We start from the raw sequence: 122818 nt of genomic DNA on the forward strand, positions 1-122818 counted from the left end.
GCTTTGCTTTGCCGTTTCTGGGCGTACAGCTTTCCTGTGGCGCTTCGTGTCCCGCGGGCCCCTTGCCTCCTTTCCTCGGCCGGACATGTTCATGAATTAAAAAGTGCGACATTCTCACATAAAAACGTGACTGTAGTGGCTCCATTCCTACAGTCCCGATCAATTGTAAATCTCGACCTTCGAGACTTAACCAGTCGCGAAAGCATTAGTTGCGTAGGCGACTTAAATCCTTTAATAATTGATTGATCAATTACAAATATCTCTCTCAAGTTTTAAATTTTCAAGTTTTACAATTACTGTGACAACTTTCCTTAGGATCAACTCCTTCAACTGCTATTCCACTTCTTAATAAATAAGAGGGTGTGAAGAAACACCTAGAACGACTGAAAACACATAAAGCAAGCAGTCCAGACCAACTATAATTTCGTTTCTTGAAGGAAATAGCACCAGCTATCACACCAGTTCTCACCTTCATCTTTCAAGCATCACAAGAACAAAGTCAAGTTCAAAAGGTTGGAAGGGAACGTCCGTCACTCCCAGGGCCGGCCTTTGCAAACGCGGAGCCCGATTTGGATCATTTGGCGGTGCCCCCGTATTTACGCGCAGTGCCCTCTGTGGGCACTGCATTTGGAAATAAATTTTAAACCACGTTTTATATGATATTGAACTTAAAATTTTCTTCCATCGCTTTAAAGTTACTTTCTCTTTATAGATATATTTTTTAAAAATTACCAACGCGCATGACCCCTGTGAGCGCGGACAAATCCTCCTAAGGCCGGACCTTGTCACTCCACTATTCAAGGAGGTAGACAAGAATAATGCCACCAATTATAGACCAGTGTCGTTGACATGAATTTGCTGTAAGGTCATGGAACGCATTATCCACAGCCAACTGATGAAGAATATGAAAAAAGACAGCATAATTTGAGACCAACAACATGGCTTCAGAAATAAAAAATCCTGCGAGGCCCAGTTGATTACTACTGTTAATGACCTTGCAACCGGACAAAACAATAAACCGCAGTTAGATGCAGTTTTTCTGGATTTTAGCAAAGCATTTGATAAGGTGCCGCATCAACGCCTTGCAATCAAACTACAACACTATGGCGTCAGAGACCGGACAGTAGTGAAGGGGGCTACTTTAGCGTCAATGGGAATTAGCATTACAGACCCCCCTTGGGCCACTATATCGTCAAGGGAAATTTAACATGGAGAAAAATCCTGGGCCACTATAGCGTCAAGGGAAATTGAACATGGAGAAAAAACCCTGGGCCACTCTAGCGTCAAGGGGAATTGAACATGGGGAAGAGTTTGGGCTTGTCTAGCGACAAGGGGAATTGAACATGGGGAATAGAGTTTGGGTCTGTCTAGGGACAAGGGGAATTTAAATTTTTTTTTAAATTGTGAATTGGATTGTAACTATGGATAAAAGAATACATTAATTATATAAGGTAAGTGTCTTTCAGTTTTGATTTTAAAATAAGAAGCTACACTCACGCACTCATATACACGTACTATAGGGGTAAAATGGTTTGTTTTTTTTTTAGTTATTGGCAAATTGAAATTGTATTTCTTTTCGAGAGAGGTGGGTGGCCCTGAAAGGGCCTTTTTTTGGTGTAGGGGTGAGTTTAAGCAATCAACTTTAACTGCCTTAAGCCTTTGCCACGGCCGAGGCCTACTTCTGGACTGCGTAATGTTGATGATGATTGGGTTGAAATCACTAAGGGTGGTACGGAAGGCTTAGTCACAGGGTTGACCTGTTTAGCTCGGGAAAGTCGTATTCTCTTCGGTCGTAATAAAGAAGTCTGATACATTTGTTTAAAAAAAAAATTTAAAAAGGGTAGGCAATCGAAAGTCATTCTCTTTTCGAGAAATGTGGGTGGCCCTGAAAAGGGCCTTTGGTTTTATGTTAATATTAACATAGATGACATCTGTCACATCTTCTTCTTCTTCTTAAACTCCTTCTAACTGCAGGTCCATACACAAGTACCCTTTTGAGACATCCTTGTCTTTCTATGTAAACTCTTCTCATCCATAGACTAGTATCTGTCCTATCAACAACAGCCCACTTGGACCGGGCATACATGAGCATGTCCGTCCTAAACATCACTGAAGACACAAGGGTGGATGATTCGACTGTGGTCCACATCTTGAGGCGACGAGAACAGGTGAATCAATGCAGTGAACTGCGCTTATTTATAGGTAGAGGAAGGATTGAAACGGATTGAGTTCATTCACCAATCCGAAAACGCGTTACAAAATTCAGTCAGCCCGCATCCAATCCGAAGAGAGCAGTCTGTGACGTCACGTGGTCTATATAGATTCGCTAGCGCCTGTGTGCAGTCAATCTATGCGACAGTAATTCAACATGACGGAGATTCAGAAAACGATCCATTGGGGTGCACCAGCAGTGGAGACCGCCCAAGGGAACCCAGACTTATTTTCAGAAGAGGTAAATTAGGATTTTGTGGATTTTCTTACCTCGCAAGAATTTGTTCCGGAACCTTCGTCACCTTCTTCATTACCGCAATTGGAGAATTTTAGACAGAGACAGAAAGAAGAATTGGAGAAATTTATACAACGACAAAAGGAAGCGGAACAAGCTTTTCTCCTACAGCAACAGCAGCAAGAAGAAGAGGTAAGACAAAAACAACAACAACAACAAGAAGTAGCAGCAAAGAAACAAGAGGGTGAAAATCAAACGGTCACGGTACTGTTGGACATTTTAGCGGAGTTAAGAAGTCTGAAACAAATGTATCAGACTTCTTTATTACGACCGAAGAGAATACGACCTTCCCGAGCTAAACACGTCAACCCTGTGACTAAGCCTACCGTACCACCCTTAGTGATTTCAACCCAATCATCATCAACATTACGCAGTCCAGAAGTAGGCCAAAGGCTTAAGGCAGTTAAAGTTGATTGCTTAAACTCACCCCTACACCAAAAAAAGGCCCTTTCAGGGCCACCCACCTCTCTCGAAAAGAAATACAATTTCAATTTGCCAATAACTCAAAAAAAACCAAAAACATTTTACCCCTATAGTACGTGTATATGAGTGCGTGGGTGTAGCTTCTTATTTTAAAATCAAAACTCAAAGACACTTACCTTATATAATTAATGTATTCTTTTATCCATAGTTACAATCCAATTCACAATTCACAACATAACACTTTAAAAAGTTCATAAACTTCTTCTGTCTCCTTGTTTACTCTCTCTGTTTTTTAAATTTCTTCACCGTCACAGGCTTTTCCTCTTCTTCCTCCTCACTTTCTTCCCTTCTTCTTTGCTTCTCCTGTTTCTTTTTCTTCACCTGTCTGCTTTCTTCCTCAGAAGAATCCATCTCTTCCTCTGAAGAATCCCTCTCTTCCTTTGAAGAATCCCTCTTTTCTTCTAACTCCTCTTGTTTCTTTTTTGGGGCAATCTGGAGACCAATGTCCTTTTTCTTGACAATAATAACAGGTATCTTGACTTTTGTCTTTTCTAGCCCCTGTTTGTTTTCTTTTTTCACGGTCTGGACACTCTGAAGACCAATGCCCTTTCTTTTGACAGATATAGCAAGTATCTTGACTTTTATCTCGAAAGGAAGGAGAGTAGTCCGTCGGCTGGTCTGAAGAGAATTTTCTAATGACCCCTCGCAAAGCTCTGATGCAACGTTCGATTTGGCTAGTCTCTTCCATCGTTGTGCTCGGTTAGAGAGTGAAATGAATAGTGAAAGGACAAGACACACACCCTTTTATATACGCTCGTCTGCCATGACTATAAATTAGTCCATGGTGTTTAAACTTGAGTCATTTGACGTTTTTTACTCAAGATGAAACGATCCTATTCATTCGAGAAGAAAGAAGAAAGTAAGAGGCAGAAACGTGATCTATCGCCTCGTACCAGAGCTGAAGTCTTGGCACAAATTCATGCCAGTCATTTTGAAGAGGACATGAGTGAACCAGAATCTGAACTCTCTAAACCAAGTTCACCACCCTTAGTCAACCCTGAAAAGTACTATTCCATTCGAGAGACGGAAAAGCGCTCCTCTAGAAAATTTAGAACCACGGCTTACAAATACACGGTGAAGTTTAAAGATTTCAAGTCCGAAGTACCGTTAGAGAAAGCAGAAGGGTTCATCACCGGAGTGTGGGATTCTTTGCTCACCACACTCAAGCGACAATGTCAACCCAAAGAAGACGATCGCTTGAGACTTTCCATACAACACGACGGTTTGAAATCCCCTGTTTGGATCGAGTTTAGTACCCCTGCAGAATTGACCACTTCCAAAGTCATGGACAAAATTCAACACGTGCAACAATCTAATGACCAGTTTGACATCACCGATGGAAAAGCCACACTGGACATGACCCACGTCTCTCCTCCTCAAGGGACTGGACGCAATAAGGTGTTACTGGTGGACGACCTTCGCAGCACCAAAAAGAGTCTCGTCCAAATTAACAACCCTCGAGACCAGATGTGTTTAGCCCGTGCCATCGTTGTGGGACGAACCTATGCCAACAAGAACGATACGGTAGAATGGAAAAGAGCCTGGAAAACTATTCCACAATCGGACCGAGCCAAACAACGAAACGAAGCAGAACTCCTAGCTCCACGATACACCTTGAAAGTGCACCCTCAAGAAGTGCGTGGGCCTCTGTTGTTTCGAGGCCAATATTTTAAGGATGGAAAATACATTCATGTCTATTATCACGATGAACATTTCGATACCATTACCAGTATCACCGGATTTCTAAGATACAGATATTACTGTGAGAAATGTGACCATGGTTATAATCATCGAGAGCAACACAAGCATTGCGGATTGAAATGCTCAGGATGTTTGGCAACTCCACCCTGTCTGAGCGAAGAACCAGTGCCTTGTTCAACTTGTCTGCGCACGTTTGTCAGCCCTACCTGTTACCAACAACATTTGAAGACGCAAGGTTCACAGCAGAAATGTGCTTGTCAACTGCTGAGATTGTGCCCTACGTGTGGACAAGGCATACGTACCAATAATGCTAAGGCACACGTATGTTCAAGAAAGAAAAAAATGTCACATTTGTCATCACATCGTGGACTTGGAACACCAATGCTACGTGCAAAAATACTAACCCCCACCAGAGAAAGAGGACGGTCAAAAGAAGAAAGGCAATTTCATTTTTTTTTATTTCGAATGCATGCAAGAGACCGGCATTCACATTCCTAATTTCTGCGTGGCTCATCGAGCGTGCGAGAAGTGCATTCAGGAACATATCTTCAGTCATTGCCCTCACTGCAGCAAGATTCCTGGAGGGCGTGAAAAAACTTTATGGACCGAACACGTTAGCCGATTTTGCCCAATGGGTTTTAGACCCCATCGACAAGACATGGAGCCAAGAGGACATCGAACGTTACGGAGATTGTCATCGTCATGCCACGGTGATGGCTCACAATTTCTCAGGATACGATGGACAGTTTCTTTTGAGATACTATACGGAACAAGGCACCGAACGTCCTAAAGTCACTTTGAACGGAGCCAAAATCATTTTCATGCAAGTGGGACAAGTACAGTTTAAAGATTCGATGAGTTACTTGGCCATGCCTTTGAGTCGAATGCCTAAAACGTTTGGAATGACAGAAATGGCTAAAGGGTACTTTCCATACTTTTTCAATACGGAAGCCAATCAACACGCCGTTCTACCCCATTTACCTGAGGCTCACTATTACGACCCCGACAACATGCGTACCGAACAACGAGAAGCTTTCTACGCTTGGTACCAGGCTCACGCCTCCGACCCTTTCGACTTTCAGGAAGAAATGTTAAAGTATTGTCGTTCCGACGTGGACATTTTACGACGTTGCTGTGGAAAATTTCGAGAACTGTTCATGGAACACGGAGGGGTCGATCCTTTGAAAGAAGCTTGCAGCATTGCCAAAGCGTGTTCCTTAGTGTACCGGCAACGATTCATGCCTGAAAACACCGTAGCTGTCATCAGTCCTCAAAGGACCCACTATGTCAAACGTCAATACTCGGTCAAAGCCCTACGCTGGTTACATTACTTGTGCGACAAGGAAGACAAGTGGATTCAGCATGCCCGTAACGGAGGGGGCAAAAAGACCATCGGAACGCATTCGGTCGATGGCTGGGACTTAAAAAACCCCAAGATCGTGTACGAGTTTAACGGTTGCTTATTTCACGGATGTCCCGTCTGTTACCCTGATCGTGACACTAAAAATCAGTTTTTCCAACGAACCATGGAAGACTTGTACCAGGACACTTGTCAGCGGCGCCTAAAGTTAGAACAGGAAGGATACCAAGTGGTGGAAATGTGGGAACACGAGTACGATCACCGTTTGAAAACCGATCCCGAGTTTAAACGCCTCGTGGAAAGTTACCAGTTCATGGACCCGCTGAACCCAAGGGATAGTTTGTACGGGGGAAGGACCAATGCCACCTGTTTGTTATACCAAGCCGACGAAGGGAAAGGAGAAGAAATCAAATATTTGGACGTGTGTTCGCTGCATCCCTACGTGTGCAAATATTGTCGCTTTCCTGTAGGGCACCCGCAATTGCTGACGGAACACATCGACCTGAAAAACATTCGACAATACGAAGTTCTGATCAAGTGTAAAGTTTTGCCGCCCACGGACTTGTACCATCCCGTGTTACCTCACAATTGCCAAGGCAAACTGATGTTTCCCTTGTGCCGTACTTGTGCCGAAACGTGCAACCAAGACTAGCCTTGCCATCACACCCAGGAAGAACGGGCCTTGACGGGGACGTGGGTCAGCGTGGAATTGTTCAAAGCTCTGGACATGGGATACCAACTGTTAGAAGTGTACGAAATTTGTCACTTTCCCAAGACACAACAATACCACAAGGGTGACCCCACGCAGAAAGGCATTTTCGCTGACTACGTGGATGCCTTTTTGAAACTGAAGCAAGAAGCCAGCGGCTATCCTTCCTGGTGTCACACTCCCGAAGACCAAAAGACATTCAAAGAGAAATACTATGAACAAGAAGGCATCACTTTAGACCACATCGAGAAAAACGAAGGCAGGCGATCGTTTGCCAAAGTGATGTTAAATTGCTTGTTGGGTAAAATGGTACAACGTCCGTGTTTACCCAAGACGGAATATTTGACAGAACCTTCCCGCTACTTCCAGATGATTCACGACAAAACCAAATACATGAAACACGTGGACGTCGTTCGCGAGGATTTGATCTTGGTCAATTACGAAGAAGATCTGGACTTTGTACAAGACGACCCTTTTGGAAATGTCATCATTGCGGCTTACGTGACAGCTCATGCTCGCTTAAAATTGTACGAAGCTTTAGAACTGTTAGGGGAACGCGTCCTATACTTTGACACGGACAGTTGCATCTACATCGATCACCCGAGTCAACAGCACCCTGACATCGAAGGAGACCGTTTAGGAGCCTGGACAGACGAGCATCCCGACGACAAGATTCTAAGTTTCGTCAGTGGTGGTCCCAAAAATTACGGCTACGAATACCGGGACCCACAAGGAGAAGTGCACACGACGTGCAAAGTGAAAGGATTGACTCTGAATTATCGTACCAGTCGAGTGGTCAACTTTGGGGGTACTGAAAGAAGCCTTGCAGTCTGGAAAAGATCAACACTTTAAAGTGACCACCTATCAACCGAACAAGATTGTACGTTTACCCACTCACCACATCGTCAGTTGACCCTTGGAAAAAGTCTACCAATCGTGTACCAGAAGCGAGTGCAACTACCCAACCACTTTACTTTGCCGTATGGACACGTTGGTATAAAACATTGGTTGTAAGAGGATAGTCACCCACTAGAAGGACGACTTCGCCACAGCAAGAATCGAGTGAGAAACCCGATGAGAACTCCAAGTTCAAACCCTACCCTTTTTCAGTCTTCTTACCTGACTATTGTGATTGTGCCCGTCGATTGGACACGTTTCAGAAATGGCCTACGGATAGGGAAGGATTACCTTCTTCGCATGTTTTAGCTAGAACAGGATTTGTCTACTTGGGACCTGAGTCAGGATTGGGATACGAAGTACAGTGTTTCGCTTGTGGCCTGAAGTTACGAATGGATCTATGTATCTATAAAGATTCAGCTATTCTGGAAAATACTCGATGGTCTCCGCACTGCCCTTACCTTTCTATGGCCTTTCCACCCATGACATTACTGTACAATGATGACGGTACCTTAGAGACGGTACCTTCCAAAACAAGACATAAAAAACATAAAAAAAAGATGTACAAGCTGGAGACTGCATTGCGACTAGTAAAAAAAGGGGCTATGGTCAAGATCGATAGTTCATTGGGACTACCAAGACCGAGCGAACAAGATGAATACTTTCAGAGAAACACAAAACAAGTTTAGACAGGTACACTTCAAATGTGGGACTTCTGAAGTGGAATGCGATTGTGAGCCTTGCGATGGGTACGATGCTGTACGTTGTGACCTTAGCGATGCCGTAAAGCATCATGGGAACTTTGTTCTCACTACCCCTATCATGGAAAGTGATGCTGTGCGTGTCAAACCTGAGGGATGCGAAAGCGATGCCGCTCGTCCTCTTGGACATTTTACTGGGTTTCGTTTTAAAGGGGAATGTTCACCTTCACGTCTACCCCCCTACGGATGTCATCCAGCCCTGAGCAAACTCCTGCCCATGTCACTCAACCCTCATCGAAACGAACCTGTGAAAGACGAATATTCGTTTCCTGTGCGTTTGTCGGAATACTGCGACTTTGAAAATCGTCTTCAATCGTTCAAAGGAAAATGGCCTAAGTATCTGGGAGGACCGACCCCCGAAGAATTAGCCAGAGCCGGATTGTTCTACTTGGGCGAAGGAGATAAAGTCAAGTGCTTCAGTTGCGGTGTGTCACTTCATTACTGGGAACCGCAAGATTCGGCCTACGTAGAACATGCTCGATGGTCACCGAATTGTCATTACTTACCCTTAGTGGGACCGAGACATTGAAGTAACTTACCATGATCTGTTCATGGATACTTTACACGAGAACATTCGTGCTTTGCCTGTGGAGTTGAGAGAACGCATTTACCAAAGCTGGTCAAAATACAAGTGAAACGTAAAGAACAATTGCATCCGTTATGTCACCGGTGTTTGAACCACTGGTACCTGAATGCTATACAAGGACTGATTCAGTTGAAAGTGTTCCATTGGACAGACATTGATCAACGATCCCCTAGTTTTAAAAAGGATTGGTTTGCTCTGGATGATTCTATCTACTACATTGTAAACTTACTGCATCGAATTCCAGAGGAAGAGTTAACGAATTACCAACATCTTGTTCACAATGTCAACTTAGTGAAAGAGGAAACTTCTGAACGAATTGTAATGTGTAAATTAGTAACTAAACGATTTAAATTCGACACTGAAGTAAAACCATGTCTGTGCAAACGATACATTTCTTGTGTCAGACAAAAGAGGATTTAGTATGACCTATTCATGGATACTTTGCTAGAGAACATTCGTGCCTTGCCTGTGGAGTTGAGAGAACGCATTTACCGAGAACTGATCAAAATACAAGCGAAACGCAAACGCAAAGTTATTCAACCGTTTTTAAATTATGCTCTGTTTCAAAGTATAAGAAGACTGATTATGAGTGGATATTACATCAGGCACAAAGGTAAACGAGGCTATTGGCCACCACCCAAGGATTCCAAAAACAGTGTATATACTTATGGATACTTTACAAGAGAACATTTTGGGCTTGCCTGAGGAGTTGAGAGAAAGGATTTACCGAGAGCTGGTGAAAATACAAGTCAAACGTAAAGAACAATTGCATCTGTTACGTCACCAGATCTTTAACCACTGGTACCTGAATGGTATAAGAGGACTGATTGGTCAGAAATTTTTTCAGTGGTCAGACCTTTTTGAACACTTTCAGTTTGTGAATGATGAACTAGACGTTCGTAATTTTGGTTACTTCGAAATTCACCTACTGCAACGTATTGAGGAAGACGAGTTAAAGGATTACCAACATTTGTTATGTGGAATCTGCTTAGCGAAAGACAAAACATCTAGACAAACTCTGACGTTTCGGTTACAGTATGTAACATTTAAATTCCCTACTGGAGAACGAACATGTCTAGTTAGAAATTACCTTTATTGCTTCCGAAACAAAGAGACTATAAAATCAGGCTGCCATGCCACGGATTATGTCACATATTATTGAACAGATTCCGTGGAAGGAACTCAATGACCATATTCAAACCGTGGATCATTACCATCGATTATTACAAGAACTGTATCCATTCAATTTGGGTCGACAAGTGGTGTGTGTCTAAGTGACTTGTTTTCTGGGATTTCGTTTACCAGCCGATTCTTTGTGGACTCTTTACGATCAGTACTTACCACACCCCCCATGGCCTTAAATGGTCACGAAAAACTCCTTTTGCTCAAAGCCTTGCGTTTTCATCTGGATACTTCTCGACCTCAACAGGAAAAAAAGATTCGTCAACTTTTAGCTACCCAAGACGTGTATGACGATGTGTGTGTAGCTTGTGACTTACATCCCCATTGGACAGATGTCCGTGCCTGGAAAGAATGGGATTTTGAGGCTTGGACCCAACAAGTGGCCCAGTATGCACGAGAGTTGTTCAAGGAAAAAAGTTACTTTTCAACCAGTGTTAGTGACGGTGCCAGAAGAACCCGTCACCCAGGACAGGACTGTCGTGGACAGGCCTGAAAGACCCTTTCGGGAGGACACTTGTGTGACCTTACCCCCTACTATAGAACTGGTCAGAACTTTACCCAAAACATGTTGTACAGACACTTGTTTTTATTCCACGTTGATGGTTATCATGTGAATTTTATCCTTGTACTTAAGCCTTTGGCTTTTATGTATTTTTGTCTTTCGTATTCATGTTTAAAACATTCAATAAACGTGTTCTGAAAAAAAGTATATAAACTCTTGTCTTGTTTGTTTTCGTGTCACAAGTGACATTCCTCACACTATGGCTACCTCTGCTGTCTCTGCTCCCTCTTCCTCTACTGTCAAAGTCATCGACGAACACTTAGATCGTGCCAGTTGGGAGGCTTTGTATCTTCGCCATCCCTTTAACATGCTCATTGCTGGACCTAGCGGTTCAGGCAAAACCGAATTCGTCAAACGTTTGATCGAACATAAACATCATTTGATCGATCGACCTCCTCAGCGGATCGTGTGGTGTTACAAAGAGTGGCAATCGGGGTACAGCCTCTTGCGAGAAAGTCAAGGCGATTCCATCGTGTTCGTGGAAGGCATTCCTAAAGAAGACGACTACATCGTCTCTGACTCCCGTCAAACCCATTTGGTCATTTTCGACGACATGTTAGGAGAAGACGAAGAAGAAATTAAACTGTGGTTCACGCGCAAAGGGCATCACCGTAATGCCAGTGTCGTTTACATCACCCAAAATTTGTTTCAACAAACTAAAGCCCATCGCACCATCAATCTCAATGCGCATTACGTGGTCTTGTTTAAAAGCCCTCGAGATAAATCGCAAGTGCAAGTCTTAGCCAAACAGTTAGGAACGCCTTGGCTGACTCAGGCGTACGACGATGCCACTCAAACTCCACACGCCTATTTACTCGTCGATTTGAAACCTACGACCCCCGATGATTTGCGATTTCGTACCCACTTGTTTCACCACTGGTGCCAAGACGGAGACCCTGTCCTGTACACGTCTCCGTCCTCGATTTAATTTCACTCCACAAAAAGAAAAATCTATAAAAGCCTCAGACCCTTTTCGTCTGTCTCACACACATTTTGAACATGACGTCGCTTCAGTCGCATCTTCCCGTCAAATTGATTCGTGCCTTGTATGGCATCAGTCGAGAAAAAAATCCACAAATACGAGCTCGTGTCTTAGAAGCTAGTCTCAAAGACGTCTTACGATGGTTCACGGTGACGGCACGTCAATTACTCCAAGGTATCATTCAGATTCCTCATCAAACCAAACGCTTTTTCGATCGAAACCAAGTCGCTTTGACCCAACTGGCTGATCCCTGCATCGACACTCAAACAATAAAACAAATCATTTTGAAACCTGGAGGGAGCGGTACTCTAGGAGGGGTCATCATTCGCTCTCTCTTAAGATGGGATCCTAATGCCCCCAAACTTCTCCCCAAGAAAAAAGTCAAACGAAGCCCCAAGAAGAAGAAAAAGACCAGGTCCCCAAGGAGAACTTCTCCAGTGGCGGGACCCTCCTCTTACCAGACACCACCCCGGAAAAAAAGAAGCCCCGAGAAAAAGAAAAGTCCACAGAAGAAAACTAGTCGCAAGAGAGGCACTTCAGCCAGGACGCAACCTTACACTCGCAAACCACGACCTGCCACGGCGGTGACTGCGTCTCCGGCAGCCTCACGTTCATCCACTTCTCCGTTGATGACACCAAGAACTGAAGAGTACTTGGAGACGTTGATCACACCAAGAACTTCTCCGTTGATGACCCCAAAAAGAACTTCCCCAGTGGCAGGACCCTCCAATTTAGTGGCAGTGGCTGCTGCTCACAAAGTACCTTCTCCCAAAATCAAAGTCCAAGAAAGATCAGGCATGTTACAAAGTTTACTGGATTTGTCCAAGCAAGAACTGGCTCGATTTAGTCCGTTGCGAACCCCTCCACGACGTGTCATGCCTGTCCTCAAACTGATACGACGTAAAGACAACCAGTGGCGACGCGTTCAAGTATAAAAAAGGCCTGTGACCAAGTCGGGGGTGTCAGTGTTTTTGGTGCTCCTGAAGACTCAAAGATGTCACGCTACAGAAAACCCCAAGGAAAGAAAAGGAAAGGACTACCACCACGTTTAGCCAAACATGGGGACATGTTATCTGTCCTGTCCAAAGCTTCTCCACCTCTACGAAAAAAACTCATTCAATCGGCCTCCAAAGAGGTCATCGATACCGTGTGCGAATGTTGTTAGAACGTCTTGAAAGGCACGATCCCTTTGTCCAAACACCAGAAACAATGCTTAAGCAAGCATCGTCACGTTCTTCGCCAAATGGTTCAAAAGAAAATTCCCATTCGTCAAAAGAAGAAGATGTTGGTCCAACGTGGAGGCATTTTACCCCTCTTGTTAGGTCCCTTGCTGAAAGGAGTCTTGGGAACCATGTTGGGAGGACTGGTGGCAGCAAGATAAAAAGGCCCTCGGAAGTCCCAAGATCTCAGAATCGACCCCTGACAACCCCCATGGAAGGACGAAAACTAGCTTTAGTGCCTTACAAACGATGGATGGAATACCATCGTTGGCAAGAACAACGCACCCCGCATTTACCTCCCAATCCCAATTTGAGCGAGATGTCCCAGTTACAACACGAATTGCAGTCCTTGAATCAGCGATATTCAAACAAGTTTAAACAAAATAGGGAAATGGGCTGATAAATGGGGTTTCAAAATATCCCATGAAAAAACCATAGCAGTATTATTCACCACCAAACGTAAATTACAAAATCAGTTTCCCAAACTCACCATCCAAAATCAAGAAATTAAATTCGTAAATGTAGCACGATTTTTAGGAATGCATTATGACTCCAAGCTAAACTGGGGACACCACATAAACGAACTAGTCAAAAGGTGTAATAAAGACCTTAACCTCCTTACAACCCTTAAAGGAACCACCTGGGGATCCAATCAAGAAACCTTACTAGCTTTATATAAATCGTTAATTAGATCTAAACTAGATTACGGATGCCAAATTTACAACTCGGCACCGCAAAATAACCTCAAAAAACTAGATAGCATACAAAGAAAGGCCCTAATTATTTGCACTGGTGCACTACCATCCACATCACTAGTGGAACTTCAAATCTTAACTGGAGAACTGCCGCTCCACCTTAGAAGACAAGAACTCACCCTCAGATATGCAGCCAGGCTAACAACACACCCCGACACACACCCCACCCGGCTAGCTATAAATAAATGCAACATACCTTTTAGAACTAAATTATCACAAAACATACCAGCAGGGAAATTAGTTCATAGGTCTCGAAAAGAGAATGACTTTCGATTGCCTACCCTTTTATAAATTTTTTTTTAAAAAAAATTTTAAATTCCCCTTGTCCCTAGACAGACCCAAACTCTATTCCCCATGTTCAATTCCCCTTGACGCTAGAGTAGCCCAGGGTTTTTTCTCCATGTTCAATTTCCCTTGACGCTATAGTGGCCCAGGGTTTTTCTCCATGTTCAATTTCCCTTGACGCTATAGTGGCCCAGGGTTTTTCTCCATGTTAAATTTCCCTTGACGCTATAGTGGCCCGGGGTGGGGGGGTCTGTAATGCTAATTCCCATTGACGCTAAAGTGGCCCCCTTCACTACTCCGGACGCTTGCTTGGATACAGAGCTTCCTAACAGATATAAACCATCAAGACGTGTTTCATGTGTCGATATCATCACCCTCCCCAATGACCTCAGGTGTCCCACAAGGGACAGTGCTAGGGCTAGGGCCTCTCCTATTCGTCGTATATATCAGTGACCTGTCCTGAAGTGTTTCCTCTACAGCCAGACTCTTTGCTGATGATTGTATACTATATAGAGTGATTATTACCAAACAAGATGCAGTGTCACTAGAAGAAGACCTCAACAACTTTCAAGAGTGGGAGAGGAAATGGCAAATGAATTTCAACACATCCAAGTGCGGACACATACGCATAATCAACAATCGGAAAGTCATTAACACCTCCTATTCTATCCACGGGCAAACCTTGAATGAGACCAAGAAAGCCAAGTACCTTGGTGTTACCTTGGACAGCAAAACTATCTAGGAACTCCCACATAGATTCCGCTACCAGAAAAGCCAATCAGACGACATCTTTTCTGCAAAGAAATCTGTCATCTGGCCCAAAATAAATTTAATCGTGCTGCTACAAGACGCTCGTACGCCCACAGCTCGAATACTCCTCCACAGTATGGGACCCACATTCCAAGACCAATGCAACTAAACTAGAAATAGTCCAGAAGCGTTCAGCAAGGTTTTGTCATGGAGACTACCGACGAAATAGTAGCGTCACAACCATGCTGAAGGACATCAAGACTTGCCAACCCGTCGTCATCAGAGCAAAGTCACTAGGACATGCCGGATCATGAACCAAGCAGTTTCAAATACCGACCATAGGGTACATGATACCAACAGGTGCATCAGCCAGAGGCCATGCCAGCAGGTACAGGGTACCATCATACTGTTCTGTGGACGCATATATGAGTTTCTTCTTCCCCACGGGCATCCGTCTTTGGAACTGTTTGCTAGCGACAGCCATTAAGGCGCTATCCATTCAGTAGCATACTAACAGGGGATGGGGGTGCGGGCGGGGCGGTTCCCCTGGGCCCTGGAAATCTTGGGGCACCAAAACCAAGGTCACCAGATTTCTTGGGGCGCCAAAACACCTTTGGGCATTCATCGGTATCATTGGCGCTATTTACTTTTGGTAAACCACTGCATCTATTAAACCTTTAAGGTCCATAACGGCGCTGGAGGCCCTGTCTTAGCACGGACACCGTGTCTTATCTACCGTCACACATGTACATAGTTCACCACAGTGCGACTATTCCTGCACAGTGTCCAAGTACTTAGCTGGAAGACCAAGATTAAGATGATCATAATTTAAATTTAAATATATATGATATGAACAATTCCACTATATGTCAATATTAGTATTGCTAAAGCGCTGGTAAATAATAAACATTTAAATATTCGTTCCCTATATGAATTTTCTAAAATCTGTACAGTAAATGCGATGTGTGAATTGGGTTGGGGGGAAATAAAATTAAACATCATGCGAATCATTCCATTTTTATCCTTGATACTAATGTAAAACTATTATTTTCAAATCTTAGGTAGGAAAAAAAGTAATATAAAAGTTAATCGTTAAACATTTTTGTATTTCATTAAATGATTTTATTAAATTAATTTTTTTAAAAAGTATCTCCAGTATATTACAAATGATATAACGGGATGGATACCGGAAGTGGACTGCGGGATTGGAATACAAAGCATTGATGGAGGTTTCATCTGGATGACAGAAAACAAAATAGTTACTTCTGAAGAATGTGACAAATATTCACTTTTTCAGGACGGAAAGTAGCTCAACACAGCTTTAGCCAGCTAAAAAATGGCGTCAGGAAGTGGCAGATCGAAGAAAGATGGAGCTGAAGACCACGCAACTGTGGAGGTCTGTGTTCAGATTGGTTTGTCAAAAGCCGCCAAACTGACAGTTCTAATGACATAGCAATATGACTGCGTGTACATATGTCATTTAAGTCTAATTGTCTTTAGTAAATTGCTAAAATATGTCATGAAAGGAATTTTTACACGGCCCAACTTAGGGGCTGCTAGATGGATCGACATGATCTGCTTTAGATATTCTAGTAGATTGAAAAGTGGGTGAGCCCCCCCCCCCCTTTGCTGCTGTTTAAGTAGTCCTACAATGTAAGACATTGACCCTGATTTTTATGCTTTGGGGATCGAGGTCTTACTTCCAGAATAATGGCTCCAATGTTGCGTGTTCCGATGTCGATGAACATCGGAATGATAAGTCAAAGTTTCAGGAATATCACATACTCGGCAGCCCATATAAGCGCTTTTCTACAAATAGAAGTCATAATGTTTTGGTCAGACTTTACTTACTCTGAGGTCTTTTTTCTAATAAATTCACATTTTCACACAAGCAAATGGACATGTTTTAAGTTCTGTTGGCCTACATTTCAAATGGCTATAATGCAATGGAAGCCGGGAATACCGAAATCTGTTGGTAGGATGATGAGAATCTTGAATGAAACAAAGCTACCTTAACACTTTCTTCAGTATATTTTTTCATTAAAGAAACATACTTCAACTTAATCCAATAGTAATTTGTACCATTTCTTCACAATCAGATTGCCATCCTCCACTCACCTGTGTCGAATTGTGAATACCCAGTAGCCCTTAAAGTAACATTAGTTTTCTAAATGTATGTCTCAGGTATAATTAAAAAAATAATGGTAGCACTTGAAAATATTATATTTCATTTTTGGGTACTCAGTTGTTTCTTTCTACACAGTTTTGAGAAATTAGCGTGAAGTCTATCCTGTGTTGAAGTCCATAGTGCCTGGAGTATTCAGACAGTTAAGGCTGTTGGTAATGTGCAGTTCAGTATAGGTGGGTGTGATATGGTAACTCTAATTGTGAAGAAATGGCTAAAAATTATGATAATAATGATGTGCCATTACATTTAACTAAGTATCCAGCAACATTTTGCTGAGAGTGAGTGAAAGAATAACTTTAAAAATATTCCATGCCTTTTTGTCTGCAGACTTTGATGCAGTGTACAGCAATATGGAATCTGTATATAGTGAAAATTAAATGCTTATTCACGAATTTGCTTATTCATGTGATCTAGCCCAATCAGTGAAAAGTTATAGAATTCTTCTACAGCCATCCAAAATCCATCAGCCATTGATAACTTAAAGCAAATTCATCTTAAAATCTTATTATTAAGATTATTATTAGTAATTGTCAATACATACATCAGCATATATTTATAAATCCTCCTATGTAATTTTATGCGCTTTAAAAGACCCTGTTATGTTGGCAGAATCTAACTTTAGATAATCTGTACTACTTAAAGGCATGAATAAAAATTAAAACAGATTAAATAAAATCATTTAACAGGAGTTTTAAAAGTATAGATATATACAACAATTAGCTTATGACCAAACATGTTTTGCACGCAGTACATATATACATATATATATATATATATATATATATATATATATATATATATATATATATATATATATATATATACTTTTATACCCAAGTTCATGAAAGTTGGGGAGTTCATCTTATTGAGTACTACTTCTTTGTCTCATAAATAGGTCATTGTGACACCAATTTCACATTCACTGACTGATTAAATTGTGTGTTTCAAAGTTATTTCACAAATGTTGTTCATGCTGAGTAATCAAACAAAAGGAGTGTATGCATTGCTAGTACCAAGCCTTCACCACTAAGAAGTATATCATTGTGACCAGCATTTTATGTTTGTCTTGTGTATGTCCAAATTAGTTTAATACCTCTAATCATGAAACTTGATCACTGTGACCCATATTCACATTTCACTGTCTTTTGGTTCAGTTTGTTGTTTTTTTTACTGCTTTGATCATTTCACTGTCTGATTGTATACGTTGCTGCTAGTTCTACACACATACTATAAAAGGTCATTTTACCTATATATGACATTTTACGGGCTTAGGTTACCACGTTAAGTTCAGTGACTACATAGGCTTTTGGCATCCTTCGTACATACAGTCCTTTATAGAAGCATAAAAAATACAGGTGCATCTTCATGACCACTACTCCCTCATTTTAGTATTAGATCATTATTAAGGGTGAAATGATACACATAACGATACAAGAGATGGAGAATCAATACAAAATGATACTTACTATATGCATGTTATTTTAGTCTTCAGCAATCATGAGTAATTATTATTAGTTGCCTTGTTATTATGTAAAATTATAATCCATTTGAAACAGCATTTGCAGTTACAGTCACAGGCACTCATGTTCATTAGTAAAAATGAAACAGATTATTTGAGAATACCCACTCACTGTCTACAAGTTAACACAAAGTCACATGGTTTGTAATCTGCCCCCCTCCCCATTTCAAGCTAATTATCTTTACTCAGAAGTATGTTCAGTATATATATCATACATTCCAAACGTGTTCCACATGTTTAATAAAGTACTTGACTCATCATTTAATAACCACTTTAACACGACATTTCTAGTTTGAATTGTATCTGTACTCCTTTGGTCGATTTGAAAGCTATGCTACCAGTGTATTGCATGTTGAAATATGTTACATTGAATTCTCATTTGTTATTGCTTGTTCCACTTCAGGTTAAATAATAACCACCAATCAGAAATCAGTGTAGCTTATTCTCTGCATGACAAACAGGAAGTATTGGCAGAGCAACAGAGACTTCATGGGAAAGTCATTAGAAATGTTAAGTACTTACACAGAGATGCTGTCAGGGTGTGCTATTGCATAAATCATGCAAAATTTGTATGAAGTCCCACATGAAAATGTGCTCAGCAAATTATATATTTTTTATTTAACCATTCTTGTTGAGACATCTGTTTTTTGGGTAGCACCTGTTCCACATCTGGATTCTTCAAGCACGACATGAATGGTTGTGAAACTAAATTTGTTTAAAACAAAGTGCCCAGGAATAAAAATTGTGGTATAGTTTGAACCATTCAAGAAGAAAGTTTTTTAAATGCATGTTTAAAATATGGGCTACCTAGAAAACCCAAAATGTCTGATTCCTGTTGCGGTTTATTATGATTTCCTTCAGCAAATACTTACTGATGATAGTGATGATGACAATAATTTTTTAAAGTTATGAAGTACATATATATCAGATTATTGGAGCTGGGAAAGTGTGTTAAATATGTGTCAGATGTACATGCTGGATGGACAAAAACAGATGGCATGACCTTTTCAGTGATATTTTGAAATTCAATGTACCAAGGACATAATACTGAGCCTAATTAAGATACAGACAATTTGAAAGTATAATGCAATTTTTTTTTTAATTGATCAAATTTGCCCTGCAGATCATATGCTACAAAACCATATACATGTATCCTTATCAGGATTATGATAAATTTAATAAAATAAGGGTTAAAAATGCAATTAAGAACTAAAGATATTTATTGTAATACCTCTGTCTGCACAAAGGGGCCCCAAGTGGCCGAGTGGTCTAAAGTGCTCACTGCCATCTCACCTCTGTCTGCGTGGGTTCAAGTCTTGGATTCAGCCAATGTGGGTATGTGAGAAAGCTTGCCAGTAGCTTCTCGTGGGTTGGTGGTTCTTTCCGGGGTTTTCCTGGGTTCTTCCTCCACCATTAATACTGGCCGCCATGTATAGCCTATTGTGTGCTGAAAAATGGCGTTAAACCCTACAACAACAACAACAACAACAACAACTGTCTGCACAAGCACTGATGGAATAATTACCCATATACAGCATTATGAAACAGATAAGAAATTTGGTATAGTAGTCAGTAAACTACTGATTTTACAAAGGAATTTTATGTTAGTGAAAAATCCTATTTTGGAGCAGATGTATCCAAAGGAAAGTATCTGTGATCTCTGGAAATTTATAAATAACAGCCAGAAAGATCAGTTTCCCAACATATTCAAGCTGATAAAGCTAGCTATGTATATGCCCCTTCAGAAAGAAGACCAGAACAGTATTGATACAAAGAAAAGGAGCAGAGTATGCTCAGAAATAATTAACAGATTAATGCTTATATAACTAGAGGTGACATGTGTCAAAGATGTTGATTTCAGTAGAGCTATAAGAAAGTGGATCCGGAAGAAAGAAAGATATTGAAGTTTTGATAAATATTGACCTATGACCATTTCTTCCTCCCTTCTTTTTTCTTTGATAAAGGGGGAGGTTTCCCTTAAGATAAAATCCTGTCATCATCTCTCCTTAAATTGTACATGGGAAATAAATTTGGAATTTCTTTTGCATGCAGAGATATTTAACAAGTGAATGAAATTAAATGAGCATAGAATGAGCGATGGGGCAGATTTCAAACTGCTCAAGTTTATGACTTTGTGTAAGTTAAAAGAAAAGTGTAGAATAGGACTGTGTGTAGTCAGTAGTATTCCTTCACTAACAAATACAAATACCAGTGGCTCTGGCAGTCTTTTGCATCTGCAGGAAATAAAATGTGATAGATTTTGTTGGTATTCAACCATATTCCCAATGCCCAGATTTGTTCTAATGAAATTTTCTTTGAATGAGGAAATTACATTATTTCTTCTGTTTTGAAGATAACATCTTAATATCTCCCAAGTGTAATTTAGACACAAAATTGGTAATAATGTTTTCAAATCCTTCTTGTTGTACAAAACAAAGGGAGTTAAATGGATCCATCATTAAAAGGCCTGAAACATTGGATAAAACTCATTGCCACCAATAGGTGGTCTGTTTGAAGTACATGTATTGTTGATATCTTCTCATAAATGAGAATTGCATATAAATATATAATAACTATATGTCTGTCTGTAGTCTGCATACTGAAAATACAACCAGTATGTAAACATACATGAAAGGGTACCACCTACCTTCCAAAGACAGAAAGACCATAAAGTTCATATGTCTTGATTTGTATCGTGAGTCATATCGATACATGGCACAGGTGTATCGTTTCACCCCTAGTCATTATGGCCCTTTTTTTACATCTGAATGATTTTGGATAAATTTTATGTTTATGTCATTTCTCAGGCAGTGTTTATGCCAGGATCGTATGATTATATGCATCTGTTACTACTACACCCTTACAACAAAAAAGACTCATTGTGAACAATATTTTATCTTCTACTGACTTTAGCTAATAATAAATATAGTCCATAGGGCAAGTAGAATTGGATCCAGGGTAAGTTATTTTAAAACCACTTGTCCTTGGCATCTGTCTGGAAAAAAAATTGTTTGAGACTTTGTAATTGCTTAACATAAAAAGTATATCACTCATCAGTCTGAAGAAAAAAAACTTACAGACAATTCAACAACTACCAGTGAAAATGGGATAGGTCAAATAAAGCCTGATTGGACTTTAGAACTTCTGTTGTCAAAATGCATGGATTGTAAAAATTGACACGGCTGTAATTATTTAATTAATTCAGGCACCATGCATACAGTTTGCAAGTTTCATTCATTCAGTAATGCAGTATGCTATCAGATAATTTAATATTTAAATTGAATATTTTGAATTTCAGAGCTTGGCGGAGGTTTTTCGCTGCTTTATTTGCATGGAAAAGTTGCGTGATGCGAGACTGTGTCCCCATTGCTCCAAACTCTGCTGCTTTGCTTGTATAAGGGTAAGTACATGCTTATCTGCAAGTGGGAAGAAGCAACAACTAATTAACTAATTGATTTTAGCTATGTCACATAAGTGAAAAATGCAAGCTCCTGTAATTATATCAATTAGGGGTGAAATGATTCATTGATGTATGGATGCATCGATACTTGTGCTTTAATGATACACATATTGATACAAGTGATGGAGAGTTGATACAAATCATCTGCAAGTTGTTTTAATCTTTAGCAGTCATGAATAATTATTAGTTTGCCTTGATATTCTTAAAATTTAGAATGCATCAGAAACAGTATTTGCAGTCACAGGCACTCATCATTATTAGTTAAGACAATATAGACTATTGAGAATACTTGTTCACCATCAACACATAAACAGAAACTGACATGGTTTGTAATCTGCCCGCCCCCATTCCATGTTAATTATCTTATCCAAGTAGCATGTTCAACATGTAGAATACATTCCAAACACGTCCCACATGTATAATGAAGTACTTTACTCATCATTTAATAACCTCTATGATGAGAAGTTTCTATGTTAAATTGCATGTTGTCTATTTTTTTTGATTTGAAAGCTACACTACCAGTGGTTTGTATGATGAAATATGTTACAATGAACTCTCATTGGTGGTTGTTGCTGTTCTGGACCAGGTTAAACAATAACAACCAATCAGGAATTATTGTAGCTTATTCTGTGTGACAAACAGGAAGTATTGGCTAAGCAACAGAGAAACTTTTCACAAAATTCATTAATTAATATGAAAAAGACTTGAAATACTTGAATAGAGATGCTGTCAGTGTGTGAGATTGTGTGAATTGTGCAGAATTTGTACAAATTCATGCACATGGGGAACAGTGATGTGGGAGCAATCTTGTAAATTAGTTGAAATTCGCACATATGAAAATGTGCTTGGCAACGTTATTTAACTGTTCTTGTCACAAATTATTTAATCATTCTTGTGTACAAATTCATGCACATGGAGAACAGTGATGTGGGAGCACTTCTGCAAATTAGTTAAAAGTCCCACATATAAAAATGTGCTCTGCAACATTATTTAACTGTTCTTATCATGAGATCTGTTTTTATATTTTTGGGGGGGTAGTCAAGTGTTTACACATCTGGGTTATTCAAGAATGGCATGAATGATTGTTACACTAAATTTGATTGGCACATTATGCCCAGGAATAAGCATTATGGTGTAGTTTGTGTGTGATTTGGATTTTTAATATATCTTAAAAAATGTTCAGTCATATTGCTACAGTGTCAGCAGTGTGGCAGTTAATAGTGATGTCTAGCAATGTGGCATCATGCCACAGACATGTAGCATCATGTCCCACCCAGTCACATTCTCCTGACAATAGGCTGACCAGTCCTAACACCAACCTCTTAATGCTGAGCGCTTGGTGAGGCAGCTGTTAGTAACATGTTGATTAAGTCTTTGGTATGACTCTGCTAGGGTTCAAACCAGCGACCTCCTGCTCCCTCGGCAGAATGGCATAGTTTGAACTTTCCATCAAGGAAATTGTACAAATGCATGTTTAATATACCAGCTACATAGAAAAACCCAAATGTATGATTCCCGGCATGGTTCATCTTCAGATTATGATTTTGTTTGGCAAATTCTGGATGATAGTCATGATGTCAAAATTTTTTAAGTTATGAAGTATATCTGATTATTGGAGATGGGAAAGTGTTAATGGAGATACCAGTGAGTGATTTTGAGCCTGGAAATGGAGTTAAATACGAGTCAGATGTACATGCTGGATGGACAAAAATAGATGGCATGGTGGTCAATCTCTTTTACATGAGTATTTCAAAGTTAAATCTAGAAAGGGCAGAATACTGTCTAATTAAAATACAGAAAATTTAAAAGTAGAATGCAAAATTTTCATTATTTTTTTTCTTCAATCAATTCTGCAATGCAGATCATATGCTGTTAAACCATATATCCATATCAGGGTTAAGATAAACTGAATAAATAAAGATGAGAAAAAAAATAAAGAAGTAACAATATTTATTTGAATACCTCTGTCTGCATAAGCAGACTGTAGCAATGATGGACTAAAAACCCTAAATACAGCATTATGGAAAAGATAAATCTGGCATAATAATCAGTAAATTACTGATTCAAATAAGTTTATGTTAGTGAAAAATCCTATTTTGGAGCAGATGTATCCTAAACAAAATAACTGAGCTCTGGAAAATTGTAAATACCAACCATAAAGATCAGTTTCCCAACATATTCCAGCTGACAAAGCTAGCTATGTATTTATCCCTTCCGAAGGAAGAAGGAAGCACAGAACATTATTCATACACAGATATTGAACAGAGTTTGCTCATAAATAATTAACAGATTAATGCTTATACAACTGGAGGTGACATTTTTTAAAGATTTTGATTTCAGTAGAGCTCTAAGAAAGTGGAGCAGAAGGAAAGAGAGACAGATGTCAAAGAGTTAAGTAAATATTGAACTATGGTCATTTCCTCCTCCCCCTTTCTTCTTAACTACTCCCCAGTTATTTCGGTGACAAAGAGGGAGGTCCCCCTGAAGATAAAAAACTGGCAGCATCTCTCCTTATATTGTACATGGGGAACAAATTTAGGATTTCACTTTTTATGCAGAAATATTTAACCATTGAATGAAGGTGTTGATAGAATAAATACAATTAGCACAGAATCAGAGAGGGGGCAGATTTCAAACCACTTAAGTTTATTACCTTGTGCAAATTATAAACAAAAAATCTAGAATAGCACTGGGTGTTATCATTAGTTTGCCTTCACTAACAAAAACAAGTACCTGTGGCTGCAGCAGTTTTTTGCATCTGCAGGAAGTACAGTGCGATAGATTTTATTGGTATTCATCCTCATTCTTGTGCCTGGATTTGTTCTAGAGGAGACTTTTTTGCATGAGGAAATTGATTTATTTCTTATGTTTTGACTGTAACATTGTAATGTTTTCCAAGTTTAAGTAAGACATGAAATTGGTAATTAAATGTTTTCAAAGCTTTGAAAACCTTGTTATTACTGAGGTATGTCCTGCATGGTTTGAACACTAAACAGTTTCAAAGGAAGAAATGGAAAATCATGTTGGTCAGTATAGTGTAAGTACCTTTCAGTGATTTATTTAGTTTTGTCACTTTGTTTAAATACTATATCCCAACTTTTAGACGGGAATTGAGATGAGAGAAAGAAATTGAAGTTTTTATTTGGTTTTAAAAAATATAATTTTAGATAGTTTTACATGACATATAGCTTTAACTAGCCAAGATTTCTTCAAGTAGCAAATATATTGCAGCTGGGAAGTTGGGATTTTATGAGGCCTGATTCTGTATTTTTTATGCAGCTCCTGTACAGAGAAACAAATAAGCATGGAAGAATACATATTCTTCTCACAGAGTAGAAGCCCACTGATTTATTAGGCCAAAATTCTTACTTAATAGATATCATTAGATGTCCTGAAACTCTTGCAGTATCCACAAGATTCAGATTATCTCTTATGATACATTTTCTCAGCTGAAAATGGGCCTTATTTGAGATTATGATAGCTACAAGCTGACGACTTTTATATATTGTTTCAGCGTTGGCTGACAGAACAGAGAGCACAGTGTCCACATTGCAGGTCAGTGAAAAAGTAACAAGTTTCTCACCAGGTTTTGGTAGATATCCCACTTGATTAGTTAACTTCAGTTTTACAGTACCAATACATGGCGTCCAAATAATTTGCCTACGGTAAATGTTTGTTGAATGGTAACTGCCAGTTACAAAATATAAATAGGTTTTAAGATGAAGTTGCTTCTTCTGATCTGAAAGTTTGTGTAATATTGAAATCACCAGGTTAGTGCTGAAGCTAAATTAAAACCATTATAGAAGTTGATATTTGGCCTTGCATTGTAATGTGGGAGTCTTATAGCAATCACCTTTTCTGTCTGTAGATCTGTCTGTTCACACTTCTTGTAATCAGCATAGCTCTGCAAGTCTTTCACAGATTGGATGCCACTTAGTATATGAATCACTTATTACATGTAGATGTGTCTTTTAAAGGGTTTTTTGTCTGTATTAGTCCAATTTTAAGAGAGTTATTGCCTTTTTCACATCAATATGTCCTTGTAACCAGCACAAACTTGAAATGTTCTGATGTTTTTCAAAACTGATCACTTATATGTAGGCATTAATGTATTGTGAACTACATCGGCATTTATGGATTGTGGACTGCCTGAAAGAACTATTTACCACTGAAGAGCTTGACAATATGCAAGAAATAAATATATCTGATAAAGGAATATAACAAGGGGTGTGGTCTAATGAGCATGGATCAATGTATGTTTTACAGAAAACATATTTTATCAAATTAACTTGAGTAAAAGCAACAAATGGAGGGGTAAAATTTACAGAACATAAATGTCCACTGAGCTGGTCAGCATTTGGATAGTATACACAATTGTACAGTGAATCACCAGATAGCAAAGACACATAACTTGGTGGCAGTAGGGCAGGGCAGTAACCAGAATGCTTTTGGAACCATTCAACGTGTACCGATGCAATTTGGTATTCAGTGTCAAGTAGATCTAGATGTACCTTTTGTGGATTTATTTTCATCGGCTGCATTTGGATGGGGCTATGGACAATAACAACTTTGTGTTGACACATGGGATGTTGCTGATAACTAGTACAGCTCAAAATCCATTTGACTTCTCAGATGCATATTGTCTCTTAATTTTTTTGTGTTGTGGTTAGTCTTGTTTTAAAATGTTTTGGCCCATTGATTGTCTGAACACCTGACTTGGGTTCCTGCAAGGTAACTGTACAAAACTTACCTTTACTTTCAAGATACCCAAACCTTTGAAAGATTGTTACCAACATTACTCCAAGAGTTTTTGACAACCATCATGTGTGTGAAAACATTGTGTATTACATTACAATTTTTTTTGTTGATTCACAGCAAAACATGCCATTTTACAAAAACTAGGGACATTTGTTTCATGAAACAACCATCTGCATCAAAACTTGAATTGTTCATTCAGTAAAATAAAAATGCCATAATTTCATTGCAAGTAGTTGTGAAACTTTGTCTCATCATTGAGGAGATATCTCAGTGTCAGTTCAAGAATTTTAAGTTCACTATAAATTATAAAAATTGCTTCTCTATAATAAACCATATCTAAGAAATAAAGCTGTTTATTCACCAAGTACTCATTTCACTTGGTTTCCTTGCTATTTTTGATCACATTTGTGAATGAGTAGGCTAATTTAAATTACAGGTTAATTGCATTACATGATGATATTTATAACAGTGTTTGATTTATCAATTGAGTTGACCTGACAAGTTGACCACTAGCTCATATGCAGGTACGACTTGCATGTCTTTAAACTTTTCTTTTTTTTCCCTCGCCCTTAGTTTGATTTGATACAACAACTATAATTAATGTGATAATACAAAGAAGGCCTGCTTTTAATTGAGCGTAACAATATAACATATACTTCCGTAAGATAGAGATCAAAAACACAATTGTCACTGATTAGACTCTCACAGCACAAACATAGCTGCGATAGTAGATTGAAATTTTTCACACTTGAATAAAAGAGTGCATGTGTTGCATTTATGATGATTACATGATTTTCACCTGACAATACTTGTTTAATTGGTGTTTTTTTTTTTACTAAAGTGTTGCCACCAATAGACATTAGTGACATTTTCATTGATCATAATTTCGTTGATTATTGTTATTTACAATGTACTGAGAATGTTTTTCGGGAAGAAAATTTAAAAACATGACTTCTTTTTAAAAGTTGGGAATTTCATGATGTTCATTAAAAGTTCCAGGTGCTAACCACCGTTGTTGACAATAAAACAAGTGATACATCAGGGTTTCATTAATCAGTTTTCTTCACATTCAACAAATAGGGGTCAATTATTTCTTTTTTATTTCAAGTTTTAAAAAATCGGGATCCCTGCCTGACCCTGTTTATTGAAGGAGTGGTGTATATATAAAGTAGTTGGTGATTCAAAAGAAAAAATAAAATTTCGTACCAGGGTTTAAATATTGCTTGTGTCTGCGTACCAGTTCCTTACTATTAAAATTTGACAGCATGCATGGTAAGATTAGAACATGTAGTATATATGACTCACACAAGCAAGGTAAACCAGTGGTTTCATATTCTTCCCTCCATATCTTGAGTTGCATGTGAAAGTTATTAAGTAATCTAAAATTTGATCTTCCTGACAGGGCCTCATTACACATCCATGAGTTGGTCAACTGCCGATGGGCTGAGGAAGTTACCCAGCAGCTGGATACGCTTCAGCATTCAGTGCCCCAAACCAAGAAAGAAGATACACATAAAGACAAGTCAGTTTTTAGCATTTGATTCAGTAGCATTTATTAGGCCTTGCATCTTTTAATGCATGGACTTTGATCTGTCCATTTTTCTGTCAGTGCATCCTTCTTTGCTTCTCTTTGTTTTGGGTAATAATTGTTGCCTTAATGTAAAAAAAAATTGCCAGCAGATCTTATTCATACTGCGTGTTAATTATAACACATGTTATTGATTTGTTTATTTGTTATAAAATATATTCTGTCATTGACATGCTATGCACATGGTTGTTAGAACTTACATTGAAGATCTTACAGTTTTTCTTTTCATGTTAAATTCTGGTGTTTGATGACCTGGGACCTGGGTATTTCAACCATAAAGTTTAGATTAAACACATGTAAACTGTTTGCTGTGTGTAAATTCATGCATACACATTTTTCATGAAGCACATGAAATTAAATGAAAAATCTCTACTTATGTAAAACATGATCAACAACAAAAGTAACAAATAAATGAAACATACAGGATCTAAAATAAGGAGAACCTTTTAGAAAAATCAAATACCATGGTGAAAGAATAATTGGTTATAGTCTAAATTTGTAGTTCAAGTTCCGCTCATCCAGCTTGATTCTGTCAGTACTTTGCTGATTGCAGTGTTGTTTCCTAATGGAAAGAATATTTGTAATAATATGCCTTTCTTACAAACAGTTAACACTTTATTTATCAGAAAAATTACATGCAAAATCTAATAGAGAAACCATGCAGAAACCTTTGACAATCATGTTTCCTTGAATTCAATGAAACCACCCATTTGCTGTACACTGGATGAATTGTATGGCTAATTTCCTCATACTTGATGTATGCATTGATAAATTCTATACCCAGTCTACTTTTAGTGTTGCTATACATCACAGTTTGTGTTTTTGATCCTGATTAACCAAAACGTCATTTAATCAGTCAGTAAGGGATCATTACACTGAATAGATATCACCAAATAAAATCTTAGATCCAGACAAGATTTTGAGGGGAAAGAGAAAATATTAATGATGTTAGTAAGTGAAAAGTCCTGTAACACTGCAATAATTAGCAGCATTATATGCTTATTTTTCTTTCTGTTCTTAAGATGGCATTGCACATGCCAATTTTTACTATTCATTAGGACAAGTTGAGGCAGGTTGCTGGTAAAATAGATACCAAAGTGAGTTTCTGGTCAAATTAGTAATGTTTTGATGGATTTTTTTTTATATACAACAACCTTACGGCAGAAAGTATTATTTTATAATGTTGCCTTCCTGTCAGAACTAGTTTAGTTTCTACACAAAGCCAGAATTATCCACCATCGACAGCTACCAACTTTGTGGATGGCATGCAGCTGGGGTAAAGAAGATCCCTATTGATGATGGGGTCAACAGATCAAAGGTCAAAGTCGTTGCAGCTAAAACAACAGAAGTGGTTTTTCCACGTCACTATCTATATTTACCAATGGATCGCTTGGGTCAAATGGACATAGGTTAAGGATCACTGACATAAGAAGAAAAGCTTTTTCTGGACAATAGCTTAGTTCTGTATCATGAAAATGGACCAAACTTTGTGGATGGCTTGGTATAAGAAAGAAGGCTTTTGATTAAGGGGTCAAAAAGTTCAAGGTCATTGTGACTGAAAGAATCAGAATGGTTTCTGCACACAAAATTCAGTTATCGACCATGTGCCTTCACCAAAGTATGTGGCTGACTTACATATTGGGTAAGAAAAAAGAAGCCTTTTGATTTCAGCCAAAAGGTCAAAGCCACTGTGACTAAAAGAAGAAAAATGTTTTTTGCGTAATATTTTTAGTTCTTGACAATTTGTCAAGACCATAGTTTGTTGACTCCTTGTTATATGTTGGTAGTGGTTGGGTCAGAATGTAAGGGTCATTGTAAAAATTAGTTTTGTAGAATAACATTGTTCTCAAGTCGATTCCTTAACCAAACTCTGGACAGCGTGGATCAAAAATAATGAATAAAGAAACCTAAAGTCATGTCTGAAAAGAAATGATGGTTGCTACACATTAACTTTTGTTCTGGACTGCATAACTAAAAGTTGAGGTCTTTGAAACATTTTGGTGGGTGATATGTAGAGTCTATACTTTTGCCTTTATAAAGGACTACTAAAATTGTGGCAAAAAAACAATGTGCCATTTACTTTACTCTTGTTAAATAATTAAATACTGTACATGATTCCCTTAATGTTAGAACGTTATCACAATCATGCTGACATTTATTTCTCTCTCTACTTTTTCTCAACTGAAGGTTCATCTTCAGATTTCCATATTTCAACCTCAATTTCTGACAGCAAAGTGTATTTCACCCCCAATTTTGAAATCTCATGAAAAGCACTGACATTTATAAAATGAGTCAATTAATATTTATTGTCAAGTGCTGTATGCAGTGGCATATTGTTTTATTCTAGGAGTTTAATACATTTTATTTCAAATTAAGACAGGTTTAAGACTCGGCTAATCACATGAAGTTAAGAAATTTTCAATACATTACTCCTTGAAATTGTGATGAGTTCTGCATGGCAAATAGTTAACTCATTCGACTGTTTGATCCTGAGGCAGTAATTGTTTGTGAATATTTTATTAGAAAATCAGTCATCAAATTTTTGTTTATTTTGTGATTTTGGCAGCGTTTTGTAACAGAAACAAACATTACAAAATAAAAACTATGCCAAGTTAAATTAGTTTGCAATGGAACAATTGCAAATCTGCTAAACAACCTGAATTTAAAAACCCCTTTATAAGGTAATATTATTAAGATTTTGAATAGCCATTTTGCTCCTATCACCATTTTGATTCAGAGTCCTTCAGAAGCTCTTGAAAAGATGGCTTGTTATAAATAGATAAAGAACATTGTATAAAGTGGGTCATATCAAAATCAAGAAAGCCTTTATGATTCAGAATATCAGATTTTAATTAAATTAAACCCCTCACATTTCTGTGATTTTCATTGTGTACAAATCAATTCCCAAACATTTTTGAGATAGTCCCTGCACCAAACTGACCAAACAGTGGAGAGTTACTGCCCTTTTTTGTATTTAGTGGGTCATATCAAAATCAAGGATGCCTGATACAGAATATTTCATTCACAGCGTTTTAACTGAAGCTTTCTGTGACATGGGATATGCTAGACATACATTGAATGTACATAACTGGACAATGTTATCTACAAAACATACACAAAATTAACTTTTTCCTACATAAATATCTGAAAACAAATTATTATTTAATCGGATCTGTATTCAGTGCTCAAGTATACACATGTGGAAAAAAACAATATTATGTGTTTATTAACTATATTTTGTTTAAAAACTACATTTTTTAGGCATATAACCTTAACACCAAATCCCAACTAAGATGAAAAATGAGCTTTAATATTCAAATAAATTAAAATTAATGTTACATATGATGTAGGAAAATCCATAACTTCATTAAAAAAATGTAAATAGAAACAAGGTAAATAAATGGGGGGAAGGGAAAATATATATTTTTGTCTACTGGTGCTGCATATAGCAAGATATAACAGGTAATACATTTTTGTGTCCTTAGTTATTAGTGTTATCATAGTCCAGAAGATATATTCAGTGCAGCACATTAATTGCTGCATCAAGTACAAGTACAAAAGTCACGTTAAATGCAGCTCTGATAGTGCAAAAACAGTAATATGGTATAATGGTTAAGAAACTCAGCCGGCCATGTAACCTCCATTTTTACAGATTCAACCAAGCCTACACAAATCTACAGTGAAAGAAAATCCATTCTTCAGAAATATCGATTCTAGCATTTAAATTATTACAACCGGTGATCTAATTTAACTATGTTACCTTTGATTCAGATGAAAGTTCTGCTGCCTGAACGAATTGGCACTCCTGTGACCATAGTCAGATTTAGTGCTGCATATAAGAACTTTGTGGACATGAATAATGTGCAAGTGCTTGTAGTAAGACGGCAATATCTGCACATGTTTTAATGATGTTATGTAGTTTCATGCACCACAGTCATGATGTTTCACGAATTATTTGAGCACCACATTGAAAGGTCCTCATGTGAACCAATGGATTCAGCTTATAATGTTGTGGACATGAAATTCATAGTTTCAAATATGAACCTTCTTTATGGGCTGTAGCTGTGTAATAAAAAGTTGTCAGCATGTTTTATTATCTGTGGTGTATTATTTTCTTCCTGGTCTCTTTGTTGTAGTTATACAGGACAATAAATAGTAAACTGTTTAGTGGGCATGATGGGGGCCCCGAGTGGCTGAGTGGTCTTAAGCGCTCACCGTTACGAATCACTGCCATCTCACCTCTGTCTGCGTGAGTTCGAGTCTCAGGCTCGGCTAACATTGGTATGTGAGAAAGCCTGCCAGTAGCTTTTCGTGGGTCAGTGGTTCTTCCCTGGGTTTTCCAGGGTTCTTCCTCCACCAATTATACTGGCCGCCATGTGTAGCCTATCTTGTGCTGAAAAATGGCATTAAACCCTACAACAACAACAACAACAACAGTGGACATGGCGAGTTATATGTGTGATTAATGTTTTCGGGTCTTAAAGTTTGCGCAATTTTTAGGTGTGTTTTGTGACCTTTGATTATATGTTATTTTGTCTTTAATAAGTTCATAATGATGTATTTTTTGCTCTTATCTTTGCTAAAATTACTTAGAGCTGCACCAAGGAAAATGATGATGATGTAACAAAATGGCTGCATAAAAGTGGCCCAAATTTTTGAATTATTTTGCTCTCATCAATGGATGCAAAGGTTATGATAGCTTGTCATGTATGCTGGAGATATTTTAATTATTACTGCATTTATATATCTACATCTGGCTGCTCTAAGATAAACTTTTATCATAATTTTTCCACTTTAAAGTCAGTCACTTGCAGAGGTATGCATGATCTTGGCCAAGCACCTCAGCATGAACCAAACCAAGTCCCTAACGAAAAGGAAGGAGGTCCCAATTTTAGGATGGATTATTTCATTATCATAATTCCCAGCTTTAGTGATCTGCTTATAAAGATTTTATTACCATTTTCTTTCCAGTAACATCTCTATCAACACCAAAGTAATTTCAATGATTTTTATTATCCTCTAACTTTTTATGTTAAGATGATGTTCGTCAGTTACCATTTTTTCCACCCATAACCTGAATTGTCCACCATTTATAGTTACCAGACTTTATGGATGTCTTGCATTTATGGTAAGGAAAAACCCTATAATTTTGGGGCACAAAAGGTGAAAGATCAAGCTCACCAGTGATTGAAGAAAAAAAAATGGTTCTGCACAATAAGTCAAGCCCTTCATTTCAGCAGTTACAGTTTCTGCAAATGGCTTGCACTTGGATCTTCCCCCGTTGTATTCATTAGGAATGTGTATTCCCCCACACATGGTTAGAGTTAAATGTAAGCCGTTTAACCATATATAGGTTTGAAGGGCACAAGAAGATGAAGCCAACATATCCAGTACAGACTTGGGAACATACCCATTAGGTAAGGGACTTTCCCCACATCATAACATGGAATCTCCATCCTGTAACATACAGTGGGAAAGAGGAGATAAATAAAGTAGTGAACTTGTTCTTGGCTTATAAATTGGAAACTATGCAGATTTTCATCTATAGCTATATACACTAACTAATCATGAAGAGGAAACTACATATTTACAGTTTTGCAGTATTGGTCCATGGTCTGGTCATGCCCATAGCGGCATATCTTGGGAGCACAGGGATATGCATTGGCATGCCGTTAACTTAAATCTATAAATTCTACATGTAGTTACATGTACTGCATATTTGGGTTATTATGTAATATTGAAATCAGACTGATTTTGAATATGTTCTTGCAGATGTGAAGAGCATGAAGAGAAGATAAGTGTCTACTGCCTGTCCTGTAAACAGTGTATATGTCATCAGTGTGCACTCTGGGGAGGAACGGTAAGTGATCAGATCCAGCAAATCTTATGTTATATTTGTAGAAGTCTTGAGATTGTCCATTTGCTACAAGAATAGTGATGAAGCTATTTGAACCTAATGGCCCAAAATGTTCTCATGCTTGTTTTTGTGAAGTATTTATTATATTGTGTTATGTTATAATTATGTCACAGTTTGATTGAATCCTTTGAAAAGTAAGCCTCTATTTGTAATAAAACACCTGATTACAGAACAGTGTACTTTTCTGATTTTTGTTTACACATAACAGATTGCCATTAGAAAAAAGTGTGTATGTATAGCAATCAATAGCACATCAATACAATTCTGGCTATTCAGTGGCTACAGAGTCCAAGTTATAATATACACTGCACTATAAAATTTCCTTCACCTTCTTGGCTGGACCAGCATCATGTTGCACATCCCAGAGCAAACATTTTGCCTCCATGTCATCACGTACAGTGTATGAAGGAGAATTAGGTTGATCCATCATCACCAAACCTTCAGGGGGATCAAGACATTGTTTTATTAAAAATAGCAAAAACAATTGTTAGGAATGTGCTAGCTCTTGCAGTTTTTGTTATCTAATGTTTCTTAGCAGATATCTATAGATGATGGTGGTGGTAGTTTCTTAAAATTTTTGGGGGTAAGGTTTTGATAGTTGCACACAGAGAGGGTAGCTCATAGTACAGTTTGCAGGCTAGAGACATTTATCATTACATATTTCTTGCAGCACTCTGGCCATACATTCAAACCCCTGGATGGTGTGTACGATGAGCATGTGAAGAAAGTGTCAGAAGAACTGAACTTGCTGAAACGGAGGCATATAGAACTCATCAGTCTGGTTCAAGATGTGGTGAGTTATCTCCCTTGCATTTGGATGTTTAAAAATATCATAACTGTGCATTTGCTTGAAATAAAAATTTCCATTGCATACATGACCTATACTACTGCATCACTTTTTTTTCCAGGACTTGTAGTACGCAGTCTGACTGCTTAGTCATAGCCAACATACAGGGTATCTTACTTTTTTTTTTTTTTTCATGGGGCCCCGAGTGGCTGAGTGGTCTAAAGCGCTCTTCGTTACGGATCACTGCCATCTCACCTCTGTCTGCGGCGGTTCGAGTCTAAGATTCAGCCAATGTGGGCATGTGAGAAAGCTTGCCAGTAGCTTCTCGTGGGTCGGTGGTTCTTTCCGGGGTTTTCCGGGTTCTTCCTCCACCATTAATACTGGCCGCCATGTATAGCCTATCGTGCTGAAAAATGGCGTTAAACCCCACAACAACAACAACAACAACTTTTTTTCATTGGACTGCATGCGTAGTACGCATGGGACTGATCACTTTTAGTCCAATCACATATCTTTTGCATTGATTGAGTTTTTATCTCCTCAGTTGCTGCTTTATTTGTTTTCTGTGTTCCTTCTATTAACTTGGAAAGGCTTTTGTACTTAGTTTAGCATATCATTACGTAAAATTCTTTATTTATCAAGAGTCCTTCAAACACCATGAAAACATAAGGCAAGTGATAGACTGTTTTAATTGCCTATGATAGCAAATTGTTTTTCAAATTAACTGCAGGGTTGCCATAACACTCTTATTCATAAGGAAAATTAAAGAAATTATCGTTAAATACGAAAAATGAAGCTGAATTCTACGGTTATTCAATTTTAGTAATGAAAATGCCTCAAATTGAACATGTAATCAGTGTTTTGTTTGTTTTTTTTGCCAAAAACGTCTTAAAACATTAAAGTTTGGTAATGAAATACAATGCCATTTTATTAAGTACTTCACAACATGTTTCAGGAAAGAAACATTGAGAGTGTGAAAAATGCCAAAGATGAGCGGGTGCGTGAAATAAGAAATGCAGTGGAATTGATGATTGCCCGACTGGAATCACAGCTTAAAAGCAAACTTCTGACACTCATGGGTAATTGTTGTTACTTATCTTTCCTGCATAAGTCATTCCTGCTAATCAGGTGGCCATTACAGCATTGTTGTGGTAGGTTTTGTCACCATAGTAATAAGTTTGTGTGTTGAGAAAGTTGTAAATAGAGATGGTACATGATGGAGTACTTTGAGACAGAGCAACCTGTGGAAACCTTTATTAGGGCCCCTGAATGAAATGCACTTTTTCCATATTGAAATCAGTCTCCTGGGTTTTCTTTCTCCAACTTCTTGTAGATAATTATGACCCTTGACAAACAACTTCGAATCTTCAAACAGGATGTTGCTTGTAATCAGTATATCTGTCTGTCTGTCTGTCCATCCATTCACCCTTTTAAACTCAGCAACCCTTACATGTAATTGCATGACATTTGGTAACTGAACTGCCTTTTACACTCCAACGTGCCCTTTTAAAGGTTTTGTCTCTTTTAGATATACGTTTTTTTGCAGATTTATGGTCCTTTTTACATCAGTTTTTAATCTTAAATAAAGGTAGTGCTCTACAATTTTGTATGTTACATAAGGTTAGATATTTAAAGAAAAAGCCTTTCCCTGGTTAGAGTATACAGCTTGGCCTTAGTTAAGATGTGCACCTTTAAAAAAAAACTGTTTGCTCTGTTTGGTCATTTTCACTTCCTAGACTTCAGAGGTAATTGTAAAAGAAAGAGCCAATAACTTTTTTACATTTGACATTTGATATATTTGATAATTCATTCATTGCACTTTCAGAGGCTGGTATTGTCTAGTCTGGAAAGATTTATTTTCCTTATTTTAATAACTGTTAAAGATAGTGTACTTCAGACTAATTGAGGCAGATTTTTGTTAGCACAAGGGTGCAGTCATTTTGGTTAGCTTTGTGCTTAGATCATGTACAGTTTCCAGAGATACAATATCCAAAAAAATTTCAATCATAATACATGAAAGTAACATAGTGGTAAACCAACATTCTCTCTGTTGTGCATGTTGCAAATGTAAACAACTTCACCTTACACCTGCCACTCTCTCAGAAGTTCATAATATCTGTAGAGTGCCCCCAAAGTAGATCTTTGTTAACCAAGAGACAGTCAGTATTCAGGCTATTGCAGTTTGGTGTGTCTCATTGACCTTGATGTTGCTTTTTAGGGCTTGTGGTACTAATTATATGGAATAATGGGAACCAGTCTAGGAATTGGTGAAGATAAAATAGAGAATGTATGGTTTTTGGCTGGCCATGTTTGGTTGATAAGGTAGAGTAAAATTTTAGTGAAAAGAATCTTTTGGGAGCTTGTAACTGAGAAAAATAGAGACAGTGTTTTATTAATGCAATTTCAACCCTTTTACAGACTTTGGAAAATTGAAATTAGGACCCGATTTTTTAAGGTCAGAATTGGAAATGCCATGTTTCAGATATGTAGATCAAAACATGCTGCAGCTCATGTGGTTTTCTCCTCTCAGAAGCTTGCATCTAGGATAGATGTATTCAGCATTCATAAATTTAAAAGTATTGAATTATTAATGTGGCCTTTCCATAAGTTTACTATAGTATACAATTAGTAAAGTGAGTCCTTTATGGGTTTTGTCTCATCAGCTCAAGCTTGGATAGAGTTAATGCCCTTGATACTTATGTTTATATCTTCACATGGGATGGTGCTTTTTACCTGCATATCTCCAGAACAATTCAACATATTCTGATGCAGTTTGATATGAACATTTGTCTCCTCAACTCCATATATATACACCACTCCCTCGACAACTCACGCCCTGATAACTCGCAAACCCACTTGAAATGTGGGGTCAGGCGTGGATTCCATTTTTAAAAACCAGAAAATACAAAAAAATTATCCCTATTTCTTACAACTTGAAGAAAATCGTGATCAAAATTGGTAACTGAAACATTGATATATTGCTTGTTTTATAGTCGAAAACGGTAGATAGGACCTCAAATTTTTAATCAACATTTTGAAATTATCAACTTTTATCAAGAAGTCATATAAAGTGGTTACATTTTCTTTCCAAATGACATTCTTAGTACACCAAAGATATTCATGGAAATTTTTATAAATGAAAATGTCATGCCTAGTGTAGGCAGTACATTAACACATTAACCCCTGGTGATGAGTTTAAGTGGCAGGAGGTAGTAGCCTACTGTCGAGCTCTGTATCATCAAGGTCATGTATGATACACTAAAGTGGGTGGTATTATAGAAAGGTAGACAGATGTAGCTCTACAATGATACCAAATAATCTGGAATTTCAAGTTGCACTACAAAATAATGAGGGAAAAACCTCATTTTTTGGACCTGATTTTTTTTCTACCCAAAATTCGCCCATGGTCAGAATCAGATTTTGTGTTCGGATTTTAGACTTTTTGGTCTCAGATCTGAAGCAAACTGGTATGAACTGCAAACAGACAGATGAACCTTTGCAAAAGTAGGATAAGATGGGCATTTGGAATAAAGAGTGGTCTCGATACGAACGTAATGGGTCTGTTAAGCAAAAAAGACAACAAAAAAAAACTCTAACTTTTACTCCTGATCATGCACATGCCAAATAGCCAGTGAACAACAATGTTTCTAATGCAACTAGGCAGTATGTTGTTGGAAGATCACCTGGAAGTTGGTATTTTCTGATGTATTCAGAAATAGCTTTCAAAATGTGTTTCCTCCTTGAATTTCAGACGAAAATGACAAAAACCTCTGTGGGTTAATGTGTTAATACCTAAATACAAATAATTTTTGTTAAGTGAAATTTGTGTTTTAATTCTATCTTTTAGTTTCTCTTAAGTGTAATCATCATAAATGCAATGTGTATTTAGACGTAAAATGTGTCAATCTTCCGTAACAGCTATGTCCGCAAGCATTTCTCTGAGAACCTAATTAAGTGCAGACGGTGTTTTTATAACTGACTTATGGAAGTATTTGTTGTATTGTTGCCCTGAATTAAAAGCTGGCCTCCTTTGTATTATCACGTTAATTATGTCTTTTGAATCAAATAAAGGAGGTGGATTTAAAGAAAAGTTAAAAGGCACGCAAATCCTACAAACTTAAAATCTAGCCCCGGTCATATGTTGAGTGAACTCACTTCATGGACCAATCGAACACTAATAAAAATATTATTGTGTATGTAATATTAACTACCTTAAGTTAACTGACTCATTCATAAATGTGATCAAAGATAGTTTGACAACCAAGCTAAAAGAATACTTCATAAAATAAAGAGCTTGGTTTCACAGATACGGACCATTGTGTGCAAGTGAGTTTCAGAGAATTCCAGATCTGGCACTAAGAGATATCCTCAAGGATGATAAGAAGTTTCACTGTTACTTCTAATGAAATCACGACATCAATAATGTACTAATTGAACAAATAAAAAATTGAGTTTTGACGTCGATGATTGTCCCATGAAATAAATGTTGCATGTTTTTGAAAAAAGGAATCTTGTTTGGTGATGTATCAACAGTTTGTCTAGTTCCTTGCTAACAGACTCCCAATTTGGCAGGATACTATTAAATACCACTCTGGGAATCAGACTAATCAACAAAACAAAAAGCAGTGATGTAATACACATGTTGTCGCGTACACGTGATGGATGTTGAAACCAGTTAGAACGATCAATCACGTGTTGGACATTTTGAAAATAAATGTTATTTATACAAAATAATGAACAATTTCATTAGTAAAAGCTCGTTATTAACAGTTAATATCGATGTGATTGTAAAACGAGGATTCAGTCATAAACAGCACAGTCCCTAACTCCACCCTCGCGTTTTTCACGATGTTTAAGCGGAAATTTTTCAATTTTTGGAAGTCCCTCGGTAACTAGCACCCTTGCTTATAGTGTGGTCAGTGTTTGTGGACCCCATTTTTGCAAGTTGTCGAGGGAGAGATGTATATAGTTAGAGTTATGGCCCTTGAAATTTTTTGAATGTGCTCTTATTTGACTCTAGAGTTTACTGTTACATCACAATTAGGGCTGTAACCATTTTTTTGAACATCTAGCAGGTACCTGTCGATCCTAATGATTGGTTTCCTGGGTACCCGAATAGAGGGAAATTGTAATGCCTAACCTGAAGCCCCAGGATCTCCATCCATTCAGATTGTTAACCTATTTTTAATTTTATATGTAATTCATTGTAAATTGCTGCACTGTTCTCTCCTGCTTGGCATATCCAACTGTTTTGAAAACATTTTTGGCTGATCAATGTTATTTCATGTGCACATTTACAGTAGCCAATAGTCATTGTCAGTCTGAAACTTTTTTTTATGACATGGACTAAACAGGTACCCGATGGATCGTTTTACCATCCAGGTTATTATCAATGGATGGGTACCCAATTACCCAGGTACTCATTGGCATCCCTGATCTCTAATTTTGTTGCAGTAAAATAATTTTGAAGTATTTAATAGATTGCAGCCAAATTTGATAGAGAGAATAATGGTAAAATCTTGCTGAGTTTTATTTTCACCTTATTCTATGAAATCTGACTGTATTATGGTCCCCAGTTTGACTTTTAATTTTGCCTTTACATAATGCACACAGGTTGCTTTAATTGTGCCATATTGGCAGAGGTATCTGTGTCACATGAACACAATTTTATTTTCATTTGTCTAAGTATTTTTATTTTGACCAAACTTAATGCCATGTTGTATAAGAATTCTTGTTGTTCAGTGTTCCTACCAATGCTGGTACCAACACCCCATGCTGTAGGTGACTTGAACTATCATCATCACTTTTCCTTCCATATTGTTGTTCTTTGGAATTTGGCATTTTGTTTTATTATGTTTCTGTTTGTTGTTTTTTTAAGACCATATTTTATGTTTGAAAATTGTTTGCCTTCTTTTCTGAAAATTTGACTGCCTATTGAAATTTCAGCCAGAATGTAAGTAGTGTGTAAGGGTGAAGAAATCTTTAAATTCCTGATGCCCTCATATGCTTAAAGAAGGCTCTAAAACTAATAACAAATATCTTTGAAAAACCCAAAATAAACATAAAGAATAAATAAAATTATAAAGAATTGCAGTTATAAGAGTTTATTGTTGTTCTTTTCTGTGGTTTTTTTTGTGTTATAAACTGTCAGTTGCTGACTCACACTGCTTACATAATGCATTTTGCGCATTATTTACTGTGTGATTTGGCAATTGACAGGTTATACCATGATAAACTCAGAAAAAACAGCATTAAACTCTAATGTGATGGCTTATTTATTTGTTGGTAATGGTCTTGTCAAGTTTTCTCGCTTGATAAGATCCAGGGGCCAGGCTAATACATTTTTCAAATAAGTGGGTGTGCGTTTATTATCAAACATGGATATCCTTAGTAATATTTACCAAAAATATTTTAAAATGGTGTTAGAATTTTCTGTTTGCAGGTCAGCGTGGTCAACTGACTCAAGAAACTGAGCTGTTAGAATCACTAATTCAAAAAGTAAACCATCAGATGTCTGTCAGCAGTAAGAGTGAACTGATTAGTCGCAGCGGTGAGCTCTTGCACATGTTCAAACAGGTGCACCGTAAACCCATGGGTTCATTTGTCACGGCTCCAGTGCCTGCAGATTTCACCAGGTAGTTTCAAAACTCTGCTGATGAGAAAGAGATATATATATCTTATACAGTCCATAATATATATTGTATACACACTGTATCTTAGTTTTTATATTTTTTCATGAAGGCAGTGTATTTTGAATCTAATAGAAAGATTTTATAGCATGTAAAGAAAATTGTCTAGATTATTTTTTTTTCTGTATTGGTCATAGTGTGAACAACAGAATATATTGCAATACATTAAATTAAAATCTTAACACATGAAATTAGCATCCTTGCAATCATAAATTCGTTGAATTAATATAAGTAAGGAGTTAGATTTTTTATCATGAATGTCATTATTTTCAATTTAATGCACTCAACGATTCTTTTGAATCTTTATTATAAATTGTAAAATGTATGCATAGTTTTGAATGTACATCACATTGATGCATGATATATACATATTTTGATACACTGACTTGTCTTGATATCTCCCGAAATGGTACATATTTATTTTTTTGTTTATATTATTAATGATGACGCAGCATGAGAAAGGAAACTGACATCATCCATGTTCATTATATGATCCATCTATTACTGTGTCAGAGATAGTCTGAAAATTAACATGAAAGTTTATGAAAGCACTTGCTGTAATGTAGCTGTTTGGCAACTTTTTATATCTAGTTATGTTTATTTAGAAATGCTTTGAAGATTTTATCATCTTGTTATATTCTAAAGTGAAAACTGTGCAAGCCTTAACTGTGATGACCCATGATTATTCCTGATCTTACAGGAACTTAATTTGCCCATACCGTATGGAATAAGTATTCTGTACTGTTGGCTGCTTTGTCACATTGCTATGATGGGTAATGAAAGTATAGAGAAAACAGCCAAACCGGCAATGACTTTTATACTTACTTCAAATATAATGTAAATCAGCCCATTACTTACTTCAAATATAATGTAAATCAGCCCATCTCTCCACATGCCAAAATAATTGGAATGAAAACTCCATGAACAAGTTTCATTAAAACAAGCATTGTAGAATGACATCCCTCATATAGAAAATATTGTAGAGATGACCTTAACTCACACATACCCCCAACTTTCTTTGCTACCTTTGAATCCAGACCTCCATGAAAGACAGGAAAATATCTTTGTCTACTATATTGTATAGATGAAGGGAAGCAATTCTTACAGGTTAACTACAGTAGCACAAGACTAGTTTCCCTTTCCACCCACTAGGTTGCTACCGTTACACCTGATTTAAACAGGCTTTTACATTTGTTTGCCATGTGGTAAAGAAGCCTTTCAGGCAATCCAGTTAAATTCAGTAACTTAAATTTATTCATCTGTATTTTAACTTTGAAAATATTCTGTGAGATCACATTATCACTAGGATATAAGCCTCACGAATCCAGCCATACAAAAAGACAAAAATTTGTCTTTTCTGTCTATATCAGATAGATAAAAGGCAATAACTCTAGGTATCTCTAGTTTTTAAGCTCTGCTTTTGTTTAACAGTATTGTACATTACATGTCGTGTCAATTCAAGCCTACTTTGTGTTAAATTCGAACTATCCATGCAGGAGTTTAGATTTATTTAGATTAATATTAATTCCTTAACAAGTGGTAAATATCATTTTTTTAATTTTGGGAGTGTTTTGTGAAATTGTTTACTTTCGTTGACTTGGTCAATTGAAGTCTTCATATTACAAGATACTATTGTTGATGCATGCTGCTATTCATGGTTTCATGCACACTGCCTGTTGCTATTCATGGTTTCATGCACACTGCCTGTTGCTTGCACATCTAGTTCGTAGAAACTTCATAGCATGTTCTATCATTAATTTATACATTTTTCTTGAGTTTTATCTTATTGTTTCAGTGAAACCTGTTGATGGAGTTATGCCTTGTGTGTACAAAAGTACTTAATCAGTACCATGCAGTATGTGCACCATATGGTTTGAGAGTATGTGGAATACAGTTTTGCAGAAGTTGACCTAGGCAGAGAAAGAGGTGATGATGCAGGTTTTAAATTCCTAGAAGTAATTATGATACAATAGGCGAGTGTACCACCATATTTAGGCAGCGCAGATGGCATAAGAACCCAAGTATGTCTGAGCATGGCGTTCTGGCCTGTAAGTTCAGGCGCATGGGATTTTTAATGGATCCATCCATGTTGCCATCCAGAGCTGTCCACAGTCATTCATCCAGTTGAGTGACCATCCAACCAGTCCGGAAGTCTCAATCAGGGGATTTTCTGAAAGAGCCATCCATTTCTCTAGGCTTAAGGCTTATCTTTATATAATTGTGGAGATTTTAATGATGATCTGACTGGCATGCCATGCAACGGCATTCAGTAGTTATGGGGATCTTAATGATAGATCCATCCATCTCGTGAGGTCTAAGGTAGTCTTGGTGCATAATTATTGCACTGTATTTCATTACAAATGTTGAAAATGAAGGAAATATATATGGAACTTAATTGTTGTAGTGATGCTATTAATACCTATGTTATATTTGTTTCAGTGAGATAGTTCCTCAGTATGACACAAGTTCCTTTACGATGAAGAATTTCAGTGTGCTACAGCAGAGAGCTGACCCTGTATACAGTCAACCCCTCCACGTGTCTGGACTCAGTTGGAGACTCAAAGTCTACCCGGTAAGTTGAGAGACAGGTGTGGAAGAAATGAACAGCTAGGAGGTCTTCATTTCAGTTCAGAGAGGTGACTAGATGTACATTGAACTCTTTAGTGTGTCAGGAGACTCAAAGTTTAATCCGTCAGAGCAGAGACTTTGGGGAGGGGTGTGAGGGTTGGGTCTCTAAGTGAGGTTTGGGGTGGGTAGGTCTGAATTTTATTGCTGCAGCAGAGAGCTGTCCATGATTCTAGACTTAACTGTATACTTGATACTTTATATACAGTAACTGATGATAATACATTAGGCAAACATCCGCTAACTTACAAATTGAGCCATCACAAGCAGAAAAAGATCATAACCATGACTTTTGGCTTGCGTTAGCAATAAAAGTGCTAAAAGGTCAGCTGCTTGACAATGTGAGCTGGACCTGAACCTCGTCCACTTCATCTCCAGCAGTTTTCACCTGTTTCCTCAACCACCTGGTCTGGGTAGTGTGTACCATCTTCCAGGTATATCCTGTCCCAGAATCAAGATGCAGACATAATCTGGTATCAGCTTGCAACACTTTCAGGCTTGATTCTGCCAGGAATACCCAGTGCAACCATTTTTCATTATTGGACTTACAAATGCATTATAGACTGGCATTAAATAGGTCCATAACTGATCCCAGCTCTGTTCTGATCCAGTACTGACTACCACAGTTTCCCATTCCCAGATACCCATTACCCACCTATGACTTGACAACACTTGTAGTGAATGCCAGGAGATCACTGTGTTTCAGCATGTTCAGTCACACAGCTTTGTTCGTGGTCCCTGACTATGTACAGCCATTGCCAAGATCTTTGTCATCTTATATGGGACAATCTCCAATCGAAGACTCTAACATCCCAGAAAGGCTCAGTATCCTAGATGGAATCAACTGATTCACACAGAATGGTTCATTCATCCCTATCTTCAGTCAAATCTGCAGTCACTAGGATGACTTATTATGGGCCACTCAACAGCAAGATGGTAATTCTAAGCTTGTTCCAGATCCAAAAGCCTGTGCAGTCTTAATGCTCTTTTATCCAATATGGCCAGCATAATGAACATGAGGAAAATCTCGTCACTAATTCGCCTGAAAGGATGGTCATATTGGCATGAGGTTCTGATTTGATCAATTTTGTCCATATATGCTAATTTGAAAATCTTATTGTTGAAGAATATCAGAGATAGTTTCAGCTCTCTACATTTAAAAAGGAGAAATAGTCATATGTTGAAATTTTTAAACTTTTTTTTGGACTGTAGAGCTTCAGTCCCTTCAAGGAACTCTTGTTGTTTGCATTATTCCTTATTTTGTTCTGCAGTTGAATGAATGTAAGATAGAAGTTTGTGATTGCGTTATGTCTTGCAGTTTTTATGGATCACTGTGAAAGATGCTCATTTTGACAAAACTTGATCGTTACCCAGTTTTAGAAGAGTTACTGCCCATTTTGTCCTGCAACTGTATGCAATGCAAAATAGAATCTGATAAATTCAACTTGTCTTGGTGTTCATTATGAATTTGTATGGCACATACTTATAGTCATCATCTCAGGAAGCACATATTGAAAAATCTTGGTGATCACATGATTTTTGTAAGATGGTGATGTTTTTATTTACAACTGGATTTAACATTACAGAGGATTTTGTGGATGCAACTATTGTAGTTTTCATTGGATTTCTGTGTTAATATTATGGCTGTTATCAGAAGATGTGCAATTGTTTGTACTCTGCTGTTTTTAGAAGACTTAAGCACTCTTTTGACTATAGACTCATCTCCATCATGGAGGCACAATTGGGCTGCTGTTAAAGAGGTGTGTGTATTTACATAAGCAACTTGCTCACCATTCCTCTTGTTCGCTAGAACACCATAACAATGTTTTCTTTTCCTTGGACACTAGTATTATTGTAATATAGTAAAATCTGTCTTGAATTCCTGGAAATTCTTTTCCAGCCAGTGGAGCATCACTTTCTTCGAGGGTTTGGTTTGGTGTTTTGGGTTTAATGCCATTTTCAGCTCATGATAGGCTATACATGGCCACCAACCCACTGACAAGCTTTCATATATGGCTTTGTTGGCTGAGCCAAGACTTGAATCCACATGGAAAGAGGTGAGATGTCAGTGATCTGAAAGGGAGAGTGATTTAGGCGACTTGATCATGCAGGACAACATGACCCCTTCTTTGGGGGACTTTTGTTGTCTTTGGAATATTTTTTTGCCAGAAGGTTTTACTAAATTCACAGTAATTTTGCATAAAGGTTCCTTTTCTTAAATTTTGAATTTGTTTACCAGCTGTGGAAACAATGCACAAAAAGTAAAGTAGAATTGAAAAGCATCATATGATCACACAAAAAACTGCACGTGTTGTTTCTTCCTCTTTCACAAGGCATTTCTGACTTTATGACTGTGTATAAATGTTGCCATCTTTAACACAGTGTATAAATCAGATCAGATTTAAAGGTTATCCTTATAAAGGAAGTATCTGTCTTATGCTTTTCATGGTTCTTTGTACCAACATGTTTTACAAATGAACCTCTGTTAATCAAGTATCACTTATTACTATCCCAAGATGGCTGCTTAAAATGGGTTTGATTGTAATGCAATGTTAGACATTGCACTTGTAGTGCAAGTTGATTGGGGTTTAATGAAATATATCATGCAAGTTCTGAGTTTGGTGAATGAATTTAACAGATAATGGTGTTTTCTGTTGCAGGATGGGAATGGTGTGGTGAGAGGTAACTACTTGTCTGTGTTCCTTGAACTGTCTGCTGGCTTACCAGAGACGTCCAAGTAAGTAGTCGCAATACCTTTTGTGAAATTGTTCTCAGGTGGCCTGCAATCTCAAATAGCTATACATCAGTATATTTTTCTGACAGCATTGTTGGTATCTTCATGATTTGTGTTTTAGTAAACAATATTAAGACTTTGTGTCAAAGATTGTGGAAGACATATGCAGGGTTCATTTTAGGCTGTACCTTATACTATGTTCCTTATTTTTCATCTTTGGCACAAGAAAGTTCATAGGGCAGAAAAAAGACACATCAGAAAATAAAGTTAATGACATTAAGGTTGATTGTAAACTGACTGAATCAAGTACATGCCAAGCTGACAATATAATGAACCCATTCACAAAAAGATGTTAGATGATGAATGTGATTGGTTGACATATTTTACCAATTTTGATTAGCAGGTACCAGTTAAAAACACTTTGTCAGTGATCATTGATAACACATATAATGTCAGTGATCATTGATAACACATGTAATGTTAATGATCATTGATAACACATGTAAAGAAGAGAAGTTGAAATTTTCAGCAAAATATACTGCTGCATTGATTTCAAAAGTAACATACAGGGTGGAGAAAGTATCGAATCTTCCGAAATGGTTACTTGAGCATGAATAATTCAGAGTCTAGGGGATTCAAATAATGATCACAGGCACTTGGGTTGTGGGTTTGTAAATTTCTGCAGTAAATATTTACTGTTCCAGCAGGGTCCCAGGTGGCAGAGTGGTCTAAAGCACTTGCCTCTACCGATCACTGTCATTTCATGCCTATCTACATGGGTTTGAGTCTTGGACTTGGCAGATGTAGGTATGTGAGAAAATTAGCCAGTGGATTCCTGTGGGTTAGTGGTTCTTACCAGGGTTTTTCTAAGTTCTTTCACCAGTTACACTGGCTGCCATGTATAATGTACTGTGTGCTGAAGAACAATATTAAACCCACAACAACTTTTTGAGCATTGTATACTTGATAGAGTTGTTGTTGGGTTGGACTAGAGCATGCTTTGCTACAGTCTCCTTATCCACAAAAATAACCAAGTCTTGAACAGTGGGCATGTTTTGTTTTAGCAGATAAGGAAATTGTAAAAAAAAATCCTGCTTTTGTCTGTCTATACTACCACTGATTCAGAACAATTTGTATTTTTATTTGTCAGAATTTAATGAATCCATGCTATGAGTACCTGTAATAATAATAATGTTTGAATTTCTTGAATAAGCAAGAAACAGGTAAGAATATTTGCAACCCATATTTATTCAAATTGGCCAAACTTTCTGACCTAGTAGGGGCCATTAGGTGCCACTTTTTTCTTTTCTGGATTGAACATTGTATAAATGTACACCAGGTAACTATTACAGTTGAATATAAATGTACACCAGGTAACTATTATAGTTAAATATAAATGTAAACCAGGTAACTATTACAGTTGAATATAAATGTACACCAGGTAACTATTACAGTTGAATATAAATGTACACCAGGTAACTATTACAGTTGAATATAAATGTACACCAGGTAACTATTACAGTTGAATATAAATGTACATCAGGTAACTATTACAGTTAAATATAAATGTAAACCAGGTAACTGTTACAGTTGAATATAAATGTACACCAGGTAACTATTACAGTTGAATATAAATGTACACCAGGTAACTGTTACAGTTGAATATAAATGTACACCAGGTAACTATTACAGTTGAATATAAATGCACACCAGGTAACTATTACAGTTGAATATAAATGTACACCAGGTAACTATTACAGTTGAATATAAATGTACATCAAGTAACTATTACAGTTGAATATAAATGTACACCAGGTAACTATTACAGTTGAATATAAATGTACATCAGGTAACTTACAGTTGAATATAAATGTACATCAGGTAACTTACAGTTGAATATAAATGTACATCAGGTAACTATTACAGTTGAATATAAATGTACATCAAGTAACTATTACAGTTGAATATAAATGTACATCAGGTAACTATTACAGTTAAATATAAATGTAAACCAGGTAACTATTACAGTTGAATATAAATGTACACCAGGTAACTATTACAGTTGAATATAAATGTACATCAAGTAACTATTACAGTTGAATATAAATGTACACCAGGTAACTATTACAGTTGAATATAAATGTACATCAGGTAACTTACAGTTGAATATAAATGTACATCAGGTAACTTACAGTTGAATATAATGTACATCAGGTAACTGTTACAGTTGAATCATCTTGTTCTATGAAGAAAAAAACTATTTGTTACAAAACACATGTGTTTTGTCACAGTTGAAGTGTTTTGTTTTAGCTTTCTTAAAAAATACTTCATCAATTAATGGTGATGGACTATTTTCTCTCAGAAATATATCACAAAAGTTATTAAAGTTTATCTTTTACCCCTTAAAGTCAATTCCTTGATCTGAAAATCTGATTGGGACTTTTGATGGGACTCTCAGCATTAACATCGTATGAGAAATCCTCTGTTTGAAATGAGAGAGAGAGTCTTTTTGGCCAATAGTTCCTGATTTCTTGTATATTTTGAAATTAGGAAACATGTATCAATCACTTTGGTAAAGTGACATTCAGTGCCGGTTATAGTAAAGTTTGGAATTGTAGCATACATATGTACAGAAATCTCTCTTTTTCTTGTAGGTATGAGTACAGGGTTGAGATGGTCCACCAAGCATCTAGGGACTCCAGTAAAAACATAGTGAGAGAATTTGCCTCAGACTTTGAGGTGGGAGAGTGTTGGGGCTATAATAGATTCTTCCGCCTGGACCTGCTGGCGACAGAAGGCTACCTGGACACAGAGAATGACACCCTTATTCTGCGATTCCAAGTCAGGCCTCCGACCTTCTACCAGAAATGTAGGGACCAACAATGGTAAGTGCTGTTAATGCATTAATTTAACATGTCCAATACAGTTTCTCATATGCAAGCCTGGCTTCAGTTCGATGTATCAGGTTGTTGGATATTTGTCAAGATTAAAACCAGATTCAAGTTCTGTTGGTTGACTATCAACCCATTTGTTTTTGTTCAGTGAACAGATTTTAAGTTTCCAGTTAATTCAGATCAGTGCATGAAACCTATGAAGGGAATAATGTACAGATTTTAAGTTTCCAGTTAATTCAGATCAGTGCATGAAACCTATGAAGGGAATAATGTACAAATTTTAAGTTTCCAGTTAATTCAGATCAGTGCATGAAGGAAATAATGTTAAGATTAGTTTTATCTGTCCATCTGTAAGCATCTAGACTGTGTGTCATGCATCATAGAAATGGCCCCTGTCTCACAGTTAAAGTCATGGAAAGGGACAATGTAATTTTGTGACTAGTATCCTTCAGTATAACTGAAAAATTTAATGAAAATTTAGCTAAATATATATCATTTGGACAAAGTCTGGGTTTTTGTCAATTTCTAGTATATTTAACCCACCAAAATTGTTTCTTCCATAAAAGAAATCCAAAGTTACAAGGAATCAGGTGAAAGATTGGCAGGGAGTGTGGGTCTTATTCTCACCTATGCATGGATAACATAGACTTTTGCCGTCACAGTGCCTTTATTAAATAACGCTTTTAAGCAGAGATACAAAAAGGCACCTTCAGTGTTATACACATCGACAAATATTCATTTAGAGTTGATCATTTGGCTGCTGAAATGGGATTACAGATAGCCAGTTGAAGCATCCATGGTATTGCATAGATCCCAGGAAACAAGTCAGCTTATTTACAGAACACAAGACATGGTGGAATAGAAAAACAGGAACAGGTGTGCTATTGTTGGAATGATGTGTTGGAATGGAATATCTATGAGCCATTTAGATGTGCTCAGGGTTTCCTTGTGCACCCTCATACATTTTAATACCGATTTAGGGTGAACATCTCAGCAAAGGAAACTGTAACGCTGACTTGTATCTTTGTCTAGAAAATAACTTTTGAACCACTCTTGATATTTTAATAAAACTAGTGACGTTTATGTATCAAAACTTGGTAGTTTATCACATACTATAGCCATCTCCCCTGCCCCAAGGCCAAGGTTATGGCAAGGGAAAATATAAAGCAGTGATATCTAACCATGTATGTGTATAGCTTTTGAAGTCATACTGAGATTTTAATGAGACTTTAGCTTGTTCTACATTTTGACTGGACAATGACTTACATATTCTGTATCCCTGTTTATTACAGTCAGGGTCTCAACAGTGGATAATGTTAGTCATTGTCCTGTTTCCTTATCCAGGCCATAAGTCACATCACCCCACATGTATTTTGATGAATCTTCTACTTGGATGCATACCTTATCATACAGTAGACATGTCCTTATCTCAAATGTCAAAGTCAGTACATGGACATGTAATGGGCATATTTAGTGCCATTTGTAGTAATTTATTTTTCATTCTTGAGATATTGCTTGAACAGGTCATTTTTTAAACATTGTTTTATGCACTTTATTACAGACATTATATCATACTGATAAAATAAATTGATTTGTAAATTGAACACTTTGAAATTTGTTCCAACATGCTGTGAAGTTCTTAGCTTTAACTCGTACAAAGAGGTAATCCAGTTGTCCTTAATGTTGTGTGTTTTATAGATGTCATATTTTGACATGACATTCAGTTGCCATAGAGTAAAACTGGCATGTTAGTCATTGTATCTTCTCTTAGTTAGATTGCAAGATGGTTTATGGAAGGGTATCAGACTATAGCCAGTTGATCATGTGACCCACTTCCTTTGCAAACACTAATCCTTCGGTGCAATTGCTAGGATGACGTGACAGTTTACCATAATTCAGCTTCAAAGCGGTATGGTAGCCATTGAAATAGTAAGTTGTTACAAAAAGTGCAAATTGTCATCAGACAATCTCAATTTAGAAGGAAAGGTGAAAGCAGTACAACTAAATGAAGACGGCGAGTCCTATAATAAGAAATCAGATGTCCAAAAGATTCAAGTTAACATAATCAATAAACATTCTGCAGCAGTGGGAGAATGGAAATGGTTGGAGATAGTTATAATATATTGTAGTTTAGACAAGGACAGAGAATGATTGTTAGACAGGTGTTTATTCCCTGAGTTTTTTGACAAAGTTCTTAATGGTTTGTTTTCATAATAATTCATATTTGTTTTAAAATAACATTAACATAAGTTATGTTACACTAACTCCATACTATACATGTGATTTTTAAATGAAAATATTAAGTATTAAAAATTGGCTGTGCCTTTTACTTTATATGTAATTATTACTCAGATCTGTGTAATACCCCTCTAGAAGGTCCACCCCTTATATAAGGCCATTTTCCTGCTGCAGAAGGGTTGGTCTTATAAATGAACCATTGTCTGACTGCCAAATTCTATATCCTTGCTGGTACTTGTATTTATTTGAATTTATTTGCAAAAGTCTCTTGACCTGTTTATCTCATCACAAATGTCTTAACGTTATTTAAGATTTAAAAGAAGAAAAAGAATTGTTATGGACACGTGTTTCATTCATTAATATAAATTTTTATTGCTTTTTTAGACAACAGTATACTTTGTAATGATATACTTGGAGAAAATTTAAAACTTTCCGTTATCATTAAATACAGCATATATAGCGTAAATACTTCTGACTGGTATTACAGGTACATACATCAACTGGAGGCAGCCCAGTCCCAGTACATTGCCCAAGTCAATGACTTGAAGGAGGTAAGATCTTATCAGTAAAAGGGATCATTATCATTATTATTGAGCTTGTATATTGGAGATGGCAAGGCACATAATATCACCTTTTTTTCTTCTTCAGTAATGGTGACATTAACATTAGAATTCTTTGTTAAAATCTTGATACATCATCTAAAGTGAAGTACACAGTAGCAGTGTTTGCAGGTGAGATGCTGCATTCCACAGAAACCTTGTACAATGTACTTTCTGTATCTTTTTATGCAGCTGCCGTGAAATGGTAGGGGAATATTGCATTAGGTTTGTCAATTCATGCGTGCTAAAAACTTGTCATAAAATGGTGGGGGGGGGATATTGCATTAGGTTTGTCAATTCATGTGTGCTAAAAACTTGTCATAAAATGGGGGGGGGATATTGCATTAGGTTTGTCAATTCATGTGTGCTAAAAACTTGTCATAAAATGGTGGGGGGGATATTGCATTAGGTTTGTCAATTCATGTGTGCTAAAAACTTGTCATAAAATGGTGGGGGGGGATATTGCATTAGGTTTGTCAATTCATGTGTGCTAAAAACTTGTCATAAAATGGGGGGGATATTGCATTAGGTTTGTCAATTCATGTGTGCTAAAAACTTGTCATAAAATGGGGGGGGATATTGCATTAGGTTTGTCAATTCATGCGTGCTAAAAACTTGTCATAAAATGGTGGGGGGGATATTGCATTAGGTTTGTCAATTCATACATGCCCAAAACTTGTCATATAATGGTTGGGGAATATTGCATTATGTCAGTCCATACATGTCAAAAACTTGCCATAAAATGATAGGGGAATATTGCATTAGGTTTGTCAGACCATACAGGTCAAAAACTTGCCATAAAATGGTAGGGTCATATTACATTAGGTTTGTTAATCCATACATCCCAAAACTTTTGTATGTGCAGTTACTGCTACATCTTTGCGTGGACGGGTTGAAACTTGGCAGGTTTTTTTGTGACAAAAGTTCAACATACACACACCATTTTCTCATTGTGCTCTAGATTTTTTATTTCAGAGTTTTGCCCATTTTCTGATGTTATATATTATATAAAAAAAAATTCTTTTATTGCCCATTTTCTGATGTTTTATATTATATAAAAAAATTCTTTTATTGACCACTAGTCTCACAACTTTGATGAATTTGCTGGAAACTTGACAGACATTACTGACATCAGGTGAACATATTGTCATTATGTGATAATTTTTTGTAGAATTATACCTCTTTTTTTTCTTCATCCATTGTAAATGTTCTTTTGCATGCTTATGTATATACATGATTTATTCAGTGAGTGTCATTGAGTTTTTCTGTTTACTTTGTTCATGCCAACAAGAGTAGACATAGCCTTCTCTGTCATATGGACACATTTCTAGTCATACTGTCATTTTTTGTGTCATTTTTTAATTAGGTTTTTGGATTAAATTGCCTGTTGTTTTAATCACTGCCTGTTCTTAAACTTGAAAAAGATCAAATTGTATGTTCATCCGAGTATTGATGGTATGAATAAAGCGGAATCACAAGATGCTGAAAAGGAACGATTCTATTTTCAGAGATTGTTATTGGAGATGTCTCGTAATAAACATCCTGGGAAGAAGATGACATCAGCAGGTATATTATAATGTTAGAGGATGAGAGACGGTGACTACTTCTGTTGATCATTGTAATGTCTTAGAAAATTTAGGTACAAAACATACTAGGCAGTACAGAATATTGAGTTTCTTTATGATAATGTGAGTAATATTTACATTACTTTCTACAACCATTGTATGAACTTGTTATAGTGCAGTGCATGGGGAGCAGAATTGCAGTTGTGATTTGCCATAGGTTTCCATTAAATGCAGTCGTTTAGGAAATTTAAGGTGAAGGACATTACTTTTGGGGATGTAGAGGAAATTTAAGGTGAAGGACATTACTTTTGGGGATGTAGAGGAAATTTAAGGTCAAGGACATTAATGTTGGGGACATAATTTTCTGATTTAAAAGAGACTTCATCCGATTAGTTTGACGTTTTTTGACATGTATAAAAACTACTGACAATATTTACATTTAGTTTGGTTATCTCTAAGTGCAAAGTCTTAGACTTTGTGATTTTAGTTACCTGCATACAGTTATATATTTGTGATTTCTATGATCTGTACACTTTTATGTCTGTGATTTTTATTATCTGTACACTGTTTTATGTCTGATTTTTATTTTCTGCACCCTATTATATGTATGTTATTTAAATTTTCTGTATGCTATTATATGTCTGATTTTAATTATCTGTACACTGTTATATGACTTTTTCATTAGGAATTTTAAAAAATTGTTAGAGTTAAATAATTGTATAAATATTTTGTGAAGGAAAGGTATTTTGCTGTTGAGATCTGTTTTTGCTTTGTTTATTTGTTCAGAGAAACAATAAGCTAATTCTCTATTGGGACTGATCCAGTAAAATGTTCTTGGTACCCAGGTGATGCACATCAAGTATGGAACCGTAACACAGATGTAATTTAGAAGTTTTATATCATTTCTTTATGAACTCTGAGTAATCAGAGTACCCTGGCATGTAGTTTTTAAAAACTGCCTTCCATGAGTACCATGTACGTTAAAATGGAACAGCCATAAACTTGGTCGATTCTCTTCTAGAATATTATATTAACAAAATGATTTTCATAATGCAATTACTTGATGTGAGTCTCATCCTATACTAAAATTTTCAGAATCTCCGTTGACATTGATTGACCCCCCAGGGGGAGACAATCCACTCATGCGAGTCCCCATCATGCATCCTAAACCAGTTCACCCAGGACTAGGTGGCCTGGAGATAGAGATAGAGAATCAATCTGATAGCTCCGACTCTGATAACACCAGTGACACAGACACCACAGACTCAAATGACATGGAGGTTTATGTTGAAAATATTGTCATGTTTTTGTTATTTTGTTCATATTATATTTTCCTAGCATCACCATCATTCATAAATAAAACAGACAACAACGTCAAATAAGATTTTAAGTATTTTACTAGCATTAATTTCAGTCATTACAAACTTAAATGTTTGGCATGGATAAGTTGTAAATGTTTTGTAAGAAATTAACACTTATGTAAAGCTTTTGTCAAAGATAATTTCATTGGCTGAATTTTATTCCTAGTTTCTAAATCAAGTTCCTATATAATGTACTTTTTATAAAAAAAATAAAAATGCGAGTATTTAAAAAAAGTGCTAGTCAACTCATTGCTATTTTAAGCTGTACACAAAAATGAATTAGTTTAGAAATTCAAATCTTATTTTTTCAAATTAGATCTTGAGCCAGGGGGACCTTGATGACTTGAACTGTGCTCAGGTGGATGTTGAACTTGAAGAACATTCCCTTGATACTACTACAGACAAAGAAGAGAATGACATAGATGAAGAGACAATGTAGGTTGAAAAGAACACAGCTAATGCAATTACAGTGGCATGCCTTTGCAAATATGTGCTTCGCTTCTTACTGCATAGTCCAACTACCAACACCATGGCCACCCCCACCCTCAGTCTGCTGGTACTCGCCCCAACCTTGGGAGTAACCAAGGGTCATGTTCCCATATCTGTCATATATATATCTCACAGCTGTGAGTGCATATATTACACTTGCCCGAAAAATTATTTGAAAATATCATTGTAATTCTCCCTCTTACATTTAGTTTAGTTTAGACCACTCGGTGGCCTAGTGGTTAGAGCATCTGCCTCAGAAGCGGGAGGTCGTGGGTTCAATCCCTGGCCGAGTCATACCAAAGTCTTACAAAAATGGTACTAACAGCTGCCTCTCTTGGCACTCAGCATTAAGAGGTTAGTGTTAGGACTGGTCGGCCTGGTGTCTGAATAATGTGACTGGGTGGGACATCATGCTACATCTGTGGCATGATGACCCAGTGCTATACATCACTATAAACTGACACACTGCAGACATTGTAGCGATATGACTGAAATTTTTTTAAAGCTACGTTAAAAATCCAAATCACACACACACACATTTAGTTTAGATATGTTCTGTGGATCCCTTACTTTTTTTCTTTGCTATAATAGGCCAATTATTAGTTTTAATTTAAGAATTGGAATACTGCTTCAGGTTTGTTTTCTTTATATTTAAATAATGCATTTAGTCATGTTTTGTGAGAATGGAAAGTAAGTTTGCCATTCTTCTGTGCCCATTGAATTATTGAGGTTTTTCTATTGTTCTCTCACACTTGGAACTGCAACAGAAGTGTTCCTCTCAATTCCTCTATGCATCCTGAAAACCTTTAGTAAATAAGGATGTTTGACTAGATGTGTGAGATTTCAGCCAGGTTTATATATAAAGTCATTAGTCACGAAATTGCCAATTACTGACACCAAAAGGAAGGGCAGTTGCTGTTAAATATATTTTTTGTAACGTTAATGAGAAATTCATGTTATTTATGAGATGGAGAATTTCCCTAATAATGTCATGATGCCTCAATATTTGTTTGCGTTTTATCTAAAACTTTTATATTGCAGATACCTTGTTAGTGAATGCAAATATGTTCCTGTCCAGTGGAAATCCCACAATGTATTGAAAATCACTTGAAATTTAAAGATTGTTAATTAGTTAATTAATACTTTTCATGGACAATGTACTTTCCTAATGCATGGGAAATTTGTGTCCTGAAAAATCTAACCATTTGTTGACAAGTTTATTAGCTGTCAAGTTGTTGGTAGCTGGTTTGAACGAAACAGCCAGAGACAATTTTGAATGGAAAATTCACTATATAATATGCTATTAGTAGAACAGTTAAAGGTGTAAAGACATTTAAATCCATTAAAAAATCTTCTTTGGTGACATGTTAAGTATCACATTTCCAGTATTATTATGTTTCACTTTAAGTTTCTGTGCAAAGGTTTTTGCCAGTTGGACTTAAAGAATGGGTTGTGTGTTGTGTTCCAATGTACAACTAATTGTTGATAGATAAATGCAGTTGTAATTACATGCTGATAATTCTTTGATTTTTAGGTCAACAGATAAAGATGTGGAGAACAGTTTGAATGATTTAGAAAATGATCTGGACCGTCTGGGAGCTCATGGAACTTCATCATCAAGGCATTCCAACATCCCACTCACTCCATCAGAACGTATCAGGTGAAGTATAATTTTTGAGCTGTTTTTTGCTGGTTTGAATATTTTACCAAATATTTAAGATTGATAATGTGTAACAAATTTGTAAAATAGTTTGAGAGTGTCAAGAATTTTTGCAGTTATGGCATTATGGATGACATTTCTAGTCAAGTAACAAACCATTGATAATCAGGTAACAGTATAACAATTTCAGTAGATTCATAAAACTATTAGACAGATAATATATACAGAAAGATGTAGATGCATGCATGTAAGGATTAAACGTGCAGTCTACAGATAAACTGATTATCAGATAGAGATTTGGATAGATTCATACATACCTAGCTATTACACCAGAGGGTGAAATTCAGCCAGGTAGTTATGTTTATATGAGAGCAGACCTGTTTACCCTTAAGGGTTCTCCATATTTTGTACAATGAAGGCCGAAAATTACTACTATATTGTTTAGGCAAGACTGCGGAAAACAGCAGAATCAGCATAAAATTGTCGTAACTTTTTGTTTCACTTTTTAAAAAAAATCTTTTTGCTAAAAAAATTATTTGATCATTGTCAAAGAAGTGCATATTCAATGGTTCCTGCTCCAACCCTCACGATTTTGGCATGAATTTCATGACTTTTTCAGTGATTCATGGATTCATGCTGCATGCAAGAAAATCATGAATACCCCAATTCTCAATTATTTTAAATCTTTAATAAAGTAACCAATTTCCTGTTAAGCACTAGTCATGGTGTCGGCAGTTGCTGAAACAGTCTGGTACTGATGGCTGCGATATTAGTGGAACTATAGCTGATTGGTACAGTTGGCCCGGTAGCAAGCATTTTAGCATATTTTAATATATATGTATAAGAGTAGTTTTACAAATGCTTTTGAGAGAAACTGGGGCCTAACCAGAATTTTGCTCAACGCATGTGCCGCAAATACTGATTTTGAATTACCATTCGGCGTCACATCTTGAAAATGTCTTCACCAACAAGGAAAAAGAAATGTATTGCACAAAAAGTGAAGTTTAGTTTGGAATATACCAAACATTTGGGGGCCCCGAGTGGCCGAGTGGTCTAAAGCGCTCACCGTTCCGGATCACTGCCATCTCACCACTGTCTGCGTGGGTTCGAGTCCAAGGCTCAGCCAGCATGGGTACGTGGGAAAGCCTGCCAGTAGCTTCTCATGGGTTGGTGGTTCTTCCCTGGGTTTTCCAGGGTTCTTCCTCCACCAGTTATATTGGCCGCCATGTATAGCCTATCTTGTGCTGAAAAATGGCGTTAAACCCTAGAACAACAACAACAACCAAAAATTGGCCATGCATTCAGTTATCAAACACCGATATACATCATGCTTTTTGCACGTAGTGTGCTATAAATTTTAGCATTGGGCATGGTGGCAGTGATGATGTGAGGAAGCACATTGGTAGCAAAAAGCACATAGAAGTTGGGAACTCGCAGCAGATTTCAGCTCTCAAATATTTTAAGCCATCGACGGAAGACCTGCAAGCTACTAATGCTGAAGCATTGTTTGTGAGTTTTCTTGTTGAACACAATCTACCTTTACCAGCTGGAGGCCATGCTAAGCATTTGTTCCGACAAATATTCTCAGGCTCGAAGATCACTTCATGAATTCATGTCAGAATTCACTAATTTTTATCCCTGTTTTCACGAATTGCACGCCTGGAGGGTTGGCAGCTATGAAACTGGTTAACCATCTGCAGGCATCAAAGGGAGCAAATGGCAGTTGCTTTTAAAAATGGCTGACCAGTGTAGTGTCAACAGAAATTGTGAAGAAGTCGAAAATTCTTGTGCTAGCCAGAAGTTTCTAATGATTTATACAGATTTTTGTCTGTTTATAATATAGTCCAACAATGGAGCACATTATGTTCACTGTGGTGTGTATGAATTTTTCAGTCGCACAGGTTCATAGAAGTGATGTAAAAAGATATGTTAAGTGCAAATCCCACAAGGAATGGTTCAAAATAAAAGACACAAATAGGTCTCTGTCCTCATTCTGACCCGACAAAAGAGTGCATGACAAAAGAGCGCTGATAAAAGGTGCCGACAAGAGCACTGACAATTAAGCGCAGTAAAGTGTAGTTTCTTTTCAAAGTTTTGAGTAGAAGTTAATTATTGAGCTAAGAATCAACGATGTCATTTTGCATATATAGTGAAAAGTGTAGTACAAACTTTATTTGTAAAAAGTTTATTAATAAAGAAACATGGATAAGATCGAATCACAGAAAGGAAAGATTATGTTATTGGTCGATGGCTACAGATATCGCAAAGACAAAGAAAATGCTATTGGAAGTACATCATGGAGATGCTGCAGGAAAGATGGTTGCCGTGGAAGGATGAAAGTGTTAAACGACAATGTTCTGTCATCACTGGATCCAGCTAGAAACGAAGCAGCGAAGGTTGTGTCTGCTATATGTAGACGATCAATGGAAGGGGTGGAAAAACCAAGGCAGATTATACAACAAACTAGAGTAGGAATTTCAATGGAAGTTGCATCTTATTTACCATCATTTACCACATCGCAGCATACAATAGAAAGACAAAGGAAATGCAAACAGCTGCCATACCCTAATCCACAGAATGTTTTAATATTATTGGTATAATCTGCGCTATTGTGTCTGGCGCTATTTTGTCGGGTAATTTGGCACTCTTTTGTCGGCAGTTAAAGGCGCTCTTTTGTCATCGCCCTTATGTCAGAGCTCTTTTGTTTTGCGCTCTTTTGTCGGGGTGCCCCTCATTCTATAAAGCAGTGTCTGACAGTGAGTAAATACACCTTATCCATGCTGAAGTGATGATAAGTCAGCTTTTAGCTAAGTTAAACTTGCTGTTGAAAACAGCTGATTCATTAAACTGGGATTTAAAGAAAATGTTTGCAGACAGCATATTTGCAAGAGGGAAGATAAGCTGTTAAAGAGTAAAGTTAGAAAAGGTACAATGATACTGGTTTTAGGAAAAGGTGTTTATTTCTTGGTAAAATAAACAGATTATAATGTATTTTGTCCTTGTCATTAAAGACAATAAATGTATTTCTGGATAAAGTTTGTTATTGAATTGTTAGCTTTATAGTTATATTACTGACATATGTTAGAAACTTGACAGACAGCATTTGGACTACTGATGGAGTGGGGTAAGGGTAAACAGGTTGGTGAAAGCTTGATAGACTTGATATAGATGTTTAGCTTAAACTTAGGAATGTAAAATTTATGTGTATGTTCACAACAGATTAAATACTTTTTGCAGGGGTCAGGAGGAGGCCTTGTTTCTTCAATTTCTACAGAATCGTCTTCTTGATGACAGGAATAGTCAGGTGTCAGAAGGACTGGGTAAGGAGTCAGGTAAGCCACTGTGTCATAGAATAGGCCTAAAGAGCAGGAAAAAGAACATGTGCAACTCTGTATCATTCTGACCAAAGTTGAGTTCTCGAAACAAATATAATGAAAAACTATATGCATCAGTCGGCATAGACCTTGTCCAGCCTTTTTGTGTGCTTGCATCTTGCAGTACTTAGTTGTTTTTAAAAAAATGCTAATCATAAGGTGGAACATATTATGTTATAATGTTGTCGATCCATTCATATGTTATTATGATTGTTTCTGTACATTAAGTGAGTTCTCCATAGTCTCAGCTACCAAATTTTATGGAAGGCTTGCATTCAGGATAAGGAAGAACCCTAAATTGCACTCTTTTGGGGTGAAAATGTAAAAGGTCATGGTCACAGTGGCTGAAAAAAGAAAAATGCACAATAAAATTGGTTTTGCATCAAATACCTGGACCAAATTTTGCATTGATTTGTACTTGGGGTAAAAAAAACAAAATGGTATTGATGAGAGTCAAAACGTCCAAGGTCATGGTCACTTTGACTAAAGACAAAAAATGGTTTTGATGTAATATGTTAGTTTTACAGTATGTCCTTGACCATACTTTATGCATTTCTTTCAAAACGGTCCATCCATTTCAGGTTCCAGTCTAGCCATCTAGTCAGTTTTATATTTCAGCAGAAAATGGACATTAATCCCCATACATAAGTTTAGCATGTCATTCATGAGAGATCTTTTGATAGGTGGCTAAGTGCTGTAAGGCGCTTGCCTTTAAAAATTACTGACATCTCACCTCTTTGTATATAGGTTCGAGTCTCAGACTCCGCCAGTGCGGGTATATGAGAAAGCTTCCTGTGGGTCAATGGTTCTTTCTTTAATTTTCCTGGCTTCTTCCTGCACCAAATAGACTGCTCCGGTGGCCTAATGGTTGGAGCGTCTGCCTCAGAAGCGGGAGGTCGTGGGTTTGAACCCCAGCCGAGTCATACCAAAGACTTACAAAAATGGTACTAACAGCTGCCTCGCTAGGCGCTCAGCATTAAGAAGTTAGCATTAAGACTGGTCAGCCTGGTGTCAGGATAATGTGACTGGATGGGACATCATGCTACGTGTCTGCGGCATGATGCCCCAGTGCTAGACATAACTATAAGCTGCCACACTGCAGACATTGTAGGCGATATGACTGAAAAATTGTTAAAGCTACATTAAAAATCCTAATCACACACACACTCCTCCACCAAATATACTGGCTGCCATGTTTACCCTATCATGTGCTGAAAAATGGCATAAACCCGTAACAACCAACCAACCAAGACCTTTTATACAGGGATTAGAGGTCAAAAGTCCACCTGTAGGTTAAAACTTTTCAAAGAGAGCATGTTTCTATTTTTTCTTCAGATTTGTTACCCAGTCATAATACATCAGGACTACATCCTGCCTTGTAAATCCAGCCCTCCTGGGTTAGTTTTGCAACAAAAGTGCTAAAAAGTAAATTGTTTGCTATGGTTAAAGACGGACAAGAGTGGTCTCCCTAGGATTGAGGAATTGGCATCAAATCCAATAAATTTATCAGTTGCTACTTCCACTTGTTCCAGGAAGCATGCTTCCTTTTTGGAGGCCTTATAAATTCTGAATAGTCTTGTGTGGTTTTGTGGAGTTTTCTCAGCCAGAAGGTGTACTCCTATTATATTTCTAGTTCTCATTCATCATCATTGAGGAATATTTTGCACTTATTTGTCTAACTTTGACACATCAGCATCATTTTAACAAGGGAGACAAGGACCAGTCTTGTTCCAGCTTGCTTCCTCTTCAGTCCGTAATATAATAATACCATGCTTGCACTTCCTTTATAATGTCATGGTGGTAGGAATTAATGATTTTCTGTTAAATGGGAAGGACACTATGCCCATGTTCAGTGTCCTTCCCCAGTAATCAACTGCTTCCTTCTCTAAAATTTCCTAAGACACTTATACAAAGTGAATGTCTAGCAGCAGGAATTAACACTCTCCTTATGACAAGGGCAGTTGAGATAATTCACAATGCAAACTCACTGGGCTCTTTCTCCAGACCATATCCTTGATCCCAGAGCCAGCAGGAGATTCTATCCAGTCATGGAACAGAACTATTTCATCCACTGCCTCTAGGGTCTGCTCAAAATGACCACAGATGCCTTGGTTTGGGTCATTTGTTCATGAGATTCCTGTGGATAGTCCTTCAGTCCAATTTGTGCTAGATCTTTACCATCTAGACCAGATGATCAAATTTCAGCTTAAATGAGGTCCCATTGCAGCAATGAGGAAGACCTTGGCTTATAGCATTCATACTACTGCAGGAGCAGCTGTCAGAAATCGAGATCTGCACAGACATTAGCATGACATCACCATTACGCATCACTGCCATCTCACCTATGTCTGCGTAGGTTTGTGCCATAGGCTTTGGCCAATGTGGGTATGTGAGAAAGTTCTTGTGGGTCAGTGGTTCTTTCCGGGTTTTTCTTCCACCATTTATACTGGCCACCTTGTATAGTCCATCTTGTGCTGAAAAATGGCATCAAACCCTATAACAACATCAAACAGGAGATGAAGGTTCTAATGTGTGCCTTTCAACCAATGCAGGAGATGTTAACAGGGAAGTGCCATATTCTCATTCTTTTGGACAAATTTACTGTCTTAATTACATCAGAAGGCAAGGGGGAAACAAGTCTACAGACCTCTGCCTTCTAGTGGAATTGTCTCAGGTTGTTTTCATCTGCTGACAAATCCACATACAAGTCTGCTACATGACGTCTTAGTGGACTCTGTGCCTCATCAGATTCAGCATAATTATACAGAATGGTTCTTTCTCCGTCAGTCATAAGTCATATCTGCATTCATTGAGATTGGTCTGTTACAGATTTGTGATAAGTGGAATGCAAAGCTCCCATTTCTCATCTGTCCAGTCCAAAAACTAAAAGCCTGGGCAGTTGATGCCCGTGTCTTGCAGCATACACTTCTTATCCCAAGTCACAATCGATGATCTTTTGAGTTGTGAAGAAGAGATTCCCAGGAAAATCCTGCCTTCTTTTTGCTTGCTGAAACAGTTGTGAATGCAGGTCATCCATTCTCATGCAGAAGTACTAAGCCTGCATACTGGGCTCTTATGAAACAGCCTTCAGAAGGAAACAGAATTGCCCCACCAAGTAGGCTCACCATATTGAAAGTATATTGGGGAAGTGGGAAGTTTCTCGAATTGGTGCAAGTGGAAATACATTTCCTCAAAAGTCTCAGTTCTGCAGATAGCTAACTTTGTTATCTGGGTTCTCATATAAGTTATCTCCCATCACTATAAAGGGCTTTGTTCAACATCATGGAGGAGAGAATACAAGCCAGAACAAAGATGTCTCTGACCTTCATGAAGACTGACATGTCTCAAGTTAAGGATTGGCCCTTCGTTTAAAGTGGAACATTCTGTGGTTGAATAAAGTAATCTTTTGAACTAATGTGTAGACCTTTCTTGACTCATCTTTAGTATTATGCCTGCTTGCTAGACATTTTAGCTACAGCAGGCAGAGTCAGTAAGATACATGCCACTACAGTCAGTCCTAACTATCTGCATTTCCTCATGATGATTTCAGTTCACTAGTAATGGCCCCTGCATTCATTTCTAAGAACAGGCCTCCATTCATGAGAAATAAGTACTTTGTCTCGAAATCCCAAATTTCTTTTTACTCTTCAACCCAAGAGTGTTTATAGGATTACATAAGGGCTCTGAAGTGGAACACAAAGTGGAATGATCTGATCAGAAGATTTGAGCACTTAACTGTTCTTATCACTCAGAGGGGGAAAGGACTATTTTTTATAATGGCTTTGTCTTACTTGATAGAGTGGCTTACCCAGTCTCCTGATGATGAACTAACCTGAGACCAATGCATTTCTTGGGCATATGAGCTCCTGATGTTATGGTGGTTGTCGCTGTCTTAGCATCTAAACACAATACCCACCCAAACCTTTATTTGCAGTCACATACCTGGAAGAGTGCACATCTGCTCCAGTAGTAACTGATGAATTGGTGAGATTTGTACTTACATCCAAAATCGAGACCACATTCATCTCATTTCCATCTTGGTAAGCAGGTGACTTTTAAGCAAGCTTGATAGGGCAGTATGCAAGGTAGTGAATGTACTCCGTATGTATTATGATTTGATAAGTATTTTATATATTTATACACATTTTACTGTATGAAAAACCTTCATTTATATTTAAATGTTCCCAGGGTTTTGTTACTGAGAGAATAAACTGTTAGGTTTTACTTGAAATAACACTTTAAGGCAGGCTGAAATACCAATATTTCGGTGAAAGAGCATAGTAGTTTAAATGCTAAGAGATGCAATGAAATAGGATTCCTGTATTGCAGTGGAGTCCATTTCCTGTTTGGTTGAGATTGTCCAGATAGCTTTCAGTTAGTCAGACTTGTAATCACTTGTTCAGTACCTTCTCAGGCCACTCTGAGTCAATTTTTTTGGTGCACCCTTGGGAAAGTCATTTAAAACTCCCGTTTCCTTTGCTTGATATAGTCAAAAATGTCTTAAAAGTGCCATTAAAGCCAACTGGTTCAGACCTTTAGTCTAGTGGTATGTATGCATGCTTTTAGTGCATGAGAGGCTGAGTCTGATCATGCTTAGCAGTTATGCTTTGTCCTTTCTCACTTTTCAGAGAGTCACTCGGGACTTGACCTGTGGCTTGATATGCAGAGCTTGAGACCCCTGAATATAAACTTGGTCAAAAGTGATCGGAAGCCTAAAGCTGAGAAGAGGGACAATGACAGCAAGCATGGTGCAGAGAAAAGAGAGCACAAGCCACTGTCCAGGATGGATTCATATGTGCTTGAACACATACAGGCAAGGTTTTATGAGCTGGCTGCATCAACAATGGAAGCTGCCAATGCTGCTGTTACAAATGAAACTGAGGCTAGAATTAGAGCCAGATTAGAAAAGTCAGGTAAGATTTACGGTGCAGTCATCCATGTTTTGCTCTTGATTATATTTAACATTAGTCTCCCCTAACCTCTAGTATTGTGATGAATAATCAATACAATCAGTGATTGGTATGTTAGTTGATGACCAAGTGTTTGATTATGATTCTCCATAATCAAACATAAAATTGTAGGGTTTTCTGTTTTAACGGTTCTACATTTTGGAATGAAATCTTCCAAGAGAAGTAAAATAAGTGAGCAGCAGGTTTCACTTATTGTGGCATGCTTTTGTTTTAGTACAGTCCAAGCATCATTAATGTGGTTGATGACAATTATTATAGCCATAAACTGTTTTAGTACAGTCCAAGCATCAGTAATGTGGTAGATGACAATTATTATAGCCCTCTATTGTTTTAGTACAACCTAAGCATCAGTACTGTGGCAGGTGACAATTATTTTAGCCCTTTATTGTTTTAGTACTGCCCAAACATCAGCATACATGCCAACCATTATGCTTTTGGCGTAATCATTACGTTTTTTTCCCACTAAATTAGGCCTTATGTGTAAATGTATTTGGAATACACGTGTATGGTCCCTCCCAAAAAATTAATAATTTGTTTTTTCATATTTATTAACATCCCATTAATCTTTCAGACCGTATTCTAGAAAAGACAGCTTCTTCTTAACTACAACATAAGAATACGCATGTCCGTAGACTTGCATGCATTTCCTAACAGTAATATATTCTATTTATAGCATCTGCTTTATTTCCAAGAAGCATGTTGGTTTCTACTTCCAAACTTTTGACCTCGGTTTCTATTTATAGCAGCTGTATGGCTCAGTAGAGAGCAGACTAGTTTTCTAATTTTAATCTTTGCTTGCAGATTCTTTGTTCTAATTCATATCTGGTAAAGAACCAGTCTTTAGGTATTTGGTGCTAAAAGTCAAGTCAGATTTATTATAATCGGTCAATGCGAGTGTTAGTGCAAAAATGTTTTTCAAATAATTTCACAGATGGATTAGAAAAGGACGAAAAACTGATTCAAAGACGAATACATGAATCACACAATAAAGCGTTCCATTCTAGGGCAGTTTCACTCCCATTGCAGGCAGGGTGGAAAGGATTTAAATATTGGTCATGGTGGTAAACAAAGAAACCTTGAATTAGCTCATTTTACTAACTCCAATACTAAGGTAACTCTTTTTTTTAACAGCAGAACTAAATTGTGGACACCAATTTTATTAATGCAGAGGCATTATTTACTGAGTTCTTAATAGAACATGGACTACCCCTAGCAGTAGAAGACTGTATTGGTCCTTCGTTCAAACTGATGTTTCCTGATTCCAAAATTGCAGAAAATATGCATGTGCAAGAACAAAATCATCTAATATTGTTAGGCATTTAGCAGAGGATAATTCACTTAAAATTGCAGAAGCCATGAAAATAGGGCAACAGACTGGAGCAGTGATTATGATGACAAAAGTTTTACCTAGACTGTGTAAGAGACCTTGACAATGAAAAGGGCAAAATCAGAGTGCTCTTCTTTCTTTACCAGAATTAACAGTAGATGCCACTGGAGAATACATTTTTTATTTGCTTAATAATGATTTGAATAAACATAAGATGGCAGAAATGTATGGGGTTTTCAGCTGATAATGCATCAGTGATGACCTGAATTAATAAAGGAGTTGCATTCTATATTTTGAAAAATGTCTCCATCAGTGTACATATCAGGTTGTCCGTTTCATATGATGCACCTTGCTGCAGGAAAGGCTGCTGATAAATTAGAACGAGAACTCCTGAAGTATTAAGTTGTCATTCTACCTGACAATGTACTTCATGCGGACAGAGTTGATGTGCAATGGCATCTTATTTCCCAGCTAAAAGACCCAATAACTGGAAGATGTACATTTCCTCTTCTTTGTCAGGTTATGAAAGGAATATTGGTTCTTTACTATTCTAATGCTGACTGTGAGAGATTTTTCAGCATTGTTAACAAAAATAAAACCGAATTCAGATCCAGGCACAGTAACCCAGCACCTAGTGCTCTACTGGTGTGCAAAACATTCGTAGTCTTAGCTGGTACAAAGTGTTCTGAATGCAGTATGAGAGACTGTTGCTTTTTAAAGCTCAAAGTACTATATATGAAAACCTGAAGCAGTAATTAATGTTAAAAGACCAGAGGGGTAAATAAATCATTTTATACATATGCTCATTGAATTTTTTTATATTACATGTGGATTTCTCTTTTTCTGCTCAGATTACTCTTTTTGTCTACATGAATTACACTTTTTCCTAGCCACAGGTTGGCATGTATGCATTGGTAATGTGGCAGGTGACAATTATTAAAGCCCTCTATTGTTTTAGTACAGTCCAATCATCAATAATATGGTAGATGACAATTATTATAGCCCTCTATTTTTTTAGTACACCCCAAGCATCAGTAATGTGGCAGGTGACAATTATTATAACCATATATTGTTTTAGCACAGTCCAAGCATCAGTAATGTGGTAGATGACAATTATTATAGCCATAAATTGTTTTAGTACAGCCCAAGCATTAGTAATGTGGCAGGTGACAATTATTATAACCATATATTGTTTTAGTACAGTCCAAGCATCAATAATATGGTAGATGGCAATTATTATAGCCCTTTATTGTTTTAGTACACCCCAAGCATCAGTAATGTGGCAGGTGACAATTATTATAACCATATATTGTTTTAGCACAGTCCAAGCATCAGTAATGTGGTAGATGACAATTATTATAGCCATAAATTGTTTTAGTACAGCCCAAGCATCAGTAATGTGGCAGGTGACAATTATTATAACCATATATTGTTTTAGTACAGTCCAAGCATCAGTAATATGGTAGATGGCAATTATTATAGCCCTCTATTGTTTTAGTACAGTCCAAGCATCAATAATGTGGTAGATGGCAATTATTGTAGCCCTCTATTGTTTTAGTACAGTCCAAGCATCAATAATGTGGTAGATGGCAATTATTGTAGCCCTCTATTGTTTTAGTACAGTCCAAGCATCAGTAATGTGGTAGATGGCAATTATTGTAGCCCTCTATTGTTTTAGTACAGTCCAAGCATCAGTAATGTGGTAGATGGCAATTATTATAGCCATAAATTGTTTTAGCACAGTCCAAGCATCAGTAATGTGGTAGATGGCAATTATTATAGCCCTCTATTGTTTTAGTACAGTCCAAGCATCAGTAATGTGGTAGATGGCAATTATTATAGCCATAAATTGTTTTAGCACAGTCCAAGCATCAGTAATGTGGTAGATGGCAATTATTATAGCCCTCTATTGTTTTAGTACAGTCCAAGCATCAATAATGTGGTAGACGGCAATTATTATAGCCCTCTATTGTTTTAGTACAGTCCAAGCATCAGTAATGTGGTAGATGGCAATTATTATAGCCATAAATTGTTTTAGCACAGTCCAAGCATCAGTAATGTGGTAGATGGCAATTATTATAGCCCTCTATTGTTTTAGTACAGTCCAAGCATCAATAATGTGGTAGATGGCAATTATTGTAGCCCTCTATTGTTTTAGTACAGTCCAAGCATCAGTAATGTGGTAGATGGCAATTATTATAGCCCTCTATTGTTTTAGTACAGTCCAAGCATCAATAATGTGGTAGATGGCAATTATTATAGCCATAAATTGTTTTAGCACAGTCCAAGCATCAGTAATGTGGTAGATGGCAATTATTATAGCCCTCTATTGTTTTAGTACAGCCCAAGCATCAAAAACATGGCAGATGAGAACTGTTATAGCCCTCTGTTGTTTTAGTATAGCCCAAGCATTAACAATATTTTAGATGACATTGGTGCTGGTAAACCTTTAAACTTTTCAGAATACCAGCAACTTAGCCATCATTGAGTTTGCCTTGCCCTCTTGGTTTCACAAACCATAACATTAATATGTTAAACAGAATTAAACTCCACTATTTGCAAATCTTATATCATTCAAGTTTTTGAAGGGGGTTTGTTCCATTCTGCTTTGGATAAAAAATACATCATCCATCCATGGTACTGTCATGCACAGCTATGAATACAAAGGTTCCAACACTATTGCTTCAGTTTCAACCAAGTCTGGTTTATATTTTTACCAAGGTATCAGAAGAGGTCATAAATGATTGTTCCATGCCAGTATTCAAATTTTTTATTCAGTTTGAACAAATTCACAATTAAATTTGATTTTAAACTTTCTCAGAGAATACAGGCTTGCCAATCCTTTTGATCTTGATCATGAGTCTTATTGAAATGACTCTTATGGAATAATTGCAAAATCACATTTCCAATCCTCTATAGCTTTGAAGCTGTTTGAACTAGGATTAAACATTATATCTTCATTAGATGTGTTATGTGCCATTATAGGAATCAAGGCCAGGGTCACTGTTTAATATATGAATTTTTATTCACACTTACCATTCTGATCCATAACTTTTGGCTGTTAGAGATTAAGGTATGAACGTTATTTACTTGTTTATCATCATTTAAAGATGTGATATATACCTTTTTGGGAGTCCGATCACTAAGGTCAGGGCTACAGGTAATTTTTTGTTTTCCATGACACTTTCCTTTCTGCTCTGTAACTTTAGAGCCATTTCATATTAGGGATGAAATTATTTATACTTATCATTAGAAAGTGACTCATGTACTGGTGACTAACTTACTTTGAACACTTTGTTACTGTTACTCCCCCTGAATGGTCATATCATCAGTGAGTTTTCACTAAAAGTCTTATTTTGTTTAGTTGTTCCTAAATGAAAATTCCACCAGTCTGATATCCAATATAGCCACAATGATAACCATCTTAAAAATCACGTGATCAATACTTCCTAGAGAGAAAGTCATATCCATGTGGGGTTTCCTAACTGAAAATAGTTACTATCTCATATCCACTTTGCCACCATGGTTGCCTTCTTGAAAATTTTGTCTCCAGTATTTTATGGTACTGAACACCTTCATATTGCACGCATGTGCCTAAAGATAGTATAGTGATTTAGAAACTACTTTGTAAACAAACCATGTACACTCATGTAGTAGACGTTTAAGGTTTTGGTTGATTAAATTTATGTAAAGATGTGGACAAGTTCACTGAGAAACAGAACTTTCAAAGAACCAAATGAATGAACGTGATTATCACAATGTCAGCAACAAATGTGAGAGACGTAGTAATTGAAAATGCCATTCCAATCATTCAAACAGTATATTAGGAGAATATTCATATCTTCTCACAAATAGAATGGTTAAGACTATGTGCTCTCTAGGGTATAAAAAAAATTAGCATAGAAGAGCATATTAAAGCCAATTATCACATGTCTGTCCGAGATGTACCATTTTCCAAGTCTGTCAGAATACTAGATTCAAGAAAAAAAATGCAACTGAAAGTTTTGGTAAGAAACTAAGAGCCTCAGAGCCAATAATCCAAGATGACAAAAAAATTATTATTTCCACTGGGTAAATGGAACGTTACACAACAGCTGCTTTTAAATTTTTCCTATGTTACTATTTTGATACAATGTTAGGCTAGCGATAGTGGACACAGTATGTGATACAGATCATAGCTGGGGTCCCTCCAACAGTGAGGTGCAAGCGATAGGGCATAAGCATGTTTTCTTTAGCAGGTAATAAGAATGGTAATAAATATACTTACATTTATGCATCTTGAATTTTCTCAGAATTTACTTTCTTAGTTCTTCATATCTGACCAACATGTCCTACAAAACCTGATAGACACTGAAACTGTACTGGAATTTCAAGTAGGCCTAGCCTACATTTCCATTTGAAATCAATTCAATTCATTATTGAACTGAAATGATCCAATAATCCATTCCATGATAATCAGAAAAACAGAATTTAGTTGGAGCAACATAGAAACAAAATCCATTCGCACTCATTCACAACGAAACTCTAAATTTCAATTTTAAGTAGGCCAAAATGACAATTCTTTTTTAAGCTGATGTAGAGCGTGTGATTAAGTTAAAAGGTTGCTGGTTGGCGCTATGTGCACATGAATACTGTTATTGTGTATTGATGAATCTTTGGCTGTGAATTTATTTTGGAATAAAGCATAAATTCAGTTACATTGTTTCTTGTAATGTCTTTTATTATTAAGCCTTAGGTAGTTAAACAAAAGAAGCATATAATAAAAAGGTTACTACATTTGTATGGGAAAATATGAACTCGTATTTTTATCTGAAAAATACCGCACTCTGCAAGGTTGTGTGGTATTTTTCTGAAAAACTCATTCATGTTCTTCCATACAAATGCAGTAATTATAAGTATCACAACTACTATACAGAAAGTCATTTTTATATGGGTTTTCACCAGAAAACTTTTTATGGTGTCTAGTTTGTCCTAATTGAAAATCTTGCCAATCTTACATTCACTGTAGGAATGGTGATATTAACTGGGGTTTTCATCAGAGGTGTCAAATAATGTCTACTTGGTCTTAATTGAAATTGGTGCCAATGTTTCATCCAATATGGGCACCACAGCAGCTAATTTTAAAATCTGTTATTTCTGAAGAATAGCTGGCATGGTTTCAACTCTCAGCAGTTATAATGAAGAAAGTCTTAACTTGAATTCATGGAAATTCTTTTTGGCTAGTAGAGCGTAAGTCGCTTTGAGGGACTCTTTATTATGGAATTATAGTCTTGAATCAGTCAGATTATCAATTGGAATCTTGATCAGTATTTTTTAAATTTTATCATGTAATTTATGGCTAGTAATTCATAACAACAGGTATCAGTCTGTTTCAGTATTTATCAGTCATTTTTATGGTGTTTTTTATGGGTAGAAATTCATAACAATAGGTATCAGTCTGTTTTGAAAAACAGCTAAAAATCTGTTCTTCAGAGAAAAAGAATAAACCCAGTGCCAGCTCCTTAGTCGAATTATGCAGGAACTCGGTGGATGATGATGCCAGAAAAGACTACAAGCCAACAGCTGAAAAGAGAAGTAAAGACAAAGATAAGGACAAAGACAAAGAACGGTCACCAAGACTTAGCAAATCTGCTGGAACTCTGGCTGCTAAGTCAGGTAGTGTAGATAATATTTTAACCTCATTATGTGTGATGTGAGACTTAAGTTTTTAAATGTGATCTCAATTGAGAAACTTGTTTTGGTGTTGAGAGTAGATACGATAAATGTGATGGTGAGCCATTAAAGTAGCACTACTTAAGATAGCTTTCTGTTTGAATCAGACGCCATTTCAAAATGGCTGGTGTTTTGCAATGCTGTACCATCAATTTTATTTTTCAAATACATTACCTGATCATAATATATTTGGAATGCATCACATACCATGCAGATATAATCCTTCATGTTTTGTTTTGATAAGCATCAGTTTTATTTGCCTCCACCTGCAGGTAGAATCATTGATATAATACACATATTTGAGATGCAGGTTCAGCACCCAAATGTCAAAGAGGCTTTCTTTTCACATCATTGACTGAATCAAATTTTAATTGGTTTTTCATACTGATGTCCCAGCTATTAGCAGAGACATTACACGTCTGGGAATGTTTAAAAAAAACATGTATGTGTTACCCACATATATGGACCAGAAGCCCTTCCTTTACTTGCAGCAGTTGGATCCATGCTCAACTTGGTTTGTCCATGCCTAGACTTTTCCATTGAGAATCCTACTGGTCTTGCTTGGGAGTCAATCTCTTGAATGGAGCATGTGCTTTGCAGAGCAGCTTAGCATGCACTTGCCAGTACAGTAGTGGTATCCTTTATTTTGCAACTTGTGGAGAGAATTGGCTTTCTCTCTGTGTCTGCTTTTCTGAGAAATCACCACTAAGCTTAGATTGCAGACCCTTTTGTTCTTCTTTCTCTTTCAGAGACAGGGATATACCCCTCAAAGCATGCCAAATGGGGAAACTTTCCACTGAGCCCTTTTCCTTGTTAAGAACTTGCTTTCCAAGGGCCACAGATAAAAAGATGTGGGAAGAGAAGGTTTGTTATGGATCTTGTTTCTTTCCTCAACAGCCTCCATCTAGCAGGAGAAATTCCAGTGGGAGAGACTCTGCCTGGATGACACATGGCTCTTGCAAATGTTATTGTAGGTTTACAGATCACAGTCAGCAACCCTTTCCTCGGTGTCAAGGACTTCTTCTGTTCAGTCATCTCAAGAAACCCATTGAAAGCTATCATTTAGCTGCAGGAATAAACAGTAGAGATTGTTAATGTTTTTAGCTCACAGGGATTTAACTCCAGACCTTCACCTAGGTCCAAGAGCCTTTGGCAAGCTTCATCCAATCATGGATCTACAAACTTTCATCCACTTCATTTTGCACCACGTTCAGAAACAAAGACAACAGGATTGGTTCTTAATTCTGTTCAGGACATTTCACAGTCATCCTAAACCACTGGAATACTTACTTATGTATGTAATAGGTTTTTACAGTACCTTCAGAACTAAAGTAGCTTTGTAGTGTCAAGAGAAGGTTAAGAAAGAAAGATGTGTATCTTTACATATCCAGACACAAATCTTTTTGGATTTGTCAGGGCTTTTGCAACCAGGTCAGGCTGAGCGAAAGTTCACTTGTACCTCCTTAGGCATAGATAAAGCCAGTTTCTTCTTAGCCATATCAAGTGGGCAAATTAAGCATTGACTTACAGTGTGATGATGCATGTCAAATTCCACTACCTGTTTCAGAAACTTGTGCAGTTAACATATATAACATGTGACTTTATGTATATAGATAATTGCTTTACAGTAGCAATAATTAACTGACTTAGCAATATATTAAAGTACTAATGATGAAATAGCTCATAAATTGTGAAGATTTTAAACCTAAATGTCAGCATAGGAAATTTACTATGGATCATTAATATGAAAAAATTTCTTATGGACCAAAAAATTGGTCTCTTAACACAAGTGACCTAAGAATGAGGTTCAACTTCCAGACTCGGCTTTTTAATAACTATTAACAAATACCAAATCGTACTACTGTTAATAATAATAATATTACCACAAAAGCAATTTTTCTAAGTAGTGCTGTAGTAGAAATTAAATTCTTAACATAACAATGGAGATGAAACTTAAACTAACAGACTGTATTGAGTATGGTGCATTTATTTGATCTGTTTAAACATCATTTTACCTAAGCAGTGCATTTCTTAGGTAAACAAAAGCTTTTTTTGCACACATAAAGCAGTCTGGTTACCGGAGTGAACACTTAAAGCAGTAAGAAAGCATTGTTTGGTTAGGAAACACATGCATATTGACCATGGAAGGCAGGTGACCATTTGATTCATGGCTTTAATTGAGAAAATTCCATTGATGAAATGAGAATGGCTGTTAAGACTGGGTGACTGTTAAATAAAGATGACCATTATGGCAGGTTTGACTGAATATACAAAGCTGAAATACAAGTGCATGTTGGAAATTACTTCCCAACCCAAATCATATGTCCAGTGACTTCTCCCAAAAATTTGGACCTGACTTAAATATATATCCTTGGAGCTTCACAAGAATCTTAGAGTAATGTTATATTTCTAAGCCTCCTTCATGTCCATAATATCAACCTACCTAGCTGGCATTCTACAAATGCTCCAGGTCAGTCATTTTTGTACCAAGACATGAAATCACTTGTTTTACTGCTGCTTTGTCTTGGACTCTTTGCCAGCAGAGACAAATAAAACTACATCCTATACCAGCAATCTATTCATCTGAGCACTCAATTCAAAACCCTCTTGTAGTACACTGGCCCCTCTTGGGAATATGTTTTAAAATCATTCTGGTGGTGTTTAACATTCACACAAATTAATTTTCTTCTCCTTTTGGGTTCCTTCATTGTAACATTGGATTGTATTATTTTGGGCCACGTGTTCATGAGACCATTGCAGATGATCCTTGTATCTCAGTTATTGCCAGACTTTGCCCTCAAGACAGGATGATCAACTTTCATACAGTTATGATGATCATGTTTTGGATATGTGGTGTCCCATCTCAGCAAATGGGAGTACCTTACATGGCTTAATACTGGCATCCCACAACAGGAGCAATCCCTAGAAATCAAGATATGCTCAGATGCCAGCACAACAGACTGGAGCACCCACATCCTGCCTGCCATCCCTGAAGTGAGCATTGTACTCTTTAGGAGAGTAATTTACATAATTAATTGATTGAAGATGAAGGCTGTTGTGCCTGTAAATCTGGGCAGATGACCACACCTGGAATGGGTATTCTGATTATGTCTGACAAATCAGCTGTCCCAGTCAAATCAGAAAGCAAGGTGAAAACAAGTCCATTGACCTCTGCTTCCTGGTTTGGGATTTTCTCTGGTGGTGTAATCATCAACACATTCACATCCATCAGATCCTGGGCATGATGGGACTCAATGGCCATGTGGATTCTTGTCAAATGGTTCTTTCTCTTCCTGGTCTTCAGTTAAATGATAAAATGGATTGCAAAGCTGTTGACTTTTCATTTTCTCTATTCTTAGATTTGAAAGCCTGTGTAGACAACACACGTTACCTGCACTGGAATGGCCATGCATACACATTTCCCCCCACCTCTCTGATTCCAATAACTTGTAAAAAAGTGAGGGAATCAGAGTGCCATCTAGTCTTGATTACTTCCCTCAAATGAAAAAAATCGTGGATCACCAAACTATTGAACTTACAAGTGGGGATCCCCAGGAAAATCCTGCCTTCTCCCTACCAGCTGTAACAATCATGAATGCAGGTCTGGCATCCAAACAAAGATAAGCAAAACCTGCAAACCAGACTTGTATCAAGCAAGCCCTCAGAAGAAAATTTTCTCAGCTCAAGTGGTTCACAGAAATATTCTGGTAAGAAGGTGCACCATTTTGAAAGCAACTGAGGGGAAATGGAAAGTTTTCTAGCAGTGGTGCCAGTGGAAACACATCTCTCCTTTAAAATCATCTGCATCACAGTTAGCAAACTTCCTCCTTTGGCTCTTGGAGAAGTTAACTCCCTTCACAATCATGGGATACCTTCTACACATGTCAGCATCAAATAGGGAGGATATGGGCCAGAACAAAGTAATTTCTGACCTTCCTGCAAATTTTAAATTGTCTCAACTGTAGGCTATTCCCCTTTGTCCAGAATGGAATATTATGTGGATTTTGATGTGGCTGAATAAGATACCTTTCAAACCACTCTCTGGAGCCTTCATGACTCATCTCTCTTACAAACCTGCTTTCTAGTCATTCTAGTTACAGCAGGAAGGATCAGTGAAAAACTTATTGGTCTGTCCAGATTTTGTACAGTTATGATATGATGGTTTGGTTTTGCTCTTGACAGCTCTTGACAGCCCTTGACAGCTCTTGACAGCCCTTGCTTTCATTGCTCTGGCTCATGTGAATGAGTCCCTTTGTCTTTCAGTCCATGTCTTCCTCAGAACCTTTGCCACAGACTGGTCTGCAAGACAACATAAGGACTATGAAGTGTACCCAAAGTGAACTAAGTCAGTCAGACGAGGGAGACCACACTAAGAAGGAAAGGACAGTATTTCAGCTCAGGCTGTGTCATCTTGGATATATACAGAAAACTGCATACATGTTTTTTATTTGCGTCAGTGGAAAGAACAAGTTGCATATGACATAGGGATATGTCGTTTCCCTCGTATGCTTTCAAAAAATGGCTTGCCTTTCTTTCCCCATACTGAGCACAAAACACGAATGCAGTTTTGTATTTATTGCATACCCTTCTTTATGCTTTCTAAATAACTTTAACTTGACTGTATAAATTAAATTTAAAATGAACAGGGATTTATTAAAGTTCAGTTCATTGCATCTAAAAATATCGACATGCAGATGTTAAAAAAGGCACCCAGGTAGTTCCAGTATGGGTGTTTGACATGGAAATACAGACTAAACAGCTGTATCAAATGCCAGATCAAGAATATCAGATTAAATGAGTATGTAAAAACATAGATTATCTACTCAGCTTACAAGGAACCAAACCAAGATTTGTGCAGATTGGTGCAGGAGGTAAGGGTGTTCACCATTAACATCGCATTTGAGCACAACTGTTCTCTGACATCATGCAAGCTGTAGATTTTACCATAAAGACCTTTTACTCTAGCAGGTTTTGTTTGACCTTGTGGGACCCAATAGGCTAGCATCAGTGGTCAAGGTTCACAATGATGCTGGTTACTCTTCTGTTGCAGAATTTGTAGGAATGAAAGCTTTTCTCTAAACCATGTCCATTTACTAATCATTCAACTCAAAGCAGCATCATGTACATTATGACACTGGAGATTGTGAAGATTGGGCCAACTCTAACATTCTGTATCTCTTACTCTACTCGTATATTATGATCAGTTAATGTATTGAAGAAATCTTTTTACTTTTGAAAGTAAAATTTTTTCTATAATACTTACCTGATCATAATACAGGCACAACCTCCCAAGCCCTTCCTGCTGTCACATCATTGGAAAAATGTGCACATCCACTTCATTTATAACTAATGAAATTAATGGGATCTGGCACCAGTTCTATATCCAAGGGGAAAAACTCTTGTCAGACATCTACCTTGGCAAGCACATCCTTTTTTGTTTGAGAGGTCTGTATTTGCAAGATAGTGGATGCACTCCTGATGTATTTTATCATCAAAGAAACCTATCTTCCTCAAGAAAATGGGTTGTAAATTCTTTAGGCACTAGTGGGACATTTATGTTCCATGAACACATTCTAGATTTCCCTGTGACATGTATATTTATCTTTTCAGAGGACAGACATATTACTCTGCCCTTGATCGACTTGTCTTTTGAGGACATGCCGCTTACCGATTTGGCTCTTGATTTGGAGAAAATCAAGATCCCTAAACCACCTAGTACCAGCCATGGTCATACAGCTACACGCCCTTACCACAGACAGCAACAGGGGTAGGGAATTAAATACTGTATTATTTTCAGAGTATTGTCATTATTGAAAATATCTGGACCATAATACAATTTCCAGGCATCAGATATGTTTTCTTAATAAAAATAAAAAATTCAGGTTTGAACCTAAACTTTGGAATGTTTTGCCTGTAAGCCTACTTTACATGATCATGACACTGGTTTGATCATCTGAAGTGGCTGATTTCCCGTTGATAAGCTTAATTTTGGATGTAGTTGATTTGGTCTTCAAAACCTATGATAGTAGTCTAGGCGATTTTGCCCATATGCGTATTTGGATTACACATTTCCTTATTGTAGTGTTCAGATGGTTTCTAGAACTTTTTAATGATGGCTTATCATTCAGATTTTTCCAGTTTCATTTGATGCATATCATTTGAGTGATACATTCTATTGTCTCAGACGTTATATAAAAAATATCCCACTATTACAGCTTGCTCCAGTCAGCAGTTGTGTACAGTATTATAATCAGGTCGCTGGCATGGTTTGAGGTTAATTTCTTTTGAAGATGGAGGTCCTTCTTAATCGGTTTATTTTGTCAGCTATTCACGTCTATTTAAGCAACTTGATGTCTGCTATTGCAGAAATTAAAGTAATTATAGATTACAGGACCAGTTACTGCAGATATGTACACAAAGAGACTAACATATTTTTACAGGCAAAAGAAAAACAAACACCAGAACTACATCTGGGTTTCTGGATTGTAAAAGATTACTCTGAAACATTATCATGTTTTTTTATTGATAAGCATTGATGAAATTTAACTTAATTAACCTAGCCTACTTCTGAGTTGCATTTAATTTGCATGGTATGACATTCATCGAGTTTGGCCTCAATCTGTGACACAGTCCTGACTAGAGCAATTATAGTTTTCTAACAAGATATTCTGGAAACATGATAATTCTCATTGGCATATAAATTATCTTGACAGGAAGATAAATAATTATTTTTTGTTTAATGTGCAGATAGTTTCATTGATGATAGTAGTTTTATGTCATATTAATTGTGCCTGGGTAGGAAGTGATAAACCACTCATCCAAAGTTCATCATCTAACCCACATTTCATGGATCAAAGATAATTAAGTATTTACCTTCTTCAACTCTTAACTTTAGTGCTTATGAAAGTTTCAAATTGAGATGGTTGCCCTCAATGTTGTTAAAGGGAACTTATTAGTCCAGCTTTTATTAAGTGTCATTGATAAAGCTGTCTGATATGACACTTATCTTTCAGATGTTTTTTTTTACCCATCCATAAACCTGTTGATTTTGGTTTCATTTGGTCAAAGGTCAGAGTCACAGTGATTGCAAAAGAAAATTGATTTTCTCATAATCATGTGAGTTTTACATCACTAACCTGGGTCAAACTGTGTTGCACTTGTTTAAGCAATAATCCTAGTGATTTTGTGGTCAAAAGGTCAAAGATAAAGGTCACATATTAAGACCAAACTTTATGGATGACTTGCTGTTTTGATAAAATGAAAGACTATTGAATTGCCAGTAAAAAAAAAAATGACCGAAAGTAGAAAAGTGTTTTCCACTCAGCAAAATTAAATCTACATCAAAGTCCTGGACCTAACTTTGTAGAAGGTTTACATTTGGGGCAAGGAAGAAGTTTATGGATTTTGGGGTCAAAGCATGAAAGGTCAGGGTTACTGAGACTGGAAGCAGAAAAATGATTTCCACACAATAACTTTGGTTCTACATTACTCGCCTGGACTAAATATTGGATGGCTTGCATTTAGGGTAAAGTAGAATCCTATTGTTTTGGGGTAAAAGGGCCAAAAGGTCATAATTACTCAGGCCTAAAAATGATTTCTGCACATACATTTCAGTTTTTTACAATATATTATCACCAGGCTTTCAGATGACATACATGTTTGGTAAGAACAAGCATTTTGAATTTAGCATCAAAGTACAAAGCTCATGATCATTGTGATTGAATGGAAAAAAAAGTCTTTGATTTTAGACTTAAAAGGTCAAATGTCAGGGTCATTGTTTCTCAAAGAAAAATTGATTTAAAAGAAAATGTTTCGTTCTAGAGTAAGTTCCTTGATCAAACTTTGTGGATGGCTTGCACTTAGGGTAATAAAAAGATCTGTAGATTTGGCAGGTTCAGAAGGTCTTGGTCATTGGTAAACCTAATAAGAAAGTAATGTTTCAGTAAGTTTAGATACCTTAAAACCATTAGTCAGTAATCTCTTGAGTCAGTCTTGCCATACAAGTGCATACATCGAGAACTATTAATCCTGATGTTGATGTATAATGTGCTATTCACAGTACTTTTGTTCCTCATTATTATTCTCTGTCATAAAATATATTGCTAGTTTTGAAAATAAAAGTTGAAAAAAAAAGTGACAATCCCTGATAATAATCTAGTGGGCTACCTAAATTAAACATACAGTAGCCTATACCCAGCATTCTGGTACCCTTGGGCTACCAGCCATAAGATTTGCTGGACACTGAACATAGAAAGAAGACAGTTTAACTTGTTTGAATAAAACATCTTATTTGTTACCATGCATCTCGTTGAATAGGGGATCCAGTGGCGTGTCCAGTGAGAGAACCAAATCAGAGGCCAATGTAATGAGTGAGGGTGCAGCTGGGTTAAACAAGGAATTGAAAATAGGTAGGATTCATTAAACATTTAGATAAAAAGCTGCATGTTGCATTGATCAGTTATAATTTGTCTGCATTTGTATTATGGGTCAGACTGTTCTGTATCAGAGTTGCATCTAGGATTTAGTAAACTCGGGCACTGACCCCTTCCCCTTCTTCAGGTTGAAAAAGGTGGGCAACTCTGGTCATAGATGGGACTTCTCAACAGAGCATAATTCTTTTTTACTGAAAATAAAACTAGAACAAGAGCGAGTGTTATAATATATATCTGTTTTTAACTGGTCATAAAATTTGAAAAAGAAAATCAGTATTCTCTCTCTCTTTAGCTCATGTTTTAAAATTGCTTTTCTTCTTTTTAAATTACACTTGCCAGTAAAAAGAAAAATCCAAGCTGTATTTCCACCATACAGTCTCTTGTATGTCCATTCATAAGTTTTGATAAGCACTGAATGTTTAAACTTTGCTGTCACGTGAAATACAATTGAAATGAAGACTCTCCAAAAGCAGATTCAGTACAAGCTTGTTCTTTGTCAACATGTACCTGAACATCATGTTTGACATACCAGCATTACTGTCATTAGTATCTACATCAGTCGTTCAGATTCATCAATAGAACAAAACAGCTGGTACATTATATGATGGTAATCTGACAGTATAAGATGTGGAACCTGATAAGCATGGGGATGTGTAATGTTCTTACTGCCATAACAATCAATGCAGTGGGGTTATTGTCCAACAGTGTCCAGGGAAAAACAGACCAAATTCTCAAGAATATCTCACATAGTTGACAACTTAGAGTGTAATTGCATTATTAGTACTCTATTTACCCTGATGCATTTTTCATTATCATGCAAATCCAATCAATCTATTTCTTTGAATTTTTCATTCTCTCCTGTCTGCTATTTCTGTTCTTTGACGATTGATAGTACTTGAAGAATGCTAAGTCAGTTGAAAGGGCATAGTTCTTTTAATTAAATAAATATGAGTAATCACATTCAACCTAATATGATTTAAAGATATTCATTTCATTAAAGAAACTTGACTTCAAGTGATATTGGCATTCCTCAGCATTGTTCTTCAACCAGCTGAAAGTCCGCAGAGCAGTACTGTACAGGAGTAGAACAGATAACTTCTCCACTTCACGGAAATGGAGCACACAAAATTCATGGAAGTTTGTGCCCAATCCTAAGTTTTTTTATGATTATGTCTTCACAGATTCAATCATTTTGTGCAAAATTTTCAATTTTAGCAGGATTTGTACAGTTGCTTGTTCTAGATGCAACCCTTATTATAGTATGCTGTTCTGTCTATTCATCAATCAATATTTGCTTGTCCAGTCCATATATTTGTCTGTGTGATTTGGACTTTTAACATAGCTTTAACAAGTTTTCAGTCATATTGTTATGAGGTCTGCAGTGTGGCAGTTTATAATGATGTCTAGCACTGGGGCATCATGCTGCAGACATGTAACATGATGTCTGACCCAGTCACATTATCCTGACATCAGGCCGACCAGTCCTAACACACCATGCAAGGTAGCTGTTTGTACGATTTTTGTTAAGTCTTTGGTATGACTCAGCTGGGGATCGAACCCATGACCTTCCGCATCCAAGGCAGACACTCTAACCACTAGACCACAGGAGCAGAAACTTTGCCCAAATATATATCATGATTAGACTGTGTGTCATATACCATAGTCCCACCCCTGCCTTAGAGTCGAGGACACAGCAAGGAAAATGTGTATGTGTGTGTTTTGTGATTTGAATTGAAGCTTTAAAAAAAATTCAGTCATATTGCTACAGTGTCTGCAGTGTGACAGTTTATAGTGATGTCTAGCATTGGGGCATCATGCTGCAGACATGTAGCATGATGTCCCACCCAGTCACATTGTCCTGACACCAGGCCGAACAGTCCTAACACTAACCTCTTAATGCTGAGTGCCAAGTGAGACAGCTGTCAGTACCATTTTTATAAGTTTTTGGCATGACTCGGCCAGGCTTCGAACCTGCGACCTCCCACATGAGGCAGACACCAAATGGCCCATTTAGAAGGTGGAAGAATGCAATGCATGCATCTTTGACATTAAATAATTAAGTTATTTTCCTACTTTACTGATTGTTGTAGAAGTTGTAAATAGATACATATGCATTAAAGTTTTAAAAATCAGTATTTGTTCTTGAGAATCAGTATTGTTGTCATAAGCAGTCAGTATTTTTTGTACTCTGGGGTTAGCAGCTTATGGATTCAGGGATGAAACTTGGCATACATATACATACCACAATGAATTCTATCTTCAAGGTCAAGGTCATGGTTGAATATTTTATGTTTTCATTACACTTCGCCTTCAACTTCATAAGTTCAAAGACATTTAGGATTGAGGGATGCAACTTGAGATGCTGTATTGCTGGAAGGTGTGTTACATACCACATTTAGGATGCTATATCGCTAGAAGGTGTGTTACATACCACATTTAGGATGCTGTATCACTAGAAGGTGTGTTACATACCACATTTAGGATGCTGTATTGCTAGAAGGCGTGTTACATACCACATTTAGGATGCTGTTTTTTAAGATCATGGTTATGACTCAGTATCTTAAGTTTTCTGTCTTGCTTTCCTTTCTACTCTTAAGTTTTCTGTCTTGCTTTCCTTTCTACTCTTAAGTCTTCTGTCTTGCTTTCCTTTCTACTCTTAAGTCTTCTGTCTTGCTTTCCTTTCTACTCTTAAGTTTTCTGTCTTGCTTTCCTTTCTACTCTTAAGTTTTCTGTCTTGCTTTCCTTTCTACTATATAAATTTGGAACCTTTTGAGATTAGGTGATTAAACTTTTATTTTGTATCATGTTTAGAAGATGAGTTGTGAACCACATTAGGGTCAAGGTCAGTGTCACAACACAAGTTTTCTATCACACCATTTTCCACTCCTGAGCTTTTTTAGATTAAATGATACATCATGATATACATTGGTGGATGTGTTGTTTACTACATTGGGAGTTTTATCTTGAAAGTCAGTGTTGTGGTGTTATATGAATTTTTCCAGTACACTTTTCTTGCCACTCAATAATGTTAGATCCATTTTGAGCTGATGTGAACAAACTTGGTATAACTGTGTATTATCACTAGATGCAGTAACACATACCACATTACAGATCTGTCTTCAGGTTGAGATCACAGGTCAGTATTTTAGGTTTCAGTTACAAGTTAAACACTTGCCCAGGTCAGCTTTCTGTGTATCCTTGGGAAAGGCCCCATTTCCTGTGTATCCTTGGGAAAGGCCCCATTTCCCCATTTCCTCATCATGATATCAAAATTTAAAAACAAGAAACAAAAAAACTAACACATGTGCACTTCTACTTTTTAACTTGCTTAAAATAAATGGATGAAGCTTGGTGTACTTATATTGAGTACATGCATTAGTGATTTTGGATTGCACACTCATTACCATGGATGTGGACCAAAGGGCCAAGGGATTAAGTCTCCACTACATATGGGTGAATGTCCACTATATCTGGTGTTGGGGCCCCGAGTGGCTGAGTGGTCTAAAGCGCTCTCTGTTACGGATCACTGCCATCTCACCTCTGTCTACATGGGTTTGAGTCTCGGATTCAGCCAGTGTGGGTATCTGAGAAAGCTTGCCAGTAGCTTCTCGTGGGTCGGTGGTTCTTTCCGGGGTTTTCCCGGGTTCTTCCTCCACCATTAATACTGGCCACCGTGTATGGTCTATCGTGTGCTGAAAAATGGCGTTAAACCCTGCAACAACAACAACATATCTGGTGTCTACCAGTCTAGTGGAACTCTCTGCCAGATTTTTTTTAGGCAGTATGATTTATGGCATTCCATGCTGATATTATTCATTCACCGTATGAATCAACATACCAAACAAATGATAGGAGAAACCCCAGTGCCATAAACCTGACCATGACAGAGTCGTTTTCATACTTTTATCAGTATAGTAGCAACATTGCTTGAGGTATTTATCAGTGGCATAGGTAGTCATACATACAGATAAATATCAGTAACGTAGAAAATAAAAACTTATTTTTAATTTCTTGAATATTTCCTAACACCTGCCCCTTGAAAGACCATACACCAAAAACAACTACCTTACTACAACATACATGCTTGTTAATTGACTACATCCACCTATTAGCATAGTCACATGCTGAAAGTTTCATACTGTTCTGCATGAAGCTTGAACTTTAAATCTCTTTCTCAATAAATTAAATTTCATAGAAGTTCTTGTACTGGTTATTAATTGGTCTTAGTTTCCATTTAATTTCCATGGTAGTATCAGAAACCCCTTTGAGGCAATCGTTGAAAGTAGTAATAAACCACAAAAAGCCTAATCTTATTACAAATGCATTAGACAGTCATGTCATATAGCTATCTTCTATTGTGTCTGTCCTTAGATAAGTTTTATCAAATTGAATAAATGACACGTCATGTTACCTCCTGTTTTGAATCAACAATGGTCATTCAAGAAGTACATCAGACATTGGTTGGTACCTTGATGCCACAGCTTCAGTGCTAATTTTAGTGCCATTTTTTCAGAATAAACATAAACTTCTGAATGAAATTTTTTTGTGGCCACAAAACCAAATGCTATAAAACTGTTCATTTGTGCAAAATTCATTAAGACTTGTAATATGAACTGAAGGACACAATGCAGTTAAGGACCAAGCATTTTATTTTTGGATTGGGGGGGCTTTGATTTTCCTTTCTAACCAGAATAAAAAGAAATTTCATTTTTCTCAAGATAATTTTTTCTCAACAGAGTTCTTCTTCTTTTCAGATTAGAGGAAGATCTATTTTTTCAAGCTATTTTGGGGCCAGAACATGTTTTTTCCCTTGACCCCCCCCAAATTAAATTAAATGGTCAGTCATGTAAGTTCTGATAAGTTTTACCATGGTTGGTTTGAAGCAGTATATAAAACAAAACCATATAAATTACATTTTTTGTTTCCCCATTAATTATTCGATGTAGTGCATACAAAATAAGTTTTAAAGTACTTATTTTAAAATTCATTGGGATTTTTTTAAAAAACATAAAGGAATTCTGTCCAGTAAAGCCACAAAAACTTTGATAATATGATGTAAAGACTTTACTGAATTAATTTTGATGCCTTTCTTTAAGCAGAAAAAGTTCAAAATAAATTAAATAATTGAAGTTAAATCAGACGGAATTGCTGCAGTTTTAAAATTGAACATGCTAACAATATTTGTCACAAACCTATCATAAATTCTAAAGATTCACAAAGAACAGGAAATAATTTGGATTTACAGCCTTTGAAGCCACAAACTCCCCTACCACCAGTTTTGAGTAGATAAAGAAATTCTTCAAATGATACCAGTTTGAACCCATTAAAAATATGAAAACACATAATAAAAGCAATCAATGCAAGTATAAGCAGAGATAGATTTATAGTATTATGACTCTGTGGGCATAAATTAAGTAATAAACAATAGTGAAAACCAAGCAGTTTTGTAAAATTCAACAAATAATTTACTTGCCTAAAATACAAAGTGAAGTTTACAAATTAAATTCCAGATAGTCCAAAAAGTTCTGTCACCAGTCCTAATAAATAAACATCAAATTAAATTCCAGTGGTGTTCAAAATACAATCCAGCGCTGAAGTCATTGATGTGCTTGTAGTCTTGAATGTACTAATGTACCAGTAGCCTGAAGTGTAATGATGTACTAACATTCTTCCAACTAGTCACAATAATATAATCCAAGATGTCCTTGTTTGAATTTGCTATAATTCCATATTAATGTTTCTTGCCAAGAATATTATTGAAGAACATTTTGTGTTTTCAGTGAATACAACAATAAGAATGATTCTGCTAAAGATGTTAAAGCCAGAATGAATAATTTCATACGTAAAGAGAGATTATATAAAAAAGCTAAGGCACAAAAGAAGAGCCAGGATGTTGGTCTAAAGTTCATGTCTAGAAAATTCTAAGCTGTAAACAGATAAAATCTGTTACTTAAACTATAATAAAGATACAAGTTCTTCATGGGGGAATTCCAGTAACCTGGACCTAGACCCAAATAATGTTTACCTCTGTTGATAATGATCCTGATATTTAACCTACACTTATAGAGAAATATTAACTATGTATTATTTATTTACCAAATTCAAAACAACAGAGTCCCCAAACAGGTATACAGTGGACTTGATTTTTGACAATTTTAAGTCCAAATTATAATTATACATAACATATAATCATGGAGAAAAAAAACTAACAAACAATACAAATTAAATATACATAACAATAGCTTTGGGAAACACATGGGGTTAGTAATTTGAGGCAATATTCATGGCATTATTGATGGAAATGATATGTTAAGAGTATGTGTAATACAGTGTGTTTAAACAAAACATATAAAAAGGTATTTCAGTTTTAAACTAAGAATAATATCGACATACCAAAATGAGAAACACTTTATTTTTCAGCAAATACAATAATATCAAGAACAAATTAAGATTTCAAAATTAAATTATAACTATGATAATCATCATCACCATCATCATCATCATCATCAGTCAAATTCTGTCATCATCATTATGATATTTTTAACAGTTTTAGACTAATTATAACAAATCAGTTTGGTGATTTGACCTACGAGGCAGCACAAAATAATGTTTTTGTTTTAAAATTTTGTTGCTGAGAGTTTTTGACTCGTATGTATCTTATATATAGTAACTAGTAAAAGGGATAACATATGTAATTATTTATGAGTCCAACTGCAAACTGCACAGACCCAGATCTGCCATTGCATAATGTTCTGACAGATTTGAGTCTGTGCAATTTGTTAGGAGTAATCAGTTAAACAAGCAATATAGACCCTGATCTGCAGGCACATTATGATAAGGCAGATCAGGATATTTGTTGTTTGCAGTTTGACTTGACTTGCAGATGAGTGGGGTACTAGCAACTTAAATAATAATAAAACAATATTTGCTTGACATTTAGAAACTCAGTATTCTGGTGTGTGTCATACGGACTAGAAAAGTGGTTCCCAAATCCCAGGTCACAATCCAAAAACATGGTCACTTGGTCACACTGTAGGGTCCTGGAGGGTTGCCAGGAATTTTTTTTGAGGGTGGCACAGTTTTACAAATGTGGAAATGGGGTCATGAGAATCAGAAAAATTATGTTTTAATGTCACAGCCATAAAAGGTTAGGAACCAGTGGACTTCAGAACATCTTGTTCCAAATGAAGATGTATCTGGATCAGCTTAAAACAGGTATATTAGTTTAATTCCTACAAAAAAAATAATTAAATTATTATATGCATTTTAGTAATATTGAAAATGTCAAATGCTCAAACCAGCAGTGAAATGTAAGCTTTTCACAAAGGAATGCAGCATTATGCATGGAATAGTCTTCTTTGTAAACCAAGGGTTAATTTTTGACCTTATTGCTGAATGGCCAAGCCTAACCGAGTAATCATTTAGAATTCTCCTCACTAGAAGATGTAAGGGCTGCGTGGGTTTTTATATATTTAGCATAGATGTCAACTTTTATCAATTGTTTTGAGGATAATGGAATGTATGAGTGATATTTATTGAGGTAATTGGAATTTGAAGATGGCAAATCAGTTGCAATAACTGTAAATAAATGGCAGACAGAAATCAAAGATTTGTTTGCGCTAAGTGCATCTTTTTTTTGATGATGCCTTAAAATGAATATATATATATATATATTCAGTTTTAAGTATTACATATAAATGCAATGGCTTAGGGGATTATTTTTACTTATTTTAATGGAAATGGCAACATGAGACTATCATATATACTCACTTATAAGATCTAAGTCCAACTGCAAACAGTATAGACCCAGATCTGCTGTCACACATAATGCACAAGCAGATTTGGGTCTGTGCGGTTTGTTAGGAGTAGTCAGTTGAACAAACAACATAGACCCAGATCTGTAGAATGATTATGCTACTGCAGATCAGGATCTTTGTTGCTTGCAGTTTGACTCAACTTGTGAGTATATACAGTTACTCAGACTGTGAAGATAAACATGGCAGTAAGAAATAGAAAGAAGAAGTGCTTGTATATTATAGTATTCTTTGAAAGCCAAAATAAATAATAAACGAGTCATTGAAAATGTGATTCAGAAAGTTTTATTTTGTAGCATGTACTCATGGCTTTTATGGAACTATCACCAGCAGTCATGTTGTTGGTTTACACCTGAAATTAAATTTAACATTGTCAGTCCTGTGACCTATTTACAAAATTCAAAAGTATTTCACATAGATGATCTCTTTATTCCTACATAAAAGTGCATGCTCATCTTTGTTTGGTGTATGAATGAAACTATCCTTGTGTTGTTTACTTGCACTTTTTGTGAAAGACAAATTGCCAACAGATCACTGCATGCCACATCATGTGTGTATTGGCAAAAAATAGGCAGTTATATTCTCCATTTGCCAAAAAAAACCTATAATTTGTATTAAAAGAGAAAAAAAGATAATTGTTTCCCATTGTGCCTTACTCACCTGAAGCAGAAGAAAGTGTGACAAGCCTGCTTAACAGTAATGGATGTGTGTTCAGAAGTGAACATCAAATTATGGATCTAAATTGTGTAACTTTGTGTGTAATTACTTTTTAAACATTGGTTAAACATTGGTTAAATACTTATTCATCAGATATAAAATGAACGTTATCCTGAGTAATTTGCTTAAGTGGTTATTTTTCCATAGATTTTCTCATTTGGCTGTCTGTAAGACACTCATTTACACAGAACATGTTACATCAACTGATACATCAGCAAGCCAGAATGGAAAACACACAAGTTTAAATAATAGTACAGTAATAACACTTTCATTAGGGAAGCTTTCATTTTCATCTTGAAATTTCATGTTTTCTTTCATTTTTATTTAAGTATTGCAACATTTCTTTTCTGACATAAATATTCAATGAATCCCTCCGGTATTTTGAAACCATATGATTTGGCAAATGTTTATACAAGAAAAAAAAAACATCAGTGATTCCTATATTCGTATTTAGTTCATGTATTCCTGTATTTTCATTCTACTCACACTTGCAAATATAACAATTTTCAGCCTTTGAAATTAATTTTATAGTTGAGTTCCACTGACTGGAGTGTACTATTTCAAATCATTTCAACATTTTGGTGTAAAAGTGATTGCCATTAATAGTGTATGATATCATAATGAATCTCTTAATAGTAGCTTGATTTTAATGACATGGTATGAATAAATATAACCAACTAAGATCCATTATTTACCTTCAGACTTTCCCTGGACATTTAACTTCTTGAAGACCTCAGATTCTGGATCAGCAAGGCCATCCAAAGGGGAAAGCACTCAGGAGGAAAACAAGAGCACTGGCAAAGGGGAGATAACCCCTGAGAAGTCTTCAGAGAATACAGAACCATCTAAAGAAGATAACTCTGGTCCAACAAGAGCTAATACTAGCTCAGGCAGTAGGAACAGCAGCAACAGTGGTGGCAATGATGACAGTGTGGGACCATTGGTCGAGTTTAGCTCCAATTCACCAAATAGTGCTGACAGTTCAAGGTAATTGCAACTACTAATCCTGTATTCTCCAGTTTTTCTTCTTCATCTTAACAATTGAAATTTTTAACATAAGATTGGAATTTACTTTGAATGATCAAATCTTCAAGATGATTCAAAACTTGGCCTTTCTTGTATTGAGAATTTCAGTGAGACAGCTGTAACCAAACACAGCTTAAGTTTCAAAAGATGTTTTGAGAATAGATAATCTGACTATGCCATCTCAAAACAAACTTGTCCACAAAATTTGAATTCAGACTCAAATTATCAAAATATTGATTTGAACATGAATATAAGTGTTGTTGAAATTTTCTAACCATGATTGCATATGTGCTAAGCATTTATTTTTCTTGTTTATTGTTTCTTCCAGGAATGAGGATGAGGAGTCCTCAGTAGTGTAGATGAACCCATAATGATGCTGCTGTAGTTGATCAGGCAGCATGAACAGCTAATGGAATGTGATGGATAATTTTGTACTTTTGCTTTTATATGATACAAGACTGGAACATCGTCATATCTGATTCTGTAATGGAAATAGATCATGTCATAACATTCTTAAATATGTTTTATATTTTAAGTCGGCAATATTTAAAAAATGTAAACATTTGGCCTTGCATATTGTGTGAAGAAGGCATATACATCCAGATTAAAGTGCTATAAATGGTTTCTGGCATCAACTTAAGTCATTTGTAATGTTTCATCATGAAATTTTGAAGTTGAGAAAAAATGTATGAGATATAATCAACCCATTAAAGGAGCTCAGCTACAAAAAAAAACCATGGACAGCTCAGTATGAAGTTTTGTGCTATTAGATATGTATTATTATGATAGCATTATATGTGTATTATGTGATTTGCCAGCAACAAGCACTGACAAATATGAACATTTGTGGTTCAGTGTCATACTCTTAGTCGTCAACTTGTAACAGTAATGATCAACTGAAAACTAGGTTTTCAAGTATGGACCAAGTGATTCTCTCAGGTATTATATACTGTTTAATGGTATATTCATCAAAATGTATGCTATTTGTATTTTGTATTTTATTTGCTGGTTGCAAGAATTGACAGTACACATATAGTTCATTTTTCATTGGGATGTCATGTGTTGAAATGATGAGCAAGGAAATTTTCATATATTGTATGTAATGTTGTGTGTGAAATATATCGTGGAATTGTTTGTGTCTATTTTCTCTCATTCCAACACATTTATAATACATTATGCATGGGTGATAAAGTTCTGTTCAATACACCTACCCCACATGAGGAGAGTATCTGATATGAAATTGATGTCATTGCCTATGATGCAGAGGATGTCTGTTTGCATCATACTACAGTTATTATTCAAAAAGGGTTATAATGTGAACTATCAGATGCAGGAATGATTGAAAATTGATTTAATCATATACGTTGATGTGAGATAGGAAAATCCCACTCTTTCAGAATTGATGGGCAGGAGTTTGGCAAAACTTCGCGATTGCCTACAGATTTTGAAGCTTGGGGTTGAATTTCTGTATTCTCTATAAAGGATATACCTGATTTATTTTATTAATCACACAAGGTTTGAGGCATATTACATAGGAAGATTATATTTATCTATTTGTACTAAACACCCAACTGCAAACAGTCTAAAGCCAGATCTGGCTTTGTGCTTGGTCAAATTGTAATCTCAAGCTCAGACTCAAGCTTACAAGTTTTATGATTTCCAGGCCCTGAGATTGAGTTTCTGTTGTCAGCCGTTCAGAAACCTTTCAAAAATATAATCTCATGCTCAGACTCAAGCTTACAAGTTTTGTGATTTCCAGGCCCTGAGACTGAGTTTCTTTTGTCAGCCATTCGGAATGTAATCTCAAGCTCAGACTCAAGCTTACAAGTTTTATGATTTCCAGGCCCTGAGATTGAGTTTCTGCTGTCAGCCGTTCAGAAACCTTTCAAAAATATAATCTCATGCTCAGACTCAAGCTTACAAGTTTTGTGATTTCCAGGCCCTGAGACTGAGTTTCTTTTGTCAGCCATTCGGAATGTAATCTCAAGCTCAGACTCAAGCTTACAAGTTTTATGATTTCCAGGCCCTGAGATTGAGTTTCTGTTGTCAGCCGTTCAGAAACCTTTCAAAAATGTAATCTCAAACTCAGACTCAAGCTTACAAGTTTTATGATTTCCAGGCCCTGAGATTGAGTTTCTGCTGTCAGCCGTTCAGAAACCTTTCAAAAATATAATCTCATGCTCAGACTCAAGCTTACAAGTTTTGTGATTTCCAGGCCCTGAGACTGAGTTTCTTTTGTCAGCCATTCGGAATGTAATCTCAAGCTCAGACTCAAGCTTACAAGTTTTATGATTTCCAGGCCCTGAGATTGAGTTTCTGTTGTCAGCCGTTCAGAAACCTTTCAAAAATGTAACATTGTTTGAGCTTAATGAAAATCTCAGACTCGAACTGAAGAGCAAGAGTTTTTTTTCTCCAGGCTTGATCTGCTATTGCATAATGTGCTCATAGATCAGGTTCTTTGCTTTTGCTATACAAGTAGAACAAACAGCACAGATGCTGATCTGCCAGTGCATTATGCCACAAAATATCATGGTCTATGGTATTGCTATACAAGTAGAACACATTTCAGATGCTGATCTGCCAGTGCATTATGCCACAAAATATCATGCTCAGTGGTATTGCTATACAAGTAGAACACGTTTCAGATGCTGATCTGCCAGTGCATTATGCCATAAAATATCATGCTCAATGGTATTGCTATACAAGTAGAACACATTTCAGATGCTGATCTGCCAGTGCATTATGCCACAAAATATCATGCTCAATGGTATTGCTATACAAGTAGAACACATTTCAGATGCTGATCTGCCAGTGCATTATGCCACAAAATGTCATGCTCAATGGTATTGCTATACAAGTAGAACACATTTCAGGTTCTTTGCTTTTGCTATACAAGTAGAACAAGCAGCACAGATGCTGATCTGCCAGTGCATTATGCCACAAAATATCATGGTCTATGGTATTGCTATACAAGTAGAACACATTTGAGATGCTGATCTGCAGGTGCATTATGCCACAAAATATCATGCTCAGTGGTATTGCTATACAAGTAGAACACATTTCAGATGCTGATCTGCCAGTGCATTATGCTACAAAATATCATGGTCTGTGGTATTGCTATACAAGTAGAACACATTTCAGAAAAACCCACCACAATGCAGATGCTGATTTGCCCATGCATTTTGCCACAACAGAGCAGATTAGTCTTTACAAGTAGAACACAGCACAGATGCTGATTTGCCACTATAATCTGCTACATCAGTTCAGGATCTGTGCTGTTTGCTGTACAAATAGAAAATATATGGGAAGCATGCTGATCTTCATGTTTATTATGCCACAACACATCAGGGTCTCTGTCTGTTGGTGGACAGTTTACATGAGACAAGACATAACATATTAACTATATTGAGAAGTTTACACTTTGTGTCTTTATATATATTTTCTTTCTTCTCAAACCAGTTCTAACACATACATAAGCATATATACACACATTGTCATATTCACTTCAATACTGAATTTCAAAGTGCTGAATTAGTTTATTGTACATATTTGACCTTTGATTAAATTGTAATTAAATTGTATTGCTTATTTTTGGCAGACATAACACTGGTAAGAATATAAAATTTGCTATGGCAGCTTCCATAAAAATTATAAACTTTCAGAACATTTATGTCAGCCTGTCCCCAGAGAGTTTAAATCCTTTATTTATTAAAACTGATTATCCAGATGACCAGTTTCTCAGATAATCTCCCATTGTTCCAGTGAATCAAGATAATTGCTGCATTACTGTATCACACTTTTCACTTGTTTTTCATTATTACATTTTTTGACATTTTCCGAGCATTCTTACTATTACTTACTTACCTTTTTCTTTCAGATAAATTGGATCTCAAATGAAATTTTAAAAAATACTGTTATAATGGATGAGTGAAAAGTTGGGTATGTATATGTATGTAAGTGCTTAATGACACCTTAATGTACCTTATTATTGTAATAGAATGTTCAGAGGGCATCAGATTTAAATTATGTAAATACAGATAAATTATTTTGTCAGTGTTTAATGTAGAATTCATTTATTTTTATTTGTATTTTGTCACAAGCATTGATCATGGCAATAAATGCTGGATTGAACATGTGCATTTAAATTCATTTCATTATTGTAATTTTCCAATAATTTACTTTACTTTGTGTTCCTTTTGTAGTCCATGTTTTCTATGTACTGTTTTCAGTTGTTGTTTGCGTCTAGGTGCTTGAGTGGCAACTAGATTTTTTCATTTTTTTTTCCAAAGAAATTGAATTTGAATATCTAAAATAAAAAAAATCAGATGAACTGATTGCTCATTTTCTGTCATTATTTTCTGACATAGGAACTGGTTCAAGTTTCCTTGCTTTATGGCAAAGGGACATGAAATGATGGTAGCATTAAGGACATGTGACAGTATACTTTACAAAGCTACAGAACATCACGTTTTCTTGTATTAATTTCTAAGACATGTTTAATAAAATTGCTGAGTCAACAGTTTGCATTTCACCATATTCTTCATTGATTGACAAATGAATATTACTTGCCTTTAAAAAACATTAAATCACTGTCATCAACTAAACATTTTCAAATACACCTCAGGATATTAATGGTGCACAAAGTTATAAGCTGATTCAGCAGTGCATCCAAGCTGTCTCAAGTATACTGTACATAAGGATTGTTAGTCTAACACAAAATTTTTAACTTTACTGCCAGGTGAAAGGATAGATTAGACCAGATTTCAGATTCAGATTTTGTATACTGTATGTGAAAGGTATAATGCACACAACTGACCCAGATCTGCTGTACCACATCCTTCAAATTTAGATCACTTTGCCCAGTATTTTACACAACAGTGACCTGCGAAAACCATTTGAGTTTACCTAGTTTCTCAGGCGTTTGAATGCAGATAAGGCTGCAATGTTAATGTGTAAATTTGTAAACAATTACAACATTGGTAACGATGTCAATGATGATGTATGTGGCTGCCAGTATGCAGGAACTACTTGTTCCAATTAAATTATACATTTTCCACATCTCAGCCTAAAAGGACTGTTCAGTAAGATTTTTCTGTTCATTCTTTTCTTAAAGTTTTGATTATATTTTTTATCAAATGGGACATCACTAGGACTAAATTGAAATTGAAAAAAACTGGCTGTACCACACATTGTCACATTATATTCATTTGCTAATATTGCTGACAAAAATTTCTTCAATTATTATTTACATTTGAAAAACATGTTCACAGAACCTTAAATAAGGGACATTTTGTTGTAAAGAAATGCCTTTTCAAGTTTGTAAGCTACATCGGTTCCTAGTTGTTGTAGATCCTACAAAAGCATCATTAGCACATATAAAGGTAGTGTGACCAGTTGCATGATCAGCTTGTTATGATGGTCCTAAAGATGTTTTACCTAAATTGTCAGATATCATTAAACAAATCTTACAAACTGAATTATTTCATAAAACTGAATTATATCATAATACGGTGTTAAAGCTGTTCATTAAATGAAACTATTGCAAGCCGAATGAAGTTACGGCATGCATGTCATCATTGGTTTACGTATAAATAGCTGTCAGATGTAAACCTTAATGCACAGATCAGAGGAAAGGTTTAGAATCAGTTTGATTAAATGGCAAAGTTTCTATACTATGTATAACATTAGTAAATGTTGCAGCCTTACGTGCAGAGTCACCATAACATGGTACATATTTCACTCTTCAGTGACCTATATTATTCTTTGTGTCTAGCTTGGCTTTTACGTACCATTGTTTGCAGTCATGTAATTTGGTATTTTGGATTGCAGTGACATGCATTTCTTTGTTTTGCTCCGTTTTTCAGACACTTTTGCCTGCAGTCATGCAACTTGCATAATAGATGTAATATGAGATGTACTACACTTAAAGCAAAACTAGATCACAATGACCTATATTTCACACTCCAGTGATCTACATTACCCTTTGCATTTAGCTCAGTTTCTTTGACACTTTTACTGCAGAGCAATGAAACTTGATGCATAGTATGCATCACGAGAAGTACTACACTCTTTAAGCAAAACTGGGGCCCCAAGTGGCCGAGTGTTCTAAAGCGCTCTCCGTTACGGATCACTGCCATCTCACCTCTGTCTGCGTGGGTTCAAGTCTAGGATTCGGCCAATGTGGGTATGTTAGAAAGCTTGCCAGTAGCTTCTCATGGGTTGGTGGTTCTTCCCGGTGTTTCCTGGGTTCTTCCTCCACCATTAATACTGGCCGCCATGTATAGCCTATCGTGTGCTGAAAAATGGCGTTAAACCCCACATCAACATCAACTTTAAGCAAAACTAGATCACAGTGACTTATATTTCACACTCCAGTGATCTACATCACCCTTTGCATTTAGCTTTTTATTTGACACTTTTACTGCAGAGCAATATAACTTAATACACAAGATGTATATTAAAAAAATACACCATTTAGACACAACAAAGTTTTTCAATTGTGTCGTACCACCATTGGCAGTTCTCTTGTCATTTGTATTACATGTCAAGTGATATAACTCAGTTTTAACATTCATCTCAAACAAATTAGCCCCTACAGTGGTTTCCTCCCTTAATTGTTTCTTAGCCAATGGTAATGAAGAAAAATGTTCTCTTAAGGTAGTTGCTAATTTTATTTCTGGAATAATTATACGGATGTTATAAGGTCTTTGTTCAAAGGTAAATTTAAAATATACTTTCAAAGCACTTGTGATTTAAATTCATCAGCATTAGTATTTGTTTCTAATTAGTATACAGTGTATACAATACATATGAAGCATACAATAGTAATTGAACTCAGTTTATGCCTATCCCACTAAGCCTGCACAATATAGTGTCACATTAACCCTCCAAACCATAAGAATTCTTAATATAGCAAAACTACCGAAAGAAGTGGTCTTAATATGGAATTGGTCTCGTATTGGAATAATTGGTCTCATATCAGAATATGTTTATTCTTTTACACATCAAATGGGACTAAACCAGTGCTAAAAAAAATCCAATATCCCAACGCCCAGGGCCCCTATAATTTTAGATCGGGCACATCGTATATTCTAAGTGAGGTGCCAATCTGGCTTGTCGAGAAAAAAATCTATAATTTGCCCTGGAAACTTTGACTGCACTGATGAAATGTGTAAATGTATTTTCAAGATGTTGAGATACCTGCCAATACATGACACAATCTAAATCAGATCACCACTGTCGTACATGAATGTGAGATCTGATTTTAATCAAACTGAAGCATGGGAAGTCATGCTAAAAATACGATTTTGTACTCCAAAACCACTTGACACAGTCATGTTTCAAGAAAACACAACTTTTCAGTAATCTTCAAAAAAAAAAAATAAACACCACTTTTAGTATATGCTCATTACATGTAACATGTATAAGCGGTAAACAGCCATGACTGGAGTTGATGTAAAAATATCCATTGGGCAGTTTAAATAGTGGTAATTAAAGGCAAAGAGGTCAGGTATAAACCACTATTTCACATATTACTTAACTGGCTGACAATAGCTAGTGAGATGTGTTTGAAGGCTGCAGTGGGTGAGCCCATTGTGCTAATTTGCATAGGTAGGATCAGGAAGTGGAGTAACCCATTATAGGTAAATCAAAAAGATGTTAGATGTGTGTACAAGAACAAAAGTTATTACATACCACTGGCTTGAATGCGAATGTTTAAACCATATATATTATATTTTTGACAAAGTTTTTGAATGGCTGCAATGTTGGATTTTACTGCATATATAGAATCCAAAGCATGATCATTTCAGTTCTCAGAGGAGTGTTCAAGTGTAATTAAGTTTTGAAGCCAGTTTAGGAAGCAATTAGCTACCAGCAAAGCCCAACAAAAATAAATTTCAGAACTCTTGTTGATGGAGTTTTACTTTGTGAAGCACGCCAGCAAAAATGAAAAGATATGGGGGTTGGGGGTGGGCTATTAATTCTTTGCACATACTGCAAACAACACATTGACATACGTCAACTCACTTCTGACCAGGATTCACTCGGAGAACCCAGCAGAGACTTTTTAATACCAGGACCATCCAATCTCTAGTGAGTGTAGTGATGAACACCAATGACACTTGAATTACTTTCAAACCCTATTGAATTTATATTCAAATTGTAGCTATTGCAACAATGTGTGACAAAATTAAAAAAAGGAAATTTTGGTCATGTGGAAATTGTAGTCCGGGCTTGTGGAATTTCAATCAGGGCTTGTGAGTTTATTTAAGTCATCAGCCCTGGCCTGTATCAAAAAATACTTTTCTTTGAGCACTGGACTAAACCTATGTTGCTGTTGGGAAGTAGTTTATTTGTGTGCAATTGGTCACAGTAGGTTGTTTTTAATGTACATTCAATAAACTTGTACAAAAAATGCATTATCACAAACGAAAGTACAGATTTGTTATAATTTTGACTCATTCATTGAGACCCCTATTTACCTGATATTGTTCATGTTGTCCCAAAGCATGTAGGTTAATTAATTCATGATTTATTACTCCTGAATTTTTAGTTGTCTGGTAGATACAACTTTGTGCAGACATTTGCAACACATATAAGAACTATGTAGTGGCTTCTTGGGCAACATAATATAGTTAAATAAGTGCAACTCTTGGAATGATGTGAAGTGTACTGAATCTTGGTAAACCAGATGTAAAACTGGATGAAAACCCACTGATGTAGATGTAAGATATATAGCTGTTAAACATGTAAAAAATAAACTCTACAAAGTGCAGTCAAAACTAGCATAGAAGTTTTGAAGAATTCATATTGAATTTTTTTAAAAATTGGTTCGGTAGTTTTAGAGCTGCAAAATAAAGTGCATTTTGTTGCTACTGAAGCCGCATTGTTGCTAAAGTCACCAAAACCACATCATTGGCTGAAGAAGTCCTAAATGCATTAGTAAAATGTTTGGTCAAAATTGTTTTGTTTTGTAAAGATCGAGAATGCATTTTCCCTCTGGTTGTTACGATAGCCACCGAAAATGTTAATAGCATGTCATCAGGAAAATTCCAATGTTTCAGTGAAGTTAGATCTGCAGTTTTTAAGCTGTCTAATGTTGACAGTCACAGAATGGACAAAGCACAGCAGACACAGGGTCATATGGACCAGCAGAGAGAGAGAGAGCGAGAGTGAAGAGACCATTTGCTGGAAAGAACATTTACGAAAAATAAAGCTTTCTACGAAAATTAAAAACACAAGCGTAATAGCGTCAAACCGAAGCGCCTCTAACCGACCGAGATTTTCTCTAATTGGTTAGCTCATTTTGTTACTCTATCTTTGTCGTTTGTTTTCAAATTTGTATGTGTGTTTGGTTTACCCACTGGACACTCATTTGTGGTCTCACCCTCTCTGCTACTCATTAATGTAGATCAAATCACTTGATGCTGACTGTAAAATACAGTTCTTATTTATATCATAGGAACGGAAACACCTTGGCTGTCCAAGTTTCGTCTGCAAAAATCTCAACCGAATGCTAAACATAATTTCTCCAGATTATAAATTTGGGCGTGCTGACTCCATACATCATGAATAACAATGCCCCCACGAGTATGTTTGGATTTAAGCTAGATGATTTGCAGTTTGACCTTACAATGTAGTGCTGTTCCCAGTCAGGCCGTTTACTTTCAACACATTTTATTTAGTACCACATCCTTTGGAATCTGAATGCATTATTCCATTAGGTTCTTCAGACCATTTTATTCAATACAAAATCATTTGGAATCTAAATTCATCATTTCATTTGTTGGATTAAATCATTTCATTTTAGACTACTTAATTTTATCTAATACTGTGTCATTTGGGACCGTTCCGGTGGCCCTGTGGTTACAGCGTCTGCCTTGGATGCGGGAGGTCGTGGGTTCGATCCCTGGCCAAGTCATACCAAAGACTTACAAAAATTGTACTTACAGCTGCCTCACTTGTTGCTCAGCATTAAGAGGTTAGTGTTAGGACTGGTCTGCCTGGTGTCAGGATAATGTGACTGGGTGGGACATCATGCTACATGTCTGCGGCATGATGCCCCAGTGCTAGATATCACTATAAACTGTCACGCTGCAGACATCGTAGCAATATGACGAAAATTTTTTAAAGCTACGTTAAAAATCCAAATCACACGCACACACACACATGGCATTTGGAAACAGATTTCATCTTTCCATTTTATTCTTTAAATCATTTTATTTAATATCACGTCATTTGGAATCTGAATTGATCAATTCATTTATTGGTTTAAATCATTTGCCATGTAAGTTCAATTAATAAAACGTCATTTGGAATCAGAATTCATCATTCAATTTTGGTGTTTAAATCATTTTATTTAATACCAGATCATTTGGAATTTAAATTCGTGATTTCATTTGTTGAGTTAAATCATTTCATTTTAGACTACATCATTTCATTTAATACCACGTCATTTGGAATCAGAATTCATTATTTCATCTTTGGAGTTCAATCATTTCATTTCATTTCATGCTACATCATTTCATATCACACAACATCATTTGGAATCTGAAATCATCTTTACATTTGTTGGGTTAAATGATTCATTTCATACTACATCGTTTCGTTTAATACCACGTCATTTGGAATCTAAATTCATCATTCAGTTTTGTTCGTTAAATCATTTCATATTACACCACATCATTTGGATTTATAATTTCATTTGCTGGGTTAAATCAGTTGATTTCAAGCTACATCATTTGATTAATGTAATTTTGGTGGTGACGGCTGCCCATACAAAATCCTTGAGGAGGTCTGTGATATAAGAGATCTTGTTATGCCAAAACTAAAATCAAAGCCACCAACCCGATTTACCAAAGAAGGTCATAGAAAACCTCAAGAAGATGCTGTAAACGTTGGAGCAATAGGATCTTCAGATCGTAATATATTATTAGATCCAAACACCATCAGTGTTCCAGAAAAAAATGGATCCCTTTTGTGTTTTGAAAATACCATGGTATGTCTAGAATCACTGGTGAATATAAGGATAAATGTGCAGAATTTGAGAAACAAGTTGAAGAAGCTAAATGAGCGCCATTATCCAGAGATATATTATCCCCCAAAACATCGCCATTCAGACCACCTCGTACTGAGGAAGAAGATTTGCAATTTGAAGAATATAGACGAAAGAGGAATTACGTTCAGCAAGTAAGAAAGGAGCAAAAGGAGCAACTGGAAGTGGTCTTGTTACTCAAGGAAGTGGTCGTATTACTCCACGTCCCATCAATGTCCTTGCTGATATTGATCGACTAGAAATTCTAATTGGTAGAAGACGAGCTGTAATAATTCCCCAGAAATCATTAATGAAGCAGCTGATATTTATCAACAATTATTTACAGGCAGTATCACGGACATTAATGTTTATCGGTCTCATTAATGAAATCGTTGATAATTATTACAGTGATCGATGGTATGTAATTAGATCAGTGACAAGAAAATAATGCTTAACGTGGAACGTTCGTGGTCAGGGTGATACAATCGCGATTACCAACATACAAAGTTACTTACAGTGATGGACTCGTTCGGGGTTTATTTCAGAAGGATAGCCCCAAAAGCAATACTGATTGCAAAACAATTATCAATGAAAGCTATTGATGTTGTTCGTGAAAAAAGTATTGGTGCTGTTGGTGATATTGCTAGTAAAGCATTCTCAACAATTGAGGATGGACTAGCACGATTAATACGACGAAAACCGCAATCAGTAAAATTATCCAGCACTGAAGTGATGCCTTCACATCAAAAGCTAGCAGAGTTAGCTGGTGTACCACTTTCAGGAAAAAAAAAATATGACTGTCGGTCTTATAGCAGGAAATTGAATTTCCCGAAGTGGTCTTCGTGTTAGACAATAACAATTATAATAAAATTTTCAAACGTATATCTGATCCAGCATTTGACATGGATGCGCCAGTTTTCATTGATGAGTCTGTGCGCGTTTATCAGTATTATTCTTATGATGCACCTGTACCTAACTCACGTGGAAGAATCAAATTACAGGTTCAGGATACAAGTAGATATTTCTTACCCGCTGAGGCATTTTTTGAGATCGAAGGTAGACTTTTGAAAGCATATGATGCAGCGTACAGACTTTTAGATTGACGTGGTTTTGTTAACAATGGTGATATGGCATTATTTAACAGCATCACATACATGATTAATGGAAAAAATATTGAATCATGTCTGGAAAACGTCGAAGTTGCCACGTCGATACTGGGTCTGGCAAGATACAACGATGATTACTCTAGGTCAGCTGGTCCATCAATGATGTTTGCAAAGGATACCACTGATCACCCTGATAGTAGCAACATGAGACTAAATGCAGGTGGGGATGCAGTTGCATCAATGAATGACGATTTCAACTTAGGATTTTCCACATGCAGATCAGTGTTAAATGGAGAAGAAAAATTTTCATGTGTGATTCCACTATCACATATCTTTGGATTCTGTAGAAATGTCAGAAAAGTTATATTTGGAGCTAAACACACTGTGGTTCTTGTCAGAAAAGCCACCGACAATGATGCAATCTGGTGACAAACACAGTTGATGTTGGTAAAGTAATACTAACAAAAATTCACTGTGGATGCCAGTAATGACTCCATCGATTGACAAAGAACAATGGTTACTTTCTTTTATGAGTCAGGGTGGTAAATCAACATTATCATGGTTGACAATGAACACAGACAGTATTCAAAGTAATGCTGGTGGGTTATTCACATGGCAGATATCATCACAGCAGAGAGTGTCAGCATCATGACATATTTTCATCGCTATTCAGGAAAATGCCAGAGTAGATTTGCAGTAACGAAATCCAATGGTATTTGACACACCTGGAGTTTCTGAAGTTGCTTTGAGGATAAATGGACATCAATACATTTTCAGGTCAGTGTCATTAAATGTAGCTAAAGCTACCTAACTAGTTTTAAATACTTTGTGTGAAACAAATTATATACTGTTAGCTACATTTAATGACGCTGACCTGAAAATTGGCTGTGCTACAGATAGGATAAAATTCTCAATGCTGTGTGAAATGAACTATGACAGGAAACACTGATTCATGCACATAGACTATAGACCAATACACTTCATAGCCTCTTATCTCTCTTAGCAACAAACTTAGTAACTACCAGAAATGAGTTGTGTCAAACATGCTTTATTCTAATTTTGTTAAGCATCTCCATTGTACCCGAGTGGAATAAAAAATATACCTACAGTATTTAATGACAAATAATGCACTTACCAGCCAAAAGGAATCATTTATCCGTTAACACATTAATCCAAAAGCAAATTTCACTGTAGCACTTGCCATATTTCCAAGACAGAAAAATTAATTTTCAAAGAATCCGCCAACTTGAAAGTTTAGCACATAGTTATCCATTCAGATCCATATTTGGAGGGTGTTTTAAACATGTGGGTAATTTTACAATCAATATTAAGGACAATATAAGTATTTCACAAGGAGTTTCACCTCCACCAAAGAAAAGGAGAGCTATATATGATAGTGACACAGATCACTAATTACCCATGAATAATCTAATGCAACTTGTTATGCTTCGTTACAGCTTGTACTAAGTATAACTACAGTAGAGCTGAATACCCAGTATCGTTTCATTATTTACAATATAACGTTTCAAAATTGGTTGTTGTTGTTGTTGTAATGGGGTTTAACGCCATTTTTCAGCACACGATAGGCTATACATGGCGGCCAGTATTAATGGTGGAGGAAGAACCCGGGAAAACCCCGGAAAGAACCACCGACCCACGAGAAGCTACTGGCAAGCTTTCTCACATACCCACATTGGCTGAATCCGAGACTCGAACCCACGCAGACAGAGGTGAGATGGCAGTGATCCGTAACGGAGAGCGCTTTAGACCACTTGGCCACTCGGGGCCCCGTTTCAAAATTGGAACTGATGAGAATGAAACAGTTTCTTGTAATAAATATGAATTATTTATTGTCAACTTCATATAACATCCATATATTAAATGTGATAATACCTCATTACTATGTGACGTTTTATGTCATTTTTCTTTGTTCACGCTTATAAACTGTGTACTTTGGATGCAACAGTCACACCAAGCCCTCATTAACATATTTGTATTAATGAGCCGCATGTAAACATTTGCACGTGAACTATATTACACTAGTGATGAGTTTTTTTCACTTTAAAGGAAAATATTGGGTATGAAAAATAATCTACGTTGGGGTTTGGACCGAGACAAGGAAATCCCAGTCGCGGGGTTACAAACAATATAACCCCTTGACTGTGATTTCCTTGTCTCAGTCCATACTCCAAGTTAGTCTATATTTCTAAGACACTACGCGATCACAAAGGAACAATTACCAACATTCACAGTACTAGGATTTGACACTGATGAGCTGAAGAAACCACTCGACGATGTCATCAATGAAAACTTTCCTAAAATCGTCGAGTCATGGAGAAAAATAGCATCACCAGCAACTATTCTCAAACATAACAATGATCCATACGGTGGAGGTCGTCATATTTCACCAGGAACTGTAAATATAACATCAACGATTGCAATCAACCTTGTATGTGATGCAATTGATGGCAGCTATCAAGTTGATCTTGAAAAATCCAGTCAAGCCCAACAAAGATATACTTCATATACATTTACATCTCAAGCACCTCCTGGATATTTGATTGTACAAGAACCCATTAGTCCGGTTTATCTGCGATGTCGTAATCTGCTATTATTAAGGATACATTTCAAACTTACTGACCAATCCGTAAACCTTGATTTGCAATGAAGTTTTGATTTTGAATTTATATGTAAGATCATATATCTTCACGTTCGTGATTGATTTTCAATTCTGATTCCTAATCAGGGAAACAAAATATATTATATTTGACAAAGCCAAAGCAGATTATTTATTTTTCCTGATTCTCGTTTAGATTTCAGGTAAATGATACTCAACCTTGACAAAGTCAAGGTTGTTGTTGTTATTGTTGGGTTTAACGCCATTTTTCAGCACACGATAGGCTATACATGGCGGCCAGTATTAATGGTGGAGGAAGAACCCGGGAAAACCCCAGAAAGAACCACCGACCCTCGAGAAGTTACTGGCAAGCTTTTTCACATATCCACATTGGCTGAATCCGAGACTCGAACCTACGCAGACAGAGGTGAGATGGCAGTGATCCGTAACGGAGAGCGCATTAGACCACTCGGCCACTCGGGGCCCCTCAAAGTCAAGGTAGTTAGATTTATAATTTAACGGGGTAAATGTTGCTTAAAATAACGACAGTCATCCAGATTTTATAATTTGATGGGGTAAATGGTACTCGAAATTATGAAAATCCTATTGAAAAACAGAAAATTACATAAATATTATCAGAATAAATATTACTATCAGAAAAAATATTATCAGAATAAATATTACTATCAGAATAATTGTATTCTTCACTGATTATTGAATTTGCTGGGGTAAATGGTACCCGAAATTGTGAAAATCAGTAAGATTTTATAACTTGCTAGGGTAAATGGTACTCGAAGTCATAAAAATCATTCAGATTTTATAATTTGTTGGGGTAAATGATACTGAATTAATAATTTTAGGACTTATTTAATAAATTGTTGGGGTAAATAATGCTAAAAATATTAATTATAGGACAGAATCAGAATAAATATTATAATCTGAAGAAAAAAAAATCTGAATCCCTTGACGAAGTCAAGGATAAAAATTATAATCTGAATAAATATTATAATCTGAATAAAAAGTATTATCAGATTAAATATTATTATCAGAATAATTTTATTCTTCACTGATTATTGAATTCGATGGGGCAAATGGTACTTAAAACAACGAGCATTAGTTAGATTTTATAATTAGATGGGTAAGTGCTACTAAAAATGATAATTATAGGACTGATTTCATAATTTGTTGGGGTAAATGATACTAAAATAATTATAGGAATGAATCAGAATAAATATTATAATCTGAATAAATATTAATATCAGAATAGAAATAAATCTGCATCCCTTGACAAAGTCAAGGATAAATATTGTAATACGAATCCCTTGACAATGTCAGAGATAAAATTATAATCTGAATAAATACTAATATCAGAATAAAAATAAATCTGAATCCCTTGACAAAATCAAGGATAAATAGTATAATCAAAATAAATATTACATGTGTTATTATTTGGAGTTAACACTTTTACAATCACTAGTGACTTTGTCATCGTTTTTCATTTTTCACAATCGTTACCAGACAAAGCTGAAACGTTCGCCGTCATCATAACTTTCACATTCACAATCATTACGGTCAATGACAGCGCTTTAATTTTCACCATGAAGCGTTTCACAATCAGACATAATCTTTCTCAATAGTCTTATGCGTGTATTCACATTTTTTTTGTTTCCTATTAATGAGATAATTCTGACCTAATTTTCAATTGCGTGAGAGAGAGAAACGAATTGCTCATTTTCTGAATCTTTGACTGTTGCCAGGGACTGAATCATAGATTGTCGAATCAGCTTAATGAACTGGTATTCTGCTGGTAATGTATATATATATATATATATATATATATATATATATATATATATATATATATATATATATATATATATATATATATATATATATATATATATATATATATATATATATATATATCTTCAAATTTTCCCTGTTGTAATGATTCAAAATCACAAATATTTTTCTCAGGATTCATTTAATCAGATATTTTTATATCGTCATGTTTTATTTTTTTTTCAATTGCAGAAATATAGCATTAATATTTTCGTAATTCATTATACAATAAATATATGTTTAAAATAAAAAATATTTACACAACACAACCTCCATGTGAAGTCCTAGGTTGCCAAACGACATTCTAGCAAATTTAGAGGGTGCGAAATATTTACAATCTTAGAGTTAAGGACGGCACAAATCCCATGTGAACCCCTAGATTACCAAACGATATTCTGGCAGGTTTAGAGGGCATGAAATATTTACAGTATATACAATTTTAGTTCTATGGACAGCACAACATTAACTTAATTAACTTAGTTATATGGACGGCACAACGTTAACTTAATTAATCAACCACCATGTGAACTCCTTGATGGCCAAACGACATTCTGGCAGGTTCAGAGATACATATATAATCCTAATTCTATGGACAGCAAAATATACAATCTTATCTAACGTAATTCTAACACTAACTTATTCTAGAACTTAACTTTATGGACAGCACAATGCATATCCAAAACCTTTTCTACATTCAATATTTATCACACCCTCTCCCAAAATCAACGCCGGGGAGTGCAAAAGTGCATCCACCACGTGGCGACATGGTGGTAGGGTTTGCCTGTCTCTTGAAGATCGAACATTTAGGAGAACCCCTATTAACAAACGGGTGATATGGTATATAAACTAACCAACACTAAGAAATCCACAAGTAGTTCACGCAATGGGCGTGACTTATTCGCTGTTGGTTTTTCTTAATTATTAGCGCTGACGAAACCTAGATGAAGCAAGAAACCTAACAGATTCAGAAAAAAATGATGTTTCTTTTTTGTAAAAAGCCAAAAAATCAATATTCATCAGTAAATAAAAATTATTTATAAGATTACAGGCTCTACCTTTATCTGACAGAGTTATATCCCCTGATTATATCAGAGACTTAGCCAAGGATCATATCAGGATTTTGTCATCAATGAAGTCATAAAACGTTAAATTACTCTCTTACGATAGGAGTGTTTCCTATTTTACTTCAGGAGTGAAATAATGAAAATATTAGTCGTTTGTAACGCCGATTTGGTTTGTTGTACCGAATGAGAAAAAAGAAACAGCCAAAAAAGTATAATTTATTTATAAGAGAATATTGTAAATATACAAGCGAGGTTACTCTTTAACCGCTATGCGTATCCTTGACAGAGTTATCTCCCTTCACAATTTTTTGCTATATGCAATACTGAAATGTTATTTTTTGTTATATTTGTTTGAAAATGCCGATCTGGAAATATTATCTGCGACATATTGTACAGAACGCATTTAAATATCACAATATTTTCCAGCTGCATTCATTGATTGAAATATTATTTCTTCACCAGTCTCTGTATTTGCGGTTTTAACCGCTCTTTTTGCAAATGTACAGTGTTTCCCATTACCATAAAATTTGCTATTTTGACTTTGTGTAACAGCTTATAAAATACCCAAGGAATTATCGAGTTTCCTGCCGCTGATATGATCAATTACAAGTCCACTTTTAATTAATCCGTGAAAATACTCGTAGATAAATTTATGACAAAGATATATTTTATTTCCCCCCAGTACTGAATAAGAGATAACCAGTATTATTAACAATACCGACTGGTTTTTTAGTCGACAGTTCTTGATGACACCATCACGAGACGCGTCATAATTCTTGATGATAGGATGTTTTATAAACTCATTTTGCTCCATTTTGTATAATAATATTTTTTGTCCAAATAATTATTTGGAAAATCTGGCGAGATAGTCTTCAGCGTTTTTTATGACCTTGTCATTATTGTCGGTGTTATTTTAAAAAATCATAATATCGTTTCAGCTCTCTGCATTTTTTACCACCACAATGCACACACAACTGCATTTCTTCTCTAACCCCAACACCACATTTCAAACATGGTTTTGGTCCTAAACTCCCTCTTCGTACACTTTCCAAATGAAGTCCACATAATTCATATATGCAGGCTTTGTTACAGGGAGTTGTAGAACCTATCATTAGCCAGCTACATTTATTCTTTTTTGAATTATATATAAAACGTTAAATTAATTATATATATATATTTCAATTTAAATATATATTTGTCTTGATTATAACATGGAAAGGTTTAAGTGATTATCTATAATCGAACTTTCTAAATCTAGATTCGATCTTGATAGAAGAACCCCTTATTTGCCGAGGAGAGCTCTGGTTGATCCGACGAAAGCTCTGATTGAAAGTATTCATAACGCCAAGAAAGATTTTCGTGACGATGGGGCATCTCATGTGTAGTCAACATTTAGAATTATGCACAACACCAAAGGTGTAATCGATGCTACAATGAATGACCAACGAGCAGCGACGATTATTAACTACCTCGATACTCAAAGATAATTTTTTAGAGTAAAATTTATTGCAGCGGTAGATACCGCGAAAGACGATATTTAGATTATACATGACAAGCATGACCCCGTCCGTGTTCACACTGGAAATATTGTTACATGAAATAAAAATTCCAAACCAGGAATGTTGACTGGTATTGACAAACCGTATTATGAAAGAGCGTATCCTGTGACCGCAGTTATCTATGCAATATATCCGCTGAATGATAAACCCAGCTTTAATAATCTAAACCAATGAAATGTTCGAAAATAAATTGTCTAAGCGAACGAGTAATGGAACATTTTACAAACGCGATACGTGGAAATAAAGCAACAGATCTACGACGTGAAAAAATAAACAAATGGGCTGTGTCAGTCAAGGATAAAGGAGCTGCAATAAATGATGTTGCTGAACTAGGAAAAACCATAGAATTCCCAATAAAAGTGAAAACAATAACAGGAGAGTATTGTACGAGCCAAATACTTATCGAAAGGAGCTCCGATAAATAGTATTGATCATGATGCGCATGCATGGATATCTGTGGTGACAATATTTCCACGATATCGAACTGTTAAGTTCTATAACGGTGATATGTTTGATTTTATCAGAAATATCAGTAAAAACGATCCTATATCGGCGTGGCTGTTCCAAAGTTCAGAAAATGGAAACTATGATCAGTTTGTACGGCCTAATGGAGATATTTATCGTACAGAATCTCTCCACGAAGAAATGAAAAATATTGCGTTAAAATATACCCATGACGATACGGAACAATTAATGAGTAATTGTTTTACCGTTCCGTCGGTAGCTGCTCATTTGCTCAAAAGGAAAATTCATAGAAACCAGTACGATTGGAATTTCTTGAAGAAATACAACACAGTTGTGTGGAATACGGACACGGTGGATTGTGGAATACCAGATACGATTCTACGGATGTTATCTCGGTTGATATGGTTGCATGTTATCCTGGAAGTTTTCTTGAAATGGGAGTGTTCGAAATATTTTTAGCGATTTGGACATTCGACACACTAGATGACCAGAGTATCGATAAACGGACCATTGCCCGATTTTGACTTGACTGGATTTGCACGAATTAAATTATTTAAGTTTGCCGAAAATCTTCATCCGATTTGTTATGTCTGGTTTGGCAAACACTTTTCAGAAAAAATGTGGGCCCCAACATTATTAATACGGTATATGCTTGATTTAAAAATATTAGAAACAGTAAGTATAGACGAAGCAATTAAAACATCTAGTTCGCAGAAACAAGTTTGGTTACCACAACAATAAAACTATTCTGATGATGAAAATCATGATACGAATGATTTTGAAAATAAAATCCGTAAGATCTTGGCAGAAAAATAATTGGTTAATTTACCCAAGGAGGATCATATGATCGTACACGACATTGTACAAGATTAATTATAGATGATATTGAACTAGATTTTATAACTACTGATACAACAAAGATATTTATAAGTCCAAATAATGTTAATTTATCAGATGGAACTAAATTAGGTACAATTGTGAGTTACACTGGTGATGAGTCACCGCATTTTACTCATTTAACATCTTCAATGTTTGCGTGCTTTTCGATAAATTTATTATCGATGATAAACAGATTGTATGATACTGCAGTTAGAGTCGCCACAGAATCGTTTATATCAATAAAAATAAAAAAAATACAGGATTGCTAGAACAACTACATATCGGCGCTGATGCATCATGGGGCGAATGGAGAATAAAACAAGAAAAGATACTTAGTTATTCTGAATCTGCCGACGTTGAAATTAAGGATATTTATTACAAAAATAATCAAATATCAGGATTGTCATCTGCACCATCGGTATATGATCCTGTGACCAGACATAAGACTGTTTATCTAAACTGACCAGGTGGATCAGGAAAGACAACACGTGCAGTTGAATTATTTCGTCAGAGTTCGAAGAAATCTGTTGATATGATTGTTTTAACACGTACACATAGACTCGCCAGAGAAATGAACGAACGAGGAGTAAAATCTCATGCTTATCACTGCTTCTTTCGGTGGAAGGGAGATACATGGACTCGTGAATGAATGGGCGAGAAATATATTCCAAAGATTATCTGGGATGAAATATGCACGGTATACTTGGATATGTTAACAAAAATTTATTGATTGCTTGTTTATGAAAAATACTGCTGTGATAATAAGTGGCGATCATGGTCAACTGCCACCTTTTGTTGGATTGTCTCCGCATGGATGGCTGAAAATTTTTGTTGATTATTACGCAGAAATAACTGATGATCATAGAGCGCTTGATCCAAAATTAAGAGAGCTTAAACAATTATTAAGACTACAACCAAATAAAATTCAGTGTGAAATAATGCGTTAAGTAATTTCAGAAACTCCTATGAACAATTTTCTGCAAGTATGGAAACCAAATGATTTGATAGTTGCAAGTAGAAAGATAGTTCGTGGTACACTTTAACAACAATTATTTCTGTTACATAATGAATTTTTTTTTCAACTCTACCCATACCATTATGTTATTGACCAGAAGATACTCGAAGGCAAAATATCGAAGTTGAAATTCCAGACACCCTGACATTGTCAGGGGGAACAAAGTACTGTATTAAATGATATTGTTTTAGCTCCTATCAGTATTGTTGAGGATATATTATAAATGGAAAAACTCGTTGGACGCTAGGATACGCTATAACGATTCATTCATCTCAAGGTTTAACTATTTCTGATACTACTGTTTGGATTGTTGATGATCGTATTGAGTGGTCAAACTTAGTTTATCTTGCAGTGTCTCGTGTTAGAAGAATATCTCAGCTGCGAAGGATTATCGTAGACTTCACAGAAAATAATAATCAAACTGCTAGCGATGGCGATGATGTAATAAAGAAAAAAGTTAGTTAAAAACAATGTGATAAAAAAGAAACGCGACTTTGATCAAGACGCTGAATTTATCATGACATTTAAACAACGACAGAATAATCATTGTGCGAGCTGTAACACAGTAATGTTGTGGCAGTATTCAAATAATAATCCAAGACAGTTTACCGTAGATAGAATTAATAGTAGTTTTGGTCAGACACGCGAAAATGCGATGCTGACCTATCTTGAATGTAATCGACGTCGAGGCGCTAGTTCACACAAGTGTATACGGTGCTAAATGTGTGTCTTTAGGAATTACTTGTAATTGTTCACGTACAAATCCACGTTGAGGAGCAGTTGAATCTAGTCTGTAGATTGCAGGTCTACCTGTGGATCTTACCACGCTGGAAATTGTATGTATCGTCACACTCCAAATAGGATCAGTTGCTCTTTTTTTACCATCTTCAAGTTCACCAGGTTCATATAAGCACCTCACAGTCACATTACCTAGTACTGATTGTTTTGAAAAGTCATGTTGTTGTAATTGTATGTGTTTTTTGTGATTGCATTGGTATGTTTCATAGAAATTGCATGAGTAAGTTCATTATATAACGCAGCTATCACACTTGGTAGTCTTGCAACCCATTTATGAGATCTCGTCTTTCTGAATTATTTCCTTCGCATACCGATATCCAAATAAGCGCTCAACAAGTGTTCGATTAAATCGTTCAACAGTTACCTGATCCCGATGAATTGCGGCATGTCCTCGTCTGAGTTTGACGTTATGTTTTTTCATCAGAGATGATACTGCACCAAGCAATTCCTTGCCAGGATCAACCTGTAGTAGATGTGGCCATCGTAGACCACCACCTTGATAAATTCGTGCAAAGGCAGATGCAACTTCAGCTGCTGTTTTATTTGATAGCTGTTTTGCTTCTTTATATCTACTTGCAACCTCAACGACGGTCAAAGCGTATTTATATGTGCGCGATTAACGTTTACCAATTTTAACGGTATATCGAGTGGTAAAAACAAAATATCTGCTTGATGAACTTCATTGGGAGTGCTAACATCAAAATGTGAGTACTGAATTTGTTTAGGTGGTGGTAAATAAAATTTGCCATATTACATGTGTTGCTAACCAATCTGCAGCAACAGAACGTGTGACATTTGCTGCATCAGCAAGTTTACTAATTGCTACTCTACCTTTCCAATATCCTCTTCAGCTATAATAAATCGATTCCATTTTAATAATAATTGGTTGACTAACTACTGGCCCCTATTACTAGTTTACCTTTCGTCACAGATTTTACCAGGATGCCAGCAAGGTTTTCTCTGAGATTTATTTTTTTATGGAATTTAATGAGTGAATCAATTTCACATCTGCAATATGTCATTGCTGTAGATTTTGATTTTTATATGCTATATCATGAACAAGACATGCTTTATCAACCGCATTTATTGGATACTCTCCAGGTCTTGGTTGATCTAGCTCGTCAAGTCAGATATCAAGTCGAATTCCAGGACCACAATAATTATATCCAGGAATATGTTTTTGTCTGGATACTTAGCCCATGGAGCTCCTGGTAATTTTCCAGTGAAGCAGTGATATCTCCACCTGTTTTCCTTGACTTGTCAAGGGAAATAACTTTATATTTGCTTATACCACATTTTACACACTTGCCTGTAAGTGCACACTTTTTATTTTTTGTCATTATTGTTGTTAATCCACTTGTGGGGGTGGATGCTCTGCATCGAACTCAATATAAATCCATATTATTTATTATATTTGTACAACATGGATGTCACTGATTTCTCAGGGACACGAAAGCAAAAGCAAGTCAAACATCATCCAGCACTACCAAATTCTTTCTGAGCAAATCATAGGTCCATCTGTGTCTGGTAAGACACAATTGTTGCTCTATTTGATAATGAGATGGATTAAGTGGGATAAGTTATATTTAGTAGCACCATCTGTAGATGATTAGAGATGTTATGATGTGCTTAAAGATTTTAATGAAAATGCAAAATTGTTGGACTAGGACGCCAATGATATTATTAATTTTATCACCGATATTGATGAAGCCCCATCCATAGATGACCTCAATGGATTTATTAATAATCTTGTAGTATACGATGATGTCATGCTGGACAAGCAATCAAATCCAGCTCGGATATTTTCTTGAGGCAGACATAAAAATACTGATGTGATTTATGTTACTCAGTGATATATACAAATACCTAAAGTGATCAGAGATAACTGCAATATTTTAGTTGTGTTTAATGGAGCCGATACACATCCTCTGCCGAACATTCATCAGACTTGGTGTTCAAGGGATATGGATATGATTAAGTTCAAAAACTTCTTTTCAAAAGCACAGTCTACTCCACATGGATTTATAACAATAAATTTGCATGATCCTCGGTCACGAAATTGTGTAGGTCTTGATAAAAATTTTAGTTAAAAAAACAGCAGCAAGGAGGGTGTGACCACAAATGAGTGTCCAATGGGTAAACAAACCACACATACAAATTTGAAAACAAATGACAAAAATAAAGTAACAAAATGAGCTAACCCAATTAGAGACAATCTCGGTCAGTTAGAGGCTTCAGTTTGATGATAGTATGCTTGTATTTTTCATTTTCGAAGCAAGCTTTATTTTTCGGACTTTTCCAGCAAATGGTCTGTTTACCCTCTCTGCCATTTATGGGCTCAAATGGCCTTCAGCCAGCTGAGGTAATAATTTTTAAATTGTAATATATGCTTATCAGTCAACCAAAGAAAGCATCATATCTATCCGTCATTGTACACCATGAACTGAAAATGAGGTAATATATCAGGGTTAAAAAAATGAATGCCTATGTGAAGATTTTTCTAAATGTTGCAAAACAGCATAAAAGGCAACTCCAATATGACTTAGTCCAGTTTAGTCTCCATTATTTATCTCCATATCAGCAGCTGTGGCAGCTTGTTTCAAATTTGTGATTTTTTTAGTTGCTCTGGATCTACCTGAAAATCACAAAAGAGCAACAAAAAAAGAATTTCAAAGGCAATTATTGTGCTGGAAGATTCTCTTGTCTTGAAAATGATGGGAGTTTTAAAACATGAAAATATCAAAACAGCATAGATACAAAATTTTATTGTCAAAAACGGGATTGAAAATACAGTCTCTGGTGTGCAACAAAGGCACTTTATATTAAGGAAACCAGGGTTATAAAACAAACCTGCTGCAGTAATCTTGGTTACTATGAATACAGGAAATTGGACAAGATCATTCTATTTACATACATATCTTATTCACTTGAGGTAAGTAGAATAAGAAAAGATTTAAGAAAAAACAACAATATGCATTTCTGTTTAATTGGAATACCAAAAACAGCCTAGAATCAACCAAGATAGTGTGACTAATCTTGTTGTCAAATGATTATGGTACACTGTATTACATTAAAGGTGACTGGAATATTCTCCTGGAACCAAACTAGAGCTGTTAGTGATGGGTGCATCACTAAGGATACCACTCACTACAACCTCCCCAGCAAGCCTTAAAATAGATAACCATTGTGAAATGTTTGGAGAACAAGCATTCTACGACTATTAAGTTGTTCCAATAACTTTCAAAGATAACTCTAAAATTGGATCTAATCATCTAGTATTAACAGAAAGACAAAATCAAGAATTGGGAAGGCATTACAAATGTAAAAAAATAAAATGTTAAATTAATAATAAAAAACCACCACAAAAACCGAAAAAAAACCATTCCAGGATGGTTTACAGTCTACTCTGGGATTTAAATTGCATGCCTCAATGACATGATTAACTTCTTTATAGCCTTATAGTTCAATAAAATGAATACTATCTGGATCCAAAGATATTTTATAGAAAACTGGTCATCCAGATCATTTAATCAACTTGGAGTCCATACATAGATGCAAATGTAGAAAGAAGAAAACAAAAACTTAGTGCTTGTAAATTAGAATTACAAAATTCATAGCTACTAGTGGAAAACAAAAGGTCTACTCAGGTTAAAGAAGATGGGATCAACCATTGTCCATCAAATAGCATCGAAGTGTAATGTGTTATAAACGTTTAGCTTTAGTGAAAAATGATAACTTCTTTCTTATGAATTACAAACTGTAAGCACCATGCCGATCAAAAAGACAATTTAATTCACTGCAAAGACTTGAGTATACAATTTCACAAACTTTAAGATGACATTGTGAGACTAAGCATGACAGAAGTTTTAAAAAACAAATATGACAGAGGTTCAAGTCATAAATTTCCATTCATGACTATCTACAAATTAAAAATTATTCAAGAAACATAATCATGAACAATATTAAAATCAATAATATCAACACATCATAATAAACCATCGTTATTTGTCCTAGCTTATGTGCATATCATCTAGTGAACAGGGTAAAGAGACAACTTTTTGAAGGGTAACTGCAATGAAGTGTACTGACAAAACAACGGTACCGGGTAACACAAAAATAGATCAAGAAACATGCCATTCCTAAAGCATGCTCTCCATCAAGAATTCAGGCCTAGGGAGACAATTTTTGTCAACACAAGGGATTTGTAATCCTGATGGATTTAGTTTGGTTTATTGATCATTCCGATAAATATGCAACAAGAAAATTTAAAATCTTGGAGTCAACTGCTTAGTCACAAGGATAAAGAAACCACTCAATTAGCATTTAACATAACAGATTTGCTTTGGTTTGATGAAGGCACAGCAACACAAGTAGGTTATTCACGAATAAATCAATTAGAGTAAAGAGCCTTGCCTTAAGATACAACATGGTAACCAACAGAGGCTGATTTAATAATACTTTTCTAACTCTTTCAAAGAGATCCTTGCCTAGTCATAATGTAAGTTTGCATAATAAGAAATTATTCATTTGAAGCAAGTCTGAGCTCATCTCCAATGCCAATGCAGCTAAAAGATGACAAAATCAATAAGCATTGGAAGGAATAGGACTATGGATTCCCCATTTATTGTCTTTACTCCGTTGTTCAAAATATTTTCGCTGTTCATTGGGAAAATCTCAAAATCATGTCATGCCATTATGTCAATTTTCAATCTTTTGCAAGGGAATGCAACTTGTGTTCAGTTCCAACATATACAATTGTAAAGTAGCCCTAATTATCTGTATTACAACTTCCTCCACTCTTTCTGAATTATTGATTTACGTAAACACGGTGTGTCCCTTAAGTTACTGTAAATCACTAAAACACCTTCTAGATTATTGGATATTGTGATTATCCCTTCATATTCATGTATTCCAATGAGTTTTGTCTAGCTAGACCTTAAATTTATAAGATTAAAAAAGAAGCACTGGCATGAAAGTTTGAAAAGTTGCATCCTTTAATATTATAGTTCAGTTCTTTCTGCTTTTCTCCTAAAAAATGTTCAACCAATTTTGAAAAATCAAGAGAAAGTTTGATGTCTAATAACCGTGTTCTAAGTCAGAGCCTGAGATGTTTTTAACTGAACTCCAGGCCAGGTTCCATAAATGCAGGGCTTTCTCACATGCCCAGCTGAACGTAACACTTGAACCCATGTAGACAGAGGTGAGATGTCAGTGAGCTGTAAAGGTGAGCACCTCAGACAACTCAACCACCAGGGGCTACCTAAGCTACTAGATAGGAAAAGCTAACAATCCTGCTGTATGGGCTGTCAGTCTATGGTACTAGATAGGAAAAGCTAACAATCCTGCTGTATGGGCTGCCAATCTATGTACTTGGCAGCAAATGCTAAATATCCTGCTGTATGGGCTGCCAGTCTAAAGCTAACAACCCTGCTGTATGGGCTGCCAATCTATCACCAATGATCCAAAGTCTCTAGATTTCTCCACCTTGTCCAAAGTCACAATACATTAACACCTAGTCCAAAGTCACAATACATTAACACCTAGTCCAAAATCACAATACATCAACACCTAGTCCAAAGTCACAATACATCAACACCTAAACCACTATCATTCCACCATACAAGGATTTATTGTGCAATGGATGTTACATGAAGTTTAAGTCAGCCATGATACATGGAATATATATATATATATATATATATATATATATATATATATATATATATATATATATATATATATATATATAGATAGTCTTTTTTAGGATTTAGAGTCCAGATAATGGGAAACATCTGAATAATTGATCTTTTACTGTATTTTGATACAAATAATATGAATTCTATTAACTCAATAACAGAATTGTGAATTGTGTGTGTGTGTGTGTGTGTGTATGTATGTGTGTGTGTCTGTATGTATGCATGTACAGGGTTTAATGGAACATCAGAATAATCCTAACTATAATGTGAATTTATGCATGAAAAACAAGGAAACTGAGAAAATAGCAGAGTGAAAAAAAATCATTAAAATGTACAGCTACATTTTTAGATAAACTTCTGGATTAAAAAAAGTCAAAGACCTTCTGAACTAGAACAAGCATCCCACAACAAAACTGTTTCCTCCATTACTCACTTCCTAAAGGAAGGCACATAAACCCTTTTCTAAATCCTTGGAGCTTTATTTCAGATGTATACATGAGTATTATACACAGTAACATACAAATATTCCAGAAAATGAAACCAATAAACAACATACAGGTATAGCTAAAAACTAGGTAAATTCATCATGTCAATTCAAAATATGAAACCAAATAATATACAGGTATGACTAAAAATTAGGTCAATTGATCATGTCAAAGAAAGAAACTAATCATTCTAACACAAATGTAATATGCTTTCTGACAGGTTCGACATAAAAATCTGCGGTGGTAAAATCCATAATATATTGTAAGAGTTTTGAACACTATTGTGATGTCATGATCTGACATAATAACATAGTGACATGGATAATTACATTTAATCTTATTTTTTTTCACAAAAAATTCCCCCAGTCTTAAAATGGGGATTATATTTAATGTCACAAATATCAGTTTTACCAACTCTGCTGATGCACTGCCAATAAATCTAAATCGATCAAATTAAAACAACCATTGTCCCCAAATCCTCTAATATTTTTATCCCCTAATTTCATTCTGTTCATTATATCTACCTAGCATACCACTACAATAAACAATCTGCTTTTATGACATTACAGCGTGTGTAGTGAAACTATTACTATAAACAGCAACACCTCCCTACATCATTTTTACATTCCGTGACCTCAAGTCAATGCATATCATCAGTGTTTATCAGTAGCTTTTAGTTTATTCAGGGTTGGTTTTTCATCAGTATATGAGAGTTTTCAGAAAAAAATAATTTAAATTTTTAGTTTTCAGGCAATTCTGTTATACAACTCAAGCAGCTCTTTATTTCTCAAACTGTAAGTTGCAGCTCATTGTACTTGTTAACACACAGGCGATGTGCAGGGAGAGTTCAGGGCACAGGAGATGAATACTAAGTTTAAATGTGACTTGTAAGATTAAAAACAAAATGCAAAGTATAGTGAATTAGACAAGAAACTAGACAATTTAGCATACTGGACCACAAGACAGTCTCCGCAGAAAGGTGGGGAGTGTGAACAGCAGAGTATCAGACTTGCACAAATCTCAAAGGCATCCAACATCAGCCAGTGATGCAATCTCTCTGGTACATGGTCAAAAGGACAGACAGAATTTGAACATCTGAATATGATTAAGTCTATCAAGAAACTGGGACATTTCTGTAAAGAAAACACTGACAGATGAAAAAAGACAAATTTTAACTGAAATATTTGGGGACGATGATCTGTCCAAGAAAAAGGAAGTTCAAATCAGAAGCTCAAAATAGGTCAAAGACCAAGTAAACCTGTCACAAAATGAATCATCTTAAAGTCTGCATGATTTATTATCCCGAGTAAAAGGAAATTTCATGATGGGGTTTACAAAATATCAGCAAATGAAAAAACTTTCACCAAAACTTTAAATCAATTTTCAATGACTGTAACCTCATGCACAAGGTGAAAGGAGCATGTGATTGTGTATCTAAATGAAATGTCTCAACTTCAAAATGATTCACCCTGAGTATGCAAAAAATACATAAACGCTTTAGGAAATATAAACAAATGGAGAAAGAAAAATTTTTTTTAACTAAAAGGTTTACGCAAATTTTCTAGCAATGGCCTTGTTCCCAAGGTCGTTAGGCCATGCAAGCATGTCCCAGAATGAATTGTTCAAGCTTGATAACAATTCATGCCAAGAACGATGAGAATCTAGGAATATAAGCAAATGAAAAATCTTGGAACTATAACTTAATAACTTTTTATGACTATGTGTAGCAGTCACGTTAAATAATAGATTAGCACGACTTTTATTTAAGACCAACAACACAATTCTTTTGGTGAAAACCCCAAGCAGATATGACTTTTGTTCAGGAGGTGTAGCAATGACATGATTTAAAAATAGCAGCTTTGGAGGCCACAGCTGATAACAGCTGATTTCATTTTTATTCATCAACTAGACAGTATAAGAAGTCTTTAGTGAAAACCCCCCTGTTGATATGAACATCAATCCAGGTGAAGTAGCAACAGCAAGATTTTCAAAACAACCTACATGTTGGCCATATTGTAAGTCCTGGTAGCACCAATTCATTTAGGACAACATCATAAGAAGTCGTCTGGTGAAAACCCCGCTGATACAACTTTCTGTTCAGGATTTTCAAGATGGCCACTATGGATCACTGTGTATGTGTGTGAGATTTGGATTTTTAACTGAGCTTTAACAATATTTCAATCATATCGCTACGATGTCTGCAGTGTGGCAGTTTACAGTGATGCCTAGCACTGGGGCATCATGACGCAGACATGTAGCATGATGTCCCACCCAGTCACATTATCTTGACACCAGGCCGACCAGTCTGAGACGGACGCTCTAACCATTAGGCCACCAGAGTGGTCGCCACTGTGGATCTACTGGATGTCATAGGCATCATTTGTATTTAGGACCAATTAGACATTATAAAAAGTCTTTCAGTGTAAACCCCATGTTGAAGAAGTAGCAATAGTAAGATTTTCAAGAAGACTCCTGTGGTGACCATAGATGTCCAAGCAGAACTTTTTTCATCTAGGATCAACTAAACATAATAAGTAGTCTTCAGGTGAAAACCTTATGTTGATATATTCATTCAGGAGGAAAAGAGACAAGAAGATTTTAAAGACATATTGGATGTCAGATCAACACCATTTTCATTTAGGATCAACTGGACATCATATATTAATTTTTTTTATAAATATATTGATCTAACCATCCATTCAGTCAGAATAGTGGTAACAAGATCTTCAAGATGGCTGCTGTGTAATTTGGATTGTTCCACATTGGCCATGCAGACTCTGGTATCCAGATTTACTGCAATTACTAATAGTTCAACCAATCAAACTTCCTGTTCAGTCAAACCTTCTAATGCAAGTCAAAACAAGAATAAATCATCTCATTCCAGAAATACTTAACTTGACTGAATGACTACTATCAACAAACACTTCAAAGCTTAAGTATCTTTTTGGGGGGATAACAAGAAATTACTTATGGCTTAATGTACATCAGGCACAAGGAAGTATTACAGATGCATGCTAAAAAAAATCTGATGTGTTGTGAAAGGAAAACTGATTCAGATGAAGTTTCTTTGAAACT

At 36.2% G+C, this 122818-nt stretch overlaps 1 protein-coding gene across 3 annotated transcripts; it reads left to right on the forward strand.

Moving 5' to 3' along the window:
- Positions 1-15944: 15944 nt before the first annotated feature.
- LOC149775319 (uncharacterized) lies at positions 15945-95517 on the forward strand. Of its 3 annotated transcripts, XR_016416586.1 has the most exons (24): positions 15945-16135; positions 21745-21846; positions 25421-25461; positions 28067-28186; positions 34025-34112; positions 34840-34962; positions 35912-36035; positions 41399-41591; positions 44085-44217; positions 46931-47007; positions 49659-49889; positions 52624-52687; positions 54244-54301; positions 55396-55580; positions 55978-56096; positions 57685-57810; positions 61048-61142; positions 65813-66097; positions 72954-73136; positions 78804-78960; positions 81510-81601; positions 90858-91143; positions 91511-94055; positions 94096-95517. XR_016416586.1 is itself a non-coding variant. In XM_089944120.1 (23 exons), the coding sequence occupies exons 1-23, from the start codon at positions 16076-16078 to the stop codon at positions 91539-91541; spliced, it is 2973 nt and encodes a 990-aa protein (XP_089800246.1). In that variant the 5' UTR covers positions 15945-16075; the 3' UTR covers positions 91542-95517. The 3 variants fall into 3 exon arrangements, 2 of the variants coding, with proteins under 2 accessions (XP_089800246.1, XP_089800247.1); XM_089944120.1 differs by having other exon boundaries at positions 91511-95517; XM_089944121.1 differs by having other exon boundaries at positions 61048-61130; positions 91511-95517.
- Positions 95518-122818: the final 27301 nt, after the last annotated feature.

Source organism: Sinohyriopsis cumingii, chromosome 19 (assembly GCF_028554795.1).
Source record: "Sinohyriopsis cumingii isolate HCF-2022 chromosome 19, ASM2855479v2, whole genome shotgun sequence".
In the NCBI taxonomy this organism is placed as follows: Eukaryota; Metazoa; Mollusca; class Bivalvia; order Unionida; family Unionidae; genus Sinohyriopsis; species Sinohyriopsis cumingii.

Bases quoted from the DNA above. Each gene is read 5' to 3' on its own strand.
- LOC149775319 (XM_089944120.1), top strand. From the start codon at position 16,076: ATGGCGTCAGGAAGTGGCAGATCGAAGAAAGATGGAGCTGAAGACCAC. The intron at 36,036-41,398 runs GTAATTGTTGTT...TTCTGTTTGCAG, and splicing joins CAAACTTCTGACACTCATGG to GTCAGCGTGGTCAACTGACT. The intron at 55,581-55,977 runs GTTTATGTTGAA...TTTTCAAATTAG, and splicing joins CAGACTCAAATGACATGGAG to ATCTTGAGCCAGGGGGACCT.